The sequence below is a fragment of the Ahaetulla prasina genome, chromosome 3 (assembly GCF_028640845.1).
Source record: "Ahaetulla prasina isolate Xishuangbanna chromosome 3, ASM2864084v1, whole genome shotgun sequence".
In the NCBI taxonomy this organism is placed as follows: domain Eukaryota; kingdom Metazoa; phylum Chordata; class Lepidosauria; order Squamata; family Colubridae; genus Ahaetulla; species Ahaetulla prasina.
In genome coordinates, this window is record NC_080541.1 from 120,184,215 (window position 1) to 120,328,393 (window position 144,179).

At 40.4% G+C, this 144,179-nt stretch overlaps 1 protein-coding gene across 5 annotated transcripts; it reads left to right on the forward strand.

The window, feature by feature from the left end:
• The first annotated feature begins 1,798 nt into the window (after positions 1-1,798).
• Positions 1,799-87,407, forward strand: DDR2 (discoidin domain receptor tyrosine kinase 2). 5 transcript variants are annotated; one of them, XM_058174275.1, is made up of 18 exons: positions 12,205-12,900; positions 17,392-17,457; positions 18,631-18,738; positions 42,374-42,476; positions 44,955-45,186; positions 49,155-49,302; positions 51,824-51,920; positions 57,024-57,207; positions 57,703-57,946; positions 61,653-61,715; positions 64,637-64,767; positions 65,236-65,446; positions 68,449-68,672; positions 74,604-74,731; positions 77,267-77,458; positions 79,154-79,388; positions 80,130-80,279; positions 82,725-87,407. In XM_058174275.1, the coding sequence occupies exons 1-18, from the start codon at positions 12,858-12,860 to the stop codon at positions 82,857-82,859; spliced, it is 2,694 nt and encodes an 897-aa protein (XP_058030258.1). In that variant the 5' UTR covers positions 12,205-12,857; the 3' UTR covers positions 82,860-87,407. The 5 variants fall into 5 exon arrangements, with proteins under 5 accessions (XP_058030261.1, XP_058030260.1, XP_058030258.1 ...); XM_058174278.1 differs by lacking the exons at positions 12,205-12,900; positions 17,392-17,457 and adding an exon at positions 1,799-1,915; XM_058174277.1 differs by lacking the exons at positions 12,205-12,900; positions 17,392-17,457 and adding an exon at positions 11,477-11,659.
• Positions 87,408-144,179: the final 56,772 nt, after the last annotated feature.

Genomic DNA, 144,179 nt, shown 5'->3' on the forward strand with positions numbered 1-144,179 from the left:
AATGTTACATTCAGAGATAAGAAACAAGCTAGGCTGAAATTAGCAAATGAGAATGAAAGTAAATGTAGCTTACTCAACCCCAGATGGATTCTTGGACTGCAGTAGACAGTTTCTACTGCAGTCCAACTGCAGTACTGTCTACAGTTTGAGTCTCAAAAACGTCCTGCTTGGCCTGCAAAAGTGAGTATGTATCCACCTTCCTCCCAATCAGCTGATTAGATTGCAAGGCACAATTTTTGTTGGCAGATCATAAGAAGCCAGTTGTTCCCAGTATGTAAGACATTTGTGTGTTCTCATTGCCATTTGCAAGAAATGCAAAGCAGACCTGTTGCAGTTTTCTTCTTTATTTCTAGCAAAGCAGCAGCCCTGGAAGAGTCTGCTGTATTTGAGAGAGCATATTACAATGCACAATATACTATTTGTCTTATTCAAGCCCAAATAAGGACTTGGGTGACATCTGAGACACATATTTTTGCTTTGAAGAGAGCAACAGTGAAGATTTCCTTTTATTAGAACCCATAAGTATGGTGGTGGACATTTTTAAAAATAAATGATAGGTGAAAATCCACTCTAAAGTAAAAAAAATCCTTTGTAGCACATCTGTTCCACAGATGTACAAATAAAAGAACATAGATTACTTCACGGAACTAGCAACACGGGAAAAGAATATCTGAGGAGTTTTGAAATGACTAACCAGAAGTTGTCAGAGTAGCAATAAGGCCTCTTGGAAGGTCAGTCAAATGAAGTAGACCCCAATTTTCTGGCAAGTCACACAATTTCTACAGAGCAGCAAACCTGTAGTAGCAGGAGGACAAATTGAGGGATTTCCCTAAAAATACAAAGAAAAGAACCATTTCAGAAAGGAAGATGCAAGTATTGTAAGTATATATGAAACATTTGATAGTAGACCTTTAATCTTATTTTGGTTATAAGGTTAACTCCTTAAAAGTATCTTGAGCACAATGGAAATGGTCTAAAGGGCATCTTGAGAAGAGCTGCTTCAGATGGGCTATGGAGATCATTCTGTTCCGATATCCTTAATTTTGCTCTGTAAGTATACTGCTACTGTTTTGGGGATAGCTCTTGTTCTTCTAACCAGCTTTCTTTTTCAATTTACTGTAGATGTCTCAGAGTGTTCATACTACACCACTAAGTCCCATATGCAATTATGCTATGTCCAATTAGCAGTGTTACATACATCCCACAATGAGGACGCATCTGTCAGATCTGCTCCAACTAGCTCTCTAGGAAAAGAAGACCCTTGACTCCATTTTGTTGACATGATAGGTTCTTAATTAGTAAGAATTGCTGGCTGCAGTAAAAGCAGTCTAGAACTAAAATTCCCATGCAAAAGGTTACAAATTTTTCCCCTTCATCCTGGCCCTCCCCCCTTGACCAATTTGCTTTCAAGCAATGGTGAACTTCATAGGTGTTTTGAGGTTTTTTTCCTTATGCACATGTCCATGATGGGTGCCTGATAATCTCTCGGAGCAGGCCTAGGCGGAGATGTCCCGATCGCTGAGGCGGCCACCGTTGATTTAGCCGCCCCGGCTTGCCTGGCCGGGTGGGCGAATTGCTCAGCAACTGCGTGAGGGTCTTTTCGCCCTCGTGGAGTTCGCGGTTGCTGAATGCCGGGCCAGAATTTAGTCGGGGGAACGGGAGGCGGAATGGCGGCGGCTGGATGGGGCGGGGCAATTGGAGCTCCGGTCTATCTTTCCGGCTTCCTTTCCGGCCTCTCCCAGGCAGCGTCCTTCTCTCCTGGCCTATTTTCGGTGATCCCCCGGCCTCTTTTTCGAACGTTGTTGGCTACTCTGGCTTCTTTTTCGATCTTGGAAGGCAACGGTTCTTTTCGATCTTGGAAGGCAACGGATTGGACGAGGGCCGTTTCGATCTTTGAGCCCAACAACGATTACAGGTTACAGGAGCCCCGGCTTAGCCTTAAGTTGCCTGATTACAACAATGGCAACAATACAACAATGGCAGCTCTGGCCCAACCTTTGATTTAAGGAAGGGCCTCAGCTAAGCAACGGATCATGGGTCCCTACAGAATGGGGGGGGGGGGCGGACCGCGGCCATTGCCATGAGGACGAAGACGCCTTGTTGGGGCGGTGAATGACCTCTGAGTTATCCGTGGCAGTGGACACAGTAGACTCTTTTCCATCTCTCCTCGCCCACTGGAATTCAATCTGGACCGGTTGGGGCTGTTTGGGCCGTTTATTTCTATCTCGGTGGTCTGTGTGTGTGATGGTGCGATGGTGTTTTATGACAGTGCACAATACATGGAAATCCCCTCCCCCTCGGACTCCCCCTGGACTCTGGAGCTTGGACGGGGGCTTTAGAGGGTCGTGACTGCCATTCCAGGCTTGCTTTAAGATCTGGCAAGGGCCTTGGGACAGCATGTGTTTGCTGCCGGGACTGGCCCTATTTTGGCCATGTTAAGTTAAGATCTGCCGTTTCCTGGCCTTTCCCCCCTCCCCCCACTCTCCTTGCTGATGGGGAGTGGGATGGATTGGAGGGGAATAGATTGGCAGCTGTGTCATCTTAAACATCTTCTGTTTTAACATCGCTTTGTGGATTCCATGAGAGGGCATCCATTTTGTCTTCACCATTTCGTTTTACCACCTGCATCATCTTTACCATCTTTTTTTTTTTTTTAAGTTTTATTTTCATTTTCCAACAACCTATTCAATATACAGTCTCTTATTCAACATTAGTCATTAAATTTTCATTTGTTACTTATTCGGACCTGCCCAGCTACCACTTCCTTCTTAACAAACCTTTCCTCCTCCCTTCTCTACTTTCTTCTACTTTCTTCATCCTTCCTCTCCTTCACTTTTCTACGTCCTCTCCTCTTTCCCTACTCTTCTCTTCCACCCTTTCTAACCCTCTCTCTTTTCCCTTTCTTCTTCCTCTCCTTTCCCCTTTTCTACCTCTCTCTTCCTACCTACTTTCTTCCTTCACTCCTCCTCTCCTCTTCATTCCTTCTGAAATGGCAGCTGAGCAGCCCGCTTTCATTTCAAATTATTTCTATTTCTTAATTACATATCTTCAATCATTCCTTTACATTGATCCTTCATCTCCCCTCTCCCCTTCCCCCTCCCCTCCACCCCGAGACTTCCCAGAACAGAGTACAGGGTATAAAATTAACAATCATAAATTAAAATACAACATAAGTCAAATCCATAGTCACTCCTCTCTCTAAGACCTTAACTCCCCTTCCAAAAACAGAAAAGTACATTCTTCTTCCAGTCCATTATATATCAGTCCATTCCACTCCTAAAATCTTCAGAATCTTCCAATTAAGTTAGTATTTCAGTTCATCAATAAAATATCTTCATCAATTAAGACCAAATATATCTCCAATCTTCATCGATCAAGACCAAAACGATATTCCATCTTCCAGTATTCATCAGAAATTCTTCTATAATATACCTTTCTTCCTTAAACAGTATCCCAAATATAATTCATATTTCCAGCTTAAATTCTTAAATTTTTATCCAATCTCCAAAAGTAAACAATATTCTATCTTCTCATATCTTTAATATCACTTACATAAATCAAATAACATTGCTAATATTAATATTTCATACATCTGTCAGATAACATTATTAAAATTATAACTTATAGCCAAAATATATCAATTATAACAAATTCTATTTAACCAGATACCAACATTACATCCATAAATTTTTCTATCCTCCAAGGGTTAAACAATATTCCATCTTCCCATTCCTTTATACCTCACATATATCAAATAGTGATATACCTAAAATATGTCAGTTATAAAAATTAAACCCTATATATATATATATATATTAAAAAAAAAAAAAAGGATACCATCAAAATCACATCTTAAGCATTCTCCTTCCCCTTGTCTTCTATCTTACACATTTCCTTACACATTTTCAATCTCCAAAAATATCACTTACATAAATCAAATAACATTGCAAATATTAATATTTCTTCAGTTTACCTTACATCTATCAAATAACATTATTAAGATTATAACTTATATCCAAACTATATCAATTATAACAATTAAATTCTATTTAACCAGATACCAACATTACATCCATAAATTTTTCTATCCTCCAAGGGTTAAACAATATTCCATCTTTCCATTCCTTTATACCTCACATATATTAAATAATGATATACCCAAAATAAGTCAGTTGTAAAAATTAAACCCTATATATATATGTTAAAAAAAGAAAATACCATCAAAATCACATCTTAAGCATTCTCCTTCCCCTTGTCTTCTATCTTACACATTTCCTTACACATTTTCTTACACCTTTTCCACCATCTGCTCATCAATCAACTTAACATCTAGCAATAAAGACTTTCCAATCTTTAATATATTGGTGTAAAAATCTCTTGTTTAAAAACTTATTAAGAAAAGATAAGCCTCCAAAAGTTCCTATTAAAAAAAAAAGAAAAAGTAATAATAATAATAAAAAAAAATTCCATATTTGAAATGAAGAAGTTTGCAAGATTTTAATAATTAGCTCTGTTTGCTTAAGAATCATTCCTAAACTGTAAAATCTACCAAAAAGAGAGAGAAAAAAAAATTCCAATAAACTTTTCTTCTTAAACATTGTAATAAAGAAAAAGGTAAAAGGAGAAAAAAATCATTAACAATTCTTGTTCATTCCATTTTAAAAAATAGCTTGTTATGCTCTTCTTCTTTATAATTTCGCTTTCCTTTGTATATTGCAAACGCCATTTTAGATCCACTCAAGTTGAAAGTTAGTTCAAAGGAAAGCTATTTAAGAACTGAAGTTAAGATTTATTACTTGCAAATTCTCTATTATTAAAAAATAAATAAAAGAAAAAATTCCATATTTGAAATGAGGAAATTTGCAAGATTTTAATAGTTAGTTCTGTTTGCTTAAGAGCCATTCATAAACTGTAAAATCTAAAAAAAAATCAATAAACTTTTCTTCTTAAACATTATGATAAAGAAAAAGGTAAAAGGAGAAAAAAATCATTAACAGTTCTTGTTCATTCCATTTAAAAAAAAATAGCTTGTTATGCTCTTCTTTATAGTTTCGCTTTCCTTTGTATATTGCAAACGCCATTTTAGATCCACTCAAGTTGAAAGTTAATTCAAAGGAAAGCTATTTAAGAACTGAAGTTAAGATTTATTACTTGCAAATTCTTGCTAGTCCTCCTGCTCTGTTCTGTCTGTGTTGAATTCTCTTTTAGGAATAAATCTTGACACAGAGATGGTTGCAGCTTCTCGTTCTGTATAAACAGAAGCACCCTGGGCACGGAGTTTCGTCAGGCTAAAGGGGAGCTCTCACCCTTTGATCCCCTGGTTAAATTCCAGGGGATCCCGGGGAGCTCTACCCAAACCTGACCCCTCTTCCCTCCCCCTTCAACCGGGGGAGAGAATTCCAAACCGTTTGACAGCCCATTTACGCTGTCAGGGACGGTTTGACGAAACCCAGGGCAGACGATCCCAAAGGAACGTCCGCGAAGCCTGCGTTGCCAGCGGAAGCCTCCATCTTTACCATCTTTATCATCTGTGGCCTTTTGTTATCGGCCCTAAAATTATGACTGCCGTACCATCACCTGTGGTCTGGGATGAACTCTTTACGCCAATTTGGCCCAATATGAGACATGAGATATTCTTCATCAGAACTCCATCATCTGCGAGGTTCCCCCGCCTCGCAGGAATGGCCCCCCATGTTATCGGGGGCCTATCTCAAGGATGGGTTTTGGGACCCAGAGAGATGGCATGCGGCAAGAAGGAACCTTTGGGGTTTCTTAGATAGATTTTTAAGGGGAGGGAGGGGGAAGTCGGGTAATGGGGGATACTCATCGGGGAGGGGTTTTTTAAATGTTTTTGTACCGGGGAGTTTTAAGGGGAATTTTAAGGGGGGGGTTGGTTCGGGGGGGTGGACGGGTGGGGAAGGAAATCCATCAGGGAGGGTGGGGAGGGCAGGTCCAGTCCCGGAAACTGTTCCCGGTGGTTTTTCATCAGGTCCGAGGGAGGGGGGTGAGGGGTACGTTCCAGAGGTGGAAGTTGGTTCCATCTGTACGGTAAGTGGGAGGGGCAGATATGGCGGAAGCAAGGGGCCGTATCGTTTTCTGGGAGCACATGCTCGCTGTTTAAAAGCGATCACGTGCTCCGGCCCCCCAGTCTTCCCCCGTTCCCCGGAAGGTCAGGATCCTCAGAGCCCGGGCCTCCGGTTGATGTTGTGTAATGCCCGGTCCGTGGTTAATAAAGCCCCCCTGATTTGTGACCTTATTCAGGGGGAATCCACGGACTTTATGGGCATTACGGAGACCTGGTTGGGCGCAGAAGGGGGCGTGCCCCTAGTTGAACTGTGCCCTCCAGGTTTCCGAGCATTCCATCAACCGAGGGCCCGGGGCAGGGGTGGAGGGGTGGCGGTTGTTATGAAAGAGGGTCTGGAGCCGAGGGAGACCACTGTTCCTCAGATAGCCGGCTGTGAATCCCTTCTTGTGAAGTGGGGCCATAAGAATCAGATGGGTCTGTTGATCGCGTGCCTGGCTCCTTGCTACGTGACTACAGCCCTGCCTGAGCTGCTGGAGGTGCTTGCCGGGGTGGCTGTTGAGATCCCCAGACTGTTGGTCATGGGTGATTTCAACTTGCCATCGGCCGGCCTGTCGTCGACAGTGGTTCAGGAGTTCCAGGCTTCCATGACGGCCTTGGACCTGATTCAAATAACTGATGGCCCTACCCACACGGGGGGATCCGCGCTGGACTTGATTTATATCTCTGGACAGTGGTTTAATGATCTGGTAGTAAGAGATTTAGTGACGATACCGGTGTCATGGTCAGATCATTTTCTCCTCCGCCTAGACTTTCAGACCGCTACTCACCACCACAGGGAGACGGAACCAATGCGTTGGTTCCGTCCCAGGCGCCTGATGGACCCTGAGAGGTTCCAGACGGAGCTTGGGCCGTTTCCTGAGGATCTTGCCCACGGCACGACCGAAGAACTAGTGGCGGCCTGGGAACAGGCTGCGGCTGGGGCTTTGGACCGTGTCGTGCCTTTGCGGCCTCTGACCCGGCGCAGATCTCAATTAGCTCCTTGGTTCTCTGAGGAGCTGAGAGAGATGAAACGCCGGAGAAAACGCCTAGAGAGTGTTTGGAGGTCCAGCCGTTCCGAAGCTGATCGGACACTAGTTAGGTCTTTTTCAAAGACCTACCTAGTGGCACTGAGGCTGGCGAAGCGTTCCTACACTTCCTCCCTCATTGCATCGGCAGATAACCGCCCGGCCGCCCTGTTTCGGGTAACCCGTTCCCTCCTTCACCAGGGGGAGCGGGATGACCCCTTACAGGGACGTGCCGAGGAGTTTAGCGGTTATCTATACGATAAAATCGCTCAGCTCCGGGATAGCTTGGACCAAGATTGCGATGATCCGGATGAGATGACTGAGACGCGTCTTGTTGATGTTGTTTGGGATGAGTTTGATTCTGTGGCTCCCGAGGACGTGGACAGGTTGCTGGGGAGACTGCATGCCACTACATGTTTACTGGACCCGTGCCCCTCCTGGCTGGTGCTGGCCACTCAGGAGGTGACACAAGGCTGGCTCCGGGGGATTATAAATGCTTCTTTGATGGAGGGGACCTTTCCCGCCGCCTTGAAAGAGGCGGTGGTGAGACCCCTCCTCAAGAAGCCTTCCCTGGACCCAGCTATTTTGGGTAATTATCGTCCAGTCTCCAACCTTCGCTTTGTGGCGAAGGTTGTAGAGAGTGTGGTGGCGTGGCAGTTTCCTCAGTATCTGGAGGAAGCTGTCTATCTAGACCCGTTCCAGTCCAGCTTCCGGCCCGGGCATAGCACGGAGACAGCTTTGGTCGCATTGGTGGATGACCTCTGGAGGGCCAGGGATAGGGGTTGCTCCTCTGCCTTGGTCCTGTTAGATCTCTCATCGGCTTTTGATACCGTCGACCATGGTATCCTGCTGCGCCGGCTGGAGGGGTTGGGAGTGGGAGGCACCGTTTATCGGTGGTTCTCCTCCTACCTCTCCGACCGGTCGCAGACGGTGTTGACAGGGGTACAGAGATCGGCCGCGAGGCACCTCACTTGTGGGGTGCCGCAGGGGTCGATTCTCTTGCCTCTCCTGTTCAACATCTATATGAAGCCGCTGGGCGAGGTCATCAGTGGCTTTGGGGTGAGTTATCACCTGTACGCTGATGATACTCAGCTGTACTTTTCCACCCCAGGCCACCCCAGCGAAGCTGTCGAAGTGCTGTCCCGTTGTCTGGAGGCCGTACGGGTCTGGATGGGGAGAAACAGACTCAGACTCAATCCATCCAAGACAGAGTGGCTGTGGATGCCGGCATCTCGGTACAGTCAGCTGCAACTGCAGCTGACTGTTGGGGGCGAGTCACTGGCCCCAACGGAAAGGGTGCACAACTTGGGCGTTCTCCTGGATGGACGGCTGTCGTTCGAAGATCATTTGGCGGCCGTCTCCAGGAGAGCTTTTTACCAGGTTCGCCTGGTCCGCCAGTTGCGCCCCTTTCTAGACCGGGATGCCTTATGCACGGTCACTCATGCTCTCGTCACTTCTCGCCTGGATTATTGCAATGCTCTCTACATGGGGCTACCCCTGAAGTGCACTTGGAGACTTCAGCCAGTCCAGAATACAGCTGCGCGGGTGATTGAGGGAGCACCACGTTGCTCCCAGGTAACACCACTCCTGCGCAGGCTGCACTGGTTACCTGTGGTCTTCCGGGTGCGCTTCAAGGTTTTGGTTACCACCTTCAAAGCGCTCCATGGCTTAGGGCCCGGGTACTTACGGGACCGCCTGCTGTTACCACATGCCTCCCACCGACCCGTGCGCTCTCACAGAGAGGGTCTTCTCAGGGTGCCGTCCGCCAGGCAGTGTCGGCTGGCGGCCCCCAGGGGAAGGGCCTTCTCTGTAGGAGCACCTACTTTCTGGAACGAACTTCCCCCCAGTTTACGCCAATTACCTGACCTTCGGACCTTTCGCCGGGAATTGAAAACTTATTTATTCATTCAAGCGGGACTGGCCTGATTTTTTAACTGCTACATTTTTAAATTCTTAAATTTTTAATTTTTAATTGTATTTTACTGGGTATTTTATATGGTCAATTTGGACGGTTTTAATTTCGGCCTTTATGGAATAAGTTTTTTAATTGTTATTTTAGTGTGTATATAAATTGTTTTAATGCAGGCTGTACACCGCCCTGAGTCCTTCGGGAGAAGGGCGGTATAAAAGTTTAATTAAATAAATAAATAAATAAATAAATAAATAAATAAATAAATAAATAAATAAATAAATAAATAAATAAATAAATAAATAAATAAATAAATAAATAAACCATGCCAATATTTGGAGCAATCCACATTCCATTCTCAAACTTCTCAGCCTTGAAGACTGGCACAGGCTGGTTTCTTGCATCTCTGATTTCCATCAAACTGTCATCTCTCCTCCCTTTTTCCTATCAATGCCCCATACATGCTTATTGCCCATTTGCTCTCCTTCCCCTCCCCTCTAACAGTTGATGGCAAGATGCTGGTGAGGCAGTAAGCTGAACATGGCAGAGCTGACAGCATCTGTGAAATATTTAGGATAATAGCTCTTTATTAGTCACAGTTGACTTTTATGTTCATTCATTTCATCCATCCATCTATCCCTGGTGATTTATAGAGAATATTTCTTATGAATTTGGTGCTCTGATACATGCCACATCAAAGCAACTGATTTTTGCATCTTTATTCAGATGACTAAATTTCTGCTTTGTCCCAGGATGGGTCCACATTGTATAGAATATGAACATGAGATAGAGGTTCTGATATCATCCCTTCAAAGTGAATGTGAGAATTGGAGCAAATATTGCAATCTTGTCAATCCAGTGCCGTTGAAAAAATGGTGGGTACAATCCTGTCAAAATTAAATAGTAGATTGCCTGATTTCAATGGAATTAAAAAGGCTTCCTTCCTGATTGTTACCCACATTTGTTTAACTAAAGGTGATACCCTAAAACCAGCTCTGAAAAGGCAGAAACACTTTCAATATCAGCCAAATATTCAATAAATGCATTACAATATTCACTGCATGGAATGCTATTTCTCAATAATCGATAGCTAGAACATAATGTTGTATCTTATAATTAGACTTTCTAATCTTTGAATTTTGCATAGCACTGCCCTAAGTTCTGAGTCACTATAACATTCGGGGCACAGATTTTCCTGGAACGTACTGTAATATCATTCTAGAGCAACCCTTTTACCTAAATTGATGTTCACTCATTCTCTTCTTCAGGAATACCAAAATTTCCAGGGCAAATAATATTTTGTCAGGGCAAGGGCTGTTTCACTTGGCTCCTTCTTTAACAAATCCACCAAACCAAATGTAACACTTAAGCATATAATGAATTTCAGTGATTTTTAAAAATCTGTATATTCAATGGCATTTGCAGTTTCATATTTGATTCCTATCATTGTCCCAAGAATTAACAGAGGTCATCACTCCTAAATGTTTTCAACTACCTAATTATGAATTACATTTTAATGTTCAAAATTTGAGGATGGAATAGGACAGGATAGATGGGATGGGATGAGATAAATTTAGTCTTAGTTTTGTCTTTGGTCTTACTTTTTACTTGGTACTTAAAGGTAAAATAGGATTTCTCAACAGAAACTTCGCATCTTGTTAGCTATATTAAGCTATATTAATATTAAGCTACTCATCTTAATAAAAAAGGATTCCTCACCTCCTTTCTGCTAGCAGATTTGTTCTTCAACAACATTCGAAAGATTATTTATATCCCAATTATTTGGTAGAGAAAGGCTTACTGCAATTTGTGAATTAGTTGCTTACAGACATAAATTGCCTATGAACAATTACTAAGAAATGTTATTAAACTTTATTTCAATAGTATGTAAACTTTAATACATACCTACATTTATAAGAAACCCTCAGATACACTTTTGTTGTTATTTTGGTATCTTCCTGTTTATTTCCTTTTCTGTTCATTTTTAGGAAGTAGGTAAAGGGGGGGGGGAAGGCTACTGAGAGTTGGAGTTTATAATCTTAAAACAAATGAGTGGACTTTCTGCCTTTAAACCAAAGAGAAAAATTCATCCAGCCAGTTATTGGCAATATCTGTTATTTCTTAAAACTAAACTCCGTAATTTATAGCTTTCCTCCTGAGCTGTTCTCCAACACTGAACAGAATTTCTTTTGTTTTGATTGTTTATCTAACTTAGAAGAAAAATAAAAACAAGGGGTCATATTTTTCATGTTTGAAAAGCAAACACAGATCCTTGGAGCCAGTTCACTATAGCTCTCCCCTCTCCAATGAATGAGCTTTGTTGTAAATTATAGTTTAGCTTCAGTTCCCTTGAGTGAGGGAAAAGAGCCTCCAAAGAGAACTGAGTTTCAATTGGCGATTTTCTTTCTTCTTTTTCATTTCCTAATTGAAACCAAATGTGAAATATGTTGGATTGTGGGATTTCTGGCCTGGTCCCAGGAATCCTCAGAATGCTAAATTGCTCGCAAAGGCATCTTGCATCAGCCTACAGAACTTTCTTTCCAGCCCGGCTTCTCCATCTAGGGAGAGAAAACAAGAACTATCTACTTTCCCTTAAAGCTGTGGATTAAATTTCTGGAAACTTCCTGACTTTCTCTGCTGAAAGGTCATTTTAACACCCAGGTATGGACTTTATACTTTTTATAAACAGATAATCAAACTTTCCCCCTCCCGGTCTATCTAGTGGAAGGAGCGAAATGGACATCTCAGCCATTTCTTAACAAAAGGCTAGTCTGGCTTGGGACAGTGTTAGGGAAAAAATGAGGTTACCGGTATATGAAAGAGGATATTATGAAAGGATATTTTCCTGGCATACCTGCCACATAAAAAGATAAAATAACTATGGTTCTTTAAAAAAATGTTTGCATGGCAGGCCAGGCTGGTTGATTACAGATGCCACTGATGGAGTCAGAGAGAAGGCTCTGAAGCCATAAAAACCCTCTGGTATTTCTTGTTTTTGTGGCTAATTGAACTTTCAGGTTGTTGATTCAGTAGCTGAGAATTCCATTTGCATTAAGTTGTTTCTCTTGGGAAATTATGAGACATTTTCAGACTCTCTCTTTCATTGGATGTGTGTGCGTGTCTCGTGACAGCCCTGTGTTTCATGATTGTTTGTCCTATTGTTGGTGGCGTCTGCATCTTTTCCTGGCAAAGCTACCAGGACCAAGCTCAGAAAGGGGCTAGAACCTATGCTTCCCCACACCCTCCCGGGAATTATAGGCCCAGTGGAGCAAGAGCAAAGCTTAACGGATGAAGAGGGGGTAGGGTGGGAGTTAATTCTGCTAGTTTCAAATAGGGAAACGGCCTTTTAACATATTTTAAGGAAGATATATTGCTACATATATATCTGGGCTGCTGGTTGTATTCAAATACATTTTAACATATATATCTGTCTCATAAGAAGTGTTACACTTTCTAAAGATGCATGATTATTTTTTAAAAAAACTTAAATTTAAACATAAATGATTGTGAAATATGGATATGGAAGTTGTTATTGATTCCAATTCCTTGTCAGGTATATATTTGGCAACAAATTGATTTTTCCTATTGCATAACTCATGAAAAGTGTTTGGATGCATGAAAAGTATGATAACAGCTTTATATTACAAATTATTGTACTAGCAGTAGAGAAAGTTGACAGAAAGATCTGCCTTCTCTTCAGTACTAGTAAGTAACCCAATACAATAGATTAGATCAGATTAAACAAAATACTATTAATCAGCCTCAATTAAATTATGGAATTCAATTCAAAATAAGTGGTGATCATCAGTGGGTTAAATAGCTTTCAAAAGGTTCAATGAAAAGATTTTAACCAAAGACAATGTCCATCAAAGCAAAATGGAGCTGCCAGAGGCAATATACCGGTAAACTTTTATTCTTATTTATACTTTTTTCTGCTGTTCTAATGGATAGATGGCACTCAGGGCAAATTAAAGTCTGTTTACTTGGAATAATAAATGGAGAAAGCTGCTATCTTGTGACGTTGTTTTCTTCGAAATAACTGATGGGGTGTTATGGAACGTAAGCAGTGTCCTGTTTTAGTTGGACCCTTCTGATATTAATGTGCTGTTCATGTATTTTTTCCTTAAAGATGCATAGATATTGGTGTGTTTACTGTTACATTTGCTTAACATGGTGCAATTTGTTGCATGTTGCATGATGCCCAGGAGTTTGTTTTTCAAAGTCTATTGGCAACTATCCCAAAGCCAGAACGGGATAATATGGTTTTATAAATATAAATGTTGTATGTTCAATGCTGTGGGTTTAGGAAAAATGGGAAAGTCCTCAATATTTTAAATTTTAGTAGCAAATAGCCCTGATGCTAGTTTGATAAATTCTTTTTCCCTAAAAAAATTCATTCAGAATATTTAGTAATGAAAAAAAATATTTTCAGAAACAAATAATTTTACGTATTTATTTATTTATTTATTTAGTTAGTTAGTTAGATAGTTAGTTTGTCAAACATGTACAGGTATAAGTATACACACGGACATGAGCACATGAAATGAGTACAAATAAATGGGGACAGTAGGACAGGGACGGTAGGCATGCTGGTGCATTTATGCACGTCCCCTTACCTCTTAGGAATGGTGTGAGGTCCACGATACTCAGTTTAAGGTTGAAGCTATGGAGGTTTGAGGAAGTAACAATTTAATAATAATAATAATAATAATAATAATAATAATAATAATAATAATAATAATAATAATAATAATAATAATAATAATACTGAGCATGTCATTTAATGACACTTACTGGTAGTTATTGCTTGAGTTTGCAAAAGAATTCTGTGCTTTTACCTAATAAATGACATAGTCTGAATCAAAGACACATTTCATATTTTGAAAATATTTCTGACTGTCTCACAACATGGGTACGACAATGGGTCTTCCCACTCAACCACTGGCAACAAGGCATAGAGTGCTTCCGATCTCTCCTTTCTGCTTCCCAGGATACTTCTTGCCATCTCAGCCTACTTTTCCCTCTTTTCCTAAGCAGGTGCCTTCTCTTACCATAAAACACTGGCCTGCAACCACCTACCATTTTGTCCAAAAATGTAACCGATGTTGAGAAAGACATTTTGCTTTGCATCCTTTTAGTGTCCTCTTTATATATTACAAGTTGAAACACTCTAAAAATGAAATCAAATAACAACAGATTAACTAGCACCAAGAAGAGCATTGGCCAACACATTTGTGGAAATAAATCTTATGATAAGGACTCAAGGTTTTGGTTGCTTTAGAATCCCAGTCACTTAGCCCTGTACTAATGAGCTTTCAAATATTTTCATTCAAAAAACCTTTTAAATAATTTTTAGTAAGCAGGAACAATGAAAAAGCAGTGGGAAAACTCAGAAAGTAACACATGGATAGCATTGAGATGATACAGTAGTACTGATGTAAAAAAGCTTTCTCCATCAATAATGCAAAATAGAAACTCCTCCTAACTCCCTTGCCATCATCCTCAATCAAATCATGGAGAAGAGAAGTTTCATTTTTGTCCCACTGTTATTGAATAGCAGAACTACCGGACCCAGAGATAAACTGTTAAAACAACAAAAAATCTTGAGGCTGTCAATGAGAAAGTGAGCAAGACAGTAAGAGATCAAGAGAAGAAGCCTATAATGTCTACTTATTTTTTCTCTCATTATCCAACTGGAGTTTAATAGAACAGTACTTCTCCACACAAGGAGACACTAAATCAGACACAGTAAAAACAAATAGCATAATGCCTCCCAAATGCAGTAACCAACATAGTTCTAAAATAAAATGACATTAAGCCGAATAGAATACTCGCGTATACCCAGAGGTTTCCTGCAATAGAATTTGGAAAGGTTATGAAAGGTGTAAATCTCTATAATAACAATAGTGCTTAGACTTATATACTGTTTCATAGTGCTTTACAGCACTCTCTGAGCAGTTTACAACATCGCTGTATTGTCCCCAACAACCTGGCTCCTCATTTTACTGACCTTGAAAGGATGCAAGGCTGAGTCAACCTTCTTGGAAAATAAAAATCATAAGAAGCTGTTGCCTAGTTTCTTTTGAAAGTCACAGCCTTCCCATTCTCACTTGGAAAGAGATAGAATGTATCTTGGGCATTATTCAGCACGATGTGGGAAGTGGAATACAAGATAGGTAGGTAAGATAATTGCAGTGGTGAAATCCAAATTTTTTTACTACCGGTTTTGTGGGTGTTGTTTGGTGGGTGTGATGTTGCTTGGTGGGCGTGGTTTGGTGGGCGTGGCAGGGGAAGGATACTGCAAAATCTCCATTCCCTCCCCACTCCAGGGGAAGGATACTGCAAAATTCCCATTCCCTCCCCACTCCTGGGGGAAGGATATTACAAAATCTCCATTCCCACCCTACTCTGGGGCCATCCAGAGGTGGTATTTGCTGGTTCTCTGAACTGCTCAAAGTTTCCACTACTGGTTCTCCAGAACCTGTCAGAACCTGCTGGATTGCACCCCTGGATAATTGTAATAATGGAACTGTACCTATTCACAAATGGATCACTCAGCCATTTGGTCAGAGCACCTACAAAATCATTTCCACCATTACGTCAGGACCTGTAATAGAATGTGTGGATGATTTTGGGGAATGAGGGGAAGAGAAGCTGCCTAAGAAACAATCAGACAAGAGAGGCAGGAGCCCCCATGGCTTAAGGGCCAGAGAAATAAATTTAGGAATGACCAGCCCTAATGAATCAAGCAGTTAAAAGGGGCAGAGGGAGGTTTGTGCTTTTAGACTTCTATGATTCTGTTAATGTAGCTTTACAATAAAGTAGCGTTAATTCAGCTAGTCTATTTCCTGTCTGGTTTATCTGGGACAGCTGACAGGATCCAAAATAAATGGTTTGTTCAGCATGCTGCATTATGTACAAAATATACAAATCTGGGAAAGCATGCTGCATTTCAAGTCCTAAAAGGAGAGGTGGAATGTTTGATATTGTAAAAAGAGTTTTCTCGTGAACCCAAGTCAAGAAACATAGTGAAATAATCTGTGAGATACAGCTGGTTGCTTAAGGCAGATCCTGAATCAGACAGACTTTGTTCAGTAACTTTCACAATATTTTCAGCATCTGCTCAGCTAATCCATTTTTTATTTAGTATGGATTTGTCCATAACCACACAGATATTAAAAAAACTGCAAAGGCCATTGTACAATATTCTAACAGAACTTTGTTCATCTTCAGAGGAAGCAAGTACTGGAAATAATTTGTCATCTGGTAAAACTATGCCTTTTCTTTTAAAAATTTCTTAATAATTACTTTAGATGGTACTTACACTCTCTTTTCAGTAGATTTTATGAATTCACAAGCATAATGAATAGCTATTTTGCTGTTTGGAAAAATTCTGTTTACCAATTTACCATCATTTACAACAAAGACAAATAGTGAAGCAATAAGCAAATAATAATTCTGAAAAGTATTTTCCCCCATTTTTGATGTCCTGTTTGTTCACTTGCTTCTATAGATTGCATCCAAAGAAGCTGACACATCTGGGGGTATCCAGTTTGAGAAAGACAAAGTCGTGTAGGGTTTTAAAGATTAAAACCAACTTCTTAAACTGAATTAGCTTGCTTTCAATATTGGAATGATGTATCGTTGGGATATACGTCATGGAAGGATTATTTTGGGAGGGGGGTGTTTTTGTATACTGTCCAGAGTCACTGGTGTGAGATGAGTGGCATGTAAATAAATAAATTTTGGATAACACTTAGCTTTTTAGTTACTTTAGTTGATACTAGTTGAATTAACAAGATAATCTTTTAAAGGTGGCATCAAGTAGAACATGTTGTAATTTAGTTGTAATGTAACTAATACATTGGCAGTGTCAGAGCAGAGGGCTCAGGGATGATTATACTGGTGCTCTACATATAATTGCTCTTTGCCTAAAGATCCAGGAATAGTGTAGAACCAAGGAGTTGTCAGGCACAAAAAATCAGGATCATACTATAGATTCCATTTAAGATGATTTATTATTCACACCTATACACAGAAATCTAGTCAACTATTAGTCAGCACTAAATTAGTGCTAGATAAGAGTCAATGGAATTCAAGGTAGGGCTTGCCTTGGATCATTTATGGCAACATAAGGATTCCAGACTGATTCCCCTCTTGATTCTGCCCCCAAGCTGTGCTGCTTCTTGTCCTATATGAGTATTCCTACTTAAATGACCCTGGTCTTTCAGAGAATGCAGAACAGTGGTGGGATTCTACTGGTTCAGACTGGTTCAGGCGAACCCTTAGCTCTGACTATCAGCTCTGAGCGAACCGGTTCACTCCAATTTTGAAGTGGGCCCACCTGCCCACCCTGCATTATACTCACCTGTATTTCTGTTTCCGGAGCCCAGCTGATCCGCATGGCAGAGTGGATTGCCACACCTCTGCTGTTTTCCTTGCCGACAGCAATGTGGAAGGTGAGTTTTCTCCAAACTGCACATGTGTGTCTGGCGCGCATGGGAGCGCAGCAAGAGTGTGCAAGCAAAGCGCACGCTTAGTGAACCGATTGTTAAACCAGTAGGATCCCACTCCTGATGTAGAACCTCTTCCAAAACAAATTCAGTCTCTGACCTCTGTCTGACTGTAATTGAGCACAATCAGTTCTGTTCATTCTTACTGTTCACCTTCAACCAAACCATTAATGAATTTAGCCAATGTTCAGAAGCATTCAGTTCATTTTTAGAGTTAGGTGAAAATAGCAAAAGAACTCCACATTGCTGATTATGTCTTTCAGTCAGTACTGTGTAACTGCATAACAAGATAGACAAGATAAAACTCTATAAGATACTGTGGGTCAATGACCATTGTGTTGTGTTATAGTAATCCAATTTTGTGAAAAGATCCAGAAGAATATTGTGGCCAATGGTATCAAAATCTGCCAAGAGTTCTAAGAGAGCCAAAGGAGCAGTCTTTTATCATCTAATATGTTAATTATTCCCCAAGGTAACAAAACAATTGCTGTGGAAAGAGAGCTCCCCTACCCTACTCCCATTAGGGTACACACTTCATTATTTATTTCGTGTGAAGTGAACATAATTGTACTTTGTTTATTATTTTGATTAATTCTTTTTTACACTTGATGTAGTGTTTTTAATTCTCTTATTGGAGATGGTTTTGTAGGTCGCTTAATGGTTCATAAAATAGAAACCTAGTAATCAAATAGGCATGCAAACGAATAACTTGTCTCCATCCAACTGAATTGGATATAGAAAAGGTGTATTTCATGCAGACTTTGTCTGACAGGAATCTTCCCTTAACTATAATAATTAATATATTGGCTGTAATCAGCCATTTTTAAAAAGGTAGTTCTTTAATGTTGGCCTACTTAAATTAGCCAATCCAGGAGAGGCTCCCTGGCTTATTCTCCATGAAACTGCATAATTTTCTTTTTAAACCATTCAGATTGGCTACCATTACAACTGCTAGCAGTCTTATAGGTATCTAATGATTATCAGATTTTTTTATTATTAACATCATTTTAAGGCCAAAAGAAGCTTACCTCCCTACTTTCAACGTCACCCATTATTGCTTTATTCACAATAAGTATGTTATTAATTATAGTCTCTGGCTCTCTTTTTTTTTTCGTAAAGGGCTGTGGGAATATCAGAAGATGCTCGTTTCTTCTCAGAGACTGATGCCTTTGCTGCTACTGCTGCTGCTGAATATTCCAACTGCTGTGAAAACTCAAGTCAACCCAGGTAAGTGGGAAAAATGCTGCTCCTGCTAGTATTATGGGGTCCACAAAAATGTGAGAACTGGAATATACCATAGTTTCCTAAAGTGGAGTAGCTGATTCCAGAGATTGTTGGAGAGGGACAAATAAGAGGATTTCTCTATTAAGTCTATTAATTAAGTCTATTAATTAAGTCTATTAATTAAGTCTATTAAGTCTATAACTCTTTTATACAGCTCGCCTGTTTGGAACCCTCACCATATCTCTGACATCAATACAATTGAATGTGTCCAGAAATATTTTACAAGAAGAGTTCTCCATTCCTCTGTAAACAACAAAATACCTTATCCCACTAGACTTGAAATCCTAGGCTTAGAAAACTTGGAACTCCGTCGCCTTCGACAAGACTTAAGTTTAACTCACAGAATCATCTATTGTAATGTCCTTCCTGTTAAAGACTACTTCAGCTTTAATTGCAATAATACAAGAGCAACCAATAGATTTAAACTTAATGTCAACCACTTTAGTCTAGATTGCAGAAAATATGATTTCTGTAACAGAATCATCAGTGTTTGGAATACTTTACCTGACTCTGTGGTCTCTTCCCATAATCCTAAAAGCTTTATCCTAAAACTTTCTACTATTGACCTCACCCCATTCCGCATAAGCGCACAAACATGCCTACCGTTCCTGTCCTATTGTTTTTCTTTTCTGCTTCCTATATATATATATATGCTTATACCTCCTAATATTTACTCATATATATGTTTATATACTATATAATCTTTTTGTATGATACCTACATATATTGTTGTGACAAAATAAATAAATAAATAAATAAATAAATAAGTCAGTAATAATAAGTTGACCAAGAAAGCCCAGGTCAGTTAAACAGCCAGAAAATATTTGGGCCTATAAGCGATTTTTGGTGGTGACAATTGCTCAAGGCATAAACAGAAAGTCTATCCAAAACATTTGAAAGTGACCAGTATTTTCACTAAGGTAGTGAAATTTTAAAAAGTTAAAATGAAATCCCAAAACTTATTTCAATATTTTGAGTTTTCTTTACGTACTACAGTTATTGAGAACACTACTTTTAAGGGAGAAGAACAAAAACTGAGTACAGAGTTAAAAGGAGGAAGAGGTGCCTTTAAATAAATGTTCGTCTCCAAATTCTTTATGTTTTTATGTGTTACAAGATCTGAAAATTCCAGATGAGATTATTTTCTAGTCAGATTTCAGATCTTGCCACAGACTTTGCCTTATTAGTCCATGATGTTTATTTTTCACTGTTCTACTAAGCTGTAATCAAGTGGTTTTTTAAAATTTCAGTTTATTTTTAATTTATGATCTATTTCTCTTCTATTTCTATACTTTTTGCCTCAACACCATCAGTAAACTTAGATGACCTAAGGTCCATGGACATTAAAGTGTAAAGCACCATATTTTTTTCTATTATAAGAGATACTAAGTTGAAGGGGCTGCAGATGTTATAATATGAAAGGCGTGTAATTGTCAGGTAAAATCCTGGCATATGGAAAACCAAAGAAGATTCACATTGAGCTAAGTATTTTCAGTAGAAGCTGGGACAGCCAATTATAGATAGAAATCACTTATCTTCTCTGACCTTGTGGAAACATAATTTGAAATCTGGAATCACACTATCACACTATTCAAGTAACATTAACTCACAACTTTCAAAATATTTTCTATAGTCCAACATAAATTTAAAGACTTCAACCTATTGATATTGTGGAAATGCAGATAATGGTAAATCATTTGTAGCAAAGGTGTGGTGAGATGATGAGATGAGAATAAATGATGAAATTTTAAGCTCAAGGGAAGATGTTAACCGAGGTGAATACCTGTAGCAAAATGTAAGCTTTGAGAAACAATAATCTTTAGAATTGTTATTTTGTGAATCCTCTTTCTATGCCCAACCTCTGTCTATTAACATACATTCTTCCAGTTCTTGGATTAGCAGAAAATTATGCTGTTTTAAATAGCTCTGCTCTGACAGCTGGGGTCTATTTTCTTTTAGCACAAGGTTGGTGATTGGTGTTGTTCGTACAGATTTAATGCAGGAGAATTTAAGAAAAAATATTTTCCTGGCTTTGTTTTCCCTTCCACCAAATACCATCAGCCAATGGGACAGCAACAGTAATAGTTACTTTCCCAGAGATTACAACGGAAGGCAAGTTTTGACTGATGGCTAGACCTATGTGGTCAGCTCACTGTCAAAGTGTCATACCACTTGATGAGGAAGACAGGCTTTACCCCCTATGGCCACTTGATGAAATAGGGATAGTTACTTATTAGGGATAGTTACTTATTTTATCTTGCAGCCTCTGCGAGCCTCCCTACTTCACTGGGCAGTCTTCCCCAATCCATGGTTCAATGCTTGTGAATGCTATAGCAGGCAGGCAAATGGCTTTCTGCATATGGTTCAAGGGACATCCTTTTTCCTACTGTTGCTCCTGCCTACATGCTGAATTTTTATTAGGGCTCCCAATACTGTACGATCTTCAGTTTGCAGTAGGAAAGCAGCCATCTGTATCTTCCAGTTTACCAGTGGCTTGTAGGGAGCAGTGGACTGGTGCTCATCACTGGATGATCTAAGCAGAATGTTATAAGGCAGAGGATGGCACAAAAACATTTCTCTGGAGGGAAATCGCTAACCTTAGTATGTGTGTTTGTGCGTATAATTTATATTAGTAGATATGTATTCTACTTTTTTAGTCACTTGCACTTTCTGAAACATTGGTCAAGCATTGTATGGAGAGAGATATTGTTCACTTGCACTTTCTTCCTTCTTATTTTCCCACACCAGAAAATATATGTCTGGAATGCAGATGAGTATTGAGAAGCTGTAATAGATGGGTAAAAGGCCCCTTGCTTTTACTGGCCTCTAAAAACATTGGTGTCTTCTGACTTCCTGTTTTCCCACATCCAGTTCTTTTGCAAGATCTTAACTTGGCTCTGAATATGTATGTCATTGAGCAACAAAAATGAAATTTCTGACCAGCCTATTTTTTCAGCATAAATCCAACTACATGTGGTGTTATGTATTCATGATTGTACCTTTAAATATTTGAGCGGGAAATCAGCACGTTGCTGATTGGACGAAGCCTCCAGTAGAACTGTATAAAAGGAGAGGTTTTTCCCCCAGCCTGCTGCTGGGTTCACCCTATATTAAAGAGCTGTTGTCACTACCCTGGTCTCCAGCCTCGTTACTTCCAGAACTTAACATTGGCGACGAAGGTGGGATCTCGAGGCTGAGGAGAACCAGAACCGAGCTGAAGCACGATAGACCCGAACCCAGCAAACCCAGGGCAGAAAAGCGGAGATGGCCAGTTACACTCCGCCCGCACCGTTTGACCCGGCTAAAGAGAAATGGGGGACGTATATGACCCGTTTCGAAAGCTTCCTAGAAGCCAACGAACTGCACGGAGTTCCAGATAACCGAAAAAGGGCTTATTTCCTAAGCCACTGTGGTCCGGAGGTCATTGATATCGCGGAAGCCCTGGCAGAGCCAACGCCGTTGCAGTCGGTGTCGTGGCCAACTTTACAGACTTTACTGAAAAACCACTTCGCACCAACGCCGTCCAAATACGTGCGGCGGTTTGAATTCGGAGAGCGAAGACAGATGGAGGGCGAATCCATCGGTGACTACATGGCCGCCCTAAGAAAAGCGTCCAAGGACTGCGGATACCGTGACCTAGGCGGGGTGCTCCTCGAGCAACCCACCCGAGGGGCCAAAGACATCCGTTTGCGGCGACGGCTGCTAGCAAAGAGCAACCTAACGCTGGCCAACGCTCTGGACGAAGCCAGAGCACATGAAATGTCCTCCCAAGCGGCAGAGACACTGCAGAAGCCGGTCCCACAAAAGGCGGCAAGGCAACTCCGTGCACCAGGAGGAGGTTCAGACCGAATCCGACGGTGAAGATGAGGAAGGGGTCTGCCGCACCGAGAAACGCGACAAAGGGGACCGAGACGAATGCGGAAGCTGCGGGGGTCAACACCAGCGCCAACGCTGCAAGTTTAAGGACGCGACATGTCGGCGGTGTGGGAAGAAAGGGCAAGTAGCTCAAGTTTGTCGAGCGCCCAACCTTCCCGCCGAAAATTCAAATCGGCCAATCAGAGCGCCGAATCGGCAAGGTGACCCGCGATTGGCTCAAACAAAAAAGGCGCGGATTCCAACCAAACAACTGTGGTCATAGGCCGCGCCTCGACCCAAGTGGAGAAGAAGATCTTCACCAAGCCAAAAATAGAGGGAGTACGGTGCCGGCTTGAAGTAGACACGGGATCAGCGATCACCATCATGTCCTGGGACACTTTGGTGAAGTCGCTGCCGTCTGTCGCGAAGCGCCACCTGCAAGCACAACGGCTACGAGTCCACGACTACCAGGGAAATCGCATCCCTGTTCGAGGGACCACCTCCGTCCGAGTCGAGTACGGTCCACACAAGAAGACCCTGCCCATCACGATCGTCGAAGGAACTCTGCCCAGTCTGTTGGGTCTAGACTGGTTTCGTGCCCTGGGCATGGGAGTGACTGGCATCTACAGAAGTGACTGTAACCTGAAAGACATTCTCTTTAACGAGTTCGAAGATGTCTTCAAGGACTGCCTGGGCAAGTACAAGGGGACCCCTATTTCCTTCAACTTAGACCCCCAGGTAGCCCCCATTAGGCTTAAGGCGAGGAGAGTCCCTTTTGCCCTAAAACCAAAAATCGATAAGGAGCTGGACAAGCTCATAAATCAGGGGATTTTGGTGCCAGTCGATCACGCAAAGTGGGAGACGCCAATCGTCACCCCAATAAAGTCGGACGGGTCAATTAGAATTTGCGCTGACTACAAGGCGACGCTTAACAAAGCCTTACAGAAAAGCGCTTCCCGGGTTCCCGTGGTGCAACACTTATTGCACTCTTTGGGGCAAGGGCAAGTCTTTGCGAAGTTAGACTTGGCCCAAGCCTACCAGCAACTGCCCGTAGACGCCCGCACAGCCGAAGCCCAAACGATTGTAACGCACAGGGGGGCATTCAAGTGCACCCGATTGCAATTTGGGGTCAGTGTGGCACCAGGGTTGTTCCAAAACCTAATGGAACGACTACTGCAGGGGCTCCCAGGGGTAGTCCCCTACTTTGATGACGTCCTAATTTCAGGGGAAAACATGGAGGAATTGGGGGAGCGTATAAGAAAGGTTTTGGGGATTTTCCGGACAGCCGGATTAAAAGTCAAGGCAAACAAATGCCAGATAGGGGTCGAATCCGTCGATTTCTTGGGCTACCGGATAGACAAGAAAGGAATTCACCCTACTGAGAGCAAGGTCAAGGCAATTAGGAAGGCTCCAGCGCCTAAAAATAAAGCAGAGCTGCAGGCATTCCTGGGGTTGGTGAATTTCTATGCGGTCTTTTAAAGAACAAAGCAACTGCTATGGAACCGCTGCATAGGCTCTTAGGAAAAATACTGTTTGGTCTTGGGAAAGACAGAAAATAGGGCTTTCAAGCAGTAAAGAACCTGCTCTCAAGTGATAGCCTGCTCATCCAATATCACAACTCATTACCCCTAGTGTTGGTTTATATGCCTCCCTTATGGGGTGGGGCTGTACTCAGCCATAGACTTCAAACGGCACAGAAGTCCCTATAGCTTTTTACTCTAGAACGATGTCCTCCCCAGAGAGAAACTACAGCCAATTAGATAAAGAAGCACTAGCCATTGTGTCAGGGGTTAAAAAATTCCACGAATATGTCTTTGGGCGGAATTTTGAAATCGTGACTGACCACAGACCGCTGCTAGGATACTGGCTGGCGATCACCAACGCCTGTGGCACTTTCGCCACGCTTGACCCGATGGACTATATTCTTAGCCGCTTATTCGTACAAGCTGCAGCATCGACCAGGAAAAGAAGTGGGGCATGCAGACGCGTTAAGCCGATGCCCACTACCAGGGGCGACTGAAGACCCCACTCCGGGGACGCCCATTCTACTTATTGACTCTTTGGACTCTGGCCCAGTCACATCTAAGGAAGTGGCTCGGGCATCATACCGGGACATTGTGTTAAGGACTGTACTCGGTTGGGTACAGAGAGGGTGGCCCGCTGCGCCGGGCGAACGGTTCAAAGAATTTGTTAAAAAACGAGATGAGCTCTCGGCTCAAGGGGGGTGCCTGTTATGGGGTGATCGTGTAATAATTCCTGATAAATTAAGGGGAAAGGTATTGGACCTCCTCCACGAGGGTCACCCAGGGATAGTGAGGATGAAGGGGTTAGCTAGAAGCTATGTGTGGTGGCCACTCATGGACGCAGAGATTGCTGAGAGGGTAGGGAAATGCCAGGCTTGCCAAGAGTCCAGACCTCTACCCCCAACGGCCCCAGTCAGGGAATGGGAAAAGCCCCAAGGGCCCTGGTCAAGAATCCACATTGATTTTGCTGGCCCTTTCCACGGCCAAACGTTCCTAGTGGTTGTTGATGCATTCTCTAAATGGTTGGAGATCATACTCATGAAATCCACTACGGCCGAAGCAGTAATCGCAGCCCTGCGCCACCTATTCGCAACTCACGGGTTGCCGGACACTCTGGTGTCCGACAATGGGCCTCAATTCACGGCAGCCCAGTTTGAAGAATACCTGGCAGAGGAGGGCATCCGACATGCCCTCTCTGCGCCTTTCCACCCTGCGTCGAATGGCCTTGCAGAGCGTTCCGTCCGGAGCGCTAAGGAGGCATTGTCCAGGCTCAAGCCAGGTGACTGGCAAACAAAGATAGACTTTTTCCTAGCCGTTCAGCACAGAACCCCAAGCACGGCCACCGGGAAAAGCCCAGCCGAATTACTAATGGGACGGAAACTCCGGTGCCCACTTGACCGTTTGAATCCCCATTACACACCAGAGGGTTACAAGGGGGAACTAGAAAAGACAAGGGAAATGAGCATAGGCGACCGGGTGTGGGCCCGAAACTATGGGGACGGCCCTAGTTGGTTCGCAGGACAAATAATAAAGATAACCGGCCCAAAATCGTACGTGGTAGAGCTACCAGACAACCGAGTGTGGAGGCGCCACATAGATCAGATAAGGAAACGAATAACTGATCAAACCGAACCAAATGAAACAGATCATGACCAATACCAATTTGAATTCACAGCTGACAATGACCCGGGGGAGGCGCAAGACTTAGCTGAGGTCCCAGAGTTCCAGCGACGCCATCAGGTTCCCGAGGGAAACAGCAGGGAAAGTTTCAAAAGTAATCCAAGGCCGGATGGCCAAGAAAAAGAGTCGGCCAATAATCCGGAGCCCGTTGGCTCAGAGAAAGGGCTGGGAGGAGAAAACAGCCCCTCCGACCAGCTCAAAACACCACCCAGAACTGAACCGCGCAGGTCAGAAAGAACTAGGAGACGCCCAGGTTATTTGCGTGACTACGTCGAAAAATAACATGTAAATAAATATGTAAATAGAGGCAAAGTGTTTTCTGGGAGGGGAGGAGTGTTATGTATTCATGATTGTACCTTTAAATATTTGAGCGGGAAATCAGCACGTTGCTGATTGGACGAAGCCTCCAGTAGAACTGTATAAAAGGAGAGGTTTTTCCCCCAGCCTGCTGCTGGGTTCACCCTATATTAAAGAGCTGTTGTCACTACCCTGGTCTCCAGCCTCGTTACTTCCAGAACTTAACATGTGGCCTATGGAATCCTAGTTTATTCCAGCTGCAATTTTACTCTTCAGCTTCAGTAAGAACATTATAGTTAAAAGGTAAAGGTTCCCTTGCACATATGTGCTAGTCGTTGCCGACTCTAGGGGGGCGGTGCTCATCTCCATTTCAAAGCCGAAGAGCCAGCGCTGTCTGAAGATGTCTCCGTTGTCATGTGGCCGGCATGACTCAACACCAAAGGCGCACGGAACGCTGTTACCTTCCCACCAAAGGTGGTCCCTATTTTTTCTACTTGCATTTTTACGTGCTTTCGAAACTGCTAGGTTGGCAGAAGCTGGGACTTACTTGAGCTCACCCCATTACACAGCAGCACTAGGGATTCGAACCGCTGAGCTGCCGACCTTTCAATCAACAAGCTCAACATCCTAGCCCCTGAGCCACCACGTCCCTGTAACACTGTAATGTAACAGTGTAACTGTAACATTACAGTTACACTGGGTCAAATATCATTCTTTGGCAGAAAGGAATCACTAATCAGATGGGTTCTAATTGCTCTTCAACATTTTCTCAGTGATAGGTGGAAACTTTCTTGAATGTTAAAAAGGAACCAAATTTTAAAATGCTCTTCAATATACTTCAGGCTTTTGAACGATGCTTGTTGTGGTCTGCCAGCAGCCTGCGGAGCTGACAGCGGAATCAGACAGTGAGGAGGCTGGGGAGGAACATGGGCCAGCCCTTGATTCTGGGGAAGGCCAGAATGAGGGCTCTGCATCAGAGGCAGAGATGGGGCCAGGGCCATCTGGGAGTGATGCGTGGACTCCGGAGTCTCCAGAGTCAGACAGAAGAGAGGCAGAGGAACAGGAGGGGCCTGTTCCTAGTCCACGCATGCACAGAGCTGCCAGAAGACAAGAGCAGCTAAAGCAAAAGGGACGACTTGGGAGTAAGGCCAGGAGATGATTGGCCCCTCCCATAAGGCTTAAAAGAGCAGCAAAGGCACTTGGGCTCTTTGTAGGAAAGCATCGTTGCTAACTCTGCTTCCAGTCGGTGTCTCTTGTTTCTGAACTTCGTGGGGCTTTGCCAAGTAAGGCCTTTGGCAGGGTGTCAAAGAAGATAAAGGTTTTTGATAATCCCAAAGGACTTCTTCCAAAGGACTTGTTTTGCAATTAATTTAGACTCAGCTGGGAATGAAGTAATTCTCAGCTGGTACAATAAAATAGGTTTGTTTGGGACTAATTGTGTCTTTTAATGACTAAGTAAGCCTAGGTCACAACAGTGCTTTATAAAAAGAGAGTTCACGTTGTGTTGAAAAATACAGGGAGAACCCTGGTATTTGTAGTTCTTTGAAGTAATTAAAAGTTTTAAAAGTAACCTTTTAAAACAAGTGCCATACATGCAGTCATTATATTCAGATTGATCTGCTTTTTTTCTTTATCCTGATATAAAGATATTCTTGATATATTGTTTTTCTTCTTTAAGATTCACAGGCATATATCATTCATTGTTTGTTGGATCAGATTTATAAACTGCAGCCAGGTGTAGGAATATCCAGTTGTGTGAATCTTTTTGGGGAATATCAAATGTCATGTAAAATGACCATGGTTTTAAATTTTCCCAAATTAGGGACTACGACTTCCGGTATCCGGCGGCAACGGACATCTGGAGGTGCCTCTCCTGCCTCCAGTGTCCGAATCCGGCCGCCTCCGAGGCCCTTAGGGGCCAGGTGTTCCGAAAAGGACACCTGCCGCACGGACGGCTCGCCAGGGGTCTCCCAGCCGACATACAGGACTGGGGGACCGATGCTGGCGCGGCCCTAGGCTCGGAGGGGTTCGAGGCCTCAGGCCGGCCATTATTTTGGTCGCCGCCTGGGCGCTGTGCCCGTGACACCGGGCTTTGGATTTATAATTGCAGCAGCCTGGTGGCGAACAGGAACGGAGAAGAATTGAGGAAGGGAGAAGGAAGGAGATATCGGCAATGTGAGTGGAGTGCTCCGGAGTGCGGGGGGGTTTCTCTCCCCTGCGACTGGAAGGAGCACGAATCACTTTGGAGAGAGGAGAACTTGAAATAACAAGATTACCGGTTTTGTGGAGCTCTGGAGAGAAGAGGTGATGGAGAAATTTAGGAGGGAGGGTTTGAGGCCCCCCCTCCCTCTGGGGAACAATGGTGGCGTCCAGCTTCCGCCTTCACTATGAGGATCTTGATGACATCACTTCCTTGACTTCCTGGTTGACTAACTGTTCTCTGGACTCGTTGCTCCTGTGAGTGCCCCCTGGTGGATCCGGAGGAAATTACAAGGATACTGTGCTTGCCTGAGGATTTTAAAAAATTTTTTTAAATGGCAAAAGGTCAGAGACCAACTGCTGGAGAAATGGAGAGAATTTTGGAAAAGTTATCTAATATGGACAAGAAACTGGATGAAATAAGAGCAGAAATTGTGACTATCCAAAAGGATTTAAAGGACACTCAACAAGTCTCAGCAGAAAACAAGCAGAAAGTGGAAGGTCTGGAGGGAGAGATGCGGGCAGTGCAGAAAAGAGAGGAGACGACAGGCAATGCTGTGCTTGGACTACAGATGGATAAAATGTCTTATTTCCTTAGGTTTCAAAATCTGGAAGAAGTGGACCAAGAAGACTTGAGAGATGTTGTGACTAAACTGTTGGGAGAATTTCTTGGGAGAGGTGTTGACTTTATGAATTGGGATGTGGATCGAGCTTATAGAGTTAATTCAAAATATGCACGCACGCATGCAGTTCCTAGAGAGGTTCATGTCAAATTTGTGAGAAGAGAGACGAGAGATGAAATTCTTAGAAAACATAGGAGTGGGGCACTGACTTATAGGGGCAGGAGATAGCCATTCTGAGGCAGATTCCCAGACAGGTACGTGAAATGAGAAAGAAATATTACTTTTTGTCAAGCAAATTGTACCAGAAGGGAGTAGGCTTCAGATGGCTGATGCCAGAGGGATTGATGATTTTCCGGGAGGGCATTACGAAAAAAATTAGTACAATTGCGGAGGCTGCGGCCTCGTGGAGGAACACAAAGCCCTCCTGGAATTAGATGACCCAGGAGTTGAAGAAGGGAGGTTATAGACCATGGGAGGAGGCGGCTGCCGCTGTTGCGGCCCTGGAGTTGGGTCAGGCTGAACCCAGAGTTCTGAGATCCAAAACTAGGAAGTGACAATGATATTTGGTATTGTGTTGGTTTTCCTTATTCTCCTTTGTATGATATTCTGATTATTCTTGACCCTTCTTTATTGCGTATGTAAGATTGATAAACTTAGCTACTTCGTATCACCTGCTTGCCATATGGCTGTTGTATGTGTTTAAAATTTTGAGTAAAATTCTTATCTTGTATAAGAAAAATGAAAATTTACCATACCTGATATGTATTTGTATAAACCTTTTTTGACCAATAAAAACTTTTTGGATAAAAAAAAAATTTTCCCAAATTAGGAGGTCTCACTTAGTTGAGAATAAGGTCTCACTTAGTTGAGAATCTGGTTTCATGAACAGAATGTTCATGCCAGTCTTGCCCTCTCTAATTACTTTCCTGGTTTTCTTAAGAAACAGTTAGTAAAAAGTGAGTTAATCAATATTATTAAAAAACCCAACCCCTTCCTCCCTGCCATTTTTCTAGCAAACTCCCTTGCAGATGGTATTAATCTCCCTTAGTGTAATGGCAGGAAATGGCATATTTTTGCAGATGGTTGTTGATGGAAAATAGCATCCTCCAAGACTTTATATATATATGTGTGTTTATCTTTGAGTCACTCTTGACTTGTGACTACATGGACAAATACTTGCATTTTCTAAGTAACATTTTCCACAACTGGTTTGCCTTCCCTTTTTCCTAAGGCTAAGAGAATGGCTGGCTCCAATTCTTCAACTGGTTCCATGCCTAAGGCAGAACTTGAATGCATGGTCTCCTTGTCTCTAGCCCAGTGCCTCTGGACCATACACCACCCTGGGCTCCAGAAAAGTCTTAAAGATCCCTGTTTTACGGGGGGGGAAAAGCTGGTATCCACTAATGTATAGAGAGTAGGAAATATACTTATTAGCCTTGTTAAAAACTAGTTTTCTTAAAATAGTAATCTGAGTTGTTGGGAGTTTGACAGCCTATAAATTAAATAAATAAATATATATTTAAAAATCCTGATGATTACTGGATGGCTGCAAAAAGAATTTTCTCTATCTCTTTGCAGCCATCTCATAGCCCTAATTCCATGATAAATATATTATTACCTAAAAAAAAAGATTCCAGTATAAATAACTGCATGGCAAACATATAATCTATTCTGGGTCTCAGTCCCCTGCTTCCAGGTGCCTGAGATTACTGGAAACCACACCATTTATATTTGTTATGTGTAATAACTATGTAGTTAATTTCCTTCCTGGAGGACGTGGCATTAATGGTGAAGCCGAAGACGAAATAGAGAGATGCAGAACTACAAACATCAGCACGGAATTGGTTGATGTTCTAGATTTTAGAAGAATAGCACTGTAATATTACAATAGAGCTCTGAATACACTCCAAAGGCAATGTGCGTCCTTTATATGCCCTTTGTATTTTCAACCGAAAGGTAAATGTAACTAGCATCATAGTATGACTAAAATAACTGAATTTATTTTGATGAATGCAATAGTTGAATAGAATTTGTTTAAATGAATGTTGGCTGTTTCAGGCATTTGAAATTACAGTTTTAATAAATAATAGTTCTTTTAGGGCACTTGTAATTTTTATCTCATTTGATCTCTTAAAACGATTCCTACTGAACCAAACTAAAAGTCCATCTGTCACAGGGCTCTGCTTCTGGTAGCACTTGGTTAGTGATTTCTAGAAAACCTACAATCTTGGGAGGAATTCTCATTTCTGCTATTTATCTCAGCAAACTGGCACAGAAAGGCACACTTCTGAATCTGTAGTACTGTTCGCTAGAGTTATTAATGGGCTACAGAATGGAATTTCAAGCTATTCAAGATGCTAGACAGCTATTGTATCTTTTTGTAGAAAATTCTATACATGTGAGAAATATTTTGTTTCTTCTGCCCTAAGTGAATCTGAAGGCAATTTTACTGGATCAGATCACTCCAATCTATACCATTCTAGAATGTGTGGGCTATGTTGAATATTTTAGAGCACAGTTTAGAAGTTTTAATATCATTCCTGTTAGTTTTAGTTAGCATGCATAATGGCAAGGGATTGTAAGCGTTGTAATCTAAAAGATTTGGAAGATGGCTAGTTGGTTATCCTTAGCAGGATTCCTCTGTGTAAAAAATTCAGTTCAACTCCATTTTTCATGCTGTATGTAACTTTTTAAGCATTAACTTCCAGGCAACTATGGACAGAGTTTTGGGATGGATCCAGCGGTCAGACAGTAAATACTGTAAAATAAGTAGCTCTTTGAGAAGTTCTTCTGGCAGCCAGGCTTACAAAAATAATGTCAGGTAGCTGAGCAAAGCTTTCTGAAATGCTTTGGCTAACCTCTTGCAAATCAGAAGCATTGGTAGTTTTCCATTTCTAAACTGGAGGAAGAGGCTGGGAAGGGATCTGTTCCACCGTGTTCCCAAGGCGCATTCTCCCTGATTTGAAGGCTAAACAGAAAATACATAAAATGAAATGTTGTGCTGCTCTTCTTTTGGATTTTATTTACCTTACTATAAGCTTAGCTGGCCATTCTGCAATCAGACTGCTAAATATGCTATGGGGAAAGTCTCATTCTTTCTCCTTTGCCACAGTTCATTGTCTGGAATAACAAAAACCCACTGTATTTACTAAGTAGTTTACAATGAAGCCCTGATTTTTGTATCTGATACATACCTATCGTGTTCTATGATAGTCAAAAGGTAGAATGACAAACTAAAAGTCCTGAGTTGATCCTTGCCCAATTAGAAACTCTTACTCTTTCCCAGTATCTACAGGAGGATGTCAGTAGATGTGCATTTGATTTATTCCAAAAGAGATAGGTCTTTCTTTGTTTGCTTTTTGCTGATGAGAATCTGTTGAAAACAGTATAACCAAATGGCTTCAGGAGGCACTGCTTCAAAGGTGATTCCTTTGGAGATAAACCTGAAAAATAGCTGTTGCCTGGAACAGAGCGATTATTTTTGAAATGCTAAAAGGACTTTGCTGTCTTTCTTCTACTTCCCCTGTTCAGGTTTTTTTTTTCTTCATCACATCTCCATGCAGTTTTGTTCCTCTGTTTCCCTTCTTTTGGCTCCAAGCAATACCTGGTCTGGTTTGTACAAAACAGTAAGCTGGGAGTTTTGAACAAGACATAATGGCTTAAAACAGATAAACTACACAATGTTTTTATATTATATGTGAATTAGACCAAGTATGTTGAATACTTTGGGTATTCTGAAGGGTAGTCTAAATTTTCATTCTCCATTATTTCTAGAGTACATTTATGCTGGTAAGGATATTTTTTAGTCACACATTTATGTTTGGATGTTCATCTTTTTCAAAATTGTATGAATAACACAACCTATAAAAACAAATTATAATCTTAAGGCCTATTTATAGCCAGTAATACCATATTTTATTTCATGAAATTATTCAGCAAAGAGTGAACCTGGCATTAGGATACAATAATTATAATATATCATGTTATATAATAATATCCTTCTTGTGTATTAAGATAATAGCTGCCACCTGGACTTGCTATTGTGTCATTATATAGTTGACAGTCACTAAAGACAAGGCCTTCCAGTTGGCCCCCCCCCACATTGGTTGGCTGCATTACTTTTTTAATGGTAATTTGTTTTCTCTAGGTTTGAAGTTACAGAATTTATTCATTTATAGATTTTGTTTTATCTGTAAAAAATAGAAAGATAGAGATATTTGTTTAAATGATTTCTAGAGCTGGTCATCTCACCGCAATGACTCTGGGTGTGTGCAAGATTAAATCTACCATGACAATCAGGTATAATCTGATACCTGGTTAAAACAACAATCCCCCCCCCCAAAAAAAAAATCATGAACAGCAAAGCTCGCCTAATGACCTGACCCAAATGCCTAGGGAAAAGCCAGGTCTTTGGAGCCTTCCCAAAGACTGACTGAGTCAGGGCCATCAGCAATCCTGGATGGATGCTGTTCCACAGGGCAAGCACAGTCATAGAGACAGCATGACACCTGGGTCACACAAAGTGGCATAGCTGGATTGAAGGGACCCAGAGCATATGCTCCTACTAGACCTGGTGGGGCGGGCAGAAGCAGTGCGGAGACGCTGTCCTGCAAAGAGTCCAGTCCTATGCTGCTGTGTTGGTACTGCTGTGGTGGCGGCCCATTTGCTAGGAAGTACACCTTCTCAATAGTGGCCCAGCACTGGTGAACTCCCTCCCCACTGAGATGAGGCAGGCTCCCATTGCTCTGGACTTGTGGAAGATCTTAAAAATTCAATGTTTCCCCCATGCAGGATGAGATGGGACCCTATGGTTATGACTCTTTATGTACTGGACAGTGCTATTTTGAGGCACCAGGGATTGTTTGTTTTTTGGACGGCCTTTTTATTGTTTCTTTTATGTTTTTATTACTCTTTGAGCTGCCCACATCTTTTATCATGTTTATTTTGTTCAAAATTGTTTTATGCTTTTATGATGGTGTTATGCCGATTTATTGTGATTGTTTTCTACTGGGAAGCCCATTGCATATGTGCATCAGTGGTGGGTTGCTACAGGTTCGCACCAGTTCGCGTGAACTGTTGGCGGAAATTTGGCCAAGGTGCCCAAACCACTAATGATGGCCGGCTGGCCACGCCCCTGAACTGGTCCCCCAGTTGCTGCTCGCTTGTCCTGGCTGCCATGTTCGTCACCACCATGTTCTTTGTGCATGCGCACCATGTTCTTTGTGCATGCGCATGCCTTGCAAGTCCAATGGGATGCATATGCGTGAAGAACATGGTGACGACGACAGCAGGTTTTCCCGCTGGTACATTTTCTGAGGCTTCTTTGCCAGCCACTTTCCAGCAGAGGCAGCTGGCTGGGGGCCACTGAAAACTCCAGTCAGCTTGCCATCTGGACTCTGGACCAGCCGCTGCGGAAGGTAAGCAGGCAATGGTGGGGGAGGAAGCAGGAGTAGGTCTGGGGCTGCTAAAGGAGAGCCAGGCGAAGGGAGGCCGGGTAACCACACCAGCTGCGAAGCAGTTGGCCCCTTCCGCTGCCATTGCTACTGCCACCTCTGCTGCCCTGCCTCTTCCTTCTCTCTGCAAACAGAAGTTGAAGAGAAAAGGCAGTTGCTTTGGCGGGTGTTTCTCTGTGTTTCCATCCCAAGTTAGCCAGAGTCCTTCCCATGGGTTTCCCAAAGCTAACCTGCCTGCAAGGGAAGAGCACAGGAGATCACCGGCCGGACTAGTGAGGCAGGGGAGGCGAGCAGCCCTCAGGAAAGCTCTGCACTGGGGTCTTTGTACTCTCAAGCCTCCCGCCCATCTCTGCTTCTGCAAGGCAGAAAGAAAGCCATAAAAGTCTTTGCCCGCACCCTCCTGGGGCCCTGGTCTTGGCGCCAATTTGAGCGCATCCTCGACAGACCGCTAAGAGCCCAACCCACACACATTTAAATGTAGTTTTTAAAGGGCTTTCACTTCTAGGAAAGGCTCTGAGCCTGACATCGGGAAGGCCTTTCTAAATCAGAACTACCCAGATGGCAGCCAATTGTCGGGCCCACAGTAATTCTTTACTCCAATTTCATGCAAGAAAATAAGTACCTTATATAAGTCGTCATAAGGCGTTGTGCTTTTGGAGAAGAATTTCTGTAGCTGTTTTAGCTCTTGTCTTCATCTTTTGTCTGCCAAGATGAAATGCTAGTTGAGATATTCCTTAAATTGAAAATGCAATCTGTGCTTTGGAGAGGGAAACAACACAGAACTGTGAAAGCAGAGAGCAGTGGAGCAATCTCTAACATGGCTGAGGCAGCATTATACTGATACTGCCACCATTTCAGTATCAGATGCTTCATGCTGAGAAATTGTGAAGCAGTTTTTTTCATATGTTCTCTGTTCAATCTTTCTTCATCTTCCGAAGTTCTTCCGCTTACTATAGCAATTAGTGTTCTCCTCTCTGGTTCCAAGCCAATCAACATTTGTTTGTCCTTTCCACCAATATATGTCCCCATCTTTGTAAGTAAAGAAATAAAAAAATAAATAACTTGCTAGCATGCTTGTTTCACTGATTCCATTCCATGGTCCACTGCCCAGAATCATTGGCAAATAAATTTAATGAATTATTGTTATGATGATGATGCATTAATCTAAATGTACTTGTTACACTTCTCTAGCAGTTTGAAGTCTGTTCTGAGGGGCTGCTATGAGAAGTGATAGTATAGTAGTATTCAAAAATTATAAATGAATTAAAAGTCTAAAAAGCCATCCTAATAATTATGTAGTATGGCAGCAACTTGCATTCAAAAAGCCTTTCCAAATTCTATAATCATTATTGTTGTTGTTGTTAGTTGCGAAGTCGTGTCCGACCCATTGTGACTCCATGGACAACGTTCCTCCAGGCCTTCCTGTCCTCTACCATCCTCTGGAATCCATTTAAGATCACACCTACTGCTTCAGTGACTCCATCCAGCCACCTTGTTCTCTGTCGTCCCTTTCTTCTTTTGCCCTCAATCTTTCCTAGCATTGGGCTCTCCTCCAGTGAGTCCTTCCTTCTCATAGGTGGCCAAAGTATTTCAGTTTCATCTTCAGGATCTGGCTTTCTAAAGAGCAGTCAAGATTGATCTCCACTAGGACTGACTTGTTTGTTCGCCTTGCAGTCCAAGGGATTCGCAGGAGTCTTCTCCAGCACCATAGTTCAGAGGCCTCAATTCTTTGGTGCTCAGCCTTTCTTATGGTCCAACTTTCACAGCCATACAGTGCAACTGGGAAAATCATAGCCTTGACTATACACACTTTTGTTGGCAGGGTGATGTCTCTGCTTTTTAGTATGCTGTCCAGATTTGCCATAGCTTTCCTCACCAGGAGCAAGCGTCTTTTAATTTCTTGGCTGCAGTCCCCATCTGCGTTGATCTTGGAGCTCAGGAAAATAAAATCTGTCACTACCTCCATTTCTTCCCCATCTATTTGCCAGGAATTGAGAGGGCCGGATGCCATGATCTTAGTTTTCTTAATGTTGAATTTCAAGTCAACTTTTGCACTCTCTTTCTTCATCCGCATCAAGAGGCTCTTTAGTTTCTCTTCACTTTCTGCCATTAGAGTGGTATCATCTACATATCTGAGGTTGTTGATATTATCTATAATCATAGTAACATGCAATGAAGCAGTCAGTTTGTGTGTATGTGGAATTAAATTATTCATCAATATTGGAGTTTTTATTTTGCCTTCAATTAACAGGAAAAAGGAAAAGAAAAGGAAAAATATCATTATATAGTGACATCTCATACATATAGTGTATATGGGTATATAGAATTTTACTAAAAGGATTGATTTGTCATAAGAACCAGTTTTGGTTCAATTTGGCTGAAATTAGTATAAATAAAAGTGGCTACAATAGCTTATCCAAAAAAAATAATTTGCAATTAAATTTAGTTTGTATTGTTATGTTCTTACAGAAAATTATTATATATTCAAGGGACGTTGAAGTTTGTATTTCACCACTATACGTATATAATGTAAGTCATAAGATAACTGATTAAATGAAATCTTCCATTTTCTATCTTGGAAATTGTGGCGCTTTCAAAACAGAATAGTCAGCTTCTCAAAAAGCAAAATAAAGTTGTTTGGAAGAATAAGTAAATTTTTAAATGGTCTCTCATTCATTTCTTTAAATATCAATATTTTACATTCTTTCTTGCAAAATCCATCTTTCTACTTTCTGCTTCTAAGTTGATGAAAAGAATTGATGAGATTATTTCATTATTAGGCAGTTGCTTTTTTTTTTTTTTGGTCCAGAGGAGCTAGTACTCAAGTCTCAGATAGAGAGATTTTTTAGGTGAAATGACTGGTTTATTTTAGAAACTTCAGAACAGTTTCCCAAAGAAAACTCCAGGAAGCCAGTTAGGTACCACTGCAACTTTCTACAGGGAAGCCTGAGCTCTGACCCATTGCAACTAGGCATGCTCTATGGCATGATATATGGGCACAGGCCAAAATGCATGGAAGAAGTGAGCTTCTTGGAAGTGTTGTTCAGAACAATTGAGAGCAGAAACTGGGTAAGTCCTACCAGATTCTGTTGTAGAAGTAAGATTTCAATATGAAAATATATCTGGCAAATGATGGAGACATCTAAAATGTTGATTATGGCACAGGTGAAAAATAGAACTAAGACAGAGTTATCTGTTTTTCCAGTTAGCACATTTTCAGAAAGCAAGATCATTGGAAAGAATTCCATTTTGAGTCTTGATTTTATATCAGCATGTCTTGGTTTTCCCCCCTGCATATAACTTTTAAGCATTTAAGCATTGCCCTCTGTCCATTTAATAGGAGAGAATTTTTCCTACTTTTATATAATTTTTATTAGAAGAAACAAGAAAATCATAAAAGAATACATCTCAAGATATTGAACAAAATTAATCTTATTCGTTGACATTTAAATCAATGCATTTTTTTAAAAAAGAGAATAGAGGAAATTGTGGGTGTAAGGATAGGAAACATGCTAACATTTCCCCTGGAAGAATGTCTCTGTTCCAATGTGTAGATTGTTTTAGTCGTTATTATTATGCAGCCCATTGTGAAAAGGTTCAATAAAAATTTTTTATTTTATTTTAAAGTATATTGATCTTTATAAAATTAAAGGATGAATCAATAAAACGTCAAAACTAATTTAGATTAAAACAAATATAAAAAAGAATCTCTGAAAATTATAAAGCTCAGTTCTGAAAGAATAGCAAACAATGCAGTCCAAATACAGCAGTAATTCAGAATGAACAGTTAGGAAGATCACCTCCAAAGGTTATCATTTTCAATCTTAACTTCTGTTCAACACTTAATTGTGTTAAGAACTGCATTTTAAAAACTTTGCTGGTGTTGTTTCTAAACCATACAGCTCTCTTGTTCCCCAAATAGGTGGTCTATGTGAAAGTTGTTTTAAAATAATATTTTTATGAACATTCAATTACAACAGGTATCTTAGGAAAAAAATAATGTAATATTTACATTTGAAGTTTGCATGTCCCTAAAATAGCCCACTTAGAGTGCAATATTCAGTTACTACCATATTCGCTTAAATACTTTCACTAAATATTTATATTCCTGTACTCACTGCATCATATGAAACTTATACTTAGGAAACACTAGATTTTTTCATAATTAACAGATAAACAACTGTCTAAACAATAACTAAAAATTGTTACAGTCCCTCTGGGTTCAGTTCCAAGTGGGGAAAAAGACACTGGAAACATGGAGACTGCTTGGAAAGATGGTTTAATGGTGGACAGGATCACATGGTTTTAGTTCCTCAACAGAAAAGGGCCGAGATACTGAGCATGCCTTGGTTTTATGCCCTCTCTGAGCTTTGAACTTCCTGGGGCACGGGAAGAGTATCCTGATTGGTTGTCAGACTACCTGATTGGGTGTCAGGGGGTCTTAGCTAGCCTTGCTGGCTGACGTAATCTTCCCAGGTGCCATGTAGTGAGTTTCTGTTGCTAGATGGGTCCTATTGTATTGCAGATGATGGTCCATTGACAAAGGTAGGGGGAATGAGTTTCTGCCTCTGGCCCATCGACAAAGGTAGGGAGAGGCAGGAAACTGCAGGGAGCTGCTTTATCCTTAAAACATGTTTCTCCATTTCTCATCCAGGGAAATATAGTCTGCCTTTTTAATATTTCCTAAACTATTTCATTCTTCTAGGAGAGGGGTGGGTGCTAACTTCCTACAGAAGTAAGATAATTTGCATATTTAGAATGAGCAGAATAAAAATACTTTCAAAAAGATGAAAAAGTATGGGGGTTATATTCAGTCTTCCTGAATGACAGAAACGTCTGTATCTAATTCCAAATGCAATACCTCATGCAGTGTTTTAATCAGAATATGAATGAATTTAACAGTATTACACTACGTTTAGCTGAAACTTGTTAAATAAAGATTACTTTTAAATAAGTAAAAGCAACATTAGATCTCCTACTCTTTTACAGCATGCATATTATTCTTGCTGAATCTGCAAATGAAATTTGCAGCTGGTTTTTAACAACTCCAAAGAGTTTTCGCTGATACTTTAAGCATTGTTCATTTCATGCAAGTTTTGGATGAATAAAATTTTATTTTATTATTCATAAGTAGCGTGAATTCACAGTATCTTAAAATTTGAAGCTGTATTAAGCAATAATTGTTTCTGTATATATTGTATATTGCACAGCAAGGTAAATGAAAATATTTAGAGCATGGTTTCTCAAAATTATGCCAACAAATCAGTGGAATACAGAGAACGCAAAGAAGGGGGAACTCAGAAATTAAATCTTTACCTATATTGTTTTTAAGTGTGTTTTTCCCTTTTTTTCTTTTGCTTCTATTTTAAACACTACCACAGTAGAGATATGGTCACTAAACTCGCACGTTTATACCTTTTTATCATTATTACTGTAGAACCTGTTACACTGAGGCTAATTGAAAGCCTCAGTATGTTCATCTATGTTCATTCATAGATAATATTTTTCTTGAAAATATATCTTTTTTAAATTAAAATGTTTACAATAAGACTAAATAAAAAAGCAATCACACTACATCAAATTAAAACATTGTGTATCTTTTAAAAGACAAAAATGAATATATAATTCTATATGTGTGTATTATTGGTAAATAAAGTTTTTTTAACAGAAAGAAAGAAAGAAGAAAGAGTTACAGAATAGAATAATAACTGAGTTGGAATGGTCCTAGTAGGTGATCTAGTCCAATCCCTGCTCAAGCAGGAGACCCTATACCATTTCTGACAAGTGGCTGTCCAGTCTCTTTCTGAAAGCTTCCAGTGAAGCCTCTGAAGGCAAGCTGTTCCATTGGTTGATTGTTGTCACTGTCAGAAAATTTCTCCTTATTTCTAGGTTGAATCTCTCCTTGATCAGTTTCTATCCTTTGTTCCTTGTCTGGCCTTCAGGTGCTTTGGAGAATAGGTTGACCCCTTCCTCTCTGTGACAGCCCTTCAAATATTGGAACACTGCTATCATGTCACTCCTGGTCCTTCTCTTCACTGAAATAGCCATGCCCAGTTCTTGCAACTATTCTTCATATGTTTTAGCCTCCAGCCTCCTAATCATTTTTACTGGTCTTCTCTGTACTCTTTCTACAGCCTCAACACTCTTTTTTATAGTCTGGTGACCAAAACTGGATGTAGTATTCTAGGTGTGGTCTTATTAAGGCTTCATAAAGTGGTATTAGTACCTCATATGATCTTGATTCAATCCCTCTATTAATGCAAGTTAACAGGATTGCATTGGCTTTTTAGGCTGCCATTGCCGCTGCACACTACTGGTTCATATTTAATTGATAGTCCACTAAGACTTTAAGATCTGTCTCACAGTTACTGCTATTAAGCAAAGATTTTCCCAATCTATATGTGTACTTTTGGTTTTTCTTGCCTAAGTGTAAGACTTTACTTTTCTCTACATTGAATTTCATTTTGTAAAGAGGGAAGGAAGGAAGGAAGGAAGGAAGGGAGGGAGGGAGGGAGGGAGGGAGGGAGGGAGGGAGGAAGAAGAGAGAAAGAGAAAGAAAGAAAGAAAGAAAGAAAGAAAGAAAGAAAGAAAGAAAGAAAGAAAGAAAATTATATTAGCTATGAACTTTTTGACTTAATATAAAAAACAAACATTTCTTTAAAAAGTCATTTCTGAGTAAATAGGAGCAAATCCTGGATTTGGCCTGCCTCTACATGCTGAGAAGACTTAACTAGCAGGAGTTCAATTTTTGTTTCAGAAAAGAGCCCCTCCTGATCCCTTCTCATTATACAAAGACAGAATGGGTGAAAACCAGATTGTGTCTTTGTAATCCATCCAAAATTGTTAGGAAGGTGGACATAGCTCCTAGATATTTTCTGATTTACTGGTTAGAACCAAGTCAACACTGATAGAGCATTCTTCTCAATAGAGCAAAACTACAATTAGTCTCCCCTAAGAGGCTGGCTTCCCCTTGTCCCCTGCATTCTATAAAACCAAGTATAAGTAAGTGTTAGGAACAGTAGAAGAAAGAACAAGATGTCACGTCTATGAACATCAAAATACAAGGCCCAAAATATCCTTTCCCCCTCTGCAAAAGATATATGCTAAAACCCAAAAAGGAGGCCATAAATAACTAGGTTAGCTCTACGATTATATTCATTTTATTTCCAATTTTGAATTGTGAATGTAATTGTTGCTTCCTATTGTTTTCTTTATATTTCCTTTTTCTGAATAAATTCCTTTACATAGCTAAAATATAGTGTGACTAATTTTATAAGGCAATTTCTTATTAAAACTTTCCTATTTGAAGATTGCACAACTTTAAAACCACCACTAAGCAAGAAATTGCTAAATACATCAAAAGGTTTCAGGTCATCTCAGAAAACACAATGAGTTGTTAACACATTACAATTGTTAAATAAAAAGGTACTTGCAATTTGTCTCACATATAATTTGCTTAACCAACGTATCTTCCCTTCCCACCATCTCAATTTAAATACTACGTCAGTTTAGCCACTTTATACATCTGATGGTAAGCTGCAGCTTATAAAAGCACATGCCTTTAAATAAAGTGTTTCTCAGAAAAGATGCTGTCTTCTGATTTTTGCCACCTTATACTAACTTGGCTGTGCTTTTATAATTGCTACGCTTTGTACTCAAGATTGGCTCAACAGGTGTTACAAAGTTCTGCATTTTGGGCAGTAAGATCCCCAAACCTTTTCCTTTCGGTTTACTGAAAGCTGAGCAGAACTGTTCTGGGTAAAGAGGCCAATTTCCCTCCACCCCCAGTTATATTGAGGTTAGAAGTCTGGCATGACTGGTAAGAGCCCATCAAAAACCTTTTATTGGGAATTTTCTGGAAGAAGAAGAGGGGGTCTGCCAGGGAGGTTTCAATTCTCACTACCCATTTATAAGTGAATGACATAATTTTCCTATCCTTTTTCTGCAGCTATCTGTCGCTACCCCTTAGGTATGTCAGGTGGGCACATCCCTGATGAAGACATTTCTGCTTCAAGCCAATGGTCGGAATCCACAGCAGCCAAGTATGGAAGGTAAGAAGGATAGGAACCTGGGTGTCTTAGCCAGCTAGACTGATATACCAGATTGTCTGAGGCTTTAAATGTCTTTAGTTAATTCAGAAGTTTTACAATATAGTATCCAGAGAAGTAGTTTAGGGTTAGGTTTAGGGTTATGATAAGAAATTAGCATGGCTAGTCTGATGACTACCATATCCATGACTTAGCCCCCTCAACAAATATATAGAATTTTAAAATTTTTACAAATTATCTTGCCTTAATTTTTGAATATTGTAAATAAAAGTGTAGCCCTTGATTATCAGCATCATTATGAGTGAAGGAGTTTTGTTTTCTGAGCTATAAAAGAAGTATTTGTAGTTTTGGGATGCCTTAGTCCTCTTTTCACACTTTCCTTATCGACACTGAACATGAAAAAAATGTGGCCTTAGATACATTTTGGGGAACCTGACAAACCCTGTGTCCTAGTTGACTTTATTTTGTTTAAGTAGTTTCAGGAACAAATAAAATGGAAGCAAACATGATACAACAGGAAGCACCAATTTCAACATGTAGTTAACATTTTATACTTCATCAGCTTCAGTTTCATATTGCGTACATACTGTAGATCTGGGCTTTCACGTGTTGTTTTAGAGATTTCAGTTAATTTATTTTAAGAGCCTAAAGTCATTATGCCGTCTCCTGAGTTGTTTGCATTTTGCTGCAATTAGCTGGAATAAGTTGAAAATCATTCAGTTTATTGATCATTCATTGGACCTCATGATATCCTTGTAGTTCTAGACTTGTCAGTTGATCTCACATTTCAAACTAGGGTTTTAGTTCCCAGTCTTGTGTCATGTTCCTTCCATTAACAACATCATTGCCATGAATTGATACTGAATGGGAATCAAGAAGCTTGGGTCATATGGATGTGCTGGGGACACAAAAGCACTGAAAAAAGAAGTTCTGGAACTTGCTCTTCAGATGAGGCAACAACATAGTACAACATAGTTGGTAATGCATAGAGCTGTGATGGCGAACCCATGGCACGTGTGCCAGACATGGTAAGCAGAGCCCTTTCTGTGGGCACGCATGCAGTCGCCCCAGCTCAGCTCCAATCACGATTCTCTGTCGCTTTTCACCCAATCAATTCCAACTTCTTGCAAAAGAAAAAGATCTCGCGAAGTTGGAATTGATTGAGTGAACTTTTTCACTTGCGTGCTTCACAATGGGGAAGACGGGATTCCGTCCTCCTCCTAAAGCCCACTATGACACAGAGCTACAATGCAGCCCTGCATTGGCTCAGCAAAAAAAAAGCAGTTTTTTTTCCTTCAGAGCTGGCGGTGTTGGGACGCTCCGCCTCTCAGCCAGCCAGCTGAGCTTCTTCAGGCATTTAGCTTGGCCACCTATTAGCTGCACCCCACCCTCCGCCTCAACGCGTGGCGCGCAGAAGTTTGGCCAGACTGCTCGAGAGACGGAGTTTTCGTGGGGCCAATCCAGCACCTGGGCTGGCTACAACACAAATGTTCATTCTCGGCTTTGAGATTCCTAGCTGCAATGGGCAGCAAAGCTAGTTTTATCCCCGTACCAATTCGGCAGGCAAAATAGGAAAAGGAGGCGGAGAGAAACAGTCCTGTTACCAAAGTAACGGAGTCGGAGGGGGGCAGAACTTCCAACTTCAGCCTCCTGGTGCTGCGCGGGGCTTTGGGCGAAGGCTGAAAGGAAGCAGCGCTGGCTCGTTCACGCTCTCTCCCTCCCCAGTCTAGCTTGATGCAGGCAGCAGCGCAGCTCACATTGCCCTTTCCAAACCCGCTGTCAGTGAAGCTGGGCACCAGTGAGGGCTGGCTTTTAGCCTAGCTTTATCTGGCTGTTGGGGGGGGGGGAACGAACGGGGGCCTGGGGAGGAAGCCTGTGTCAAGCTAAACTGGGAAAGGTGGCTGCGAGAGGAAGAGAAGCCAGACCCAGATGTGTCCCGAGGCCCCTCATCCCAGAAGCAGCAACGTCACACTCTCCCCTCTCTGCTGGCTCCCTTCTTCGCACGGGATCACCCAGCACCGGGAACGGAGAGGGGGCAGCGACAGCCGCTAGCATTGAGGGGAGAGTTGGAAACTTGGAACTTTTTGTATGATACTTATATATATTGTTGTGACTAAATAAATAAATAAATAGAGTGCCACACAGAAACAGCAGCACGCAGGGACGTCCCCTCTCCTCCCTCTCCATTCCCGCTGCTGGGTGATCCCGTGCGAAGAAGGGGGCTAGCAGAGAGGGGAGAGTGTGAGGTTGCTGCTTCTGGGATGAGGGGACTCAGGAAACCTCTGGGTAGTAAAACCTTATTATTCAGGTTAAATTGCCGTGTTGGCACTTTGAGATAAATAAGTGGGCTTTGGGTTGCTATTTGGGCACTTGGTCCCTAAAAGGTTCGCCATCACTGGCATAGAGGCTTGAAAGATAAAGATATAGCTTTGGGATGATGGACAAAATCAGTCATTTTTTTCCCCCTTTGCCTTTTCTTAGACTAGGATCAGAAGATGGTGATGGTGCATGGTGCCCTGAAGTCCCTGTGGAACCGGATGATCTCAAGGAGTTCCTGGAGGTTGATTTACATGAGTTGCATTTTATCACCTTAGTAGGGACACAAGGGCGGCATGCAGGAGGCCATGGCAATGAGTTTGCTCCAATGTACAAAATTAATTACAGTCGGGATGGTACCCGCTGGATTTCTTGGCAAAACAGGCATGGAAGGCAGGTAAGAAAGGAAGAAAAGGGGATTGTGATGTTATTGTAATTGTCCATTATTAAGCATGAAATATTTGGTTGTATTTAAAGACTGAACTGTTTTTAGGCTTTATTTATTTATTTTCTGTCTCTTAATGGGAGGCAACCTATCCAATTCTGAAGACTGTCTCTAAAAAAGGCAGAGCTACTGCCAGGATAAAATGTATATTAGCTGGTATGAAATAGCTTCTGTTAAACATGGCTGGAATTTTCAAGAAATATTAACAATTGATGAACTTGGATGAAATGTTTAAACATTTTGTTTCTGAATGCACAATGTCCATGATTTTCACTGTGAGTTCCACAATAGAAACTCTGGACTGATGTTAACTATTAACTGAAAGTAACTGTAAACAGCTGTTTGAGTTAGCCTTATAAAGGGCAGGCTTAAATAATGTATGATGGTGCTTAACTAGTGTGTCCACAATTTATGTCAAGTGTTCATGGCACAACTGATGTCTTTAATCCTTGGATTGAAGAAATGAACACTTACTTTGATCTCATGTTGAACTTTCATCACTGAGGGGGAGATGTCTTTAGAGGGGGTTCAAAAAAGTCAAGATGGTGTCATGGGCAGAAGGAATAACCTTAAGGTATAGGAAGAGCAGCAATCAAGATAAGGTCCACTTTTTCCTACCCTGGACTCAATTAAAATAAATAAATAAAGAAATAAATAAAAGAAATCTGAGTCCAGAGCAGAAATGTAAACTGAAAGAGCATCTCAGACAAGATCTTTCCTAATTTTCACCCAGATAAACAGAGGGAGAGAGGAAGTACATTCAGACTTGCGATAACAATAATGTTATAATAAAAGCAGGATTAGCATGCATAACATTAGTTCCCTAGACTGGTCTACCTCAAAAGGCTAATAGATGGTGAGCTCAAACAGGTGATGAAAGTTCTGCCTGTTTGCACATGTAAAAAGGCAAGGTACCATCTTGACTTTTCTCTCTCTCTTTCACACAAACACACACCATTTGTAGACATTTCTGCCATCCCCACTTCAGAGTAGAAAGGGAGCCTGGTTGGATCCAAATATTACTGATAATTCATATAATATGTTTGTGTTGACTTGTTTGTTTGTTTTTGTGGTTAGTAGTCTGTTTTATTCACACTCAACTGTTATTATTCTAGCAGTGGGAATTTTAGATCTGCAAAAGGAAAACAACCTAATTTCCACCATGGTAGAAAACCTATAACTCAAACATTCCACTTCAGACCACAGAAATTATTTGACTATATGTTTTAACAACTGCCCTATACATTGTAAGCCGCCCTGAGTCTTCGGAGAAGGGCGGGGTATAAATGTAAACAAAACAAAAAAAAAAAAAAAAAAAAAAAAAAAAACAAAATTCCTGCCCATGAAATGCTTGCTAGAGAAGATGCAGGATGTTCTCCCTAATTTCTTTGATCCAAATTACGTTTTAGCTTCTGTTTCTTCATAATGGAAGAACTATAGAGAAGAAAACTATCAAACGGGCAGTATATTAGATTTAGGAAAACGGTGCAGGATAATCTAGTGTTCTCTAGATATTTTAGATTTCAACTCTCATCAAATGTCACTATGAACAATGGGAGATGATTTCTAAGTATTTCATGCTACCAAGTTACAGAGCACTGGAGTCAAAGAAAATATCTTGCAGGGTGGGGATTTTATTGATCGAGCAATCTCCTTGTTCCTATAGTTTAAAAAATATTCAGATTAATCATGGGTCTCCTAATGTGCAATCTGGCCTTTCAGCATGAAGACCAAGTTATAATGGATTTTCAACATTCTGATAAAGCTGATAAAAATCCCCAAAACTGGAAAGTCATCCAGTTCATATGTAATGCTAAGAAAATATTTATTTAACCTATGCTTGTGAAAAAGTCATAGTAACTCCTCTATATTTTGGGTACCTTATGCAAAACCCTGGCTCCCTTGAGAGGGCCATAATCTTGGGAGAGAAAGAAAGATGACTACCAGCCTCAAGACTGGTGATCTCAATTACAGCAATGATAGATGCACTGGAAGCATCTGAAAAGCCAGGTTTGGGGACATATTGTTTTGGAGGAGGTCAATCTATGTGGTCAGTGGTCGTTGAGTCAACACCAATTTGCTGGCACATAATCCAGTTATATATATATATTCTTATATACACACACTTAATCTATATTAATACCATATATAAAAATCAGAGTCATTATGTTATATAGGGACACTATAGGGCAACTGTAGTGTATATCATGGAGGCTTGGCAAGATGATAGAGGAGTTCTATAGGAGCCCATCAGCTACTGGTCAAAATAGTGAGCAAAGATTAGTTAGGGTTCCATCTCCCTTTCCAGGCTTCTGGAATGTTCAGAATGTACCTTCTGAATGGTTGGATGAAGGTATATTGGCTGTCCCAGTTTTTATAGGCTCTGGCAGAGCTGACAAAACAAAGTCAGTGTGACAAAAAAAAAATATGCTTTGCTCTGGTTTCAAATAAATTGTGGCAAAATAAAACAAAAAAGTTTAATTTCTTTAAAACTAGCCAATATTGCACAATTGTGGGTCCAGACTAGTACCAACTGCTCATGTGGAAATGCCCTGAATTGAACCAAATAGAAATATGCTATGTTATTTTCATACATATTTAGATGACAGTTGATAAGTTGACAGATGTTGGCAGGGGGGCAGAGATCGACCGCGAGGCGCCTCACGTATGGGGTGCCGCAGGGGTCGATTCTCTCGCCTCTCCTGTTCAACATCTATATGAAGCCGCTGGGTGAGATCATCAGTGGTTTTGGGGTGAGTTACCAACTGTACGCTGATGATACACAGCTGTACTTTTCCACCCCAGGCCACCCCAACGAAGCTGTCGAAGTACTGTCCCGGTGTCTGGAAGCCGTACGGGTCTGGACGGGGAGAAACAGGCTCAAGCTCAATCCCTCCAAGACGGAGTGGCTGTGGATGCCGGCACCCAGGTACAGTCAGCTGCAGCTGCGGCTGACTGTTGGGGGCGAGTCATTGGCCCCGATGGAGAGGATGCGCAACTTAGGCGTTCTCCTGGATGGGCGGTTGTCTTTTGAAGATCACTTGACGACCGTCTCCAGGAGAGCTTTTTATCAGGTCCGCCTGATTCGCCAGTTGCGCCCCTTCCTTGACCGGGATGCCCTATGCACGGTCACTCATGCTCTTGTTACCTCTCGCTTGGATTACTGCAATGCTCTCTACATGGGGCTCCCCTTGAAGAGCACCCGGAGGCTCCAGTTGGTTCAGAATGCAGCTGCATGGGTGATAGAGGGAGCCGCTCGTGGCTCCCATGTAACACCACTCCTGCGCAGGCTGCACTGGCTACCTGTGGTCTTTTGGGTGCACTTCAAGGTGTTGGTTACTACCTTTAAAGCGCTCCATGGCTTAGGGCCGGGTTACTTACGGGACCGCCTACTGCTACCGATTGCCTCCCACCAACCCGTGCGCTCTCACAGAGAGGGACTCCTCAGGGTGCCGTCCGCCAAGCAATGTCGGCTGGCGGCCCCCAGGGGAAGGGCCTTCTCTGTGGGGGCTCCCACCCTCTGGAATGAACTTCCCCCAGGACTCCATCAACTGCCTGACCTTCGGACCTTCCGCCACGAATTGAAGACGTATCTATTTATTCGCGCAGGACTGGCATAGAAATTTTTAGTAGTTTTTAATATTTGGATTTAAATTTTATGGGGTTTTATGGTTTTAAATGGATTTTAATCTGGCCTTATATTTAATAAGTTTTTTAATTATTGTTTTATTGTGCACTTTCTACTGTTTCATTTGGCTGTGAACCGCCCTGAGTCCTTCCGGAGAAGGGCGGTATAAAAATCTAATAAATAAAATAAAATAAAATAAATAAAATAAGTTAGCATGACTAAATTCCTTCTGCTCCTGCTCATTGGCCAATAACCTTCTCTTCTGTCTTTCATTTCCTTTTCTTCTCCTCAGGTACTTGAAGGAAACACTAATCCATATGACATTGTCCTCAAGGACCTGGAGCCACCTATTATTGGGCGATTCATTCGCTTCATCCCAGTGACTGATCACTCTACAAATGTGTGTCTCAGAGTCGAGCTGTATGGTTGTGTTTGGTTGGGTAAGCACAACAACTTTTGAAAAGGATTCATGCTGAAGGAATACTTCAGTCTGGGAACAGCAGATGGATAAAGGAGAGGTCCTAAAGCCCAAATTGTCAATAAGCTAAAAGATGCAAAAGGTTGATGTTTGCGGAGATGTGCATTGCGGAATTGTCTATTATATCTTTGCCTCAGCAAACTTTAAGATGTGTGGACGTTAACTCTCAACTGAAGTCCACACATCTTAAGGTTGCTGAGGTCGAGAAACACTGATCTAGAAAATCAAGCCTACTCTCTGACTGTGTGGAATGCAAATGCAACCTTCCTATACAGAGATAAGCACAAGAAAATATTGTTCTATAAGCTTAAACAGAAGCTGATTTTTAGAGATAAGTCTTGATTTTCCCAGGCAGAACCAGCGTGTGTGTGTGTGTGTGTGTGTGTGTGTGTGTGTGTGTGTGAGTGATATGTTAGAGTAGACCTTGGATATTCAAACAACATAATGCATGTTGGAGCTGTGGAATGAAATTGGACTTATATTTGCCAGGAAATATACTATGACAGTGGTAGTGAACCTTTTATTCACCAAATGCCCAAGAGGTACATGCTTTGCACACTGTGTGTGTGTGTGCTATCCACGCTAACGTGTGGCTCCTCCCCCATGTGCTGCATGTGCAGCTGCACCACCTGCGCATCCACAGGGCTTTCACATGCGCCTCCATGCGCTGCGCATGCAACCACACCATCTGCGCATGTGTGCAGCTTTTATGCAGCTCCCCATGCACTGTGCGCACAATCACACCATCTGCGCATGCACACGGTTTTCATGTGTGCACTGCATGTGCACGAACATTTACACATGCATGCGCTGCGTGCAAGTGCAAATGCTCGCACATGCACAGGAGAGTTCTGAAGACCAGCTGGGTCCCCTGAATTGTGCACATGAGCACTGGAGGCCCAAAAACCAGCTGGGGCATGTGTGCAGCTGTAGGTCAGTTGGGCGACAGCTCGCGTACCCAGAAAGATGGCTCTACATGCCACCTCGGGCACGCGTGCCATAGGTTTGCCTTCACGGTACCATGATGTCCATTTTTTATGTGATGTGTCTCTTAATAATTGATAACAGAGTATTGACCGACACTAGGTTCTTGGGAGAGTTTTCCCTTCTTTTTTTTTTTTTTTTTTTTGCTATTAAGTGTCCTGCAAGTGTTTATTGAATTGGTACAGGAAAAATACAAATTGATGATTTTGTTCTAGAACATCACTTTATCATTGTAGCAATATCTACCCTGTTTCCCCCCAAATAAGACATCCCCTGATAATAACCCCAATCGGGCTTTTGAGCACATGGCAATAAGGCCAAGCGCTTATTTCAGGGTTCAAAAAAATATAAGACAGGCTCTTACTTTCAGGGAAACACGGTAGTCTATATTAATGTTTGATCATTATTGCAGTGATTGGTTGACACACTATTTTGGTAGTGCCCAAATTCGAATTTTTTTATATTAGTTCCAATGGTGCTTTGGCAACTGGATTTTTTTGGTTTTTTCTTTGAAAACATTTTGCTTCTCATCCAAGAAGTTTTTTCAGTGCTAAAGAAGTATGTGGAATGGAAACAACTTAAAAGGCAAAAAACAAATGTATTATTTCTGTGCAGAGGCTGGATTTATTAAATTATGCAAAAAGAAAGAAGATCCAGATAAACTTGAAATAAGATTTTGGAATTAATTATAAAGAATCCTTCCCATAGGAAAACTCAATATGATTTTTAAAATTGGACACTAGAGGGAACTAAAGATTACAATTAAAGGAGAAGAACACATGCTTCACTTACAATTACAACATGAAGCAAAATATTTCAACTGGATATATTTCTACTATTGACCTCACCCCATTCCTAAGAGGACCGTAAGGGGCGTGCATAAGCGCACAAACGTGCCTACCGTTCCTGTCCTATTGTTTTTCTTTTCTTCTTCCTATATATGTTTATATGTGTATATACTATATAATCTTTTTGTATGATGTTGTGACAAAATAAATAAATAAATAAAAAATATTGAATGATATTTTTAAACTACACATTAATTGATAAGGTACTTATAATCTATCTAACCTATATTTCATAACCATCCTATTTTCCCTTCTTCCCCCCTCCAATTTAAACTTACATCAGTCTGACCCCATGATGGCACATAAGCTGTCGCCCCAGTTCAGCTCTGCTGTGCATGCTCACGCGCACGTGCCTCCTGCCGGCCAGCTGATCTTTAGGTCTCTGCTGTGCACGCGTGGGAGTGTGTGTATGCATGCATGGGGGGATGCACATGCAAGGGGGCCACACACATACAAGGGGGCCGCACGTACATTGCATTGGGGGTGGCACATGCGCGCTTTGAGCACTTGGTCCGGAAAAGGTAAGCCATCACTGGTCTAGCCATTCTATGCATCTAAAGAAGTAAGCTGTAATTCACAAAGCTTATGCCTTTTTATAAAATGTTGGAAAAAAGAAACAACAAAAGTAACTCTACTTCTATTCCTCTACAGATGGGTTGGTTTCATATAACACTCCAGCAGGGCAACAATTAGTTCTACCCGATGGCAACGTGATTTACTTGAATGATTCAATCTATGATGGTTATAGGTGAGTTCTCTATTCATATGTCCAATGAGGGAGAGGGAAAACTTTTAGACCATATTAATGTTTGAACAAAATTGTCCAGTGTTCAAATGTGAACGATAGAAGTAAAATATAAAATGTAACTACAGTATTTTACAGAAGATTTTGGCTCTCTGGCACCTTCATATAACTTTGATGATTAGGGAGAGATCTTGTGTTCAGTGCAACCATCCTTATTTCCAAATGTGCATCTTATGTGAGCAATAGAATGTAGGCTAAAACTCAGGTATTTGTAAAAAACAAAATAAACCAAAAACTCCCATACTTATATACCATTATAAATCTGATAAATACAAAATATGCATTTGAAAAAAATGTTATGAGGTGATAGAAAGAAAAACAGAGAGATTGTACAATATTGATACAGATAATCTTTGCTTAATGGCTGTTTGTTTAGCAACCTCCCCAGCAAATTACTTATCACCCAGCTTTGAAGTTCTAATGACTGCCCCCCCCCCGCGCGGTCATGTGATCTCATTTTGGGCACTCGGCAACTGGCCTGCATTTATGCCCATTTGCAGCATCCAGCAGTTACGTGACCATGATGTTCAACAATTTTTTTGCCAGAATAATTCTGGTTTCTGGCAAAAAATACTCTTTGGGGACAATAGGTTTGCTTAACTTATAGTACATGTTTACTAAGTGACAAAAAAGTTAACTGCAAAAAAAAAAGGTCATAAAATTGGTCATGGTCACATAGTCACTTAACAACTGGCATGACTTAGAACCATAATTCTAGGCTCAATTGCAATCATAAATCAAGGATTACCTGTATGTAGGAGTCACAAGGGGACATCAGACTCTTTTGCAAATGCTATCTACAAGCATCTATGAATCTCTAGGATGGTGGGAGTGGCCTCTAAAACCCTTTCTTCCATAAATTGCTTTTAGAATAAAAGAAGATAATCAACCCTAGCTAAAAGAAATATTTTATTCTATTCCTATATCACTGTGATTAACTTGATAAATAATAAACCCCACTATCAATACCATTTATTACCATTGCTGAACACTTTTGAATAGAACTTTATATCAAAATGTACAAGACGAAAAGAAAATAAGAAAAAGCCAAATACAATATAGGTGCAAATACTGAAATGCTAAGAAAACAACCAAAAAAAAAACCTTTAAAGACTTCAAAGCCAAATTACTAAATTATGCATGATAAAAATTACAGCAATTCTAAAATGTTAACCAACCCAAATACTAATTATGAACCTTCTTAAGGTAATAAAATGCTACAATGCCACTCAGTGTCAGACCAATGTTACATATTCATTACTGTATATTGCTTCAAATAAAATCAAATAAACAGGAAAACCAGAGTTTCCTGCCTTCCTACATCTTGTGGTTCTCCTTATTGTACCATATCCAGCTCTCTAGCAGCTGCCAAAGAAAAGGTCACTCAGCACATATTCTTCATACATTTGCAAGACTGTATCAGCATCTCTCTCACTTGGACATTACTAGTAATGGGTTTCAAATCCCATTGCTACCGGTTTGCTCGTGGGCGTGCGTGGGCTCGTGCGTGCGCGCCATGCTTCTGCGCATGCGCAGAAATGTCCAGGTGAGTGGGCGGACCCTCCCACCGCCACCACTACCGGTTCGCCCGATCCGGGGCAAACTGGTAGCAACCCACCACTGGACATTACCATGTTTCTACTAATGCCTGGGGAAACAGCTCACTTTGTAGCATTTTGCGCCTTCTTTACCTTGAGCTTCCAGGAAATATGACACAGCTTCATATCAGTGTTCAATACCATAACATCGCTCAAACAGTTTGTTTTTGTAACTTGAGCTTGATGACTGGGAGGCCTTGCTCAATTTTTTTCTAGTGGATTTTCAGTCATAGGATTTTCTGTGTCTCACAGTTTTAGATATTTGTTTTGCTGTCAGATTGGTTTTATTAATTTGTGAGTATTTGTAAACAGCAATGGAGTGTATTGATAAATCATTGAGCATTAAAAACTGGTGGTCCTCTGGATAATTCTCGCTGTCAGCAAATTCTACCATGCTTCAACCCACCCAAAATTGTTTGGACTGCCAAGTCTCCTTTGTTAATTTGCTGGAGCCTTTCATCTACATTGTTTTAATACATTATTAAAAATATAATTTGATCATTTTCATGTGTATGGATGCAGTCATTTAAAGTGATTCTGTTCTAGCTATTATAATAATGTTTTTAATGCTTTTAGTGGGAGGGGGGAAGATTGCACTATTTTTTTCTTTGTCTTTCTATCCCTACTTTCCTCCTGCCTCTGTACATAAAAACTGTTTGGTATCTTTTAACCATGAAAGTGTCTGTGCAAGACAAATTATCCCTGATTACTAGTGTTGGAAACAGTATCACTCCCACCCTGGTGCAGGTTGCTTCCCAAGATTTAGTAAGGGGTTTATGTAGCCATTTTTAAAACCACAAAAATTAATTACTTAACAACTTTTTAATACTGACGTCCCACAATGAAAAGGTAATATGTATAAAAAGGAATGCAATTATCTTATGGTCGACTATGACTGGACAGCCATATAATTCCTCTCAAGTCGCTGTGATGGACTTTAAATAAGCCTGGGGGAATGAATTACTGTCCATCTGTTATGCTGTTATTCATTTCATTTACAGAAATTTGTAGAATCATACTATTTGGATCCAACAAGAAACTGAATTTCTATTCAGAAGTTTGAAGGGCCAGCTTAAGAAAAGGAGGGGTGGTGGGTTGAAACCAAAAGGAATTTTCATTCTCATTTGTTATTGCTGCCTCCTGGAATTCTCCTCCACAAACTATTATTCTTAATTTCTTATCATTTTAGCTATTTTTATGTGATAATAGTTCCTCTACTTAGAACATCTGGAAGTTGTTTCCTGACCAGAACTCCCTTTGATGCTTTTTGTTGTGCTTCTTCATTGCTTTTCTCTTGCCATTGTTACTTGAATTTCCCATTTTCCTTTGGATAAAATAATTGTCTCTTGTATCTGGAATACAAAGATCTTATCACTAAAGTAACCCAGAGGCAAGAAATAAATCTTTTAATGAGCCATAACAGCTTATTTCCCCAGGATCAAAAAAAAATTGCATAGAGTAAACCATAGTCTTTCTCCTGGTTCATTTAAAAAAGAAATAAGTCTGGTTTCCTCACTGAGGAATATACTAATATTCTGGACAGCAGGTGCAATTAAAAACTGACCTAGTATAAAACAGGTGTAAAATGAGCAATACTTCCAGGATTTCAAGTAGCTCTTTCTCTCCCTGCAATTGTACTTAAGTATGGCAAAAATTGATCCTGAGTTCTTCTGCATCCAAAATTTATACTCCTTTGAATAGGCCTTAGAAATCTATTAGTATCAAAATCAGTTATAAGGATTCAGCAACAATCTCTCCATATTCTTTTCATCTACTGCACTAGTGTTTACAAAACTACCAGTTCAAAAATTACACGATATTTGTACCCAAAGGTCTGCATTGGTTACTTCCAGCTTTTAAAGCCCCAAATGGCTTAACACTTGTTATGTGGAGGAGTCTACTGTCCCATTCCAGTTAATTTCCATGTTAATTAATTTTAGTATTAATTTTGCTTTTGTCAGAGTCTGTAGCTATCCAGCCAGCACACAAGTAAATAATTCAGCAGGATACATTTATAGAAGAAACTTCTTTATATACAATTATATAAAACATGATGTGTGTATACAATACCTATGCAGCTCTTGCAACGTGGTAGAGAGAAGAAGAAGTAACAAGGACAAGGACAAGAAATACAAGCAAGGAACAGAACACTCAATCAAAAACAAACAAACTCTTATATACCCAGAATAGTTAAGCTAAGCTTAACTGACAGGCTCTGAGCTGTCTGACATGGCTCACAACAAATACTGTGTCTCAGTCACCAAACAGTTCCCATTGGCTGACTTGTTATGGCTATTCCAGTTCATAAATTCTTATACACTGACAGCTACAGCATGTTGGAATTTTAAATTTTTAAAGTGATTGATCATCTGACTACTTGCTTGAGTGAAAAGTTGGAACACAAAATGAATAATGAAATGATAACAAAAATAATAAATGTCTAAGCACACACAGTTCAATGAGTATGCCTAACATTGATTCTCATTTTTCATTTCATAAATCCCTGCTTTATCTTATTCATATGGGACTTTTTCCCAAATTAGTAATGTAATTAATTGTTAAAATATTTTAAGACACTGAGTATAATCCTTCATAGCTGAATGCATTTTTTATTATTTCTTGTTAGCATATCTAAAGAATAGAATAGAATAGAATAGAATTTTATTGGCCAAGTGTGATTGGACACACAAGGAATTTGTCTTGGTGCATATGCTCTCAGTGTACATAAAAGAAAAGACGTTCATCAAGGTACAACATTTACAACACAATTGATGGTCAATATATCAATATAAATCATAAGGATTGCCAGCAACAAGTTATAGTCATACAGTCATAAGTGGAAAGAGATTGGTGATGGGAACTATGAAACGATTAATAGTAGTGCAGATTCAGTAAATAGTCTGACAGTGTTGAGGGAATTATTTGTTTAGCAGAGTGATGGCCTTCGGGAAAAAGCTAACCGCTGTTTCAGTTTCCAAAAACCGTTTGTAGTGATTTTTTCACGTGAAGACTTTTGAGTAGCTGCAGTTGAAATCAAAACTTACTGAGTTTAATGTGAACAAATAAGTGCTGTTTGACCAGGGAATTGGCTTCCTCTGTCTTTATTTAAATGGACTTCCCACTAAGGATTCCATGTTTCAGCTTCTGCTTCTACTAAATCAGCCTACCACTCAGTGATGGGATTCAAGTAATTTAACAACCGGTTCTCTGCCCTAATGATTTCTTCCAACAACCAATTTGCCAAATTGCTCAGAAAGTTAACAACCAGTTCTCCTGAAGTGGTGTGAACTGGCTGAATCCCACCACTGCTACCACTCCATCCCATTTTAATTGTTTGGAAAAAATTCCCTTTTGCTACCAGTTTTGAACAAACTGATTTTGTTGAAATTAAGTAAGGAAATGCTAATCTTGTCCTCTTTTTTTTTCCTTCTCATATGTCTGCCATCAGCATGACAGAAGGATTAGGACAGCTAACTGATGGGGTTTCTGGCTTGGATGATTTCAGCCAGAGCCATGAATATCATGTATGGTCTGGTTATGACTATGTTGGTTGGAGCAACGAGAGCACCACGAATGGACATGTGGAAATCACCTTTGAATTTGACCGAATCAGAAATTTCACCACCATGAAGGTTAGCATTCAGAATTCCTTTCAGGTTACCAACTACATACTATTTAGAGTATATGGAGAGTTGAGGGATCCTCTCTATCCGAAAATAGTACCTGTCTTTTTCATTAACTTCTTATCTCTGTATAGTGAATTTTGTTTATGTGCAATTAAAAGAAATTATGAATTTACTCACCCTGGCAACATTCCTGTGAATTCAGAATATCCCATGAATCATTGGCATTTTAGTGTGTTCACATAAGCATGAATACCAAGCTGGAATATAGATGAATTGAAACCCTTGAGTTATATAAATTTGCTTTCCTAACTTGCAATTTCACAGACAGGCTGACTCTCAACTGGAAAATAGGGACATACCATAGTATTCCAGCATGTTTTATATTATAGTTGCATATGAAGCAGCCACACTTGTAAAAAAATGGAAATTGTTGAGACACATCATGGTTTCAGAGGTAGATAAACATAACCAGTTTATAGAACATCTATCTCTATTACACAGGTTCACTGCAACAATATGTTTGCCAAAGGAGTAAAGATTTTCAAGGAGGTGCAGTGTTACTTCCGCTCTGATGCAAATGAATGGGAACCGAACACCGTGTCCTCGGTACTGGTACTAGATGATGTCAATCCCAGTGCTCGCTTTGTTACAGTACCCCTTTTCCATCGGATGGCTAATGCCATCAAATGCCAGTTCTACTTTGCTGATACCTGGATGATGTTCAGTGAGATTACCTTCCAGTCAGGTATGATGAAGGGAATTCAGGATGTTAAAGGAAGTATAATATACTGATATCACTGATATATTAATACACAAAAGGGGCAGGGATAGCCTCATCTAAGATGTTACTTATAAATTAATTCTGGAGGTAAAGTTACAGATTATTTATTTATAAAATTTCTATACCATCATCTACAAGACTCTGGGTGGTTCACAAACAACAATGGTGGATTTTATATTCGATTTTATGGATTAGGGCTTGCTACAATGCTGCTACTTAATGCCTTGCCGGAAGCATTTCCCCCCAAGATCTTTGGCCCTCTCAAGGAGTCAAAATAGGAAAATATTTTAGTAAATAATATAGACTAAAACAGTTTTTCCTTTTGAGTTGTACAAAGAATTTCTTGAACTAGGTGTTCCAATGCATGCAGGTCAGGCTGACATGTCTCACACTTGCTAGGCTTCCATACATAGCAGTCACTGTTTTTATCAATGTTGATAGGAGATTTACTGTATATATTTGCTTGCTGTGGCTTCTATATTGCTTAAATCCCACAGGCTCTGAGCAGTTGGGAAAACAAAGCCATAACAGAGAGTTTTAAAAAAATAATTCCACAAAACATTCCCAATCAGCATACCATAACAGTACCATCCATAAAAGTAGACTAAACCTTCACTTCCTCGCATGTTTTCGTGAGCAGTCTTTGCAGTTCAGTAAGATGAAGTTGGAATGGCTATCTGGAAGTAAGCTGTTGCCTAGAAAGGAGGCCATCACTGAGAAGGCTTGATTTGGGGGGTTTCTGTAGAAGTCTCCCTTCCCAGTTATAGCCCCACCTTTTAGAGGAGTGGTAGACAAATGTTAAAGTATGAGAGATCACAAGTCAGCCTTTCAGCTTCATATTTCTTCTTCGGACTGAGATTTTAAATGGTAAGAATAAGAGCAAGACTCATTAGGGTGGCAAACAGCTCCAATCCTCATGATGAAACTCTCCTAACATTCTGAGCAATGAGTTAAAATTGCAGCATGAAATGTGGCCATTTTGCTGACAAATTTTGGTCAGTTCTCTTGGGATATTTTGGGTCGGCTACAGAATTGCATGCAGTCTATGGATCAAGAGTTCCCCATCCTTATTAGACTGTTGATAGTAAGCAATAGATGTGAGCAAATAATTGTCATACTCAGCAAAATAAGTAACAGATTGCATAGATGCTGTTAGTTATTAATATTATTAAAATAATTTATTTGCTTCTTCATAAATGTAGTATTTTCTTTTTAGTGTTATAGAAAATATTAAATTAATATTATAGAAAATATTTGACACACATTTTTTAGTTTAAAGTCCACTGAAATATTTTCAGTGTAATAAAGTTTATATAGTTGGACTACTGAGTTGTGAATAAAAACACAATGAGATGATACTGTTTTAGACTGCAACTAAAGCAAATTACATTCTAAAGTTCTTAGATTAAGGCATTTAAAGAAAAACTGTTGGGAAAGAAACCTGTCCCCCTTTTTCAAAAAGAAAAGAATCTTTGGAAAAGAAAAGAATTTTCCACTGAAAAAAACCTTAAACCAACCTTCCTTCCCTTCCCTTCCCTTCCCTTTTTAGTTCAATTTAATTCAATTTATTTTGAAAACTGTAATGCTGGTTCCAGTCTGTCAGAATCTGAAACCTTAATGATGATCACAAATATCAAAAAAAACTGAGGCAGTTGTTGTTTTTTAGTTTTGCAAGAGATCCTTTCTACATTCACACCAGGCTTTGAACTGGCAATCATTGTATTTCAATTATATTGCACCCCCTCCTCCTCTATTTCTTTCGCTCATTCGTGATGGACTCAGATAATGCCTCACAGGCTGTGGCCAGGTTGCACACTGCAGGTTATACTCTTTAGGTGTATTTATTTATAGCAGTGCAAAGTATGTGCAGTGATGGTCTACCCACTGCCTCTGCCCTGTATGCATTTATTGTAAAATCTAAATAGGAGAGCTTTGACACCTATATTTCTCTACGAAGGGAGAATCATCCAATTGGGGAGGCATTGCTCCTACCAGCTATGTATCTTTGATTATTTTCCATTGCATTTGTTCCTGGAGAAGTCAGACCTAGATGTGACCAGTCATTACTTTGGTACTTCTGAATGGTTTACCATAATTTACTTTATGTGAGGCTACTCTTGGAATCAGTCCAGAAAATTTGGTTTACAATGTTGCTGCCAGATTCAGCTTGTCATTGTCTGATAAGATAGTCTAGGTTCATTATAAGTTTGTATGGATTATCTTTGAAATCTGTTTGCTAGATTTATTTTATTTTTGATTGCATATTCTCTTCAATTAGCAAATATTTAGAAAAGTGGGATATTGTTATCAATAATAATGCATAGTCCTTTCTTTTCCCTGAAGAAAACATTAGATTTATATCTAGTGCACTTATATCTTTATGCATTGTTTTTCTAGCAAGCATATTCATTGCAAATGCAACTACAATTTGAAACAGACAGCTTTGAATCTGATATCCAACATACTTGAGCTCATTCATACTAGTTCACTGTTTTTAAACGAAGTTTGTAATTGTCTCTACTATGCTATGAATGGCATAGCATGCTATGATGTGGATTAGATAACATCACCACCAGATGGATTAGTAATTAGTAATGTTGAGTGCTGACCAACCACACTCAACATGTAGTCCTCAATGGAACTGCATCTACATGGAGGGAAGCATGTAGTGGGGTTCCTCAAGTCTCTGTTTTAGGCCCAGTACTCTTCAACATCTTCATCAATGACTTGGACAAGGGGATGGATGGGGAATTCATCAAATTTGCAGACAACACCAAGCTAGCAGGAATAGCCTCCAGAAGATAGGCTTAAGATACAGAAGGATCTTGACAGACTTGAACATTGGGTGCTATCTAACAAAATGAAATTCAATGGTGAAAAATATAAGGTTCTACATTTAGGCAAAAAAACCAAAATGCACAGGTACCATATGTGTGGTACCTCGCTCAATAGTAGTAATTGTGAGAGGGATCTTGTAGTCCTAGTGGACAAGCATTTAAATATGAGCCAGCAGTGTGCAGCAGCTGCCAAAAAAGCCAACACAGTTCTAGGCTGCATAAACAGAGGGATAGAATCAAGATCATGTGAAGTGTTAATACCACTTTATAATGCCTTGGTAAGGCCACACTTGGAATACTGCATCCAGTTTTGGTCGCCATGATGTAAAAAAGATGTGGAAACTCTAGAAAGAGTGCAGAGAAGAGCAATAAAGATGATTAGGGGACTGGAGGCTAAAACATATGAAGAACGGTTGCAGGAACTGGCATTAAACTATGTTTAGTTTAATGAAAAGAAGGACCGGGGTGACATGATAGTAGTGTTCCAATATCTCAGGGATTGCCACAAAGAAGAGGAAGTCAAGCTATTCTCCAAAGCACCTGAGGGTAGGACAAGAAGCAATGGGTGGAAACTAATCAAGAAGAGAAGCAACTTAGAACTAAGGAGAAATTTCCTGATAGTTAGAACAATTAATCAGTGGAACAACTTGCCTCCAGAAGTTGTGAATGCTCCAACACTGGAAGTTTTCAAGAAGATATTGCATAACCATTTGTCTGAAGCGGTGTAGGGTTTCCTGCCTAGGCAGGGGGTAGGACTAGAAGACCTCCAAGGTGCCTTCCAACTCTGTTATTCTGTTATCCTGTTATCCTGTTTTCTTTTTCATTTTTCTTAGATACGGCTATGTACAACAATTCTGGAGCCCTTCCTGAGTCTTCAGTGACTCCCACTACCTATGGTATGTACGTTGCTATGTTGGGGTCTCTCAGCAAATATTCATAAATGTGTTTTTATTGAGCACCACAAAATTTGTATGTGCATGTTTATATCAGGATCTCCCCCCGCTCCCACATAACAGGATTCTTCTGGCAAGAGTGGATGCTATTGGAGGTGAAAAGGATAATTTTCTAAATTGGTGCTTTGAAATTTGGTATGTCCTCCTTGGCACCCCTTTTTCAGAAGCCCTCATAGCATTTTCTTAGTACATGGTATGCTACAGTGGTGGGTTTCAAATTTTTTTACTATTGGTTCTGTGGGTGTGGCTTGGTGGTTGTGGCATGGCTAGGTGGGCGTGGCAGGGAAGGATACTATAAAATCTCCATTCCCACCACACTCCAAGGTAAGGTTACTGCAAAATCCCCATTTCCTCCCGATCAGCTGGGAATTGGGAGGCAGAGAATAGATGGGGGCTGGGCCAGTCAGAATTTTTACTACCAGTTCTCCGAACTACTCAAAATCTCCACTACTGGTTCTCCAGAACTGGTCAGAACCTGCTGAAACCCACCTCTGGTATGCTATATGTTATGACTTGTGGTTATAACAATAAATTTACTTACTTACATTCCCAACATTCAATACCAGTCTCAAAAGTTGTTCACCTCTCTTGTGTTAGCTTGAAATGTGCAACATCATGGGAAAAATGATTAGTTGTCCAGGCTATCTTTTCAATGATACTTAAGAATCAGTGTCATTGGGTATGAAGGTACAATTATTTAATGTGCATGTTTGTGTACAAAACTAAATAGTGAAAAGATAATGTTTGTAAAACCAGAAAAAAGCTTAACAAAAAAAATAGAACAATGTCCATGAATTAAAGAAAACATATGAAAACATACAAATTTATAAGGTATTGTAGGGATTCTGTTATCAAAAAAGGAACTTCTAATTCTCATTGCTGGGTTCCAACTTTAAGTCCTTGTCATTTAGCTTCTCAATACCTTTTCTTTACCACCTTCAGTCTTTCACTTCTATTTTGCTTCTGTTCTTTACTATTTCTGATGCCTTCAGTAGTAACTCTCCACACCTCTGTAAGGAAATCCATCTTTCTCTTGAGAACCATTCCTGCAGTGAAAGGTTTATAGCCCTTAGACAGAGGTTTTCTACTACTGACAGGTAAGTAAAATATCAAGTGCTTAACAAATTAAACATAAAGAGACAACACAATGCTATAGAGATAGTTTACAAATCTATTCCATTCAATTGTGACATCATAAATTCATAGAACTATGGAGGGACTAATTTTCTCCATGCCCCCAACGGCCTGTCCCCAGCATGACAAATGATTTAACTGCTGAGAAAAGAATCTGAAACAAAATGGAGTAGGGTGGTTTACTGAATAAGCAATAATTATGGAGCCGTTTCAATTTGAAAGCAAAAAAGTGCTTCAGAGAATATTTGGTCACATACATAAGCCCTGTCAACCACAAGCATCTTTTCCCAGGACTGAAATTGAGAAGAACAGCCATGTGATTCTCATGCAGCTCCTTTATATGCTTCCATTTTATTCCTGGAAGATAGAATTGTTCCAAAAAAATATTTAACAAATACAGTAAAACATAGGCAACCCGTAAAAGATTTTAAAATTTAATAATAAAAGGTCATTTTGGTGCCAATAGAATAGCAAAGGTTCAATCCTTGAGGGAAAATCTTCCAGTGCTAAACTAAAACAGCAAAGCTTTTAAGTGCAGTGATCACTGCCATATCTTCAAAATCTAGCAGCCGAATAAGGGTCTCCAGACAATATCTTGGGAACCAGATTGGTGTAATACTTACAGCATCAGGATAGAAACTGGGAGATTGTGAATTCTAGTCCCACCTTAAGCACAAAACTAGTTGCATGACCTTGGGCCAGTCACTTTCTCTCAGCCCTAGGAAGGAGACGCTGGCAAACTACTTCTGAAAAACCTTGCCAAGTTGTCAAGGAGTCAAAAATTGACTCAAAGACACACACTTTTCCCCTAATTTTTTTTTAATTTTAGGGCAGTTTTAGGCAGTAAAGCATGGTATGTCAACTGTCTTGGCCCCAATTGCTTCTGATTTTAAAAAATAAAAATAGTACCTTAAATTATGCTTCAAACAATGAACTTAAAAATGAACATTTTGAAAGATGCTGTTCTGTTTTTAGCTCATCACTAATACTAACACCAGCACTGTGTTAGCATCCTTATACTAGTTTATTTATTAATAATTGAAAGTCTCTTTATGCTTGGAGGCTTGTCCAGCTGTTCCTTATGTGATAGATTGGATATAGTAATTGTCATCTATTTAATTCAAAAATTCACATTAAAAAATTGTTATCATGGTAAGAGAAAATTGTATCTTTCTAGTTAATAAATGATTTATTGTATATTATTATTATTATGTGGTGGCGTAGCAATTAGAATGCCGTATTGCAGACAGTTTTGAGTCTCACCAGGCTCAAGGTTGATTCAGCCTTCCATCCTTCCGAGATGGGTAAAATGAGGATCCAGATTGTTGGAGACAATATGCTGACTCTGTAAACCGCTTAGAGAGGGCTGTAAAGCACTGTGAAGCAATATATAAGTCTAAGTGTTATTGCTATTATTTATTTAATTTATAATATAAATTTTATAATTGTATATCCATCCACCTCCCATGAAAGGAAAATGTTACCAATGACTGATGAGAAATTGCAATATTCTTATGACAGAAAGACTTGTTTCAAAATAGACATCTGGATCCTGTTTACTAATACACATTTATTGCACTTTAAAATGTCTGGTAAACTACTAGTGGTAATTTGGAGGAGGAGACGAATGGAATTCCACAAGGGTTGACAACTATCTGGCTAGCCTGTCTTTGTTTTCATCATTTCACCTAAAACGCATGATACACAATTATCTTTGTCTCTTCTAACAGATCCTACTCTCAAAGTAGATGATAGCAACACTCGCATCTTAATTGGCTGCCTAGTGGCAATCATCTTTATTCTTGTGGCTATCATTGTAATCATTCTCTGGAGGCAGTTTTGGCAGAAGATGTTAGAAAAGGTAAGATTACAGGCAGATGTAGGAATGCCCATATCATAAATGAAGTGAATGTCTGGTTTAATGGCTAGAGCTCAATATGTATTAGTATTATTGAAATTGGCTAATGAAATGAACTTTTGGTCTAAAGGTCATTAATAAAAATTGGGAAGTAAATGTGTGTGCATGCATATGCATGCTTATGCATATTTTTTTATGTACACATAAATTCCTCATGCACCCAAAGAATCTTGATATAGTTGTGACTGAGTCACTGATCAATGATCCATGAAATCATATGTGAACAGAAGAGTACACAAATATGAAACCTGGTCCATTAAAAACTCTGTACCATGGGAAGCTTTTAAGTTGTTTTACATAAATATTTGAATAGAGATGCCACCTTATGTTAGAATCTGCTCTATAATATACTCTGTCATTATCAGTTTATAGTGAATATGAGCATCATATGTGTTTTCTTTTGATTTCTAGGCTTCTCGCCGGATGCTGGATGATGAAATGACTGTGAGCCTCTCTCTACCCAGCGAATCCAATATGTTCCACCATAGTAGCTCCACTCCATCCAGTGAACAAGAATCAAACTCCACTTACGACCGCATATTCCCCCTTGGAGCTGACTATCAAGAGCCATCGCGATTGATCCGCAAGCTTCCTGAAGTCATCCCAGGGGAAGATGAGGCAGGTCAGATTGGCCAATAGGTGTAAAGAGGCTGTGAACAAATTATTCCCATTTCTACTAGAATAATCTAGAATAAGAAAGTGGCTTAATTTTAATTATCTATGTGTTTGCCACTTGATGAGGTAAATTCAGTGGAAATGAGGGAAGGACTGGCTGCTGATTCTAGCAATAACTGACTCTCTTATTCCTTTATGCTATATCATGTACAGTAATTTGGCTCTCAGGAATAGAACTGTGAGCAAACTTTGGTAAATTGATAATTGTTGCTATATGTCAGTGATCCCCAACCTTTCTAGCTCCACAGAGCAGCGATAGTGCTGGCGGGGGTGGAGGGGAGGGGTTGGTTTCATACATGCCACCTAGATCCCATGTTTGCACATTCACCCACTACTTGCACGGCCTGGTTCCAAAAGGGCCTCAGACTGGTAGCAGTCCACAGCCCATGTTGTGTCTCGTTCGCTTCCCCCGCAGCCGGGCCCGTCTTATCTGCTTCCGAACACTGAGGAATGTCCTAGCATGCCTCCCGGCCCCAGCCCTGGCTCCATGCCCAGACAGGCCGAGGAAGAAGAAGTGCCTCCAGCCCCCAGCCCTGGCTCCATGCCCAGGCAAACGGAGCAACTAGACCCCTCCCCCTCCCCCACAGCATGTGAGCCTGAGGAAGGTCAATTACCAACAGCTGGAGACTGGAGTGACCCTTGCTTCAGGAGAATTGATAGGCGGCGTCAACAGAAGGAAGGGAGGGGCAGGCCTGGATAAGTGCTGAGTCATGGAGCCACACCCCATGGCCTATATAAAGGATCTGCTTCTGGCATTCTCTGAGTCAGGCAAAGTCTACCTTATATTGCTGAAGTCACTTTCTGGTCTCCTGCCTGCTTTGAGAACTTTGCTAGGACTTTGGCAGAGCTGCAGAGGCACGCCTGATTCGGATTTCCCTGACCCGGCCGTCAGCGGAGGAGTGGGATACGACAGCCCAGGGATTAGGGGCCCCTGCTCTATGTAAACATCTGTATGGATTGTGGAAAGGGTACATTGGGATAATGTCATTTCATGTTGCTCTCAGATCAGACTGATTACAAATGTGATAAATTAAAAAAAAACAGCATTTTTGTTGAGGTCAAATGTGAAATCCTTAGCTGCAATAGAGAAATATTATATTCTATCTATGTGACTAATATGCAAAGTCAGGTTAGTGAAAGTTCTTGATTGTTTAGGTTAGATATTATGAGATTAAATGACGATGGCTGTTGCTCACAGTCGACGCAATACTATTTACCTATCCTTCAATATCCCTGAAACTATATGGTGATGATAGAACCCATTGCAGATTCTTATCCTATCTCCATTTTCTGAGTTGGCCACAAGAGAGGGTGTTGTGATTATACATGTGCAGCATGAGATAAGTGATTGATTGATTGATTGATTGAATCTTGTGAGTTGCTTATCCCTCTTCTATCTGTCACCAGCTGTAATTGGAAGAGAAACATCTGCCAATCACAGCACTGATGGGACTGGGCTGGAAGATTCCTTTTATTATATCTACTCTAGGCTGTTTCATCTCTTTGCAGCCCATTCTGTTATACTCTGAGTCAATTTTTTTTAAAAAAAAATGAAAATGATGAAGAGAGATGAGTAACAAAGCAGCACTTTTATTTAGAATTTATCTTGTCTTCCTTATGTTTTTTTCCTATCCATAGGCAACACATATTAGCTTCTGGATTCCATAGAAGGGAGAGAATTAAAGATAGAATATGATTTGGTGTATAGAATATACTTTCTTAAGAATCAGAGCTTTTTAGGGTTACTTTTTTTTTATTTTAAATTTGTTTTTAGCCTTTTCATATGTGCAAACATTTGCTGAATTTCTGGAGGAAAAACATTCTAAAGTTTTTGGGTTGGTTTTTTTTTTGGAGAAGCATCTCCCATACCTGTTTATAATTCTTTAAAAAAGATTCACTATCAATAAAGATGAATACATGGTAACAAAAGTGGATTGTGATAGAAGAGGTTTCACAAAGCAATACGAACAACTAAAAAGCCCTGTCCTGGGTCATTTCTATCTTGTAACAGATGATGTGAAGATGCATAGAAGTGCCTCAAGTAAGAATGCTAACAGGGGAAAAAGAAATTCTTGAGGCATCCAATCTCTAGATGGTTTTGATCTTGGAAAATTAAATGGAATGGCTGATTAAAACATGCAATATTCATATCCATGTATAATTCCATATCCACTCATATAATTAAGAAGACCAATATAAATGACATGAATTAAGAAAAAAGCATTTAACTTGTGCAGCTAAAGCTACCTATTAAATTCAGCTTTACTTGTTGAATAATTTAGAATCAGCGCAGTTGTATCTTAATTAACTGTAGCCCATAGTTAGCACTTAGCACTTATATATCGCTTCATAATGCTTTCCAGCCCTCTCTAAGCAGTTTAGAGTCAGCATATTGCCCCCAACAATCTGGACCCTCATTTTACTGATCTTGGAAGGATGGAAGGCTGAGTCAATCTTGAGCCAGTTAGAATCAAACTGCCAAACTGCTAGTCGTTGGCATTCAGCAGAATTAGCCTGCAGTACTGCATTCTAACCACTGTGCCACCACAGCTCTTAGTTAGTTTGACTGATGCTTATTTTTCTCCATAGCTTACTTGGAATTCCTTCTTCTGGCAGTCCTTTGTGTCCTGCTACATCAGGCAAGCTCTCTTTCCAGAGTTCTCCTGTTCTGACTGTTTATTGTTCTTACTGTTCTCCTAACTGTGAGAACAATCAACCAGCGGAATGGCTTGCCTTCAGAAGTTGTGGGTGCTCCATCATTGGAGGCTTTTAAGAAGTGATTGGAAAACCACTTGTCTGGAATGGTATAGGGTCTCCTGCTTGAGCAGGGTGGTTGGACTAGAAGACCTCCAAGGTCCCTTCCAATTCTGTTATTCTGAGTTACTAGCCATCAAAGCTCAGGATATTCTTCACTGAGATTTTCTTGTCTCTAATCTTCTCTCCTCTTAGGCTGCAGTGGGATCACCAAGCCAGCCCAACCAACCGGAGCTGAAGGGGTTCCCCATTATGCAGAAGCAGACATTGTGAACTTGCAGGGAGTCACAGGCAGCAACACCTATTCTGTACCTGCAATCACCATGGACTTACTCTATGGCAAAGAGGTGGCTGTGGCTGAGTTCCCTAGGAAGCTGTTGACTTTCAAGGAGAAACTGGGAGAAGGACAGTTTGGGGAGGTGAGAACTTGCTCCATGTTTCTTTACAGTAGATTTATCTTCAAAATTTGGGTGGAAATAAATCATAAAACTGATGTAAAATTTATGCTATAGGAATTCATTACTTCTTCGTTTTCAATCATTATATACAGGTAGTCCTTGACTTACAACAATTCACTTAGTGACCGTTTGAAAGTACAACAGCACTGAAAAAAGTGATGTATGACCATTTTTCACACTTATGACCATTGTAGCATCCTCATGGTCACATGATTTACATCTGGATGTTTAACAACTGACTCATATTTACGGTGATTGTAGTATCCTGGAGCTAAGTGTATCCCCTTTTGCTACCTTCTGACAAGCAAACTCAATGGGGAAACCAGATTCACTTAACAACCATCTTATTAATTAGACAACTATAGTGATTCACTTAACAAATGTGGCAACAAAAGTCGTAAAATAGGGCAAACCCAGTGGTGAAATATGAACCGGTTTGCTATTGGTTCGCTGGCTGTGTATGTGCGCATATGCGCTGTGCACCAAGCGCGTGCTGTGCGTGCACATATGCAGTTTGCACCAAATGCGTGCTGCACACGCATGCACTACACACCAAAAGGAGGCTTGGGAAGCTAAGTAGAACCGGGGAGGGGGGGGGAATCAGCTTTGGTGCGTGATCTTGGGAACCTTTTAAAAAACTTTTTAAAAGCATTTTTACTACCGGTTCAGGCCAGTAGGTAGTAAAAATGCTTTAAAAAACTAAAAAAAGGCTCAGATGATCACAGCTGTGCCGTGCGATCGTCCAAGCTTATTGGAAAAATGCTTTTAAAAAGTAAAAAAAAAAAAAAAAGTTCCCAAGATCACGTGGCACAGCTGTGATCTTGGGAACCTTTTTTTTAAATCTTTTTAAAGCATTTTTTTACTACCAGTTGAGGCGAATAGATAATAAAAAAATGCTTTAAAAAAGTAAAAAGGCTCAGATGATTGCACAGCACAGCTGTGATCATCCGCCTAGTTCGGGTGAATAGGTGGTAAAAATGCTTTTAAAAACTAAAAAAAGCCTCGGACGATCACAGCTATGTCGTGCGATCATCCAAGCCTTTATTTTTTAAAGCATTTTTAACTACCAGTTCCGGAGAACTGGTAGTAAAAAATACTTAAAAAGTAAAAAAAAAAAAGTTCTGACGATCGCGCATCACCCAGCTGATCGTCAGAACTTTTTTTTTTTACATTTTTTACTACCGGTTCAGCGAACCAGTAGCATTTTTTACTACTATTTTAGGAGAACTGGCCCGAACCAGTAGCATTTCACCCCTGGGCAAACTCCCTAGGTACCAAAAATAAATCTCTATATATAAAAGCGAAATACCACTGTCTTTCAATCTAGTAAGCAACCACCATCCATCCCCTGACAGGCTCCCTCACTATTAACTCAACTGAACAGTGTCAGGCTTTACAGCACTTGATTCCCTTGCCACCAACAGTTACTTTTGTCCAGTATTGCGTAATAAGCCACTGTGACTATTGCTCAATTTTTTGTAGCCCTGGTAAATCTATAATTTGTAAAAGTGTAGCTAGCAATGCTTATAAAATAATTACTGTTTTACAACAAATAATTATTTTAGCTCTTAGATAAAATAAACTTCCTTCTCTTTTCAGCAACCAAAACCCAGTGAAAGAATTAGTAATACTTGCATATAAGAATGATTAAACCAATGGTGGATTGCTACCAGTGGTGGGTTTCAAATTTTTTTACTACTGGTTCTGTAGGCTTGGCTTGCTTGTTGGGCATGGCTTGGTGGTCATGTGACTGGGTGGGTGTGGCTTGGTGGTCATGCAACTGTGGGCGTGGCTTGGTCATGTGACTGGGTGGACATGGTCATCTTAATGCCACTCACTAGGCGTGGCTGACTCTGGACAGAACAAGTCATACTGGCTAACTTGATGTGGAGACAATTTGGTGCCCCACAAGCTCCTCACCTCCACAAACTGCTGGCAGCCTAGCGCATGCGGGCACACACATACACGCATTCCAAGTTTGGCGACTTTTATCCACATAGGAAAGAGAGAGCCTTCTCCCCTAGCCCAGCATGGTTGGCAGTTTGTAAGTTCAAATGTGGATAAAAGTCTCCAAACTTGGAATGTGTGTGTGTGGCACAGCACGCCAAAGGAGATGTTCTTCTCCCAATCCCAGACATTGTTGGCATTTCCCTGTCTGATACATCCTCCCAGCAAAGGAGGAGGCAGAGGATACTGCTGCTGTGTGTGGAACCATGGAGGAGAAAATTTGCAGGAAGCAGTTTCCTCTGAGTCCAACTTCTGCCTTGACAAATCTCTGGAGAACAAGAGGAGGCTCTCTGGTCCTACATGAGGGAGGCTGGTTCTTCTCAAAAGGGAATCCCTGTTTCCAATTATGAGTGGTAAGGATGCTAGCTTGTTGGGACAGCCTTCCCACATGCTTTTATCTGTATTAGTGTAATTTCTAATAAAATTATAAATATAAATTTTGGGAATCCTGCTCCTGGCTTATCTGGGTGAATTATTAGTGACTCACTGAAACCTGTTAGCTTTGGAAATGATACAGTGATTTGAAACTTTGCAATTATTGGCATCCCTTTAAGTTTTCTACCACAGCAGAGGGCAACTTCCAATTTAGGTAGATCAGCTTGATAACACAAACAAAGCAACTCATCTTTAGATGGGATCCTTCGTTAAGGCAGATTCAGACCAACTCTGCACAGGCTAAGTGCCTTAGTGAAGTATGGCTTCAGGTGCAGAAATGGAAAAGTGAGCGGGGAATGGGGAGGAGAGGGTGTAGGAAGCAGAATCCTTAGATCGCTGACACTCCCAACAATGAGTTTGGCGGCGATCTATGGAAATGTCTTCCAGTTCTTCAAGATCGACTTTAAGAGCACCAAGAAGTTAACAGCAAAAGAAGTGGCACATGACCACCAAGCCATGGCCACAGTCACATGACCACCAAGCCACGTCCATCAAGCAAGCCATGCCCACAGAACCGGTAGCAAAAAATTTTTGAAACCCATCACTGGATTAAATCAAGGGTGAAATGCTCCCGGTTCGTATTGGATCACCTGATCCGGTAGCGATGGCGGCAGGTAGTTCGGAGAACTGGTAGCAAAAATCCCTGCCCCCCCCCACATGCCCAGCTGAGCCATGCGATCATCAGAGGTTGTTTTTTTTTACTTTTAAAAGCATTTTTCTTCGTCCCAAAAATGCTTTTAAAAGTAAAAAAAAGCCTCTGATGATCGTGTGGCTCAGTTGGGATCGTCAGAACCTTTTAAAAGCATTTTTTTACAATCTCTTCTGCCGAAGAGGTTGTAAAAAAATGTTTTTAAAACACTCTGGCAATCCCAGCTGAGTTGCCTGATTGTCAGAGGCTTTTTTTCTTTTAAAGGCAAAAAAAATGCTTTTAAAAGAAAAAAGCCTCTGACAATCAGGCAACTCCGAAGAGGTTGTAGAAAAAATGCTTTTAAAAGTTTAAAAAAAAAAGTTGGCCACGCCTACCCAGTCATATTACCATCACCACTAAGCCACGCCCACAGAACCAGTAGTAACAAATTTTACATTTCACCACTGGATTAAACCTATAATGATCTTTCCTCCCTGTAAACATTTCATATGCTAAACAAGAGTCACAGGAGTCTTTTATGGGAGGAGTAACAAAATTATGTGCTAAAGAACTGGGCTAAGCTCCAACAGCTGTAACAAATAAAGATGCCTGCCTGTTTTGGCATTTCATTTCCTGATTCTCAGCAAAATTTAGCCCCGCTATTAACAATTTAATCACTCCTCAATCTTGGGACAGCAACTTCCAATGGGTTATTTGATACATCCCCATATGCTGATTCTTATGTTCTGCCACCAGATGGCCCCCTTCCAAATGGCCTTTAGCCTGAACTCAGAAGTTTAAAAAAATTTCCGCTGAAAAATAACAAAGTTCCTAGCAAAGACATAATTCCACCAGAATTTTTAAAATTTAATCCTGCTTTGTGGGCATCTCTAATAATCTGCCTTTTTTCTGCCACAAATAACTCCTTGCAAATTCCCAAAGAATGACTTAATTCAGGGGTGGTGTTCACTTACAAAAGTGCCTACCGTTCCTGTCCTATTGTTCCCTTCATCATATCAAATTGATATAGTTGGTGCATATTTTATACATATATGTATATTTTCTTCAAAATATGTTGTTTTATCTATAACAATTGTTTGTGTATTCTGTTGTGACAAAAGAAAAATAATAAAGTTTGCAAATGTCCACCCATGCGCCCAGCCTTTCGCACATGCACTTTGGTAGCGCATGCACCTTCTGTGCAGGCACCTGGCCTCAAAAACGTGCTTAAATAGAATGGCACAGAGCCAGGGCAGCTGGGCAGACCCACCAGCGATTTCCGTTGCTGGTTTGGGCAAACCAGTCCAAACCGGCTGAATACCCCTCTGGCTTAACTCTATCAATGGGGACAAATCCTCCTGACAGCTACCACCCTATTAATCTCTTTTCTGTAATGAATGACTTACATACATCAATTTTTATACTATAAAATTTCCTTGAAATTCAACTATGGATCAATGTACAACACTATACCACCTAGCTGAGACATATTACATCTCCCCAAAGATATCTTTTATATCACTTTCATAAACCTAAGTTGGTCTTGGTGCCGTGTGAGAGATTCTGGAGGAAATCAAAACATTACTTGTAGAGACCCAACTCAATCAATCGTTATCCTAAAAGCTGTAGTCTTGCTCCATTAATGTTTAATCTATGCAGTAATGATATTGTTGATGTAAACCAACAATAAATCAGAATTTCATTCTTCATCTCTCACCCATCTTCTTATTTTATTTTATTTATTTATTGTTTCAATTTCTATACCGCCCTTCTCCCAAAGGACTCAGGGCGGTTTACAGCCAAAGTAAAGACAGTTAGTACAATTTTTAAGACCAGTTTAAAAGGAAAATTTAGAGTTGGTTGAAGACCTAAAACCAATAAAACCCCTTATTAAAACCCCAGTAGGCCAGTCCTGCACGGTGAAACAAAAATGTTTTCAGCTCACGTCGAAAGGTCCGAAGATCAGGGAGTTGACGGATACCTGGTGGTAACTTGTTCCAGAGGGTTGGTGGAACCCTTATTATTACCTCTATGCTGATGACTACTGTTTTTGTAACCCAAGTAGCCCTGTATAGATGCTTAGAAAGTTTATATTTGTATTGTCATAGGAAAAATCTTGATATTAATTGCTCTAAAAGAAGGCCCTAATATTTTCCAGAAAATGCCCCAAGTCCATGATTAAGTAGATAATCAAATGACAGGTTTATTGATCATGTTATGACTATTAGATACTCATTTTCAATCCTTTACTTGTTTGAGCAATGAAGCAAATGGAACTCCTTGTAAGAGCCTCCGAAGCAATTATTAAATATTCAAGGCAACATAGCAACAAACACATACCAGCAGCTATTAAATAATTTAAGGATAAAATTTTGATTTGAACCAGATCTATCTGCTGAGGTTTTTTCAATTTTAAGGGAGAATATTATTTAATATTGCAGTTAGATAACCAAAGACACAGGATCATTTATGGTATGTTGCTCACAAAAGTTAAGGATTAATCATTAATCTCTGAGATTTAGAGTGGACAGATTTTTCTAGGCGGTCAAGTTGCCCTTTTCTGTTTAATATCCTTGAAGATAATAATTGTTTTGTCTGTGAGGCTTCTGATAAAGGATAAACACATTGGAATGAAAAACAGATTATCTTAACATTCCCAAGTATATTTGACCCTGAAATTAATAGTAGTTTGGATGCATTCCTACTCTTCACAGAGAATAGGAAATGAGAATTTATGGGGCTTTTTGTTAAAATCGAGACCTTCTGTCTATGTAAACAAGAGTGACCTATCAAACCACTTATGCCTCTGGCTTTTTCTGTAGGTTCACCTCTGTGAAGTGGAAGGAATGGAGAGATTTGTGGATCAGGATTCTGTTCTGGATGGTAGTGTCACCCAGCCTGTCTTACTGGCTGTGAAAATGCTGAGAGCCGATGCCAACAAGAATGCCAGGTGCTTGGAAGAAACAGAAGAAGAGATGGAATACAGCTATAGTTCTGAGGGTTGAAAGGTGGAGCCCTTGATCTTCTGTGAGCTTGGCTGTTTTCCCAGCGATATTTCATTACCTGATTAGATATCATTAGATGTTACTGAGTCACATAATGAAAAGTTAGCAAGGAAACAAGCTCACAGAGCATCAAGGACTCTACAATCAGTCAGTGGGTATAGGTATTTTTGTTATTATACAGAACTGACTGAAAAGTAAAAAGTCACACAATGAATCACATTTCAAATATAATAAACTGGTACGAGACATTTCTAAATCTTCTTATTAAAAACGTAAGGACCAGCCTGTCCCCCTTATTCAAGAAAGTAAAGACTCTTGAATCTTAGCATTTCAAAAGGAACCTTTTATTGAATAGGGGTGATAGCAGGGCGAAAGAGAAAGTAAGCTCTGAGGGCCCTCGGGTGCAATAATGCCAGGTCATTTAGGTGCCAGGCTAAAGCTATAAACCAATACATTTGAGGATACAGGATATATGAGGAAAAACTTAATAAGCAAAGTAGTAATTAAAAAAAAATCTTCCCCTGAAGAATGGCAGATACACAGATCTGACACTGGATTTCTCAAAAAATAATGTAGTAACCCCACAAGTATGAGTATTTAAGGCTTTATTCCAATGCACTTGGGGATAAAATAAGGTTATGATATTCTGAAATGCAGGAACAGTGGTGGGTTGCTACCAGTTCTCCCTGGATCAGGCAAACCGGTAACGGTGGCGGCAGGAGGCTTCGACCACCCGCCTGGACATCTCTGCGCATGCACAGAAGCATCATGCGTGCACGTGAGTGCATGAGCACCCACGAGTGAACTGGTAGTGGACAAAATTGAAACCCACTACTGTGCAGGGATGAGAATAAGAAAGACCCTGTAATCCTTCTGCTTGTCAGGGAACTTCAAAACATGGATAGCGAGTGGGCTGCCAGCTTGATTTTGCTAAAGGCAATTATGATACATTTATCTTATTATTATTTTTTTTGAAGTACCTAATCTTGCCAAAGATGAGACTACCCTGAAGTTAAAGTGTATTGAACATGAGAAAGAGCATCCCCTGTACCCAGGTGTTCTAGACCAAAGACAGGACAAAAACAGAGTATAAGTTTCTAATCGTTAAAATAAATGCTTAATTCTGTACTGTATACTCAGCCATTACATGGGAATATAGAGTTCTATGTATGTAAGGAAAAAAGAGGGTCCACACCACTATCTCCAACTGATTTTCTACAGCATTACTACCAAAGGTACAATAATTTTAAGAGGTTGGGGGGGCATTATTTTCAGTTCCCCCTGTTCCTGATTTTATTATCAATTAAGGCAAATTAAGGCATCAATACATCATAAGAATTGATGTATTGCAAAGGTCTTGCCACTTCCATTCATTCCAGAGGCACTTGTGCTGGAAGCCTTCTTGGTGCATTGTGTCCTTTGTTAATTAATATACATGTTGGGGTTTCAGCTGCTGTTTGAATTTTTTGCTTCTTGCTACCTGGGCAAAGAGAGAAGTCAAAGGGATTCTGACAGCTTGTTGCCAGTCCAAGTTAAAAAATAGATTGTTGGTAAACTGACCCAGTAAACTAATGCCATGTATTAAAATAATACACATAGCTTCTACACAATGCTTTTTTTTTAATTGAAAAAGTTTTACAACAAACACGTTTTAAAAAGAATTTTTTCTCCCTTCACCCTCCCCCTCCACCCCTCCACCCCCCCCCCCCCCCGAGACTTCCCAGAGCAAAATACAGGATATAACATCTAACAAACATATGCTAAAATACTACAAAAACCATACCCCATAATCCCTTCTCCCCCATTGATCCCTTAACTCCCCATTCCCCTTTTAAACTAATACCCAAATACAATACAATCCCTACCATCACTCATATGCTATTTGATACTTTTTGATCTGATACTTATTTTGAATATAATCAATCCATTTTCTCCATTCCACTATGTATCATTCTTGTGAATAGTCTTTCAAATACGCAGAATTTTTTGCTATTTCTGCTAAATTTGAAACTTTAAGTGTCCATTCTTCAATTGTAGGCAGTTCTTCTTTCTTCCAATGTTGCGCCACCAAAAGTCTCACTGCTGATATTAAATTCAATATCAATTTAGTCTCTATTACTGTACAATCCGTGATTATGCCTAATAAAAACAGTTGTGGCGTAAACTTTATCTTCTTTTTCAAAATGTTCTGCAGAATCCACCATATTTTAATCCAAAACGATTTAATTTTTTTACAAGTCCACCATATATGATAATAAGTAGCATCTTCACAATCACATCTCCAACATTTGGGTTGCACATTGGGATACATACATGCCAACTTCTTAGGATCTAAATGCCATCTACACAATGCTTTTGAATGTTCAAACATTTCACATATATTTACAGCAGGTTATTGGCTTCTATCCTATACTAGCAAGTTTTCTTGAAAACAACATAGCTCACTATGTTCACCTTTGTATGACTTTTGTTTCTGGCAGGAATGACTTCCTCAAGGAGATTAAGATTATGTCCAAGCTGAAGGACCCCAATATAATCCGGTTGCTGGCTGTGTGCATCATTGATGACCCTCTCTGCATGATTACTGAATACATGGAAAATGGTGATCTCAACCAGTTTCTGTCTCGTCAGGAACCCCAAAACGTATCAGAGAGCTCCACTCCTCCTGTCAGGTAGAAAACAAGGACTCCTTCAATTCTAGCCTGTATAATTTTTCTTGTGAGGTAGGCCTGTTCCATTTTTCAGTTGAACACCCATCTTAACCTGGGAATATGTGTGTAGGCTTTTTTGAGGCTTTAGTTAGAGCCAGAGATGTAATTATCTCTACAACTCATTTCTCCTTGGCTTTGGGAAGATGAGAAGACTTTTTTTCAAAATTTCTTCACCCTCTCCTTCTTTGACCTCTGCTAATAATCAGAGGAGAGGAGGATTGTGTCAATCGTCTCATTTGGCACATCCAAAAAAGAAACTCCTGGCACATAGGAACTACTAAGAGTAAAACTATTGAAAGATCCATTTAGGCACAGCAGAAGCAAAGTCAGCTCTGAGGTTTTCCTGAGAAATCCCACATAGGTAAAACTCCCATTTCACCCCTGGGCCACCCATAGATCATTGTCCACCAATTACACACAGTACTTTTGTATTGGGAAAACATTCTGTGTTGGCTGGTAGCTCCGAGAACTTGGTCTTGGTTGGGTATCTCCTCTCCAGCAGCAGAAGGCTCTCATGCATTCCTTAGCCCTCCCCTCCCCCTGCCTAGGAATTTACCAACCCCCCTCCTATTTCTGTTTGGCAAACTGTGAGTTAGAAGTTGATGCAATCAGCAATGAAAGTGGAATCAGCTTTGACAGATTGTTCCTTATTGTTTGATTGCAAATCCCCATCCAGATGGCTGCTTGCCTTTCAAAAGAATAGTTGCACTGTTAAGCATGGTGGAAACATAGCACCCAGAATTAAACTAGACAGTATGTTAATTGTGTACCATGCTGTTCTACTCAAGTTTTAATTCACTTTGTTGTTAAATACATAGTGCTTGATCTGTCTGGAGATCCTCAGGCCTAAGGAACCTCAAGCTTCCTTAAATTTCTTGTTGTATAATTAAAATTTCACCCCCTAGCCATGAGAGATTTCTATTTGTTTTTTTTTAAATTACAGGTAGTCCTCGATTTACTAAGCTATTCACTTAGTGACCATTTGAAATTTCAAAGGTACTGAAAAAGTGACTGTTTTATGATTGTTTTTCACACCACTGAAGCATCTCCATGGTCATGTGATCAAAATTTGGATGCTTGACAACTGGTTCATGACTGTTGCAGTGTCCTGGGGTCAGGTAATCACCATTTGTGGCCTTCTGAAAAGCAAAATCAATAGGGAAGCCAGATTCACTTATTAACCACATTGCTAACTTAACAACTGCACTGATTCACTTAACAACTGTGGCAAGAAAGGTCATAAAATGGGGAAAAACTCAATAAACAAATGTCTTTTTTAGCAACAGAAAATTTGGGCTCAATTGTGGTCATAAATCAAGGACTACCTGTATGTCCATGAAAGGTTTTTAAGGCAATCGTGATTGTAGGGATATAGTACAGGGCCTGGTGGGAATGATTCTTTCTTCCCCAATTGTGATAGTTCTGATCTTGATTGGACTGCAATTTATTTAAAAACACACAAGTGGAACTTGAACAGAATAACACACAATTTATGTATCATCTACTTTAACCTGTAGAAGATTTGTTGAACATTCTGAGTGGAAATCCTTCTCTTTTGTCCTGGGTAGCTGATGGTATGTGTGGCATGTTTGCTCTTTAAGACTGTTGACAATTACTAAAGGACCTATTTTTGTTTCTTTTTCTTCTGTCATTCAGTTATGCCAACCTGAAATTAATAGCTATCCAGATTGCTTCTGGCATGAAGTATCTTTCCTCCCTGAATTTTGTTCACCGAGACTTGGCTACCCGCAACTGTCTGGTGGGGAAGAATTACACAATCAAGATAGCAGACTTTGGCATGAGCCGCAACCTCTACAGTGGGGACTACTACAGAATCCAGGGCCGGGCAGTGCTCCCTATTCGCTGGATGTCCTGGGAAAGCATTCTTTTGGTGGGCATGTTGCACTTGCTATTGTGACTAAAGAGGTTAGGAAATTTTTAGGGATAGCCACGAACTAACTGCCCACTTCATCTAACAACAGGGCCTACCCTTACGTTCACTTAATCACACTAAGCATCCTCTTGTTTTCTGCTGTGATCTCATGATATTGCCTTTATCTCATCACCAGCACATGCTTGAGATATCTTTATACCATTTTTATCTGTGCCAGTATTAAAGTAACATTTCCACTCTTATCCTAATGCACATTTAATCATGGACTAGACCATCCGTGAAATGGTGGGCCACCATTTCAAAGATATTTTCTTACCTAAACAGAGAAACAGAATGATCATGGGTGTTTTAAAAAAATTTAGTGGGACATTCAGTTTCTTTGTGGGAAATGAGCAATGAATGTCAGAAATTTTCCTCCCTCCCTCTCTCCCGCATTCTTTGTTCTTCTTTCTTCCCTTGCTGTTCCTTCCTTCCTTCCCTGCTTTCCTCTTACCTTCCTTCCTGTGTACTTTTCTACACAGCAGCTTCTTTGAAAAGTTTCAGCACCAGATGAGGACTGAAACATGAATAAATCTATTCCAATTTCCAGAAACCTACAGATCTATATGATTCACACAATTTTATTTTCCTGTAGGCAGTTTTTCTCCTTGGAGCTGCTTAATTTTTGTGGAAACCATGAATCTCTGATTAGTTATATATAAGTCATTTTGATTTTCTCCCCTCTGTTCCTCCAACCAGGGAAAATTCACAACGGCAAGTGATGTGTGGGCTTTTGGTGTTACACTCTGGGAAACCTTCACATTTTGCCGAGAGCAACCATATTCTCAACTATCTGATGAGCAAGTAATTGAGAACACCGGAGAATTTTTCAGAAATCAGGGACGACAGGTATGAAAATATATGAATATTTTGGATAGATAGATATTTGTAGACTCAGAAAAATGGAAGCATTATTTGATCTATTGGGGAAACTATACAGGTAATTCTTATTTGACAACGGTAATTGGGACCAGAATTTCCATTGCTAAGTTATGTGGTCATGAAGCTGCGACCACATGTTTACTGGATCTGTGTCCCTCCTGGTTGGTACTGGCCACACAGGAGGTCACACGAGGCTGGCTCCTGGGAATTATTAGTGCTTCTTTGGTAGAGGGTATCTTCCCAACCGCCCTGAAAGAGGCGGTGGTGAGGCCCCTACTCAAGAAGCCCTCCCTGGATCCAGCAATGTTAGCTAATTATCGGCCTGTCTCCAACCTTTGTTTTGTAGCGAAGGTTGTTGTTGAGAGTGTGGTGGCATGGCAGCTTCCCTGGTACCTGGAGGAAACTGTCTATCTAGACCCGTGCCAGTCCAGCTTCCGGCCTGGGTACAGCATGGAGACGGCTTTGGTCGCGTTGGTTGATGATCTCTGGAGGGCTCGGGATAGGGGTTGTTCCTCTATCCTGGTCCTATTAGACCTGTCAGCGGCTTTTGATACCATCGACCATGGTATCTTACTGCGGCGGTTAGGGGGTTTGGGAGTGGGGGGCACCATTTTTCGGTGGTTCTCCTCCTATCTCTCCAACCGCTCGCAGACGGTGTTGGTAGAGGGGCAGAGATCAGCCGCAAGGCACCTCACGTGTGGGCTGCCACAGGGGTCGGTTCTCTCGCCTCTCCTGTTTAACATCTATATGAAGCTGCTGGGGGAGATCATCCGTGGTTTTGGGGTGAGCTGCCAGCTGTACGCTGATGATACTCAGCTGTACATTTCCACCCCGAATCTCCCCAACGAAGCCGTTGATGTGATGTCCCGGTGCTTTGAAGCCATTCGGGTCCGGATGGGGATGAACAGACTTCGACTCAACCCATCCAAGACAGAGTGGCTGTGGGTACCGGCGCCCCGGTACAGTCAGCTAGTTCCGTTGCTGACTGTGGGGGGCGAGTCACTGGCTCCCAGGGAGTTGGTTCGCAGCCTAGGCGTTCTCCTGGATGCACGGCTGACGTTAGAAGAGCACCTGACGGCCGTCGCCAGGGGAGCTTTTTATCAGGTGCGCCTGATTCGCCAGCTGCGTCCCTTCCTGGACCGGGACTCGTTATGCACGGTCACTCATGCCCTCGTTACCTCCCGCCTGGATTACTGCAATGCTCTCTACATGGGGCTCCCCTTGAAGAGCACCAGGAGATTTCAACTGGTCCAGAATGTGGCTGCGCGGGGGATAGAGGGAACGTCTCATAGCTCCCATATAACACCTCTCCTGCACAAGCTGCACTGGTTGCCGGTGGTCAGTAGCACCACTTGTGCTAGTGCCAGTCAAACACACTACTTTTGATGTATAACAGTAGGGATTGAGAGGTGGAAGTTTCCTTCTGTGTTGGCTCAGGTTGGGTAGATAGTAACATTATGCATTGTTGCTTTCAAGAAACAGTGCCTTGCTCAAGCTTGATTCTGCAGAGCAGACCACTATTTAACTCAAAAAAAAATATTACTGGGCAATGTGTTGATAAAATCACTTTTAATCTAAGATTACTTCACTATGTTGTTTCAAGAATAGAGAGAGGTAGCATTTTACAAATGTTGTGGCTCCAGCCTCCCCCCCACCCCGGGCCTGGCCCCCTGCCAGAGAGTGACTCAGAGAGTGAGGGGGGAGGGCCGTCAGGGCTCCCTTCTGCAGGGCCGGCTTCCCTGGCTCAGCTCCAGGAGCCAGAGGCAGGCCAGGTGGAAGAGGTGACGAGGCCTCCGTCTCCTGTATCTCCCCCCACTCAGGAAACGCTTCCAGACCCAGCTGAAGACAATCAGTCCTAGTTAGATCCCAGGTTTCGTAGACAAGAGAGGCGGGAACAACAGAAGCAGGGGTAGGGCAGGCCTAGAAAGTGCTGAGTCACGGAGCCACACCCCACAGGGTATAAAAGCAGGAGGGGCTGCTATACTGCTTTGTGATGAACAAATCCAATTGCCCAGAGAGAACTTGAGCTGAAGTGCTGTTTATTCCTGACTTTCTGGTTGACACGCCGACATCAAGAAAGGTAACAGAAAAACCTTGGCAGACACTTGCTGGGTTGCTGCCAGAGCTGATAGCTGCCGTGGACTCAATTGCTGGCTAATTGAGTCATTTCTCATGCCTCCCAGACTGCGGTGGGGGGACAGAACAACAAACTAAACTCTACTCTGTGGGAAAGGGATTAGGTACAAATGTGCTAAATAAATCACCATCACAAAATAAATGAGATTATCTACTATGAATCACATTCTGCAACTAACATCCCATAAATGAACAGAACAGAATATGAACAGAAGAGGTTTTAATGTTTTTTTAAGACGGAATTGTTCTGCCTTTTCTCTCCCTCTCCCCTTTCAGACTTACCTTCCACAGCCTCCATGTTGCCCTGATCCTGTATATAAGCTAATGCTCAACTGTTGGAGACGAGATACCAAAGCTCGCCCTTCCTTCCAAGAAATCCACTGCTTTCTTCAAGAAACAACCACTTCATAGTGATGCTTTCAAATGCTATAGATCACCCCTTCCCCCTACCACATTACCCTCTCCAAGTTATACCCAGAACTTAAGCCACTTCACCTTTCCTTCAATAACACAGCTGGACTCAAATCAATCATCAAAGGATAGATGAGAGAGAAATGGGGATCTGACCAGGTCTGCCACATAATAACCTCATTCATGGCACTGTGTTTTGAACTGGTAAAGACTGAAAAAGTTATTTATCTTGTAAATGTTCTAGGTTGTGTGTGTTTTTGTTAATGGAGTTTGTCTATGAAAGAGAAGAAAATTCTTTCTCCCTAAAAAGGATATGAAAAAAAAGCTTGAAAATGGAATTGAGCTGGAAATAGGCACATGAACTTGGAAAGTACTGAAGCAATTAGTACGGTAGTGTTTTATGCCACTGCTGTGTGCAAGAGCTGTAATTGTGTAAGAGGCAGTAAAAGAGCAGAATGTCATACTGAACACAGATTGTGGCTTGGACAATGCTTGCTGAAATCTCAAAAGCCAAAGAAGGTACTGAAATAGATTTTCTGTGATTTAGGACAGGATTTGCTAATACAGAATGGGTTGGGTAAATTTAAAGAAAGTATGCAATTTTGTATCATTTAACAAAAAGTATGCAGATTTTGCAAAATGTAATTAATTTGGGGTGGAACCTAGATTGCTCTGAGCAGAATGTTTGTGTTACAAAAATTTGGATGTTATAGAATATCTCCCGTTTATAGTCTACACATTTCACTCACTGCCCTCTAGAGAATAGAGTGTGTTGGCCTCTCTCCCTGACTCTTAATCTGAGTGCTGCCAGAAGAGAAGGGATACCCCAATCCTGATGTACAGATTGAAAGTTACAATAGGCAACATGTATTTCCACTATCATTAGATAGCAGACATTGTGTCTATGGAGATTCTCAATCATCCAGGTCATGGTTATCCCAATTTTTTTTTCTAAAAGGCAACTGGACTTTCTTGTTTTTTTCCCCTTGAAAATGTTTCACTTCTCATCCAAAAAGTTTCTTCAGAACTTTTGGAAAAGGATTTTGGGACAGGTACAGATATCTTGAAGATCAACTAAAAGTCCTTTAAATAAAGATGTGCAGTTCCTGATTGAAAGCAGAGTAACAATAAAGCTGTTGATTTTCTTATGCAAAGCATACTTCATACTCCATTTGTATATGCAATCTCACCAGTCAACCAGGCTTGGCCAAGGCATTTGATAGGAGCATTGGGCCACTGGCCCAGACATAGAGGCAACTCCCTTCACTTCACTTCATTATATACAAAAACTTGATGCTAGGTAGATTCAAATACATGTCTTTTGTTCTGAACTTAGGTACTGGAAAAATTAGTCAATTCCTCCTGTACTGTACTGCAGTTACCGTAATGTTTAAGTATATCTTCCCCTTGTGGCTTCTGGCTTCCTGTTTGAATATCTGACCTTGTTTTTAGCTTATAGCGGATAGTTCACAGTCACAAAGATGGATTTGCTTTTACCTGGTATATAACAGCTGCAATACATGCTGCTTTACAGTCATGCTTTTGGATGCCCTAGATGACCTCTCTCATGGGCTTTATGTGTCTAAAGTGTGGAAATCTGTAGATCAATTCTGATTGCCCCCAAAGAAAGGAGAATATGTCAATAAAGAGCAATGAAATGCAATCAGAATGATCAAAGGAATAGAGCATATGAGGGTAAAATAGCATATGCTATATGATAGCATATAGATATATAAGATAGCATATCTCACTCTTTACTTAAGGACAGAGTGGGACAAACCAGTCAAGACTTCAGTTTAGCTCCTGACCTTCCAGTGGACTATAAGAAACCTTTTGGTGATGTAAGGGAAGGGACTAAATTTGTTTCAGCTTTTCTTTAGAATAGAATAGAATTCTTTATTAGCCAAGCGTGATTGGACACACAAGGAATTTGTCTTGGTGCATATGCGCTCAGTGTACATAAAAGAAAAGATACGTTCATCAAGAATCATAAGGTACAACACTTAATGATAGTCATAGGGTACAAATAAGCAATCAGGAAACAATATCGATATAAATCTTAAGGATACATTTTTTCAACTTTTTCAAGGTTTTAGGGATGCTGCTGAAGCGGGACATCTCCAAGAGGCAAACTGCTCCTTCCCATCAACACCGAGAAATAGACTAAATGGCTATCTGTGGAGCACATTTTAAATTTTTTTGCATGTATGTGTGGGGAGATACCTTCTACTCTTTAATTACCCAAATTCCCGAACAAGCAATTTCAGATTAGTTTGAAGGTTTGAGATATGGGAATACAGTACAAGAAAAAAATTGCCCAAAGATCCTCATGTTCCCATTTTTATCACTTTTTTAAAAAACCCATTGGTATTTGGCGCTATAGTTTCAGGATGCTAGGGCATGCAATTTAGGTCTAAGTGAATCACAAGCTTTAAAAATGGGCTTTAAAAATGGTCATTATTAAATCATGCGTAGTATGGGGTTTAAAAAAATGCATACAGTTAGGAAGGCCAGTTAAACAAAAAGCAAGAACATTAATACAGGACTGCTGCTAGATCAAACCTCAAAAATCACTGTGATGTAGATTTCTTATGCTTTTCTTTTGTATGTGGAATCTATGGAAGAGAGGCTATCAACTGACAGTTGACATAGATTGAGTGGTATTTCAATAGTTATAATTCACATTAGATTATGAACCATATTAACAATAGGTTGATTCGTGCTTCTTGCAATCAAATGTCTTGGATTTTTTTTCATTGTGAATATAAGACTGATATTTTCCAAAGTTTGGACAAGAAAATCTTTTAATGCTATAGATTTTGTATGAAATCAGTGGCTCCTTATTTGTTTGGTGACAGAATACTAAGATGTTGTGATCTGTAGATATGACTTGGAACCATCAGTTTATTGCTAGAAAATCTAGAGCATAATAAGGAATTAATGGGTGAGTTGCTTCTTTTACAGATTGTGGGATCAGTAGACCCTGAACAAAGACCAGATTGTCTCAATGACATTGAAAACCATCTGGGTACTACAAAAGTATAATAGTATAGTTTAGAAATAATAAAATAAACTTTCTTGGAGTGATTAGGCAAAGGAGTCAGCCGAGGAGAAATTGTTCCCTGAAACTTCAAGGCTGGTCTGGCTTGACATGTTTTGACTGAGATGAGAAAGTATGTTTGCTGCACAGTTTTATCACATACTGCACAAATGGATTGTTGCTGGAATACATCTCTGTTTTCTTGGCATTCATTTACAAAAGAGTAAATGGTCTTGGTCAAGGACAGGAAAAGTAAAGTTACCAGCCAGGTTCTTTTATCTTTAATGTCTTGGGAGACTCATGCATTCCAGTTCTGCTTTTCTGTTTTACTCATTAATGTGTATCTTATACTGTAGATAGAAAGTTCTGCACCTAAACCTAGCTTCTGCAAATTTTACATTATTAATTCAATAGCATTTTTTCTTTGTGATTGCTCATTTAGGATGCAGCCATAGGAAATTCTTCCCTTTGTACTTATTTTGTGTTCATAAACCATACGAAAATAACTCACTTGCAGAATCAGAACAAGGCTAGGAATGAAATGGAATTTGAACTGTTAAATGTAAATAGGAAAATAAGGCAAGAAACCATCCTTTATGGACAATCAAGCTGAAGCTTTGTAAGTAGTGCCTTTCCCCAAGCCCACAATATACAATAGGTGCACATTTTCATAAATTCATCTATAAAGCTATATTTAAGTCATATTTGTAGTGAAGTACAAATAAAACTGGGGAAATACAAATTTTAGAACCTTGAAAGTAGTTCAAGGTTCTAAAATAGAAGTAGTTTGTATAAGTAATTACAGTAACTAGTAAATGCAGTGTTTTTACGTATTTTTAAAAAGTATTCATTTGTAAACTTTCTGTAAAATATCACACTAGATCGTGAAGCATAGGTCAGTAATCTATAAACTAAAGCATCTACCATTATTTTTTATGACATCTGGGCTTTTCCCAAATTATGGTAGCATAGTTTTAAATAGTATTTTTTTTTAAAAAATTAAGCCTGTTAGACTTGATGTATTTTATTGACTCTCTTTATTTTTTAAGAGGAATTCCAGACCTCCCATACCTACTCCTATAAAAACTGGAGAGCAAAAAATACCTTTTTAAAAAATGTAATTTACAAACGGAGAAGGCTACTCACCCCATGCAAAAGGCTGTGCACAGCTCAGTGAATTCTACAACCACAAGAGAGTCTATGCTGATTTCCCCCCTCACATTTACAATTATTATGAAACAAATTAATGAATAGATTATAGTAGTCACTGAGTTTATAATATGGCCAAGAAACATGTATTAGGGCACAGTTTTGTAATTTCTAGACAAGTCAGTGAAATTTCAGAGATACTTGTATTTTATCATTTTTATTTATAATCAAAACATAAACCAAAATGTTACAATTAAAGGGGAAATGGAAATTTATTCTGTCAATATTTTGTTAAGTTCAGTAACTTTATGCACATCTGTTCAGGAACAATGGTTTTTAAATAAAGATGACATAGAGGACTGGTTTTCAGGGTTTTCCTTTACGCAAGGCACTGCAACATCACCAAAACCTTTTTCAAGGTTACTGGATAAGTCGGGTCAGCCTGTTGATGCCTGTGGACATTATGACGTGTGTCTTCTCTTCTGCAGATCCCAATGTTAAATTTATTAGAAATTAAACAGCTAAACTTTCATATCTCATGGGATGCTGGGGTTCCTGCTTTTGTAAAATACATGCTTTTCTCAAGTGTATATTACTTATTTTGAAATGGCATGATTAGATTTAGATTCATGAGGCCATTTACTATATTATATATTTTGACAAGGTTATTTGGGCCCTGGAAGTTTTACTATGGGCAACTTGATATGGGTACCTGGCCCCAGGTAGATCTCTTACTAATATCTCTGTTGAGCTCGAAGGCACTCATCCACTGTCATGGGTTTTGCAGAAGTAGAAGAAAAATGCCTAATGAGGGAATAAAAATTGCCCATTCTTGGTTCTTGGTTCAAAATCACTAAGCCAACTGTTTTGCCTATTTTAGGAGTAGAACTCACCTCTATCTGTGGAACTAGCCAAGATTGCTGAAAATGCTGTCATCCGTATTACAGGAGGAGAACTGACCTCTTCCTGGCGCTCTAAACATGATCTCTCAGGTAACTGTCATCTCCACTGCAGTTGTAAAACTCAACTTTTCCTCCTGATCAGCCGAAAGTCACTCAGCCACTGTCATGGGTTTTGCAGAAGTAGAAGAAAAATGCCTAATGAGGGAATAAAAATTGCCCATTCTTGGTTCTTGGTTCAAAATCACTAAGCCAACTGTTTTGCCTATTTTAAAAGTAGAACTCACCTCCATGTGAGGAACTAGCCAAGATCGCTTAGATTGCTGTCATCCGTATTGCAGGAGGACAACTTACCTCTTCCTGGCGCTCTACACACAATCACTCAGCTGCCTGTCTTTTCTGCTGCAGGACTAAAACTCATCTTTTCCTTCGAACTAGCCAAGATCGCTGAGAATTCTGTCATCCGTATTGCAGGAGGACAACCTACCTCTTCCTGGCTCTCTACACATGATCACTCAGCTGCCTGTCGTCTCCACTGCAGTTGTAAAACTCACCTTTTCCTGGTGATCAGCTCGAAGTCACTCAGCCATGGTGATGGGTTTTGCAGAAATAAAAATGCCCAACGAAGTAATAAAAGATTGCCTTTTCTTGGTGATTGGTTGAACATCAGAAAACCAACTATTGTGCCTATTTTAAAAGTAGAACTCACCTCCATTTGTGGAACTAGCCAAAATCGCTGAGAATTCTGTCATTTGTATTGCAGGAGGACAACTTACCTCTTCCTGGCGCTCTACACATGATCACTCAGCTCCCTGTCTTTTCCACTGCAGGACTAAAACTCTCCTTTTCCTGGTGCTCAGCCAAAAGTCACTCAGCCACTGTCATGGATTTTGCAGAAGTAAAAGAAAAATGCCTAATGAGGGAATAAAAATCGACCTTTCTTGGTTATTGGTTTAACATCACAAAACCAATTGTTGACCCTATTTTAGGAGTAGAACTCACCTCTATCTGTGGAACTAGCCAATATCGCTGAGAATGCTGTCATCCGTATTGCAGGAGGAGAACTTACCTCTTTCTGGCTCTCTACACATGATCACTCAGCTGCCTGTCGTCTCCACTGCAGTTGCAAAACTCAGCTTTTTCTGGTGCTCAACCGAAAGTCACTCATCCACTGACATGGGTTTTGCAGAAGTAGAAGAAAAATGCCTAATGAAGGAATAAAGATTGCCTTTTCTTGGTTATTGGTTCAATATCACAAAATTGACTGTTGTGCCTATTTTAAAAGTAGAACTCACCTCCATGTGAGGAACTAGCCAAGATCGCTTAGATTGCTGTCATCCGTATTGCAGAGGACAACTTACCTCTTCCTGGCGCTCTACACACAATCACTCAGCTGCCTGTCTTTTCTGCTGCAGGACTAAAACTCATCTTTTCCTTCGGAACTAGCCAAGATCGCTGAAATGCTGTCATCTGTATTGAAGGAAAACAGCTTACATCTTCCTGGCGCTCTACACACAATCACTCAGCTGCCTGTCTTTTCTGCTGCAGGACTAAAACTCACCTTTTCCTGGTGATCAGCTCGAAGTCACTCAGCCACTGTTATGGGTTTTGCAGAAGTAGAAGAAATTGCCTAATGAAGGAATAAAAATTGCCCTTTCTTGGTGATTGATCCAATATCACAAATTCAGTTCCACTGCATGAGGTAGGAGTAGAATTCACCTCTATCTGTGAAACTAGCCAAGATCACTTAGAATGCTTTCATCTGTATTGAAGGAAAAGAACCTACCTCTTCCTGGTGCCCTACACAGGATCACTCAGCTGCCTGTCTTTTCCACTGCAGGACTAAAACTCACCTTTTCCTGGTGATCAGCTCGAAGTCACAGCCACTGTCATGGGTTTTGCAGAAGTAGAAGAAAAATGCCTAATGAGGGAATAAAAATTGGCATTTCTTGGTTATTGGTTTAACATCACAAAACCAATTGTTGACCCTATTTTAGGAGTAGAACTCACCTCTATCTGTGGAACAAGCCAATATCGCTGAGAATGCTGTCATCCGTATTGCAGAAGGAGAACTTACCTCTTCCTAGCGCTCTACACATGATCACTCAGCTGCCTGTCCTCTCCACTGCAGTTGCAAAACTCAGCTTTTTCTGGTGCTCAACCGAAAGTCACTCATCCACTGACATGGGTTTTGCAGAAGTAGAAGAAAAATGCCTAATGAAGGAATAAAGATTGCCTTTTCTTGGTTATTGGTTCAATATCACAAAATTGACTGTTGTGCCTATTTTAAAAGTAGAACTCACCTCCATGTGAGGAACTAGCCAAGATCGCTTAGATTGCTGTCATCCGTATTGCAGAGGACAACTTACCTCTTCCTGGCGCTCTACACACAATCACTCAGCTGCCTGTCTTTTCTGCTGCAGGACTAAAACTCATCTTTTCCTTCGGAACTAGCCAAGATCGCTGAAATGCTGTCATCTGTATTGAAGGAAAACAGCTTACATCTTCCTGGCGCTCTACACACAATCACTCAGCTGCCTGTCTTTTCTGCTGCAGGACTAAAACTCACCTTTTCCTGGTGATCAGCTCGAAGTCACTCAGCCACTGTTATGGGTTTTGCAGAAGTAGAAGAAATTGCCTAATGAAGGAATAAAAATTGCCCTTTCTTGGTGATTGATCCAATATCACAAATTCAGTTCCACTGCATGAGGTAGGAGTAGAATTCACCTCTATCTGTGAAACTAGCCAAGATCACTTAGAATGCTTTCATCTGTATTGAAGGAAAAGAACCTACCTCTTCCTGGTGCCCTACACAGGATCACTCAGCTGCCTGTCTTTTCCACTGCAGGACTAAAACTCACCTTTTCCTGGTGATCAGCTCGAAGTCACAGCCACTGTCATGGGTTTTGCAGAAGTAGAAGAAAAATGCCTAATGAGGGAATAAAAATTGGCATTTCTTGGTTATTGGTTTAACATCACAAAACCAATTGTTGACCCTATTTTAGGAGTAGAACTCACCTCTATCTGTGGAACAAGCCAATATCGCTGAGAATGCTGTCATCCGTATTGCAGAAGGAGAACTTACCTCTTCCTAGCGCTCTACACATGATCACTCAGCTGCCTGTCCTCTCAACTGCAGTTGCAAAACTCAGCTTTTCCTGGTGCTCAACCGAAAGTCACTCATCCACTGACATGGGTTTTGCAGAAGTAGAAGAAAAATGCCTAATGAAGGAATAAAGATTGCCTTTTCTTGGTTATTGGTTCAATATCACAAAATTGACTGTTGTGCCTATTTTAAAAGTAGAACTCACCTCCATGTGTGGAACTAGCCAAGATCGCTTAGATTTCTGTCATCCATATTGCAGGAGGACAACTTACCTCTTCCTGGCGTTCTACACACAATCACTCAGCTGCCTGTCTTTTCTGCTGCAGGAGTAAAATTCACCTTTTCCTTCGGAACTAGCCAAGATCGCTGAGAATGCTGTCATCTGTATTGAAGGAGAACAGCTTAACTCTTCCTGGCGCTCTACAAACGATCACTCAGCTGCCTGTCTTTTCTGCTGCAGGACTAAAACTCACCTTTTCCTGGTGATCAGCTCGAAGTCACTCAGCCACTGTCATGGGTTTTGCAGAAGTAGAAGAAATTGCCTAATGAAGGAATAAAAATTGCCCTTTCTTGGTGATTGATCCAATATCACAAATTCACTTCCCCTGCATGAGGTAGGAGTAGAACTCACCTCTATCTGTGAAACTAGCCAAGATCACTTAGAATGCTTTCATCCGTATTGAAAGAGAACAGTTTACCTCTTCCTGGCGCTCTACACAGGATCACTCAGCTGCCTGTCTTTTCCACTGCAGGACTAAAACTCACCTTTTCCTGGTGATCAGCTCGAAGTCACAGCCATTGTCATGGGTTTTGCAGAAGTAGAAGAAAAATGCCTAATGAGGGAATAAAAATTGACATTTCTTGGTTATTGGTTTAACATCACAAAACCAATTGTTGACCCTATTTTAGGAGTAGAACTCACCTCTATCTGTGGAACTAGCCAATATCGCTGAGAATGCTGTCATCCGTATTGCAGGAGGAGAACTCACCTCTTCCTAGCGCTCTATACATGATCATTCCGCTGCCTGTCGTCTCCACTGCAGTTGCAAAACTCAGCTTTTCCTGGTGCTCAACCGAAAGTCACTCCTCCACTGACATGGGTTTTGCAGAAGTAGAAGAAAAATGCCTAATTGAAGGAATAAAGATTGCCTTTTCTTGGTTATTGGAGAAGAACACATCATGCCTACTATAATAATAGAAATAGAAGTCTCTTGGTTATTGGCCCAAAGACACTCAACCAACTGTCGCTCGTACCCCAGTTTTAAAACTCACCTTTTCTCTTGTGAATTGTGCAAACTCATTCAGTCAGCTTTCATGACTATTGTAAAATAGAACTTATGTACTCTTGGTGATTTCCTCATTCACGACTCCAGTCATGGTGACAGTAGGAGTCGAAAACATCATGCCTAAAGCTGGAATAGAAATCAAAATCTCTTGTTTATTGGCTCAAAGGTATTCAACCAATGCTCGTCCATACCAAAGGAATAAAATTCACCTTTTCCTAGTGAATTGCGCAAAGTCATTCAGCAGCTTTCCTCCTTAACATAGAATAGAACTCACCTTCTCCTGTTGATTTAGTCAGTCACGAATCCTCCAGTCGTGCTTACCCTTTGAGAAGAACATATTATGCCTATGTCATGAATAGAAATAAAAGTCTCTTGTTTATTTGCCCAAGAGCACTCATCCGTTCCCTAGGAGTAACACTCACCTCTTCCGTCAGAATTGTACAAACATATTCGAGCAATTTTTATGACTATTGTAAAATAGAACTCACGTAAACCTGCTGATTTCCTCGTTCACGAATCCTCCAGTTATGGTTATAGGAGTAGTAGAACACACCATACCTATTTCATGAATAGAAATAAAACCAAATAGTCTTTTGATTATTGGCCAAAAGACTCTCAACCTAATGTTATCCGTAGCCCAGGAGTAAAACGGACCTTTTCCTAATGAATTGTGCAAAGTCATTCAGGCAGCATTCACGACTATTGTAAAATAGAACTCATGAACACGTGCTGATTTCCTCATTCATGAATCCTCCAGTCGAGTTTACCGTTTGAATAGAACATATCATGCTGACTGCAGAAATAGAAATAGAAATCTCTTGGTTATTTGCCTAAAAGCACTCAACCAACAGTCGTCCACCACCCCAGGAGGAAAACTCACCTTTTCCTGGTGAAGTATGTAAAGTCATTCAGGCAGCTTTCATGAGTATCATGGAATAGAACTCACCTTCTACTGTTGATTTAGTCGGTCATAAATCCTCCAGTTTTGCTTACCGTTTGAGTAGAACACATGCATACCGCAGGAATAGAAATAGAAATCTCTTGGTTATTTGCCTAAAAGCACCCATCCAACTGTCGTCCATACCCCAGGAGTAAAACTCACCTTTTCCTAGTGAATTGTGCAAACAGAATTCCTGAGTATTACAGAATAGAAATCACCTTCTCCTTTGGATTTAGACACTCAAGAATCCTCCAGTCATGCTTACGGTTTAAGTGGAACCTATTATGCCTTCTGTGGGAATAGAAATAAAAATCTCTTGGTTATTGGCCTAAAAGCACTCAACCAACTTTGTCCGTACCCCAGGAGTAAAACTCACCTTTTCCTAGTGAATTGCACAAAGTCATTCAGCAGCTTTTGTCCTTATTATAGAATAGAACTCACCTTCTCCTGTAGATTTAGTCGGTCACAAATCCTCCAGTCGTGCTTACCGTTTGAGAAGAACACAGCATACCTATTTCATGAATAGAAATAGAAATTCCCTGGCTATTTGCCCAAGACCACTCAAACAACAGTCATCCCTTCCGCAGGAGTAACACTCACCTTTTCCATCAGAATTTTAAAAACAATTCGAGCAACTTTGATGACTATTGTAAAATAGAACTCACGTATACCTGCTGATTTTCTCATTCATGAAACTTCCAGTTATGGTTATAGGAGGAGTAGAACACACCATGCCTATTTCATGAATGGAAATAAAAGTCTCTAGGTTATTGGCCCAAGACACTCAACCAATTGTTGTCCGTACCCCAGGGGTAAAACTCACCTTTTCCTAGTGAATTGAAAAGTCATTTAGGCAGCTTTCCTGAGTATTATAGAATAGAACTCACCTTCTCCTGTTGATTTAGTCAGTGACGAATCCTCCAGTCGTGCTTACGGTTTGAGTAGAATCTATTATGCTTTCTGCCGGAATAGAAATAGAAATCTCTTGGTTATTGGCCGAAAAGCACTCAACCAACTTCGACCGTACCCCAGGAGTAAAACTCACCTTTTCCTAGTGAATTGTGCAAAGTCATTCAGGCAGCTTTCCTGAGTATTATAGAATAGAACTCAACTTCTCCTTTTGTTTTTTATTTTTTTAAAAAATACTTTTTATTCAGTATTTACATTGTTAAGATCATTGTTCCATTTTTGCAGCTTTTCAATACCGACATCTTTGGTAACATCCATTTAATCTTTTAACCAAACTATATACATATAGATTTCATGTATTGCTAAATAATTTATATACTCATTACATTTTATAGCTATCTATTACCTACCATTATCTATTTCATTCCTCTATAATACCTTCTCTTATCTTTATACATTTATACATTAATTTTTTATTCTTTCTCCATCCAGTTATACCATCTATTCCGTGTTTCGTAGTATATCATCACCCATAGTAGTATATTCCATCACCAATCTCTTTCCACTTATGACTGTACGACTGTAACTTTGTTGCTGATAATCCTTATGATTTATATTGATATTGATTATTCCTGGTTGCTTATTTGTACCCTATGATTATCATTAAGTGTTGTATCATTAAGTGTTACATTGTACCCTATGACCATCATTTGTGTTGTAAATGTTGTACCTTGATGAAGGTATCTTTTCTTTTATGTACACTGAGAGCATATGCATCAAGACAAATTCCTTGTGTGTCCAATCACATTTGGTAATAAAAATTCTATCTATCTATCTATCTATCTATCTATCTATCTATCTATCTATCTATCTATCTATCTATCTATCTATCTATCTATCTTGTTTCCTCTCGATCTTTTAATTCCATTGTTAATTTATCTTGTTCTGCACATTTTAGCACCTTTAGTACTTCCCTCACTTGATGGCTCTGGAAATATTTATGGGCTTCGTCTTTTCCATCCCAGATAAAGGCTTGCCAACCTTTCTGCAAGTCGTGGCCCTCTATTGTTAAAATTCTTTCATTCTTCACATTTATCTATTCTCTTAGCCATGACAATATTGCAGCCTGCTGATATAGTTCCCAATCTGGGAGGCCAAATCCACCCTTACTTCTGGCATCTTGTAACATTTTAAATTTGATTCGGGGGGGTTTCCTTAGCCGTATAAATTTACAAATTATTTTATTGAATTTGTCATAAAATATTTTCCCCAATTTTATAGGTCCTGTTTGAAACAAATATAGAACTTTAGGTAAGATGTTCATCTTTATCGTGGCGATTCTCCCAATCAAATGAAATTTGTAGTGTTGCCCAATTTTCTAAGTCTTTTTGAATTTGTTGCAATAATTTAGAGTAATTGTCTTCCTTTATTGAAGATATTTTTGCTGTAAGCCAAATGCCCAGGTACTTTACCTTTTTGACAATTGGAATTCCTAGTTTCTCCTCTAATTTCTTATCCAGTCTTTTCGTAAGGTTCTTTGTAATTATCTTTGTTTTGTTTTTATTTATTTTCAGGCCTGCTACAGTTCCAAATTTCTCTATTTCTTGTAAGAGCTTTTCTCCTGTTTCCAAGTGGTCCGCTAATATGTATGCCATGTCGTCTGCGAAGGCCTGTGTTTTATATTCTTCCTTATTGATTTTTAACCCTTTAATTTCCTTATTTCCACTTACTTGCGCCAATAATATCTCCAATGCCAGGATGAATAAGAGGGGATAATGGACAGCCTTGTCTAAACCAGGGGTGAAATGCTCCCGGATCGGATGGGATCGCGTGATCCGGTAGCAATGGTGGCTGCTGGTTTGGAGGACCGGTAGCAAAAATCCCTGACCCCGCCCTCCCTGCTTCTTCTGAGCCGCACCATCTGCAGAGAGTTTTTTTTTTACTTTTAAAAGCCGGTTTTGCTTCAGCCGAAACAGGCCTTTAAAAGTAAAAAAAAGCCTTTGAAGATCCCGCCCCTCACTGAGATTGGCAGCCTTTAAACTTAAAAATTAAAATTAAAATTAAAGGTTACTCTGGGGATCTCACCTGAGTTCCTCATCAGCAGAACCTTAAAAAACATTTTTTCTGTAGAAAACAGGTAGAAAAACTCCTTTTAAAAGAGTCTAAGCCACTTACCTGATTACTGATCGACCTCATGGCTCTGCTCATAGCCCAAAAGCCCTAGTTTCGCTTTTAGCATAAGACAGAACTAATCTAAACTTAGCTAATCTATTTCACCACTGAGTGATTAATGCTGTCTGGCTGAGGAACTCTGGGAATTGAAGTCCACAATAAAATAAAATAAAATAAAATAAAATAATAAAATAAAATATTTGTGCAGCTTTCTGAGATTTGGTGTGTTTCTGTAGTGTTTCACTCTAACTACACAAACACACAAAATCTCAAAAAGCTGTATGTGGTATTTTGTGTGTGTGTGTCGTGTGTGTGTAGTGTGAAAGTTGGTTTTTGAGCTTTTTGTGGCTGTGTGAAGTGCAGCTGCTTTTACATTGTGTGTGAGTCAGTTGTGTTGTGTTGTGTTGTTTTGTGTGTGTGTAAAGTGTGTACGTTGGTTTTTGAACTTTTTGTGGCACTGTGAAGTGCAGCTGCTTTTACATTGTGTGCGAGTCAGTTGTGTTGTGTTGTTTTGTGTGTGTGTAAAGTGTGAAAGTTGGTTTTTGGTACCTCTTATTGTTTTTAATACTTTGTTTATTATTTTTATTATTTATTGTTATTGGCCACGCCTACCCAGTCATCTGACCACCAAGCCACGCCCACCAATTAAGCCACGCCCACAGAACCGGTAGGGACAATTTTTAGATTTCACCCCTAGTCTAAACTCTTTATTTATTTCAACTTCTTCTGTGAAATCTCCATTGACCATAATTTTTGCTTATTGCTTTCTTATTTTCATATTTTGGAGGTCTTGCTGGAGTGATAGTTCTAATTTTTTCAGCTTCTCCAATGTTAGTGTTTGTTGCTCCTTCTTCTCTTTATTTCTCCTTGCAATGTACGCGATAGTTATCCTTCTCATGTAGGCTTTGGCAGTGTCCCATAAGTTTTGTAATGTAGTCTCTTCGTTCCTATTCTCTTTAAGAAACATCTTTTAATTCTCTTTCCATTATTTGTGAATATTGTTTTTCCTTTAACAATTCTTTGATCTAATGTCCATCTCTTGTTTTTTGTCCTACCTTTCCATTTTAATACTAAGGGACTATGGTCCGCCCAGGTATTTGACTTGATGTCCATCTCTTCTAGATTATTGATCAGTTCTGGAGTCATCCAGGCCATGTCTATGCGAGACCATGAGTTATGCGGACGAGAAAGGTGGTATATTGTTTTTCTTGTTTGTTTAATTGTCTCCATGTGTCACCTAGTTTAAACTCCCTTGCCATTTCAAAAAAAGCATTTGGTAATTTTCATCTTTTCTTTTTATTTTCTTTCATTGTCTTGTAGTCCAATTTGTTATCTACCACTCCGGTAAAATTCCCTATTATACAAATATTTTCGCCCTCTAGTTCTGTTAATTTCCTATGTAATTTATTATAGATTTTTTCTTGTTTTATACTTGGTGCATAAACTGTTACTAACAGTATTTTCTCATAATTTGTACTTATTTCCATTATTAGAATTCTTCCATCCTTATCACCAAATATTTTCCTGGGATTTAACCAGTCTTTTATATATACAGCAATCCCTCTTTTTTAATTTTGTGCCAATGCCAAAAATACTTCCCCTAATTTGGGACATCTTATGAGATTGCTATGTTTTTCTTTAATGCGTACCTCCTGGAGGTCGATGATATCCGTTTTTTCTTTTTGTAGTCTTAATAATATTTGTTTACATTTGGTAGCTGAGTTGATGACGTTTCTATTTAATGACAGCATCTTTATTTCATTTTCCATTTTCTTACTTCTCTGCTAATTTCAGTCCTCTCTTTGCTCTGTTCTCGGTCTGTGCTCTGGTTCTGGTTCCTTCTCTCTGTGTTAGGACTGTTTCCTTGTGGTCTCTTATGTCCTGTTCTACACTTTTTTCTTCCGATGTCTGATCTTTCTGACTTTTACTTTCTAATTCTTCTCTACTGTCTTGCTCGTCTTCCCCGCTTACATAGTGATCATAGAACTCCTGTGCCGTTTCCAATGTGTCGATCCGAAATTTTTTCTCCTGCCACAATATCAACATCCCCCCCCAGGATGAGCCATCAGAACTTCACTCTATATTTTAGTAATTGTGAAGATATTGAGATAACTTTGCCTTTGCTCTCTTAGTTTTTTGGGACTCTGTTTTAACACAATAACTTCCTTTCCATTATACATCAGTAACTCTTCTCGTGTTTTGGTATAAACGTCATCTCTTATTTTCTTCCTGACAAATTTAACGTGGACTTCTCTCGGAAGTCTGTTCCTTCGTGCATCGTTCCTATGGATTCTGAATGCCTCATCAATTTCATTTTCCAGTTCTTGTTTATTTTTTTGTACTATTTCCGCTAGTAGCTCAGCCATCTATACCGGGAGATTTTCTTCTTTGTTTTCAGGAATATTTTGAAAACAGAGGTATACCATCCATTTCTCCATCTCCAGATTTATTATAGCTCCTTCCAATTCCCTATGTTCCGCCATCATTCAATTTGTTGCCATGTCCATTTTTTCCCCATATGCTCCGTTTTAGCCTCTACTAATTTTATCTTTTGTTTGTTCTTACTTATCGTCTCTTGTATTTTACCAATCTTATCATCAAAATTTCTCCTCCTTTATCTCCCCCTTTACTTCTCCCATATCATTTTTGATGTCCTCGTGGTTAGTTGTCATTACTTCCTGAATTTTTAGCATTGTTTCTTGTATCGCTAATAGAGTAGAGCCAGCTTTTTCACCCTCCCAACATGCCTTCCACCGACTTTGATCCTGAGGGGGAAGTTGTCATTGAGGTTATTTTTTTCCCCCTGCTTTAGAGATTGTGGTAGTTATGCTAGTCATTTTAATATTCCTGGGGAAAAAAATTTCACCCTTTTTTTCTTCCCCTCTGTTATGATATTTCCCAATAATCTCTTATTTGTACTCTTATGTAATAATATAGTCTTTATTTAAATAGATTTCAATTTTTGAGCATCAATTTATAAGTAAGCTATTAATATTTAATTAATAATTATAAATATATAAATCAGTCATTTACTTATTAATAATAATACTGTCCTTCCCAAGCTTCTAGAACCTTTACAGGTAGCAACCTTAAATATATTCCCATATTTCTACGCCTATTACTCTATTCACTTACACTTAAGTGAGAATCTGTTAGTATACCAAACTCAATATACAAATATACAAATAGAATGAGACTATTGCCTTATACATTGTAAGCCGCCCTGAGTCTTCGGAGAAGGGCGGGGTATAAATGTAAACATATATGTGTGTGTGTGTGTGTGTGTGTGTGTGTGTGTGTGTGTGTGTATAGATATACAGAAATTAATATGGGTTAGTACAGATTGTAAATATTTCAATATAAGTAAATAAATAAATAACAATAAATATCTCTGGGTATATAGTAAGTACAAATATAAATATTGATTGATTATAATTAATTGTAGATATTTCAGTTCATAAATATATATATATATATGTAAGGAGTTCTAAAAGTTCTTCAGTAAATTATTATCAAATATAAAGATTTTTTATTTGTTTTTTTAAGAAAAAAGTCTTTTGATCTCTTCCTTCAAGATGTCTCCTTTATTCAGAACTGCACAGTCATGTTCGTTGTCAGTAGCTCAACAGTAGCTTCGTTTTACTTTGTTGCTCCAGCATATTCTTCAAGTCCAACACTTTCTCTTCTTACTCCCCAACTGCAACAACTAAAGTTATAAAGTTTCTTGTGGCACCAAAAAAAAGTAGTGAACACGTTCCAATCCTCTCGTTTGCTCCACTCACCAAAATAAGTTCCTCTTTATTTGATAGCTCTCAATTTCCGCTCCCACTGCCGTCTTGCCGTTCAATCTCCTCCTTGGAGTCTCACTTTGCCGCTTCTCAAAAGAGAAGTCCTTTGACAATCTCGGAGAGTTTTCCCTTTCTGGCACTTTTCTTGTCCTCTCTCTGGATCTTCAAGCTCCTTTCCACTATTCGCTCCGTGAATACCTCATTGGGAATACCTCATGCCTCTGGATCAGCTATTCTTAAGCAGATTTCTCTCACAGTTAAGGGCTCTTTTCGACAAACGAGGCTCGCACTAATCCACATTAAGGTCTGAAGAAACCCCTCCATCTTGTCGATCCCACCAGGATCCGACCTGCCTCCAAAGGTTTTAAAAGCAGAAACATTCGGCACAAATGAGTGGAGCTCCCCTCATTTGTCTCCCTGGAGCATGACGTCACCGCAGGAAGTTCTCAACTTCTCCTTTTGATTTACTCGGTCACGAATCCTCCAGTGATGGTTAAATTAAGAGTAGAACACATCATGAATACTGCAAAAACAGAAATAGAAATCTCTTGGTTATTTGCCAAAAAGCACTTCGTCCGTACCCCAGGAGTAAAACTCTCCTTTTCTTGGTGAATTATGTAAAATTATTCAGGCAGCTTTCCTGAGTATTATAGTATAAAACTCACCTTCTCCGTTTATTTATTTATTTATTTATTTTATTCGATTTTTATACCGCCCTTCTCCCGAAGGACTCAGGGCGGTGTACAGGCAAGTAAAAATTTACTATATACACATTAAAAGAGATTAAAACAATACATATTATAAGGTGGCCGAAAATTTAAAACAAATTAAAAAACCTTAAAATATAAATAACCCCAATAAAATTTTAATCCAGTCTCGCTTGAATAAATAGGTGCGTTTTCAGCTCACGTTGATTTAGACAATCAAGAATCCTCCAGTCGTGCTTACGGTTTGAGTAGAAACTATTATGCCTTCTGTGGAATAGAAATAGAATTCTCTTGGTTATTGGCCTAAAAGCACTCAACCAACTTCGTCCATACCCAAGGAGTAAAATTCACCTTTTCCTAGTGAATTGTGCAAAGTCATTCAAGCAACTTTCATGAGTGTTCTGGAAGAGAACTCAACTTCTCCTTTTGACTTACTCAGTCATGAATCCTCCAGTGATGGTTAAATTAAGAGTAGAACACATCATGAATACTGCAAAAACAGAAATAGAAATCTCTTGGTTATTTGCCAAAAAGCACTTCGTCCGTACCCCAGGAGTAAAACTCTCCTTTTCTTGGTGAATTATGTAAAATTATTCAGGCAGCTTTCCTGAGTATTATAGTATAAAACTCACCTTCTCCGTTTATTTATTTATTTATTTTATTCGATTTTTATACCGCCCTTCTCCCGAAGGACTCAGGGCGGTGTACAGGCAAGTAAAAATTTACTATATACACATTAAAAGAGATTAAAACAATACATATTATAAGGTGGCCGAAAATTTAAAACAAATTAAAAAACCTTAAAATATAAATAACCCCAATAAAATTTTAATCCAGTCTCGCTTGAATAAATAGGTGCGTTTTCAGCTCACGTTGATTTAGACAATCAAGAATCCTCCAGTCGTGCTTACGGTTTGAGTAGAAACTATTATGCCTTCTGTGGAATAGAAATAGAATTCTCTTGGTTATTGGCCTAAAAGCACTCAACCAACTTCGTCCATACCCAAGGAGTAAAATTCACCTTTTCCTAGTGAATTGTGCAAAGTCATTCAGGCAGCTTTAATTAGTATTCTGGAATAGAACTCAACTTCTCCTTTTGATTTACTAGGTCATGAATCCTCCAGTTATGGTTACAGTAGGAGTAGAATATGTCATGACAACTGCAGCAATAGAAATAGAAATCTCTTGGTTATTGGCCTAAAAGCACTCAAACAACTTGTCCATACCCCAGGAGTAAAACTCACCTTTTCCTAGTGAATTGCGCAAAGTCATTCAGCAGCTTTCCTCATTATTATAGAATAAAACTTTAAGTTATGGTTACAGAAGGAGTAGAACACATCATGCCTATTTCATGAATAGAAATAGAAATCTCTTGGTTATTGGCCCAAAGACACTCAAACAATTGTTTGCTCTACCCTAGGAGTAAAACTCACCTATTCCTTGTGAATTGTTCAAAGTCATTCACACACCTTTCCTGAGTATTATAGAATAGAACTCACCTTCTCCTGTTGATTTAGTCGGTCACAAATCCTACCATTGTGGTTACCGTTTGAGAACAACACACCATGCCTATTTCATGAATAGAAATAGTCTTGGTTATTTGCCCAAAAGAACTCAACCAACTGTGGTCCGTACCCCAAGAGTAAAACTCACCTTTTCCTAGTGAATTGTGTAAAGTCATTGAAGCAGCTTTCGTGAGTATCATGGAATAGAACTCACCTTCTTCTTGATTTACTCGGTCATAAATCCTCCAGTCGTGCTTACTATTTCTTGGTTATTTGTCCAAAACAGCTCAACCAACTGTCGTCCTTACTCTAGGAGTAAAACTCACCTATTCCTAGTGAATTGCACAAAGTCATTCAGGCAGCTTTCCTCCTTATTATAGAATAGAACTCACCTTCTCCTGTTGATTTTGTCGGTCACAAATCCTCCAGTCGTCTTTACACAGTATGCCTATTTCATGAATAGAAATAGAAGTCTCTTGGTTATTTGCCCAAGAGCACTCAACCAAAAGTCATCCAAACCCCAGAAGTAACACTCACCTTTTCCGTGAGAATTGTACAAACACATTTCAGCAGCTTTTATGACTATTGTAAAATAGAACTCACGTAAACCTGCTGATTTCCTCATACAGGAATCCTCCAGTTATGGTTATAGGAATAGTAGAACACACCATGCCTATTTCATGAATAGAAATAGAAGTCTTTTGGTTATTGGCCGAAAGACACTCAACCAATTGTTGTCCGTCGCCCAGGAGTAAAACTCACCTTTTCCTGGTGAATTATGTAGTTATTCAGGCAGCTTTCCTGAGTATTATAGTATAGAACTCACCTTCTCCTGTTGTCTTAGTCGGTCACAAGTCCTCCAGTGATTCTTACCGTTTGAGTAGAACACATCATGAATACTGCAGGTATAGAAATAGAAATCTCTTGGTTATTTGCCCAAGAGAACTAAACCAACTGTCATCCGCACCCCAGGAGTAACACTCACCTTTTCCGTGAGAATTATACAAACACATTCCAGCAACTTTTAGGACTATTTTAAAATAGAACTCACGTAAATCTGCTAATTTCCTCGTTCACGAATCCTCCAGTTATGATTATAGGAATAGTAGAACACACCATGCCTATTTCATGAATAGAAATAGAAGTCTCTTGGTTATTGGCCGAAAGACATTCAACCAATTGTTGACCGAACCGCAGGAGCAAAACTCACCTTTTCCTAGTCAATTGCGCAAAGTCATTCAGGCAGCTTTCCTCTGTATTACAGAAGAGAACTCATCTTCTCCTGCTGATTTCCTCGTTCACGAATCCTCCAGTTATGATTATAGGAGGAGTAGATCACACCATGCCTATTTCATGAATAGAAATAGAAGTCTTTTGGTTATTGGCCGAAAGACACTCAACCAATTGTTGTCCGTCGCCCAGGAGTAAAACTCACCTTTTCCTGGTGAATTATGTAGTTATTCAGGCAGCTTTCCTGAGTATTATAGTATAGAACTCACCTTCTCCTGTTGACTTAGTCGGTCACAAGTCCTCCAGTGATTCTTACCGTTTGAGTAGAACACATCATGAATACTGCAGGTATAGAAATAGAAATCTCTTGGTTATTTGCCCAAGAGAACTAAACCAACTGTCATCCGCACCCCAGGAGTAACACTCACCTTTTCCGTGAGAATTGTACAAACACATTCCAGCAACTTTTAGGACTATTTTAAAATAGAACTCACGTAAACCTGCTGATTTCCTCGTTCACAAATCCTCCAGTTATGGTTATGGGAGTAGTAGATCACACCATGCCTATTTCATGAATAGAAATAGAAGTCTTTTGGTTATTGGCCGAAAGACACTCAATCAATTGTTGTCCGTTGCCCAGGAGTAAAACTCACCTTTTCCTGGTGGATTATGTAGTTATTCAGGCAGCTTTCCTGAGTATTATAGTATAGAACTCACCTTCTCCTGTTGACTTAGTCGGTCACAAGTCCTCCAGAGATTCTTACCGTTTGAGTAGAACACATCATGAATACTGCAGGTATAGAAATAGAAATCTCTTGGTTATTTGCCCAAGAGAACTAAACCAACTGTCATCCGCACCCCAGGAGTAACACTCACCTTTTCCGTGAGAGTTGTACAAACACATTCCAGCAACTGGTTTCATTCAGAAAGAATTCCTGAGTATTACAGAATAGAAATCACCTTCTCCTTTTGATTTAGACCATCAAGAATCCTGCAGTCGTGCTTACATTTTGAGTAAAACTGTTATGCCTTCTGTGGGACTAGAAATATAAATCTCTTGGTTATTGGCCTAAAAGCACTCAATCAACTGTGCCCGTACCCCAGGAGTAAAACTCAGCTTTTCCTGGTGATAATTATTCAGGCAGCTTTCCTGAGTATTATAGTATAGAACTCACCTTCTCCTGTTGACTTAGTCGGCCACAAATCCTCCAGTGATTCTTACCATTTGAGTAGAACACATTTATTTATTTATTTATTTATTTATTTATCGTATTTGTATACCGCCCTATCTCCCTAGGGATTCAGGGCGGTTCACAGGCAAATAAAAAGTTACATATAAATATAGAATAAAATATCAATTAAAAAATTTATTCTACACAGCCAAATAATTAAAAAAGAACAATATAAATAATAGAACCCATTAAAACCAATATAAATTTAAAATCTAATCCAGTCCTGCGCAGATGAATAGATATGTTTTAAGCTCGCGGCGGAAGCAGGTATATACTGCAGGTATAGAAATAGAAATCTCCTGCCCAATAGAACTAAACCAACTGTCATCCACACCCCAGGAGTAACACTCACCTTTTCCGTGAGAATTGTACAAACATATTCCAGCAACTTTTAGGACTATTTTAAAATAGAATTCACATAAACCTGCTGATTTCCTGGTTCACGAATGCTCCAATTATGGTTATAGAAGGAGTAGAACACACCATGCCTATTTCATGAATAGAAATAGAAATTTCTTGGTTATTGGCCCAAAGACACTCAAACAATTGTTGTCCCTACCCCAGGAGTAAAACTCACCTATTTCTTGTGAATTGTTCAAAGTCATTCACACACCTTTCCTGAGTATTGTAGAATAGAACTCACCTTCTCCTGTTGATTTAGTCGGTCACAAATCCTACCATTGTGGTTACCGTTTGAGAACAACACACCATGCCTATTTCATGAATAGAAATAGTCTTGGTTATTTGCCCAAAAGAACTCAACCAACTGTGGTCCGTACCCCAAGAGTAAAACACCTTTTCCTAGTGAATTGTATAAAGTCATTGAGGCAGCTTTCGTGAGTATCATGGAATAGAACTCACCTTCTTCTTGATTTAGTCGGTCATAAATCCTCCAGTCGTGCTTACTGTTTCTTGGTTATTTGTCCAAAACAGCTCAACCAACTGTCGTCCTTACTCTAGGAGTAAAACTCACCTTTTCCTAGTGAATTGCCAAAGTCATTCACACACCTTTCCTGAGTATTATAGAATAGAACTCACCTTCTCCTGTTGATTTTGTCGGTCACAAATCCTCCAGTCGTCTTTACACAGTATGCCTATTTCATGAATAGAAATAGAAGTCTCTTGGTTATTTGCCCAAGAGCACTCAACCAAAAGTCATCCGCACCCCAGGAGTAACACTCACCTTTTCCGTGAGAATTGTACACACACATTTCAGCAGCTTTTATGACTATTGTAAAATAGAACTCACGTAAACCTGCTGATTTCCTCATACAGGAATCCTCCAGTTATGGTTATAGGAATAGTAGAACACACCATGCCTATTTCATGAATAGAAATAGAAGTCTCTTGGTTATTGGCCGAAAGACATTCAACCAATTGTTGTCCGAACCGCAGGAGCAAAACTCACCTTTTCCTAGTCAATTGCGCAAAGTCATTCAGGCAGCTTTCCTCTGTATTACAGAAGAGAACTCACCTTCTCCTGCTGATTTGCTCGTTCACGAATCCTCCAGTTATGATTATAGGAGGAGTAGATCACACCATGCCTATTTCATGAATAGAAATAGAAGTCTTTTGGTTATTGGCCAAAAGACACTCAACCAATTGTTGTCCGTCGCCCAGGAGTAAAACTCACCTTTTCCTGGTGAATTATGTAGTTATTCAGGCAGCTTTCCTGAGTATTATAGTATAGAACTCACCTTCTCCTGTTGACTTAGTCGGTCACAAGTCCTCCAGAGATTCTTACCGTTTGAGTAGAACACATCATAAATACTGCAGGTATAGAAATAGAAATCTCTTGGTTATTTGTCCAAAAGAACTAAACCAACTGTCATCCGCACCCCAGGAGTAACACTCACCTTTTCCGTGAGAGTTATACAAACATTCCAGCAACTTTTAGGACTATTTTAAAATAGAACTCACGTAAACCTGCTGATTTCCTCGTTCACGAATTTGTGAATTGCGCAGTCGTTCAGAAAGAATTCCTGAGTATTACAGAATAGAAATCACCTTCTCCTTTTGATTTAGACCATCAAGAATCCTGCAGTCGTGCTTACATTTTGAATAGAACTGTTATGCCTTCTGTGGGACTAGAAATATAAATCTCTTGGTTATTGGCCTAAAAGCACTCAACCAACTGTGCCCGTACCCCAGGAGTAAAACTCACCTTTTCCGCGAGAATTATACAAACACATTCCAGCAACCTTTAGGACTATTTTAAAATAGAACTCACGTAAATCTGCTGATTTCCTCATTCACAAATCCTCCAGTTATGGTTATAGGAGTAGTAGAACACACCATGCCTATTTCATGAATAGACATAAAACCAAATAGTCTTTTAGTTATTGGCCGAAAGACTCTCAACCTAATTTTTTCCGTACCCCAGGAGTAAAATGGACCTTTTCCTAATGAATTGTGCAAAGTTACTCAGGCAGCTTTCACGACTATTGTAAAATAGAACTCACGAACACGTGCTGATTTCCTCATTCATGAATCCTCCAGTCGTGCTTACCGTTTGAATAGAACACATCATGCACACTGCAGGAATAGAAATAGAAATCTCTTGTTTATTTGCCTAAAAGCACTTAACCAACAGTCGTCCACCCCCCAGGAGGAAAACTCACCTTTTCCTGGTGAAGTATGTAAATTCATTCAGGCAGCTTTTGTGTCATGTCCCACTCCCTCTCTGACGACCGGGTCTGGGAAGTCTGTATCAAGCGTGGCCACGAAGCCTCTGCAGCTTTGTCAAATTCCTTTCAGATTTCTCAGGGCAGACAGGAATCCAAAGTGTGACTTCAGCAAACCAGATGAGACTTTGCTTGACTCAAGGAATGCCAAAAAGCAGGTCCTTTATATAGGCCATGGGATGTGGCTCCATGACTCAGCACTTATCCAGGCCTCTCAATTCTCCAGAAGTGGGGATCCGTCCACTGTAAATTCCGTCCCTCTGGATCTGCTGCCGACAATTCTAACATGTGGCTCGCTTCGTGCTCACACGCTGTAGGAGTGAGGTTTGTTTGTTCATTCCTGACATTCTGTCCGGGCATGGTGCCAGGGCTGGGGGCTGGAAGCATGCCAGGCCGTTCCTCTTCATTATCAGACTCTGAATCTGATAGCAGGCCCGTCAGGAGGAGGGAGGAGCTTGGCTGAGGAGAGGAGGGCAGGCGAGGCACAACATTTCCAGAGTATCATGGAATAGAACTCACCTTCTCCTGTTGATTTAGTTGGTCATAAATCCTCCAGTTGTGCGTTTGAGTAGAACACATCATGCATACTGCAGGAATAGAAATAGAAATCTCTTGGTTATTTGCCTAAAAAGCACCCATCCAACTGTCGTCCATACGCCAGGAAAACCCACCTTTTTCTAGTGAATTGCGCAAAGTCATTCAGACAGAATTCCTGAGTATTACAGAATAGAAATCACCTTCTCCTTTGTATTTAGACAATCAAGAATCCTCCAGTCGTGCTTACGGTTTGAGTAGAAACTATTATGCCTTCTGTGGGAATAGAAATAGAAATCTCCTGCCCAATAGAACTAAACCAACAGTCATCCCTTCCCCAGGAGTAACACTCACCTTTTCCACCAGAATTGTATAAACACATTCCAGCAACTTTTAGGACTATTTTAAAATAGAACTCACGTAAACCTGCTGATTTCCTTGTTCACGAATCCTCCAGTTATGGTTATAGGAGAAGTAGAACACACCATGCCTATTTCATGAAAAGAAATAAAAGTCTCTTGGTTATTGGCCGAAAGATGCTCAACCAATTGTTGTCCGTCGCCCAGGAATAAAACTCACCTTTTCCTGGTGAATTATGTAAAATTATTCAGGCAGCTTTCCTGAGTATTACAGAATAGAACTCACCTTCTCCTATTGATTTAGACAATCAAGAATCCTCCAGTCGTGCTTACAGTTTGAGTAGAACCTATTACGCTTTCTGCGGGAATAGAAATAGAATTCTCTTGGTTATTTGTCAAAAAGCACTCAAGCAACTGTTGTCCGTACACCAGGAGTAAAACTCACCTTTTTCTTGTGAATTGTACAATGCCATTCAGGCAGGTTTCATGACTATTTTGGAATAGAATTCAACTTCTCCTTTTGATTTACTAGGTCATGGATCCTCCAGTCATGGTTACAGTAGGAGTAGAATACATCATGCCTACTGGAGGAATAGAAATATAAATATCATGGTCCTTTGCCTAAAAGCGCTCAACCAACTGTCGTCGGTACCCAAGGAGTAAAACTCACCTTTTCCAAGTGACTTGCGCAAAGTCATTCAGGCAGCTTTCCTGAGTATTATAGAATAGAACTCACCTTCTCCTACTGATTTAATCAATCAGAAATCCTCTAGTCCTGCTTACCGTTTGAGTAGAACACATCACGTCTACTGAGGAATAGAAAGAGAAAACTCTTGGTTATTTGCCTCAAAGCACTCAACCAACTGTCGTCCACAACTCGGGAGTAAAACTGACGTTTTCCTTGTGAATTGTGCAAAGTCATTCTGGCAGCTTTCCTCCTTATTATAGAATAGAACTCACCTTCTGCTGTTGTTTTAGTCAGTCACAAGTCCTCCAGTTGTTCTTACCGTTTGAGTAGAACATAGCATGCCTACTTCATGAACAGAAATAAAAGTCTTTTGGTTATTTGCCCAAAAGCACCCATCCAACTGTCGTCCATATCTCAGGAGTAATACTCACCTTTTCCTTATGAATTGTGCAAAGTCATTCAGGCAGCATTCACGGCTATTGTAAAATAGAACTCACGAACAACTGTTGATTTCCTCATTCATGAATCCTCCACTTATGTTTTCCGTTTGAGTAGAACACATCATGCTGACTGCAGGAATAGAAATGACAATCTCTTGGTTATTTGACCAAAAGCACTCAACTAACTGTCGTCCATACCCCAGGAGTAAAACCCACCTTTTCCTAGTGAATTGCACAAAGTCATTCAGGCAGCTTTCCTCCTTATTATAGAATAGAACTCACCTTCTCCTGTTGATTTTGTCGGTCACAAATCCTCCAGTCGTGCTTATCGTTTGAGTAGAACACATCATGCATACTGCAGGAATAGAAATAGAAATCTCTTGTGTTTATATATATATACTTTATTGAACTTTTTTTACATTAAAAGCATAGAAAAAAAGGAAAAAGAGAAGATTATATCACTTAACAGCTATTTTCTTCTAACAATAATCTGTGCAATAATAAAAAACATTAAATTGTACATATTTGTGTTCTTATTTTATATATTGATTATACTTAGTAACTGAATATTCCTATCTCCTTTTCATCCATCCATCCCACCGTTCCCATATACCATAAAATACTGATGTCTCTTTATCCTTCAAACTCAGAGTTAGTTTGTTCATTTCTGCGCAATTCATGATCTTTTGTATAATAAGTCTCTCTGTGGGCACACATGGCTGTTCCCAACATTGAGCGAATGCCATCCTAGCAGCAGTTAATATATATAGTATTAAATATTTTATACTCTTCACGTATTTTTTTTAAAAAATCCCCAATAAAAAAGTTCGGGTTCTAGATCCAATTGTTCATTTGTGATTTCTTGTAGCCATTTTTTAATTTTTAACCAATATTTATGGGATTCGGGGCAGGACCACCACATATGGTAATGTGTTTCCTCTTTATTTTTACATTTCCAGCATATGGGAGACATTTTGGGATACATTTTCGCTAGTCTCGAAGGTGGTAGGTGCCACCTGTAGAACATTTTATATGCATTTTCTTTGTATGCTGCTGTTAGTTTATAATTTCTGTTCCATATTTTCTCCCAATCTGATAAATTTATATTATGTCCAATATTTTGACCCCATGCAATCATACATCCTTTCACTACTTCTTCTTCCAATTCTACTTCCAGCAAATATTTATAAATTTGGGTAATATTTTTTTTGTCTGGCCCTAGTAAAATTTTATCTAATTGTTGTGGTTTAAGATATATTCCATATTCTTTTATATCTTGTTTGTATCGATTTTGTAACTGAAGATAGGCCCACCAGTCAACCCGTAGTCCTTGTTCTTGGAGGTCCTGTAGTGTTTTTAATTTTCCATGAATAGCTAATAGATCTTTATTCACCTAAATTATTTGGGTGAATCATCGCTTCCATTGTGGATAGCCAAATTGGGATTTTTATATAGTGTTTCTTTTTAACTTTAATCCAATTGTTTATTAGGGAATCTCTAATCAAATGTCTGTGGAAATACTGTTGTTTCGTATGGCCTGTTTCCCGCAGGAAGGCATGCCATCCTCTCTGTAGGTCGTGGCCTTCTATAACTAGTATTCTTTTATTCTTTAAATTGATCCAATCTTTTAACCAAACTAGTGTTGCTGCACTATAATATATTTCCCAATTTGGTAATCCAAATCCTCCTCTGCTCTCCATATCTTGTAGATATTTCATTTTTATTCTAAGTTTTTTCCCCTGCCAAATAAATTTTCCAGTTGTTTTATTAAGGTCGTTAAAAAAGGTCTTTTCCAATTTGACTGGAACAGTCTGAAACAAATATAGGAATTTTGGTAGTATAGACATTTTTACGGCTGCTATTCTTCCTAATAGTGACAGCTGCATCTTCAGCCACAATTCTAAAATCTAAATTTGTTGTAATTAATCTCCTTTATCACTTTGCAATGCACTGTCAACCATATCCCTAAGTATTTTATTTTTCTTGTTGTTTGAAGTCCAAGTGATCTTTCCAGTTCTATTATTTGTGATTCTGTTAAATTTTTTGGTAGAACTTTCGTTTTATGTCTATTAATTTCCAGCCCTGCTACAGTTCCATATCTTTCTAATTCCTTAATTAGTGCTTGTCCTCTCTCTAGTGGTTCTTCAATGATAAAAGCCAAATCATCTGCAAATGCTTGCAGTTTATATTCTTCACTTCTGACTTTCAATCCTTTTATTTCTGGATTTTGTCTAATTCGTTCTAGTAATACTTCTTATGAAAGTATAAAGAGCAGAGGGGATAGGGGGCAGCCTTGTCAAATTCCTTTTTCTATATTTAAAGTTTGGGTATTTTCTCCATTGATTATAATTTTTGCTTTTTGTATCGAATATATTGCTGTTATGATATTCTCAAATTTGGTGCCAAAGTTCATGTCATACACTTGTTGAATCATAAATTGCCAATTGAGATTGTCAAATGCTTTTTGGGCGTCCAAGAAAACAAGGGCTACCTGTTTCTCTGGGTGAGCTTCATAGTATTCTAAACTATCCATTATTATTCTTAAATTGTTTCTAATTTGTCTGTCTGGGAGGAATCCATTTTGGTCTGAGTATATATAATCATTCAAAATTTTCTTTAGTCTGTTGGTGATAATAGTAGCAAATATTTTATAATCTACATTTAACAGAGAGATTGGTCTATAATTTTGTATCAGTCTAGGATACGTATCCTCCTTTGGGATTAGCGAAATTAGTGTTTCCCTCTATGTATCCGGCATTTTAGCTGACATTAATATCTCATTAAATAAATCAACCATTATTGGTCCTATTTGTTCTTCTATTGTCTTATAGAATTCTGCTGGAAAACCATCAGGGCCTGGTGTTTTATTACTTTTCTGGGATCTAATTGCTTGATTTAATTCCATCATAGTTATATCCTTAGTCAGCATTTCTTTCAATTCATCTTTTATTTCTCAAGTTCTTTTTTCCCTTAGATAGTTCCTAATCTGATCCTCATCTATTATTTCTTTCTTATAGAGATCTTCAAAATATTTATGTACAATCTCTTTTTTCTTTTCTATTGTATATTGGTTTTCTCCATTTTCATCTTGTAATTGGTAGATGGTTCTTTTCTCTCTCTCTTTTTAGAGTTTATAAGAGAGCCATCTTCCTGGTTTATTTGCTTGTTCAAAATGTATTTGTTTGGTTGCTTTCAGATTTCTGACAAGTTCTTCCTGCTCAACTAAATTGAATTTGTGTTTATAGAGAATCAGTTGTTCTTGTAGTTGAGAGTTTAATGGGTTATTCTGTAGATTAGTCTCTAATTTTTTGATTGTTTGAAGTAGATTATTTTGTTGGGCATATTTTTCTTTGTTCTTTTTTGCAGTAAAGGATATTATAATTCCCCGAATCACAGCTTTCATAGTATCCCATAGGTTTTGGGTTGATGTATATTGATTATTATTTTCTTTCAAATAAAAATTTAGTTCTTCCTTAATTTTCTTAGTAAATTCCTCATCTTTCAATAATTGAGTATTTAGTGTCCATCTTCTCCTTGGTTTTTTCCCCCCCTTCCAGCTAATTTTAAGTGGGTTGTGGTCTGCCCATGAATTCAATAAGATTTCTACTTCTGCCACTTCTTCTACTAGGTCTCCACTCATCCATGCCATATCAATGCGTGACCAAGATTTATGGGGGTTCAAATAAAAGGTGAATTGTCTTTTTTCTGCATTTAGTATTCTCCATATATCTATTAAATTTAATTCTTTAGTCATTTCTACAAATATTTTTGGTAGTTCTCTTTTTCCCCCCGCTTCCTTATTCCCCCCATTGTAGTCTTTTTGATAATCTGATATCACATTGAAATCGCCTATAATACAAATATTTTCCTTTTCTAATTCAATAATTTTGTCATATAGGGCTTTGTAAAATTCACTTTGATTGTCGTTGGGGGCATAAATTACCACTAATAGGATTTTTTAAAAATTTATTTGTATTTCTATTGCCAAAATTCTTCCTTTAGGGTCTTCAATATTAATTTTGCCTCTATCTCTTCCTTAATATACACCGCTATTCCCTTCTTTTTCTCCTGATCTGCAGAAGCCGTAAACAGCATCCCTAATTTGGGACAATTTAAATATTTTTCATCAGTTTTTAGAATATGTGTTTCCTGTAAGCATATAATATCTACATTTTGTTTTATTAAATTTGCAAAAATCCTTTTCCTTTTTGTCATTGAATTTAGTCCATTTATGTTGATGGATAAGAGTTTCACCTCCTTTTTCATAGCCTTAGTTATCTTTCGCTTTTTGTCTTCTGATTGCTCTTATATCCCTTTCTGTTTGTTGTTGATTAGTATCTATTTCTTCTTGTTCTTCATGTTTATTTTTTAGTTGGTCTTGTCTTCTTTGGGGATTTAGCTCTAAATAATCTTTTCTATTTTGGTCTTCTGACCCCACCAGTTGTTCAAAAAAATCCTGAGCTTTTCAAGCGTATCTATTTTAATTGTCCTTTCCTCCCAAGTAACCAACATCCCTTCTGGAATCAGCCATTGAAATAGAATGTTTCGTTTATTCAACTGCTTAGCCAGAAATTTATAATCCTTTCTCTGCTCTCTTACTCTTCTCAGGATTTGCTTGAGAATCTGAATTTCTTTACCTTTATGTGTTATTATTTCTTCTCTGAATATTTTGTATATGATATCTCGCACTTTCCTTCTTGTAAATCGAATGTGGACCTCTTTTGGGAGTTTGTTTCTTCTCGCATAACTCGTGCTGACCCTGTAAACATCATCCATCTCCTTTAACATTTCCTCCTTGTCTCTATCTAATGCTTCAGCTAAGATTTCTGCCATCACTAGTTCCAAATCTTCATCTTTTTCTTGCACTACATTTTGAAATCTTAAATATGACGCAGCCTTATCCATCTCTATGAAGGTCAGGGAGTTTCCCATTTCTTTGCTCACCGTTGGTCCATCTATTCTAGTTCCTTCTCTCTTTGTTCCATTCTTTTCTCTACTTCCTTTATTGTATGTTCATTCTTCTCTAATGCTTGTTGGATTGATCCTATTTTTTCATCGAGTTTCGATATGTCTGATCTCATTTCCAGTTTTAATTTCCCCATTTCCTCTTTCAGTTCCTTAATATCGGCTCTTGTCTCTAAATGGTTCTTTACCATTATTTCCTGGAGTTTTGCCATTGATTCTTGTAGTGTAGATAGCGAAATTTAAATATTAATACTGGAAGCAGTATTTTGTTCCTCGGCTTTCAGCATTCCCTCTGTTGTTTTTTGTGTTATTGCTGAAGGTGTTGTTGCTGACTGTGTTAGAGGTAGTGTAGTTTTCTTTCCTACCTTAGTTAATGTGATGTTTGTGGAAGTCATCTCTTCTAGTATCTCTTTCTGCTTTTTAAGGATATTGTACACGTCCCAAATTGGCATTAAACACCTTCAAATTCTTTACTTTGAAAGTTCGTTATTAGTATAATTTAGTCCTTACTATAAACTTTTGTGTTATTATATTATTTGTATAGATCTCGATGTTCACATCAGTATTCAGAAATTGTAGAATGCGTAACTAATTAGAGGGTTGAGGTGCCTAACTATAGACATCTATATGAAACTTTTTTTTCCAAATCTGACTATAACTAGTTATAACAGCAGCTTATAGTTTGAATTATAAATATAAATCATAACAAGTATATATAAATATTAATATATTAATCAAAATATCTAGTAATCTATAAATCTAAGTTATAAATCGGTTTATATATGATTATATATATAGGTTGAAAAAATACAAAAAAGAAAGAGCAGAAACAAACATGAAAGGAGTATCGATGTATAAGATAACTTACGTAACACTTTCAGTCAATTAATATATAATGTATAAATTAGAATATTTAGCTATAATCAATTCCTTGGCTCGGTTTATTAGCCTTCTAACAAGTAAATTAATGGTTTAAGTGGATTAAATAATGATAGTCATTTCCAAAAAGCGTTCAAATCGTTATATCCAGTAGAAAAAGAGAAAAGGAAAGGGGAAAAAATCAGTTGGCAGATTCAATAAACAAAAGTAGGCAAAAAGTAAAAGAGTCACCAATTCATCAGTTTCTTATTAATGTATTGGTCTCTCAAAAGTTCCCATCAACTCAATCTTCCTTATTATGCTGATAAGTTGCTGAGTAATGTTCTTTGCTATGGTTGCTCTCCACTTCCGTTACTTCAGCTGCTTCTGATGAAAAAAAAAACAAGGCTCACAGCCTAGTGTTCAGTTCTCAGTTTTTCAAAGTTCATAGTTTAAAGTCTGAAATTCAATGTTCAAATGCTGAAAAGATATCCCGAAGTACTATCTTCTCCTATTTTGTTTGTTAAACTGTCCTGCCTTCTTCCTGCCCTTTTCAGGCTATCAATCGTTCCCAGTAACATTCCGCTCTTTCTCACCAGCTTCTTAGCTGCCTTCTCAGGTTATGATCAATCAATCTTCACAATGAAGTGCGAACCTTTTTTTTGTTGTTAATCTTCTGTTACACAAATTCTTTAGCACTGACCTCTCCTTGCTCCTCACCACAAGCTGTCAATAATCTTGCTTCACACTTTGTTGGCTGTCAGACTATGGAGCCGGCATTAAAAAAATGCCAGCTTTTTGCTTGCTGGGCTACACAGGGTTTTTCTCTGTCGCGTTGATGATTGCCTGTCACCAAACTGCTCCTCGAATCTCCCCACTTCAACACACTTCCCTACAGGCTTCGTGTACCCTTCTGGGTTTTGCTCCAGCACCAAAAAAGAGGGATGAAGAGTAGAGCTAGTTCCTCAAAGCCTCTCTTTGTCTGAGCCTCACCAACCAAAAGTCAGAAATAGAAATCTATTTGCCTAAAAGCATTCAACCGCCTGTCATCCGTACCCCAGGAGTAACATTCACCTTTTCTGTGAGAATTGTACAAACACATTCCAGCAGCTTTTATGACTATTGTAAAACAGAACACACGTACACCTGCTGAGTTCCTCGTTCACGAATCCTTCAGTTATGGTTATAGGAGGAATAGAACACACCATGCCTATTTCATGAATAGAAATTGAAGCCTCTTGGTTATTGGCCCAAAGACACTGAACCAATTGTTGTCCGTACCCCAGGAGTAAAACTCACCTTTTCCTTGTGAATTGTGCAAAGTCATTCAGGCAGCTTTCCTGAGTATTATAGAATAGAACTCACCTTCTCCTGTTGATTTTGTCCGTCAATAATCCTCCAGTATGCTTACCGTTTGAGAAGAACACATCATGGCTTTTTCATGAATAGAAATAGAAATCTCTTGGTTATTGGCCCGAGATCATGCAACCAACTCGTCCGTACCCCAGGAGTAAAACTCACCTTTCCTAGTGAATTTTGCAAAGTCATTTATGCAGCTTTCCTGAGTATTATAGACTAGAACTCACCTTCTTCTGTTGATTTAGTCCGGTCACAAATCCTCCAGTTGTGCTTACCATTTGAAAAATGAGGAGAGAATAAAAACTATTTAAAATAGAGCAGAGCAAACAGAAAAATCTAGAAATGGTAAATAGGAAAATGTCGGAGATGAATAAGGAATTAGGAGAATCGTTGATACATTTGGAGATGGGCACAAGGCACTGAAACAGGCCCGTCTCTTTTCAGCCGTTGCTCATGCCCTTTGGAGGGAAGATCAGAATCTCTACTGATACTTAAATGCAGCAGTATTCCAATTCTGGCCTGGAAGGGGCAGCAGGCATGGGCACTGCAGGTGGGATGCAATGAGAAATGCAACAGAGCACAAAATTAGGTAAAGAAATGCTTGGGGGAAGTGAAAGAATCTGGGTGGTGGTGGGTGGAGCAAGCTTCACGGCACTGTGCTGCAATGGAGAAATGGGCAATGGAGCAGCCAGCATGAGGGAAGGCGGAGTCCATTTTTTCTCTTTCCCTGCTCCAAGTCTTTCCTTCATGCCAGCTGCTCCATTTTCCATTTCTCCATTTCAGTGCAGCACCAAGGATCCACTTTCATAGCGGGGGGTGGGTGAGTTATATTTAACAACCAGTTTTCCCAGCGTCAGGTTAGCCCTCACAGGAGGCTCATCCTGCATGTGCAGTGGAGCTCGTGAATGGGGATGGGCCATGCCTCCCATGACAGCCAACCTGATCCTGGGCAAACCGGTTTTTAAATTATTTGAAGGCCACCACTGTTGTATCCCACTGCTTACTTCCCTCTGTGTAGATGTAGTACCATTAAAAACTACTGGTTGTGTCTGGTTTGTCAGCCAGTTACAGATCCATCTGTGATGGTGATACTGTCTATTCCACATTTTTCTAGTTTTGCAAGAAGTATGTTGTGGTATACTATGTCAAACGCCTTGCTGAAGTCTAAGTATACTATGTCCGCAACATTTCACTGGTCTATTAATCTAGTTACTCTGTCAAAGAATAAAATAAGATTGGTTTGGCGTGGTCTCTTTTTAACAAACCAGTGCTGGCTACTAGTTATAGCTTTATTTGTGTCTAGATATTCATAGATATGGTTTTTTTCCCCCTCAGTATCTTCCCAAGTATTGATGTTAGGCTGATTGGTCTGTAGATTTCTGGGCCACCACATTAGCTCTTTTCCAATCCTCTGGTAGTTCCCTGCTTTTCAGAATTTTTTAAAGATATTGTTGTGCCTCGCCCGCCCTCCTCTCCGCAGCCGGGCCCCTCCCATCTCCTGCTATCTGAGTCAGAGTCTGATAATGAAGAGGAACGGCCTGGCATGCCTCCAGTCCCCAGCCCTGGCACCATGCCCGGACAGAATGTAAGGAATGAGCAAACAAATCTCCCTTCTACAGCGTGTGAGCATGAAGCCAGCCACGTGCTAGAATTGCCAGCAGCAGATCAGGAGGATGGAAAGTCACAGTGGACGGATCCCCGCTTCCGGAGAATAGAGAGGTGACGTCAGCAGGGGCAGGCCTGGATAAGTGCTGAGTCATGAAGCCACACCCCATGGCCTATATAAAAGACCAGCTTGAGTCAAGCAATTTGAGTCAAGCAAAGTCTCATCTGGGTTGCTGAAGTCACACCTTGGATTCCTGCCTGCCCTGAGAACTCTGACAGGAATTTGGCAAAGCTGCAGAGGCTTCGTGGCCACGCTTGATACAGACTTCCCAGACCCAGCTGTCGGAGGGGGAGGGGGACACGACAGATATGGTACAATGGTTCTGAGATAACATCTGCCAGCTACTTCAGAGCTCTGGGATATAATCTTATCAGTCCCAGTGATTCATATTCATCAAGATCAGACAAGTGTTGACTTACCATTTTATTACTTATTTTAATTTTTATTTATTTTTATTTTTAAAGTTATGTTTTTGGTAGATTGGGCTATACTTTCTTTTTGCATGAAAACTGATGCAAAAAATGTGTTAAGCAGCTCTGCTTTCTCCCTACTGCTTGTTACTTCCTTGTCATCTCTCTTTAGTGGACCAACTGTTTTCTTGACTTTTTTTCTTGTTATTTATATGTTGAATTTTTTTTAAAAATTGTTATGTATTTGACTTTTGGAGGGAAAATACATGCTGATGATTGGCTGGTGCCTCAGCCAGAGTAGTATATAAGGAGAGCTTCTCCTGTGGTTCAGTTGCTAGGTTCACGCCAGAGAGACCCCAAAAAGAGCTGACAGCTTCTGAACCCAGCCAAGTGTCAGGGTGGCTATGATCTAGCCAGACCAACACGATGTCTGCATATACGTTGCCAGTGCCATTCGATCCGGCCAAGGAGAAATGGGGACTGTACATGGCACGCTTCGAATGCTTTCTCGAAGCACACGACTTCCAGGGGCTATTGGACAACCGAAAACAGGCCTATTTCTTGAGCCACTGTGGCCCTGATATCTTTGAATAACTTTCTGAGCTGACCCCTGTCCATTCGGTGCCCTGGCAGGTCCTCCAAGCCACCCTCAGAGCACACTATGCTCCGGTCCCCTCCAAGTTCGTCCACTGATACGAATTCCGACAAACACTACAGCGTGAGGGCGAGCTGATCAGCACTTACATGGCTGCCCTGCGCAAGACCACAACGCACTGTGAATACTGAGACCTCGATGATGTGCTCCTAGAGCAACTAATTTGTGGCATTAGAAACATTTGATTACAGAGGCGACTGCTAGCTAAATCCAATCTAACGCTACATGTAGCTCTAGATGAGGCTAGAGCACATGAACTGTCCACAAAGGCTGCTGAGATGCTGCAGAGATCAAATCCAACACACACTTCATCAAAGGCAACTCCGGTGCATAGAGAGGACGCCCAACCCAAGAGCGAGGACGAGTCTGAAGAAGAAGTTTTCAAAATAGAGAGACCGGAGTGCGATGAGGGAGATGGCTGTGCTAGCTGCGGGGTTTTTCACCCAAGAAGTACATGCTGTTTTAAGGACACCATTTGTAAGCGATGTGAGAAAAAGGGACATTTGGCGCAAGCATGCCGGGCAAACCAGCCTTCCTGCCAGAAAGTAGAGCTGTCACCAAGCCACCCAATCAGCTGCTGCCATTCCTGCAGAGGAGCCAGAGTGGCCAACAACAAAAGAGTGCGAAGTCAAACCAGTCTGGGGCTTTCCAAACAAGAATCAGCCAAGCAACGGCCACCCCAGAAGAGAAAATGCACACAATTGTCAAGATTGAAAGCGTTTCATGCAAAATGGAAATAGACACCGGCTCGTCAATCTCGATTATGTCCTGGGCCAAAATAAATGCAGCACTTCCACACCTCAAGAAGAACCTGCTACAACCACAGCAGCTGCGAGTTTGAGATTACCAGGGGAATTGAATCCGTGTTGAAGGTGTCGCCACATTCCAAGTGAAATACGGCCAGCACATCAAGAGCCTACCAGTCACCATAGTCAGCAGGAGCCTTCCTAGCCTCCTGGGGCTAGACTGGTTCCGAGCTTTAGGGATGGGAGTCACCCGAGTCCACACTGTCAGGGGCAGCCTGAAAGAAGAGCTTCTTCAGGAATTTCAGGACGTTTTCAAGGAATGCCTGGGCAAGTATGTGGGGACACCTATTTCATTTAATTTAGACCCGGCAGTAGCTCCAATAAGGTTAAAAGTCAGAAGGGTGCCTTTCGCTCTTAAACCCAAGATAAACCAAGAACTCGATAAATTGGTACAGCAAGGTATCTTAGTCCCCGTTGATCACCCCAAGTGGGAAACGCCAATAGTGACCCCAGTAAAACCCGATGGGTCTGTCCGCATCTGCGTGGATTACAAAGTGACCCTGAATAAAGCCCTTCAAAAGAGCACCTACCCTTGTGCCCCAGTGGTCTGGGGTGAACGCCAAAATTCCTGCCGTTTTGGGGGTTCTCAATGAACCATAGCTGTCCTGAAGGGACAGTGAAGAAAGGAGGCACCGGCCGGTGTGAACAGGGAAGTTGCAAATTCCCTGCAGCACCAGCATTCAGCCTTCGACCCAAGGACAGGAAAGGCAGCCATTAGGAGCTGCCAAAGTTGGGACGGCCACTCAAGAAGATTGAGCAGGAGGCGCGATCAGAACAGAGTATTGTTACCGGGCGAGCAATTGGCCAACTCGCAGGTAAGAAGAAAAAAACTTTTAAAGCTCAAAAAGTTTCCGGCTTGAAGTTAGCGGCTAATTGGCATGCAGAAACTTAAAGTGAGAGGAAGCAAACAGTAAAGAGGATTTAGAAGACAAAAGCCCTAAAAGAAACAACATTCCATCTGGATTAAAAATTAGTTTTGAAAGGAGAAAAAGATTGAGAGAAACCATTTTTTGCTAACAAAAGGATTTAAGAGAGGAAGAAAAAGAAACTGCTGTTGTATTAACAGGTGACATTTTGTTGCTGAGAGTCGTGGATTGGATTCATTGTTGTAGAAGAAAAAAAAGGATTGTTTAGTCTAGTGGTTCTCAACCTTTATAGTGCTGTGACCCTTTTAATACAATTCCCCACGATGTGGCGACCCCAGCCGTAAAATTATTTTCGTTAATAGGCCTAAGTAACTGTACTTTTGCTAATGTTATAAATCATAATCATAATGTAAATATCTGATATACAGGATGTATTTTCATTGTTAGAAACTGAACTTAGCCAAAGCTTTATGTTTAATCAATATGTAATTATATTTTGTGCAAAATATATTTTTACTTATAATTAAATTACAAATAAATGAAATTTTATCTTTATGGCTTGCATTTATTTACTTTTCTATCGGGTATTCACCATATTCATGTTGCAGATTTTATTCTTTGATCAAAGTTAAAGTTCTGGGTAAGAAGTTCCAAACACATGTACAAGGGACATGGCAGGAAGATTCTACAAAGCATGAGACAAAGTGATGTCTTTTTATGCCAAAAAGGTCATTGAGTATTCTAATTAATCTAATTGCAAAAATAAGCCATGCAACCTAAGTCATAAACTCTAACCAATTGTAAAAGTCAGCCATATAATCTAACTTCAAATTTACACCTCAATCATTGTTTATCTTTCAGTATCTCTTTCATTCTTTGTCTTTTTAATTGACCACTTGGTCCCCTGAAGGATCAAAGGTTCAAAGGGTGAGATACTTCTCAGAGACTCTGATCACACAAATACGTTCCCAGAGAAAGGGTGTGGGGAGACCAGGCTCTGATCACACATTTTGAGAGTTGCCAGATATTTTCAGAAGAGATCTCAATAACAACAATCCAGGATGTTATGTTCCACTAACTTAACTCTGAGAAAGACCTAGCTCACTTTAGGTTTCCCAGCATTACAACTCCTTTGCAGTTTGCACCTACACTTTCCTCAAGCAATGCTGTGATTTGGTTTCTACAAAGTTAGATATCAACAATTGCAAACTGCAATCCTTCTATCCTCTTCGCCCCAATCTGCAAGACACACAGCCTCTCTCCGCTCCACCTCCATCCTCCATGTAATTTACACATCACTTTATTTGCTTTAAATACCCAGAAAGACAGAGTCGGTGATGGGCTCCAAGAAAAAACACACACCAGGTTTTGCAGCGGCTGCTACTGAGCCGTTCCTTCGCCCCCGCTTTGGAAAGGAACCCAAAGTTAAGTAGCACGTGTGCATCGCATAGAGGACTCCTTATTCCGACGGGGGGGGGGGGGCGAAGCAAAGGCAGGACGGCGATCAGCTATGGTAGCCGAGAATGGTCCGGACGTGAAGCTGGTGGTGTCTAATTTGCGGCTGCATCTTCTGGCCAAGGAAGGAAGGTAAAGGAGGAGTGAACATTCCCTCCCCCTCACCTTTTAAACGGTGTGCTCGATTGTTACACTTGATCGCGAATGGAAGGGGGGGTAGGTCCTTAGGTGGCTTGACAGAACTTGCTAGTTGAAAGTTCTGCTGGTTAAACATAACATTGTTACCCTAATCAAAAAACAAAAAAACCCATATTTCCGATAGTCTTAGGCGACCCCTGGCAAATTGTCATTTGACCCCCAAGGGGGTCGCGACCCACAGGTTGAGAACCGCTGGTTTAGTCTAAGAAGAGAAGGACCATTGAGGAGTATTTGTTTGAACAGCTGTGGTAAAGATCAAGATTGAAAGTGAAACCTGGACATTTGAACTGGCTTCCATTTGGAAATAGAAATAAGGGGGAAATGAGAGAGACAATATTTTGAATTTTGAATTTGGACTATACATAAGTCAAGAAAAATTAATAAGTTTTTCTCCTCATATCAAAAATATGGAGAATTGGGAGGAATTATGGGAGATGCTTCAAATGGTGCAAGAATCCTTTAATGGGAACAAACAAGCAGAACTGTGGCTTAAAAATAAAAAAAGGAAGGATGAAGAAATTATGAGAAAACAAGAACAAAAATATAATGTTGAAAAAGAAATGAGTGCGGATATTACAGATGATCATATTGGGATTGATAGTGAAAAAATAAAAATGGAGAGAGGGAAAGATGTTTTAAAAAAGAAAGGGGAAAAAGAAAAGAAGAAAAGATTGAGGGGGGAAATTAAAAGAGTAAAAGTCAGAGAAAGAAGGTGGAAAAGAGGATGTAAGAAAGGGAGAAAGAAGAAGATAAAAGAACAGGAGAAAGGGAGAAAAATATTAAGAGATGGGATTTGGGAGAGATTGAAAGAAAATGATTAAAAGAAGGAGAAAAATGAATGGTAGAAAAGAAATCAAAATAGTGGTAGAATTTTTTTTTCTTTTTGGAATAATGGAAATTAGAAGAAATATATAGATTACTGTAAAAAGGTAGTAAAAAAGGTTGAAATGAAGTGAATGAAGAAAATTTTAAAAAAAGAAGGAGGAGAAATAAATTAAATATGGAAAATATAATAGGATATGTTTTCTTTTTGTTTGTGTCTGAGAATGCATGGAATGAGAGAGAATCATAGTTGAGGGTAAGGAAATAAATTTTAAATATACAAAAGAATGAAATCCAGCAGATGAAATGTGAAAGATAGTATAGTTTATAAGTGAAAATGATTGAAATTAAGATGTAAAAGGGAATAAAAATGAAATGTTAGTAAATGATGTACACTACTGGAAGAAAATAAGTATTGAATTGTGAACAAAAACTCTAAGAAAATAAGAGGTGGAAGGTTGCATTAATTGATTGTAAGATACAAATGGAATAAGATGAAGACAATGTTAATAATCAAAATATAGGAGGGGAGGTTTGAAAAATATGTATAATAAATGAGAAAATCGGGGTTGCCTGGAAACCAGAAATATTGATATGAAAACAAATACAGCAACAGAGAGAGATAAGAAGGAGAGAGATGGAAAGGAAGAAGAAGGGAGAGAGAAAGAAGAAGGGGAAGAGGAGAGGAGGAAAGGTAGGGGAAATAAGGTTAGGAGAGAAGGTTAGAGAGGGAGGAAGTAAGAAGAAGGGGGGAAAAGGAAGGGGAAGTAGAGAAAGAGTAGGAGAGGAGAGAAGAAAGTAGGTAGGATGAAAGGAGGGAGGGAAAGGAGGGAGGGAAAGGAGTGAGAAGAAGAAAGGATTGCTGTGAAAAGGCAAAGATGAAATGGAAAAAAAGTCAACCCCGAACATAGACCAGAGGAATGCTGTCGATATAATTTACTTGGACTTCAGTAAAGCATTTGATAAAGTAGACCATAACCTACTACTAGATAAAGTAGAAAAATGTGGGTTAGACAGCACCACCACCAGATGGATTCGTAACTGGCTGACCAACCGCACTCAACGTGTAGTCCTCAACGGAACTACATCCACATGGAGGGAAGTATGCAGTGGAGTACCCCAAGGCTCTGTTTTAGGCCCAGTACTCTTCAACATCTTCATCAATGACTTGGACGAGGGGATAGATGGGGAACTCATCAAATTTGCAGATGACACCAAGCTGGCAGGAATAGCCAACACTCCAGAAGATAGGCTCAAGTTACAGAAAGATCTTGACAGACTTGAACATTGGGCGCTATCTAACAAAATGAAATTCAACAGTGAAAAAAGTAAGGTTCTACATTTAGGCCAAAAAAACAAAATGCACCAGTACCGTATATGTGGTACCTTGCTCAATAGTAGTACCTGTGAGAGGGATCTTGGAGTCCTAGTGGATAACCATTTAGATATGAGCCAGCAGTGTGCAGCAGCTGTTAAAAAAGCCAACACAGTTCTGGGCTGCATAAACAGAGGGATAGAATCAAGATCACGTGAAGTGTTAGTACCACTTTATAATGCCTTGGTAAGGCCACACTTGGAATATTGCATCCAGTTTTGGTCACCACGATGTAAAAAAGATGTTGAGACTCTAGAAAGAGTGCAGAGAAGAGCAACAAAGATGATTAGGGGACTGGAGGATAAAACATATGAAGAACGGTTGCAGGAACTGGGTATGTCTAGTTTAACAAAAAGAAGGACTAGGGGAGACATGATAGCTGTGTTCCAATATCTTAGGGGCTGCCACAAAGAAGAGGGAGTCAGGCTGTTCACCAAAGCACCTGAGGGTATAACAAGAAGCAATGGGTGGAAACTGGTCAAAGAAAGAAGCAACTTAGAACTAAGGAGAAATTTCCTGACAGTTAGAACAATTAATAAGTGGAACGACTTGCCTTCAAAAGTTGTGAATGCTCCAACACTGGAAATTTTTAAGAAAATGTTGGATAACCATCTGACTGAGATGGTGTAGGGTTTCCTGCCTGGGCAGGGGGTTGGACTAGAAGGCCTCCAAGGTCCCTTCCAACTCTGATGTTATGTTATGTTAAATAAGGAGAAATTTTCTGACAGTGAAAACAATTAATCATATTTGAATATATTAGGATAAAAATTGAAATAGTTTTAAAAAAAAGAATGAAAGAGAATGAATACTAATAAATGGAGAAATTAGAACTTAAGGGCGAAAGAAGATGTGATTCAATGAAATGAGCAAGGAAATATTAGGAAATGAATAAAAATTATCTAAAAAGAATATATTGGCAAAAATTGTAACTAAATAAAATATATTTGAATATTTTGAATTGTATAAGATATGATATGGCCAATACTCTGTTCATAAATCATAAATCATATATGTGTGTAGGGGGGGAACTAAAAAATCAATAAAAACTTTTTCTAAAACAAAAAAGAGCACCTACCCTGTCCCTATAGTTCAGCACCTCCTGCACTCTCTGGGCTCTGGGAAAATATTCGCAAAATTAGATTTGGTGCAGGCATATCAGCAACTGCCAGTAGATGGGCTACGGCAGAAGCGCAAACCATTGTAACTCACAGAGGTGCCTTTAAATGTGCCCGATTACAATTCGGAGTCAGTGTAACCCCCAATCTTTTCCAAAATTTAATGGAACGTCTGCTGCAAGGACTGCCTGGGGTAGTACCCTATTTCGATGATGTCTTAACAACTGCAGCAGATGAGCAGCAATTGAGAGACCAGTTAAGGAGGGTGCTGACAGTTTTCAGGGCTGCTAGTCTTCAAGTTAAACTTAACAAATGCCAGATCGCACTACCGACTGTAGAATTTCTGGGATGTAGGATCGATGAATCAGGCATACACCCCACCGAGAGTAAAATTTGAGCTATTCAAAAGGCGCCCACTCCAAAGAACAAGGCTGATCTGCAAGCTTTTCTGGGACTTTTGAACTTTTACTCCATTTTTCTAAAGAACAAGGCTACCGTGGCAGAACCTCTACACAAATTGCTAGCGAAAAAAACACCCTGGGTCTGGGGAAAAGCAGAATCCGAGGCATTTGCTGCTGTTAAAAGACTACTATCAGCAGATAGCCTCCTAATTCAGTACAACAGAATGCTCCCACTTGTCCTAGTATGTGATGCCTCCCTTTTCGGCGTAGGCACCGTCCTAAGCCATAGACTTCCAAATGGATCAGAGGCACCCATTGCTTATTTTTCTCGCACCCTGTCCAGCACCAAATGAAATTACAGCCAGCTGGACAGGGAAGCCGTGGGTGTCGTGGCCAGGGTCAAAAAGTTGCACGAGTACCTTTTTGGGAGGACTTTTGAACTGGTCACCGACCATCGCCCCCTGCTTGGACTTCTAGCTGGCGACCATCCCACTCTGGTGGCCTTATCCCCGAGACTGACTAGGTGGTCTATTTCCTGGCTGCCTACTCTTACCGCCTGACCCACCGACCTGGCCAAAACATGGGACATGCTGATGCATTAAGCAGATGCCCATTGCCTGATCTGCTTGAACACCTGACCCCCGGGATCCCTGTCCTGCTTATAGATTCTCTGGACTCTGGGCCTTCTGCAGAAGTGGCGAGAGCCTCTACTAAAGACTATGTTTTGAGAACTGTCAATGGCTGGGTCCATAGGGGGTGGCTGTGCAGCTCGATAAGCAGAGATTTCAAACATTTTCTAACAAAACGGTTTGAATTGTTTACGCAAGGGGGGTGTTTGCTGTGGGGCGATCCCATTGTAATACCTCTGTGTTTGCAGGAAAAAGTTTTGGATATGCTACATGTGGGTCACCCCAGGATCGTTAGAATTAAGGGGCTTGCTAGAAGTTATGTCTGGTGGCCCGACATGGACGATGATATCGCTAAATGGGTGACAAGATGCTCTCCATGTCAAGAGTCTAGGCCATTTCCCCTGGTAGCCCCGGTTAAAGAGTGGGAGAAACTTGAGGCCCATGGTCACGGATCCACATACTTTGCTGGCCCATTCCATGGCCAGACATTCTTAATTATTGTGGACGCTTTCTCAAAGTGGCTGGAGATCATACTCATGCACTCCACCACAGCGGAGGCGGTCATTAGAGCCCTCCGGAAACTTTTTGTGACACACGGTTTACCAGACCCCCTGGTATCTGATAACAGGCCCCAGTTCACAGATGCCAAGTTTGAAGGGTACCTAGCCGAGTTGGGAATTTGCTATGCCCTATCAGTGCCAGTTCACCTGGCCCCGAATGTCTTGGCTGAATGTTTTGTGAAATCCGCCAAAGAGGCATTCAGGGGACTGGCAAGCCAGGATAGATACGTTCCTGGTTGCCCAGCATGGTATTCCATGCATGGCCACGGGTCACAGCCTGGCCAATTATTAATGGGTCAGAGGCTGAGCCTGAACTATTCCCTAGACCAAGGGACAGGGAATAGAACAAGAGGTTTTCTTGTGGGAACACTGGTTTTTGCCAGAAACTATGCCGAAGGGCCCCTCTGGCTAGCCCGTACCATAGCTGAAATCACTGGCCCAAAATCCTAAACAGTGGACATGGGCGACGGGAGGGTTTGGCGAAGACATATCGATCAATTATGCAAATGTTTCGAACCCAAACCAGCGCCACAAACAGAAAAACCAGTCCCTGACTTTCAGTCAATTCCTCCAACAGCTAACTCAAGCCTGAAGTGGTTGGAAGACTTACCTGAGGACTTTGGTGTCCAGCGTTGCCCTCTCGAACAGCCACTCCCAACTGAGGAAAAATCCGCCCATAAACAAATCCAACAAGGCCCATTGGATGAGCTCGGAGGAACAGAAAGTCCCTCCGACCAGCTCAACTCCCCACCTAGAACTGAGTTGCGCCGGTCAACTAGGCACAGGGAACACCCTAGTTACCTGCTTGATTACGTATGTACCTAGTTGTAAATTTCTGACCAAGTGTCTTCTGGGAAGGAAGGGGTGTTATGTATTTGACTTTTGGAGGGAAAATACATGTTGATGATTGGCTGGTGCCTCAGCCAGAATAGTATATAAGGAGAGCTTCTCCTGTGGTTCAATTGCTGGGTTCACATCATACAACAAAGAGCTGTTGTTATGATCGACCTGTCTCCTGCCTCCTCAATCGCCCAACACAACATAAATTATCTTTGACTTTTGTTGCAAGTCTTTGTTCATTCTGAGACTTTGCTTTCCTGACTTCATCTTTGCAGATTCAAGCTATCTGCTGATATTCTGCCTTAGTTATGTGTTCCTCTTTCCATTTTTTGTACCTATTCTTTTTGTCTTTCAGTGTATCAGAGAGATCTTTGTGCAACCATGCTGGTTTCTTCTGTATCTCTTGGTTTCCTTTTTCAGTGGTATTGTGTTGGATTGGGATTTTATGATCATATTTTTTAGAGTTTTCAGTGCTTCTTGAGTTGTTTTTCCTTTTAGGGTTTTTATTCATAGAATTTTTCTTAGGCTGTCTTTGAGTTTGTTAAAATCAGCTCTTTTAAAGTTTAATTCACTGGTTGGATTATATTATATTGCTTATGTTTGCATTATATTGAATTCCAATATGAAGTCATCACTCTCACCCAAGATTCCAGCAACTTCAATCCCTCCATCACTTCTCCTCTATTAGTAAGAATTAGGTCCAGTCTAGGTTTTCCCTTCTCTACCTTTGGATGACAAATTTGTCAGCTACATTGTTTAGGAATCTATTCAATCTCCCATTTGCTGTAGAGTTTGTCTCCCAGTTGATATCAGGGTACTTAAAGTTTCTCATTACTACTGTGGTATGTTTCTACATATTAATTATATATATTAATTAGTTAGCAAAGAGTCCATCTATTTCTTTTGCTTGGTTGGGTGTCCTGTATTATACGCCTATAGCAATGTCACTTTTTTCCCTTTTCTATTGACACATATGGGTTCTAGAAGGTTTTCATACTTAGTTTTCCATGCTTCTGTAGAGATGTAGTGATCTTTTATATATAATGCAACTCCACCTCCTCTTTTGTTAGGTTCGTTTCTTTTGAATAGTTTGAGTTTCATCCCATCAGGTTTCAATAATGGCAACTAGATCATATCTGCCTTCATGCGCTAATATTTCAAGATCACCCTGTATCTTGCCTAAACTTTGAGCATTAGTGTATAGGCATTTGAGTCCTTTATGGGTCTTGGGTATGTTTCTTATATCTCCTACTTTGTAACTGGGATTTCTATTTTTTCCATCACTCTCTACTTCAATATGTTTTCTTTTTTTATTTCTTCTTTCTCTTTACTCCCTATCTCCTTATGTGATCTAGTTATTTTTGCTTGGAATTAGGCTCTGAAGGTTGTGAAGATTCACCCCCCTCCCCTCTCAATTTTATTTTAAAGCTTTTTTGATAAGATGTCATTTTCCAACTATATTCTTTCCAGTTCTTGTGAGTAGCCTCTTGCCAGTAGCCCTTCATGTAGGCAATAATAATAATAATAATAATAATAATAATAATAATAATAATAATAATAATAATAATAATAATAATAATAATAATTTAATTTGTATACCGCCCTTCTCCCGAAGGACTCAGGGCAGTTCACAGCCAAATAAAATCAACAATAAATAGGTACAATACAAGTAAAAACAGTAATAAAAAACATTAAATTTGGCCCATAATTAAAAATACATAAAACCATAAAACCCCATTTAAAATACAAATGATAAAACTAATTCTATGCCAGTCCTGCGCGGAAGAATAAATACGTCTTCAGCTCGTGGCGGAAGGTCCGGAGATCAGGAAGTTGACAAAGTCCTGGGGGAAGCTCGTTCCAGAGGGTAGGGGCCCCCACAGAGAAGGCGTTCCCCCTGGGGGCCGCCAGCCGACATAGTTTGGCTGACGGCACCCTGAGGCCCTCCCTGTGGGAGCGCATGGGTCGGTGGGAGGCAAATGGTGGCAGAAGGCGATCCCGTAAATACCCCGGTCCTAAGCCATGGAGCGCTTTAAAGGTGGTAACCAGCACCTTGAAGTGCACCCGGAAGACCACAGGCAGCCAGTGCAGCCTGCGCAGGATAGGTGTTATATGGGAGCCACGCATGGCTCCCTCTATCACTCACGCAGCCGCATTCTGGACCAACTGAAGCCTCTGGATGCTGTTCAAGGGGAGCCCCATGTAGAGAGCATTGCAGTAGTCCAGGCGAGAAGTGACGAGGGCATGAGTGACCATGCATAGGGAATCCCGGTCTAGAACGGTAATGCAGAGCATGGCCTTGGAAGCTGAAGTTGTGTTAATGACACCAGTTTTTAAGCCAGTAATTAATTTCTAAAATCCTTAGCTACCTCATTGGATGTTGGCCTTTTGTTGGAAGTATAGATGAAAGTACCAGTTGTGCTCCTAATTCTTTAACTATCTTCCCTAGCTATTTGTAATTTCGTTATTGTTTTCAGTGTTATTGTTGTGTCATTGGTCTACATGTATAGAAGAAAGGGGTAGTAATCCACGGGGTGGTTATTTTAGTAAGGTACTCTGTTACATCTTTGATTTTTGCTCCAGGGGGACAATATAACTCCCTAAACTGACTGCCTGGTCTGCAGACCACAGTTTCTGTTCCCCTAAGAATTGAATCGCCTATCATCAATATTCGCCTTTTTTTTCTTAGCGAAATCTGGAATAATTTTCTTCCTATCACAGGAATGCTGGGTTGTGCCTCTTTTTTTAGAAACTATTGATGAATGCTCTTTTATGGATGTATGCATATTTTCTTCCAATGGGAGGCAATGTGACTGCCTCCCAAAGTGATTGTTCAGTTCCAGAGGGCCTTCATTGGAGTGGGCTAGTGTAAATAGTAGGGGATTTGGTTGTAAATTGAGAACTACCTATAGACAGGGAGCAAACCCCACTCCCTTCTGGCACTGATGATGAGGACCCAGGTTGTTGGGGGGGCAATAAGTTGACTTTGTAAATATACAAATAGAATGAGACTATTGCCTTACACACTGTAAGCCGCCCTGAGTCTTCGGAGAAGGGCGGGATATAAAATGTAAAAAAAACCAAAAACCTAGTTGGGTAATGAAATGCCTGCAGGAAAACAACCAAGCTCAGAGAACACCAAGGACCTCATAATCCTCCTTCTCCTCTTAAATTATATTTAAGAGCTGAAACAAAGATTACAAATTTTTTAAAAGAATTTAAAATTTCAATTTTTTCAGTTTAAAAATTGAAAAAAGAAATTAAATAATTGATTTACCTGCCTGTAGTGTATATTGCAAAACTCAAGCTCACTGCTTTCAGCTTATTGGCTCAAAGTCCCGAAGCTGACTTTCTTGTATAAGGTTTGCCTTGAACTCACCATCTACTGCCGATAGGTTCAGTCACTCAGTTGTTTTTCAGGACTAGAACTTATTATGCCTATTGCAGGGCTAGAACTCACTGTCTCCTGGTGATTAGTCCAAAGTTTCCTAGCTAGTTCTTCGGCCTATTACAGGACTTAGAGTTACTCTGTCTCCTGATTTCTAACCCACTACCTTGACCTCTAAACAAAATTGCTTCTAATTTAGGGAGATTGTGTGAGCTAACCTCTCTCAACTGGATAAGCACCTGAGCCAAGATAGGTGTTGCTTAGACATGTGTGGAGTCATCTGTGCTCTGATGTCACAAAGGAGGTAGGGGAGGGGACAGAGGTGCCTGTAACTGTCAGGGAAGACCAAGTGATCACCATCCAGGCCAGCTCCCTGATGCCAGAAGCTACTGGCATGGCTCCCCAAAGCCTCCGTGGTCATACTACCTCTATCTGGTCATGTCCTTCTTTGTGTGTGGGGGGTGAGTCCAAAGTCCCCTGTGAGCAGCATCTGCGCTCCCAAAAACCCCTGCTGGAGTCCCTGCAATGGGAGGCCTACTGGGTGCCCTTGATGATCATCCTGGGTGACTGCTGTACTATGGCCTGGAGCATCCTTTTCATTGCCTATGACGTGGGCCAGGACGGGGGGAAGGTGCTACCACAGATCCCTCCTGCCCGGGAGGATGAGCAGGAGGAGGGGGGGATCCAGACAGGTGAGCCTTGGGGAGAGGGCCTGGAAGACAATTGTGGGGGGGGGGGGGGGAATGACAAAGAGGGAAGTTTAATATCTGGGCTCTCCCTGAAGCCATGAAAAGGAAGCCATGAAAAGGAAGAACTCATCTGAAATGAGTTCACATGATACTCTGAAACTGATCCTCAGCCAAAGAACCAACCTGGCTGCATTCACAGCATATGGAACACCCAGAGAATTAATTGATTTATTAATTATTGATTTATCTGAATGTTTTAGAAGGCTATCTGCATTGCATAAAAGAAGTTGAGGCAGCTAATAAACAAATGCAAAAATAATTTAAAAAATAGATTTATTTGTTTATTTATTTATTTTAGATTTTAAAAATTACAGTAAAATTAATACCTCACCCGTGCCATGGGCTCACTGTTTTAAGAAACACATACAGAGAGAAACACACAGAAACATACATGCATATACAAAAGTAAATTGGGTAGAAAAACTTTTTTTTTACAAGAAAATAAAAAAAATCTTTAATTGAATGCTGCTTTCCTTCCTTAGAACCAGTCAGTCAAGCATCTAGAAGGTCTTCAGTACATTAATGCAGTGTTTCTCAACCACAACTTTAAAATATCTGTACTGCAACTCCCAGAATTCACCAGCCAGCAGAGGGAATTCTGGGACTTAAAATCCACAGATACTAGCTGGAGAATTCTGGCAGTTAGTCCACCTGTCTTAAAGCACATTGACTTGGGAATTCTGGCAGTTGAAGTCCACAAATCTTAAAGCGTGCTGCCTGGGGAATTCTGGGAAAAGAAGTATCTACTGAAAGGATGGCCTTAAAAATCCCTAAGCCTGGCATCTTTTCTTCCACTAACAGACGCCTCCAGGGGAGATGAAGGCGGACTGTAACCTGCTAGAAAGTAAAAACTCAAAAGAATTGCTTGGGACTCCACTACAGACAAAGGGATCCAGAGAAGGAATTGAGCTGAATCAAAAATGATCCCAAGAGGCGATTGGGAATCCCCAGCAAAGTGAAGAAAGCAAAGGAACCAAGGACGGACTTGAAAATCAACTGGAAATCAAAAGATTCCAAGATGGGGCCGAGAACCAGCTGAAAAGAAAAGGGTCCCGGGAGGGGATTGGCTCCCCTTTCCTGCAGGGGGGAAATAATCCCACCTCCTTTAGACCCAACCAGGCAGAAGATCAGCCCTCCCCTGGTCGAGGGGTTCCTGGCCCCTGCAGTCGAGGAGGCCACACACCCTCCAGCCACAGAGACTCCCAATCCTACAGCAGAAGAGATCCCGCATCCTACCCCAGCACAAGAGCCACTGACCATCTCATCTGAGGAAACCCCAAGGTCACTCAGCTCTAGGCAGAGTCCAGCTACGATGCATCTCATCATCTGTGGGCTTCCCAGCAGTGTATGTCAGAACAGGGGCCGAAGAAGGCGGGATGGGAGCAGAGGGCACAAATAAACTCTGGGCACACTCAGAAGCTGTGGTGCATGCCTTCCACAAAGGCTGGCTGGGAATGCCTCACAAGTGTGGCATGTGAGGGGCAACCATCATCTGGCCTCTAATTAAAATGGGCTGAATCAGTTTTAGAAGGGGACAGGAGACCACAAGGAGATCTCCACTCTGCCTGAAAGGAACAAGGGTGAACCACTTCCACATTGTGGCCCAATAAATTATGAACACATAAATTTTGGTCACCACATTATCGAAAAGATGTTGAGACTTTGGAAAAAGTGCAAAGAATAGCAACAATGATGATTAGGGGCCTGGACACTAAAACATGTGATGAACAGCTGCAGAAATTGGCTATGGCTAGTCCAGAGAAAAGAAGGACTAGGGGAGACTTGATAGCAGTGAGTGTTCCAATATTTCAAGGGCTGCCACAAAGAAGTGGGGGGGAAGTGTCCACCTATTTTCCAAAGCATCATCAGGGAGGACAAGAAACAATGGATGGAAACTAATCAAAGAGAGATCCAGCATAGAACTAAGGAGCAATTTCCTAAAATTGAGAACAATCAACCAGGGGAATAGCTGGCCTTCAGAAGTTGTGGGTGCTCCATTACTGGAGGTTTTTAAGAACAGACTGGACAGTCACCTGTCTAAAATGGTACAGGATCTCCTGCTTGAGCTTTATATTTTTATATTTTATATCACCTGCTTGAGTTTTATATTTTGATATGAAACTTCTCACAGCTATAAATACAAACAGACCCACAATTATGAAGTATGGCTACCTAAAGCAACACTCCGCACATCTAATAAATCCTAATTTACAGAAAAGTTTAACACAATTCTACAACAGTTAGTGTAGGTAGGAGGAGATGTGGGTTAGCCTACAGTAGCAGAAAATCATATTTGATGAAGTGAAATGAAGCTTTGGCTGTTTGTTAAAAATGTGCTATTGTGTTTGAAAAAAGAATGGTTACATTTCCTCTTATTTTATAGCGGGATGCAAATTCTGTTCAATACCAAAATGAAGATAAGGCTCAAAACTGGCTGTTATTTGGATGTGGAAGTTTTCACAAGAAGGCAATGACAAGCCTCTTTTATAATATAACCAAGAAATTAACCAGCATGTATATTAAATTAACAAGCATCTAACCTAACCTGAGGCACAGTAACCATACACTGTAATCTGTACTTTTGATTGGGGAATTCTGGAGTTGAAGTCCTCACATCTTAAAGTGGCCGAGGCAATGGGGCAAAGATCAGGATGGGACTTCTGGCGGCTGTGCACCCCATTGCTTGACAGTGCCGGTGCCGGTGCCAGTGTCGCTCGTGGCCAGACCCGACCAGGAGGACAGCCTGCTGACGAGCTTCAGGCCAGCGCTATCTTGACGTGTCCTGCCATTCTCCTGGCCCGTCACCACCGTCACTGCCCTGTTTTTCGGGCCGGTCGAAGCTGCTCGGAAGGCAGCTGCCACAGCCTGTTCTTGCTACTTAAGAGCAGATTATTCCAAATTAAATACATAATAACCCAGCCATTCAGATACTAAAGGGCATTCTAGAATTGACATTCTCAGAGCTATAAAAATAACTTAGTGGAAAATAGCATGTCTGTAAATTGCTGTAATATGTTATTGTGAAAAATGATAACCACTCTTAGAGATTTAAAAAAAAAATATTCAAATTACAGAAGACATATGAAATCAAGCAACATTGGAGCAAAGCTGCATAACCTGAGGGTATTATCGGTTGATTTTTTTTAATGTTTTATTCTTCAGTCCCTTTATTAAAGCCCAGCAAGTGAGTGAATATTCAGCAGTATCTACACTCAGCAAACTAATGTATCTGATTGTGAGAAAGTGGCATTGTGAAATATTTATGAGTGCTGAAATACAAACTGGTATGGGGCCTCATCATCTCTTATCAGCCCTTGTTAATTTTACAGATGATAAGACGCACCAGAATAACTGAGGTTGTCAAAACTAATAGATCTAAGGGATGCTATGCCAACAGGGTTTCATAAAGAGATTTGCAGGAAATTGTAATTCTTCCCTTCTCATTGTTTGGATTCTCATAGCTTGATCATCAAAACATTGAGATATTTTCTGCTGCCAGTATGTCTTAAGGTTGGCCTAGTGCAAGATTATTTCTTACATATTGCAAGACTGAGTATATTATTAACATAAACAAAGTAGGGGTGAGTAGGTGGAGGCATCACATTCAAGTTACAGTCTATTCCCTGATCTCAAGGATCGTGCCCATCCAACTATGTATGCATTTCAGTCATTTTATCATAGGGTGAGAAATATAGGGAAGAGACTTTGTAAATGAGCCCCTTTTACATGGAAGGGAACACAATTCCCTGGGACTTCATCTGTTCCCTACTTTAAGCAAGCCAAAACAGGAAAAGAGCAAGTAATAATAATAATAAAGATGGGATATTCATACATACATACATACATACATACATACATACATACATACATACTAAGCCACAAGAGGGAGAAAGCCCCCTTTGAAACTACTTTTTAATATTTTTCAACACATTGTATCACTTGTCCAAATCTTGACCAATCCTTATGTTTGAAATCTGATTAAAAGTTGCTACTGTCTAGGAATTCAGAGAAAATAAAATAGGAATTATTGTACAAAATAATTAGAATTCCATTCTAAGGCTGAGAAAAAAGGCTTACTGATTCTTTAGAACTGTAAAAGAACCGAGTATGAAGCGAGTGTTACTATGTCATAGAGATATAATAGGATGAATCTCTTCAGTAGAAGATAGGGCTTGGTACAGAGGTGGGTTTCAGCACGTTCTGACTAGTTCTGGAGAACTGGTAACAGAAATTTTGAGTAGTTCAGAGAACCGGTAGTAAAAATTCTGACTGGCCCCACCCCCATCTATTCTCTGCCTCCCAAGTCCCAGCTGATCAGGAGGAAATGGGGATTTTGCAGTAACCTTCCCCTGAAGTGAGGTGGGAATGGAGATTTTACAGTATCCTTCCCCTGCCACGCCCACCAAGCAATGCCACACCTACCAAGCTACACCCACCGAACCCGTAGTAAATGTTTTTGAAACCCACCACTGACTTGGTGGGACAAGAAACAGATGAAGCCTTACATACTTTAGGGCCTACCTATTTGTGTTTGAGATATCATACCCCTTCCCAAAATAGTTTCCTTCACAGTGCAGAATAGAATAAGGATCACATTTTATTTTTACTTTTAAATTAATTTGCCACTCATCTCACAGTTCAAAGTGACTCTAAGCTGCATGACAGGTAACTTGCTATCCTACTTGCCATCTCTACTCTGCTGCTGTTATGTTCATAAAAGGTTAGGGATAAAATAACCAAGGATCACTCCTTTGAGATTGCCCTTATCCACAGTATTCTTTCCAGACTCTCAGGAAAATTCTGTGTCTAATGTTTAACTCTTATTTGTTCGTGTCTTACTTTTCCTGCTTTTTGCTTGACTTTTTCCCTTTTCTTTGCCAGTTTAATAACTTTTTTTCCTTATACAACATGTGTTCTTGTTCTGATATGGATATATAGAGATTGACTGGGAGTACAAACTAAACTGGAAATTACCTACTGTAATTTCCCCCAAATCTGATGGATCTTCCAAAAGTGATATTAGAAGTAAAAGTGAAAACTTCCTAAACCAATTATTTCTTTAACTGTTTTTATCTTATTTTCATTGCAGTAACACAAAACTTGGCTACTGCACAGATAATGGTGGGTTTTAAATCTTAGAGAAGATTCAGATAAAATTTGTCTGATCTCCTTGGGAATTTATCAAGTTGGTATGAAATATAAATAGACCTTATGCCCCTATAAAATGTACTTGTCCCTGTAAAAAGTACACAATAACATGTGTAAGGTGGTTTCAACTTCCTAATCACCATATGGACAAATATGCTCCACTACAAGGATTTTATTATACCTGTCTTAAAATAGTGCTGATGACAGTAGTACGTATCTTGACAATACCGTATCTTGCTTTTATAACTGCCATTTTCAACTTACAGAAAGTTAGGTTTTGCAGATAACATGCTGGTTTTCACACACCCCTATTTATCCTCATTCTATCATGTTGGAAAAGACTGTTGACTTCAATCTGAAACTCTACATCCCTTATGATAAAGTAGACCATAACCTACTACTAGATAAAGTAGAAAAATGTGGGTTAGACAGCACCACCACCAGATGGATTCGTAACTGGCTGACCAACCACACTCAACATGTAGTCCTCAACGGAACTACATCCACATGGAGGGAAGTATGCAGTGGAGTACCCCAAGGCTCTGTTTTAGGCCCAGTACTCTTCAACATCTTCATCAATGACTTGGACGAGGGGATAGATGGGGAACTCATCAAATTTGCAGATGACACCAAGCTAGCAGGAATAGCCAACACTCCAGAAGATAGGCTCAAGTTACAGAAAGATCTTGACAGACTTGAACATTGGGCGCTATCTAACAAAATGAAATTCAACAGTGAAAAAAGTAAGGTTCTACATTTAGGCCAAAAAAACCAAAATGCACCGGTACCGTATATGTGGTACCTTGCTCAATAGTAGTACCTGTGAGAGGGATCTTGGAGTCCTAGTGGATAACCATTTAGATATGAGCCAGCAGTGTGCAGCAGCTGCTAAAAAAGCCAACACAGTTCTGGGCTGCATAAACAGAGGGATAGAATCAAGATCACGTGAAGTGTTAGTGCCACTTTATAATGCCTTGGTAAGGCCACACTTGGAATATTGCATCCAGTTTTGGTCGCCACGATGTAAAAAAGATGTTGAGACTCTAGAAAGAGTGCAGAGAAGAGCAACAAAGATGATTAGGGGACTGGAGGCTAAAACATATGAAGAACGGTTGCAGGAACTGGGTATGTCTAGTTTAATAAAAAGAAGGACTAGGGGAGACATGATAGCTGTGTTCCAATATCTCAGGAGTTGCCACAAAGAAGAGGGAGTCGGGCTGTTCTCCAAAGCACCTGAGGGTAGAACAAGAAGCAATGGGTGGAAACTGATCAAAGAAAGAAGCAACTTAGAACTAAGGAGAAATTTCCTAACAGAACAATTAATAAGTGGAACGACTTGCCTGCAGAAGTTGTGAATGCTCCAACACTGGAAATTTTTAAGAAAATGTTGGATAACCATCTGACTGAGATGGTGTAGGGTTTCCTACCTGGGCAGGGGGTTGGACTAGAAGGCCTCCAAGGTCCCTTCTAACTCTGTTGTTATATTATATTATTCTTTGCATAATTGTTTGCCTTGATTATAGCTTATTGATATTCAACATGGTAGACAGAGCACAACTGAAGGCAACTTATATACCGCCTGTTTCCAGGAAGAAGATTAATTATCTGTTAAATTAAGAGAATATGCTATCAACGTATTCTAGGCTCTAACCTGAATTAACAGCATTTCTTTCCCCCTCCAGTTTTATAATTTCTTTTGGTTTTTGCTTAAAAGTCATTTGCATTTTTTTTAGTTTCAGTTGTTCTCTGCTTCATTCTTTGGAGTTGTAATTTTTATTCTTATGAAGGTCAGTCAGCTTGTTAATAAAAACCTCCCTTAAAATTCTCACTGCTTCTTATCACTGTCATAGGAGCCTGAATTAACAGCATTTCTGTTTCAAGTCTTAACTGGATATTTGGAGTTCTACTGGGAACAGCCAAAATTGATTTCAAAAATTTTGTTTGCATAGTTTTCTGCAGTTCATTCTTCGCATAAATTCCTGTTTGGGGCCCATAAAGAATTTGAGCCAATGTTTTGGTCTCAAACACTTTCAAAACAGCAGGAACTAATTGTTCCCCACCAATATCTATTAAAAAATATTTAATAACATTCATTGACCTAATGGCTCATTTCATCACATAATTCCTGTTATGTTCGGGAAGTAACGAGGCTGGAGACCAGGGTAGTGACAACAGCTCTTTAATATAGGGTGAACCCAGCAACAGGCTGGGGGAAAAACCTCTCCTTTTATACAGTTCTGCTGGAGGCTTCGTCCAATCAGCAACGTGCTGATTTCCCGCTCAAATATTTAAAGGTACAAACATGAATACATAACACTCCTCCCCTCCCAGAAAACACTTTGCCTCTATTTACATATTTATTTACATGTTATTTTTCGACGTAGTCACGCAAATAACCTGGGCGTCTCCTAGTTCTTTCTGACCTGCGCGGTTCAGTTCTGGGTGGTGTTTTGAGCTGGTCGGAGGGGCTGTTTTCTCCTCCCAGCTCTCTCTCTGAGCCAACGGGCTCTGGATTATTGGCTGACTCTTTTTCTTGGCCATCCGGCCTTGGATTACTTCTGAAACTTTCCCAGCTGTTTCCCTCGGGAACCTGATGGCGTCGCTGGAACTCTGGGACCTCAGCTAAGTCTTGCGCCTCACCCGGGTCATTGTCAGCTGTGAATTCAAATTGGTATTGGTCATGATTTGTTTCATTTGGTTCGGTTTGATCAGTTATTCGTTTCCTTAACTGATCTATGTGGCGCCTCCACACTCGGTTGTCTGGTAGCTCTACCACGTACGATTTTGGCCCGGTTATCTTTATTATTTGGCCTCTGCGAACCAACTAGGGCCGTCCCCATAGTTTCGGCCCACACCCGGTCGCCTATGCTCATTTCCTTGTCTTTCTAGTTCCCCTTGTAACCCTCTGGTGTGTAATGGGATTCAAGCGGTCAAGTGGGCACCGGAGTTTCCGTCCCATTAGTAATTCGGCTGGGCTTTTCCGTGGCCGTGCTTGGGGTTCTGTGCTGACGGCTAGGAAAAAGTCTATCTTTGTTTGCCAGTCACCTGGCTTGAGCCTGGACAATGCCTCCTTAGCGCTCCGGCCGGAACGCTCTGCAAGGCCATTCGACGCAGGGTGGAAAGGCGCCGAGAGGGCATGTCGGATGCCCTCCTCTGCCAGGTATTCTTCAAACTGGGCTGCCGTGGAATTGAGGCCCATTGTCGGACACCAGAGTGTCCGGCAGCCCGTGAGTTGCGAATAGGTGGCGCAGGGCTGCGATTACTGCTTCGGCCGTAGTGGATTTCATGAGTATGATCTCCAACCATTTAGAGAATGCATCAACAACCACTAGGAACGTTTGGCCGTGGAAAGAGCCAGCAAAATCAATGTGGATTCTTGACCAGGGCCCTTGGGGTTTTTCCCATTCCCTGACTGGGGCCGTTGGGGGTAGAGGTCTGGACTCTTGGCAAGCCTGGCATTTCCCTACCCTCTCAGCAATCTCTGCGTCCATGAGTGGCCACCACACATAGCTTCTAGCCAACCCCTTCATCCTTACGATCCCTGGGTGACCCTCGTGGAGGAGATCCAATACCTTTCCCCTTAACTTATCAGGAATTATTACACGATCACCCCATAACAGGCACCCCCCTTGAGCCGAGAGCTCATCTCGTTTTTTAACAAATTCTTTGAACCGTTCGCCCGGCGCAGCGGGCCACCCTCTCTGTACCCAACCGAGTACAGTTCTTAACACAATGTCCCGGTATGATGCCCGAGCCACTTCCTTAGATGTGACTGGGCCAGAGTCCAAAGAGTCAATAAGTAGGATGGGCGTCCCCGGGGTGGGGTCTTCGGTCGCCCCTGGTAGTGGGCATCGGCTTAACGCGTCTGCATGCCCCACTTCTTTTCCTGGTCGATGCTGCAGCTTGTACGAATAAGCGGCTAAGAATATAGTCCATCGGGTCAAGCGTGGCGAAAGTGCCACAGGCGTTGGTGATCGCCAGCCAGTATTCCTAGTAACGGTCTGTGGTCAGTCACGATTTCAAAATTCCGCCCAAAGACATATTCGTGGAATTTTTTAACCCCTGACACAATGGCTAGTGCTTCTTTGTCTAATTGGCTGTAGTTTCTCTCTGGGGAGGACATCGTTCTGGAGTAAAAAGCTATAGGGGCTTCTGTGCCATTTGGAAGTCTATGGCTGAGTACAGCCCCCACCCCATAAGGGGAGGCATCGCAAACCAACACTAGGGGTAATGAGTTGTGATATTGTATGAGCAGGCTATCACTTGAGAGCAGGTTCTTTACTGCTTCGAAAGCCCTATTTTCTGACTTTCCCCAAGACCACACAGTATTTTTCCCTAAGAGCCTATGCAGCGGTTCCAATGGTTGCTTTGTTCTTTAAAAGACCGCATAGAAATTCACCAATCCCAGGAATGCCTGCAGCTCTGCTTTGTTTTGGCGCTGGAGCCTTCCTAATTGCCTTAACCTTGCTCTCAGTAGGGTGAATTCCTTTCTTGTCTATCCGGTAGCCCAAGAAATCGACGGATTCGACCCCTATCTGGCATTTGTTTGCCTTGACTTTTAATCCGGCTGTCCGAAAATCCCCAAAACCTTTCTTAAACGCTCCCCAATTCCTCCATGTTTTCCCTGAAATGAGGCGTCATCAAAGTAGGGAACTACCCTGGGAGCCCTGCAGTAGTCGTTCCATTAGGTTTTGGAACAACCCTGGTGCCACACTGACCCCAAATTGCAATCGGGTGCACTTGAATGCCCCCCTGTGCGTTACAATTGTTTGGGCTTCGGCTGTGCGGGCGTCTACGGGCAGTTGCTGGTAGGCTTGGGCTAAGTCTAACTTCGCAAAGACTTGTCCTTGCCCCAAAGAGTGCAATAAGTGTTGCACCACGGGAACCGGGTAAGCGCTTTTCTGTAAGGCTTTGTTAAGCGTCGCCTTGTAGTCAGCGCAAATTCTAATTGACCCGTCCGACTTTATTGGGGTGACGATTGGCGTCTCCCACTTTGCGTGATCGACTGGCACCAAAATCCCCTGATTTATGAGCTTGTCCAGCTCCTTATCGATTTTCGGTTTAAGGGCAAAAGGGACTCTCCTCGCTTTAAGCCTAATGGGGGCTACCTGGGGGTCTAAGTTAAAGGAAATAGGGGTCCCCTTGTACTTGCCCAGGCAGTCCTTGAAGACATCTTCGAACTCGTTAAAGAGAATGTCTTTCAGGTTACAGTCACTTTTGTAGATGCCAGTCACTCCCATGCCCAGGGCACGAAACCAGTCTAGTCCCAACAGACTGGGCAGAGTTCCTTCGACGATCGTGATGGGCAGGGTCTTCTTGTATGGACCGTACTCGACTCGGACGGAGGTGGACCCTCGAACAGGGATGCGATTCCCCTGGTAGTCGTGGACTCGTAGCCGTTGTGCTTGCAGGTGGCGCTTTGCGACGGACGGCAGCGACTTCGCCAAAGTGTCCCAGGACATGATGGTGATCGCTGATCCCGTGTCTACTTCAAGCCGGCACCGTACTCCCTCTATTTTTGGCTTAGTGAAGATCTTCTTCTCCACTTGGGTCGAGGCGCGGCCTATGACCACCGTTGTTTGGTTGGAATCCGCGCCTTTTTTGTTTGAGCCAATCGCGGGTCGCCTTGCCGATTCCGCGCTCTGATTGGCCGATTTGAATTTTCGGCGGGAAGGTTGGGCCGCTCGACAAACTTGGGCTAGGTGCCCTTTCTTCCCACACCGCCGACATATCGCGTCCTTAAACTTGCAGCGTTGGCGCTGGTGTTGACCCCCGCAGCTTCCGCACTCGTCTCGGTCCCCTTTGTCGCGTTTCTCGGTGCGGCAGACCCCTTCCTCATCTTCACCGTCGGATTCGGTCTGAACCTCCTCCTGGTGCACCGGAGTTGCCTTCGCGCTCGCCTTCTGTGGGACCGGCTTCTGCAGTGTCTCTGCCGCTTGGGAGGACATTTCATGTGCTCTGGCTTCGTCCAGAGCGTTGGCCAGTGTCAGGTTGCTCTTTGCTAACAGCCGTCGTCGCAAACGGATGTCTTTAACCCCTCGGATGAGTTGCTCGAGGAGCACCTCGTCTAGGTCACGGTATCCGCAGTCCTTGGACGCTTTTCTTAGGGCGGCCATGTAGTCACCGATGGATTCGCCCTCCATCTGCCTTCGCTCTCCGAATTCAAACCGCCGCACGTATTTGGACGGCGTTGGTGCGAAGTGGTTTTTTAGTAAAGTCTGTAAGGTTGGCCACGACACCGACTGCAACGGCGTTGGCTCTGCCAGAGCTTCTGCGATATCAATGACCTCCGGACCACAATGGCTTAAGAAGTAAGCCCTTTTTCGGTTATCTGGAACTCCTTGCAGTTCGTTGGCTTCTAGAAAGCTTTCGAAACGGGTCATATAC

Bases quoted from the DNA above. Each gene is read 5' to 3' on its own strand.
- DDR2 (XM_058174275.1), top strand. From the start codon at position 12,858: ATGTCCATCAAAGCAAAATGGAGCTGCCAGAGGCAATATACCG. The intron at 57,208-57,702 runs GTTAGCATTCAG...TCTATTACACAG, and splicing joins GAAATTTCACCACCATGAAG to GTTCACTGCAACAATATGTT. The intron at 57,947-61,652 runs GTATGATGAAGG...CATTTTTCTTAG, and splicing joins TGAGATTACCTTCCAGTCAG to ATACGGCTATGTACAACAAT.